This window comes from Podarcis pityusensis (genome assembly GCF_964106645.2).
Source record: "Podarcis pityusensis genome assembly, chromosome: 8".
Classification (NCBI taxonomy): Eukaryota; Metazoa; Chordata; class Lepidosauria; order Squamata; family Lacertidae; genus Podarcis; species Podarcis pityusensis.
Genome location: NC_138033.1, coordinates 16,365,596 through 16,469,438, shown reverse-complemented (window position 1 = coordinate 16,469,438; position 103,843 = coordinate 16,365,596). Strand labels below are relative to the sequence as shown.

Here is a 103,843-nt window from a genome sequence, read left to right as displayed (position 1 = left end):
AACCCAATTATCGTATTTAAAGAGATCCCTTCGAGATTTCTTCGAAGGAGGGATGTATATAAAAAATTAACTAACCAACTAAAGAAAAATGGGATCCTATATAGATGGGAGTTTCCGGAAGGAATCTCATTTTACTTTAAGGATAAAAGATTCAAACTGTCCAGCCCTTCAGAACTTGAAAAATTTGCAAGAAGATACGAGAAGGAACTTGGAAGGGTTGCGGGGTGGGGGGAGGGAGGGGAACGGCCGGGGGAGGGGGCGGGGGGAGTGAAGAGGAAGAGAGAGAGATAAACTTAACAGAAGCGAGGGAAGAGGAAGAGAAAGAAGACAAAGAACAGCAGCTTTAAGCCAGATTTGATAATTTACTAATTGTACATAATAGATGGCTTTAAAAATACTGTCTTGGAACGTGAACGGACTTAACAATAAAAATAAAAGGACCCAGATTACACATATTTTATTAAAAAAGAACCTTGACATAATCTGTCTACAAGAGACTCATGTAATAAGAAAACATAAGAGAATTCTGAATAATAAGAAACTAGGGTTGGATTTTGTGGCATCGGATAAGGTTAAGAAAAGAGGTGTGGTACTATATATAAAGGAAAAATTCGACCCAAAAATACTGTATAAAGACGAGCAAGGGAGAATGATAGTAGTACAGATTGTATTCCAAGGAATAAAAATAATTGTCGCCGGAATATACGCACCTAACGATAAAAAAATCGGCTTTCTTTTCAGAATTAGGTAATAAGTTATTAGAATGGATCAATCAAAAAATGATATTGATGGGCGATTTTAACAGAGTGGTGTCACCAAATTTGGATAGGTCAACAAAAAAGCAAGAGACAAAGGAAGGCAAGCTACCTCGAACGTTTTTTGATTTGGTTGATAATATGGGACTAATTGACGCCTGGAGATTTAAAAACCCCACTATAAAACAATATACCTTTTTCTCAAACCCAAATCAGAGTTGGGGGAGAATAGATAATATTTGGATCTCGAAGGAGTTGACACAGAACTTAGCTAAATCTGAAATACTCCCACAAACTATATCTGACCATAATCCGGTATTTATGGAGATAAAGGGTAAAGATACTAGAGTATTTAGATGGAGAATGAATGAAGGTATATTTAATAATCAAAAGATAGTAAGTGAGGCGAAAGAAACAATCGAAGAATACTTCAAGTGGAACTTACACAAAGAAACAGCTATAGAAACGGTCTGGGATGCAGGAAAAGCCGTTATGAGGGGCTTCCTAATTCAGAAAAACAGCCATTTAAGAAAAGAAAAAGAGAAAAAAAAGAAGAGATTCTAACACAGCTTATGGAGAATGAAAGACAACTAGCTATTAAACCAGGTGACGAGACAATAAAGCAAAATTTAAAAATATTACAAGCCCAATTTTCTATGATAGTTAACCAGGAAATTGAGTGGAAAATTAAAATGATGAAACAAAAGAACTTTGAATCAGCTAATAAAATAGGAAAATTCTTGGCTTGGCAAATAAGAGAAAGGAAAAAACAAAATATGATCTGCAAGATAAGGGATGGAGAAAGGATAGTGGAAGAGCCAAAAGAAATAAAAAGGATATTTCAGACGTATTATAAGGAATTGTATAAAAGAGGAAAGGAAATAGATTATGAAATAGACCGATACCTGGAAGATCACCATTTACAACAGATTGCCATAGAAGAGAAAGAGTTATTAGACCAGAGGATTACAGAAGATGAGATAAGGAAGGCAATAAAAAAGATGAAAATTGGGAAAGCGCCGGGGCCGGATGGCCTACCAGCCAAGTACTATAAAACATTAAGTGAGCAATTATGCCTAATTCTATGTGAAGTGATGAATAATATTTTAAAAGAGGGAAGGATTCCGAATACCAGGAAGGAAGCATATATTACTTTAATACCTAAAAAAGATGTGGATGCCTTAGAGGTGAAGAACTATAGGCCGATTTCGTTATTAAACAACGATTATAAACTGTTTGCGGATATAATGGCAGAAAGACTAAAAAGGGTATTAAAAAATAGAATCCATAAAGATCAAACGGGCTTCCTACCAGGAAGACAACTAAAGGATAACGTAAGAAATGTGATAGATATTATTGAATACCTGGAAACTAGAATAGATAAACAGGCGGCCTTGATATTTATCGATGCGGAGAAGGCATTCAATAATGTCTCTTGGCGCTTTCTGATGGAAAATTTGAAAAGGATGGGGATGGGAGAAAGATTCAGAAAAGGTATAGAGGCTATCTATCATGAGCAAAAGACAAAACTTATAATAAATAATACTACATCAGAATTTTTTGATATTTCTAAAGGGACGAGGCAAGGCTGCCCTCTGTCCCCCCTATTATTTATCTTAGTATTGGAAGTACTTACTAAGAGACTGAGGGATACAGCAGAGGTTAAAGGAGTCAGGGTAGGAACTAAGGAACACAAAATTAAAGCTTTTGCGGATGACATTGCTCTAACATTAGAAGATCCAAAGCACAGTGTAAAAGAAGCCCTACAAAAAATTGAAGAGTTTGGTGCTGTGGCAGGCTTTAAGGTCAATAAGAATAAGACTAAAATACTGACTAAAAATGTATCTAAAGAAGATATAGTAGATCTAGAACAAAAAACCGGAATTATGACGGCAAAGAAGGTGAAGTACCTTGGAGTCTGGATTACGGCTAAGAACATCAATCTATATAAGGATAACTATGAGGTCACCTGGAAGAACAGTAAGAAAGACTTAGAAATCTGGGAGAGAATGAGATTATCTTTTGGGGGGAGGATAGCGGTTATTAAAATGAACGTTTTGCCTAGAATGTTATTTTTTATTTCAAACCATCCCGGTACTTAAAGGTTTAAAGCAATGTAAAGAATGGCAAAGAGCCTTGGCGAGATACATCTGGCAGGGAAAAAGACCGCGAATAAAAATGAAAATACTGGTAGATAAAAAAGAAAGAGGGGGCTTCTCCCTTCCGGATTTATGTTTATACTATGAGGCGGCGTGTTTATCGTGGTTGAAAGACTGGATAACGCTAGAAAACAGAGACATCTTGGATCTTGAAGGCTTCGATAACAGGTACGGGTGGCACTCGTACCTGTGGTATGAAAAGGTGAAAGTACATAGAGGCTTTTAAAACCATATTTTTAGAGGGCCAATATTCCAAGTATGGGAAAGAAATAAAAATCTATTGGAAAGGAAGACACCCTGGTGGATCTCACCAACAGAGGTGTTAACGGTCAAAAAAGTTAATATGGAAGGGAAGAATCCTACCTATGAAGAACTGACTAGGAAAACGGACCAAGGTATAAAACTTAGACCCTATGAAGAGATTAAAAACTCATTTACTGGGTGGCTGCAATACCACCAGGTAAATGACCTGTTAAAAGAAGATAAAAAGAAAATAGGATTCGAAGATAAAAAATCCAAATTCAATGTGGAAGTTGTTGAAGGAAAGAACAAAATACTGTCTAGAATATACGATATTTTATTGGAGTGGTATACAAAAGACGAGGAGGTGAAGGAGGTTATGACTAAGTGGGCAATAGACATCGGCTATAACATCGATTTTGAGAGATGGCTAGAATTATGGAATATTAACATGAAGTTCACGGCATGTATGGCACTAAGGGAAAATATGTGGAAAATGATATTTAGGTGGTACCTCACACCAGTGAAACTGGCTAAGATCTATAGGTTAAAGAACAAAAGATGTTGGAAATGTGGAGAAGTAGATGGTGACTTCTACCATATGTGGTGGTTATGCAGCAAAGTGAAAGGCTTTTGGGAATCGATTTATAACGAGCTTAAAAAAATTTTTAAATACACATTTCCCAAAAGACCCGAGGCCTTTCTGCTGGGAATGACAGGTAAAGAAATTAAAAAAGAAGATAAGGTACTATTTTTATATGCCACAACAGCCGCAAGAATCATGTTAGCACAAAATTGGAAAACGGACGCCATACCTAATATAAGTGATTGGCAGATTAAATTAACAAATTATGCCGAGCTCGCTAGAATAACAGGAAGAATAAGAGATCAAGATAAACAGAAATTTCATGACAATTGGATTAAATATTGGATATATATTGGGACCAAACTTTAAACGACACTGGTGGGATTGGAACAACTCTAACAGTAAAAGGTTATTATGTAAAAGAGATAAAATACGTGAATATAAAGTCTATTTGATACTTACCAAAGGAGTGGAAGGAAGTTCAACGCTTGGCAGACCCTAAAATAAATGTATTTATGATTTATGGAATGAATATATTATGTGTAATTTAAGTATTGGACTTTGTATAAGTTTATATGTATATATGTATAATACCAATAAAAAATTATCAGTAAAAAAAAAAGAAAGAAAGAAAATCAGCCACACTTCTGACATAAACATCTCTTTCCCAGAAGTGTTTGGGTAGTTTGTGCAGTGAATAGCCATAATAGGGAAAGTGCTGCATTGGCATTCATAACTACATCAGGTATCTCCAACCTTTTTTAGACCCAGGACTCACTAACTCAAAAATAAGATACCTAACAGGCTGGGTTCCTCCCCCCCTTTTTTTTTGTATAGCGTAATATGCCTTCACACAACACTTTTGTTTACGTATTTGTTTTTGCAAGTATAAGGGCCATGTCATGCAGCCAGCATGCTTTTGCCATTTCAATCATGCAGCAGTATTGTGGCATGAATCTCATCAGCCAATATTGAGGGACACTTCAATGAACTAATCAGCAATATCTTGCAGTAAGGACAAGGCCCCTCCCCCACTGAAGGATGTTGTGGATCATTAAGCATTACATAGAGGGTTTCCAATACTCACATGTCTGCTACCACCGCCCTAAACAAGATAAAGAAATATGTTATTCCTTCATGTTTCATGAACATGATAAACATAGTGAACTTTTTGATTATTTCACACTGCCAAACTATTCCAGGGCAACCTACTTCTTATGTTAAAGCCACAGGCACATTTCATCTATGTGTGTTTGTGGGGTGTGTGTGTTTTAACTACCTTCAAGGATCACAACCATGGTACTCTTATGAGTATGCAAGGGAGCAAGTAGGCTGTATAAAAGATCCTTTATCTGCTGTAAACCTTGGCATCACTTTATTAGAATACAGAACTTTGAAGCATGAAGGTGGCGGCCTTCCCGGGCACAAATCTCATCAGCCAATATTGAGGGACACTTCAATGAACTAATCTGCAAAATCTTGCAGGAAACACAAGCCCCCCCCCCCCCAGTGAAGGATGTTGTGGATCATTAAGGCATTACATAGAGGATTGCCAATACTCACATTTCCACCAAGAGCGCCCTAAAGATGATAAAGAAATATGTTAGTCAATCATATTATAGGAACATGATAAATATAGTGAACATTTTGATGATTTCACACAGACAAATGTGGACTTCCTGCCTGTTCTAAATAGGTCTCGCTTATGTCAAATTTCTTCAATAGAAGGCATCATTGACTGGCCGTCCTACTGACCTGGCAACTTCTACAGTTTTGACTGGTTTGAATTTTGCAGCCATTGCTATTGATCTTTCCCCTCTTAGGATGCTAGTCCAGGGCCACCTACTCCTTATGTTTAAAGCCACAGGCACATTTCATCTATCTTTGTGTGCCTGTGGGGGTGGGGGTGTTTTATTTGCCTTCAAGGATTGTTGCCATGATACTGCTATGAGTATGCAAGGAGAAAGTAGGCTGTATCCCAGGTCCTTTATCTGCTGTAAACCTAGGCATCACTGTAACAGCATGCAGAACTGTGAAGCCTGATAGACCTACCAAATAACTCCTAGAGCTGTTGAATCTTGTTGGACCTGATGACAGAGCTTTGTAGCCAAGGAGTCTTGACGTTTCATTAGAACAGCATTTCTCAACATTGCAACTCACCCTTCACCTGTTCTGATGCTGCTCCAGGACAAACTACTCCTTATGTTAAAGCCACAGTCACATTTAATCTCTCTCTCTCTCCCCATCTGTGTGTGTGTGTTAAATACCTTCAAAGAATGAAGATATATTGTTAAATACCTTCAAAGATTAAAGATATAAAATCACTAATATACTAAATTCACACTTAGAAAACCACCACTGAAACAGAAAGGATGAAATCAATATTTCTACCCATATTGTCAGTGGCACCATCCTCCTTGATGCATCATCCCAGCGATCCTTATCTAACTCATATCACTTTTGCCTGTGGCCTCTGCAAGACTGCCTGATCCTAAAAGACAGATTGTGATTGACAGAAACAAGAGGCAACTGGCATCTGGGATAAACAGTTGTGGGCAATTATGACATGCAGTTGATTTGATTGCTCAATATTGTTGTTTTTTAAAAAATAATTAATGATATTCCCATTAAAAGTGATGTGCAATACTTACGCCTAATAAACCACCAAGCTGAAACAGAAAGGAGGAAATTGATTTTGCTACAATCATCTCTTTTAAACAATTTATCATTAGTTAACAACCTTTAATACCCTTGTGGGAGTATAGAAAATTGGGCACACTTCTGGCTTAAACATCTCCTTCTCTTTTAGTAAAAGGCCATAACAGGAAAATGGTTGCAATGCTATATCATCTAAATCAAATATGTGTTTCAAATACCTTCAAGTACTAAAACCATGGTATTCAGGGGAAAACAGTTGTTCTTTTCCCTACACTGTAGTCTCAGTGAAAGTTGCCCCAGCAGAAAAGGCATAAGGGTACAGCCAAGAAGAACAGTCAACCTCCCTTCGGCTTCAGCCAGGTCAACCCTAAACGTCCCATTACAGTCCTTAAAATTTGCCCAGCCTTTAAATCTTAGACCTATCAAAAAGACATTTTAAAATTCCAGAAATCAAAACTACTTATACTTTGTGTAAAGTATTTGTTTTTGTAAGCATTAGGGCCATGTCATGCAGCAAAGGTGCTTTAACGAGTTTAACCATTTCAACTACACAGCAGTATTGTGGGAGGGATCTAATCACCCAATACTGAGGGACACGTCAATGAACAAATTTTCAAAATCTTGCACCACCCTTGCCGTGAGCAGAGCCTGAGTACTTCTCTGTGGCTCTCGTCTGTCACTTCTGTGTGGCTTTTCTACAAACTAATGTGCAAAACCAGGCAATAAAAGACAAGGGCGCCTCATGGGAAGAAACTACAGACCATTGAGGCAATACAGAGAAGATTTGCAAATCACCACCACACTATATTTTAGGTTTGGCTTGCAGGGTTCCTATGTGGATCTGGTTGGCCACTATGAGACCATAATGCTGGCCTGATATTTTTGTGTTCTTATAATCCTTATGATCTTGAAAGTCAAATGCTTGATCACTTCTCAGTATGGCCCCTCATCCTTACTGTAAAGGTAAAGGTAAAGGTAAAGGGACCCCTGAACATTAGGTCCAGTCGCAGACGATTCTGGGGTTGCAGTGCTCATCTCGCTTTACTGGCCAGAGCAGCACACGGAAACGCCATTTACCTTCCCGCCGGAGCAGTACCTATTTATCTACTTGCACTTTGACATGCTTTCGAACTGCTAGGTTGGCAGGAGCAGGGACCGGATAACGGGAGCTCACCCCCTCGCGGGGATTTGAACTGCCAACCTTCCGATCGGCAAGCCCTAGGCTCTGTAGTTTGGACTACAGCATCACCCACGTCCCTCATCCTTACTGTAGAACATTTTAAAACTGCAGAAATCCATTTATGGGCACGTATGCAAATTCTCATTTTATTCTATTTTTTCTTTTAATCACTTTATTAGACCTGAAAACAATTTTGGAAATTAGAGGGTGTATGTTGAACCAACATGGATCCTAGCCAGCATCCAGATGTTCCCAAGCATGCAGGAATCTTGGAAACCCTTTTATTTATCCACTGGAAACATGAAAATGACATCCATTTTTAGCTAAAAGGGATTTTTTTTTTTAGTCATTCAGTTCTCTCAATGCATAAAAGATTTGTAATACTTACAAGCTGAGGGGCCTAAATTTAAAAACAAAAACAGCAATTAGATTGATTGGTCTGCAAGCCTCTTAAGACAAATAAAATACCATCAGCCCCCCTCCACCCCTTCAACAAAAGCTGATTCAAGTGGTGGCTCAGCTGGTCTGGTTGAATTTCTGGGACAAAATAATTTTTACCTTCTTTTAAACAAAGAATACAGCAAATCCATAAAAGAAATTATTAGAAGCAGCAGCAATATATAAAAAAGATTGAAGCCAGCAACAGTTCACTCAAAAGCATTGCAAAATGGAGAGATCTCTGGGGCTCACTTAAAGATATGAACTCAGAAAGCCAAAAAAAATGTTCTGTTGGGCGGAAGTTCCACCACCAAGAAAGCTATGTGCCTAGAACCCACCAACCTATTCATTCTCACGGTCAAACCAATGAGAAGGCCTCTGAGACTGATCTTAGAGCCATTGGATCATAGGAAGCTGCCTTATACTGAGCCATATCACTGCCCCATACATCTCAGTATTGTCTACACTGACTGGTCGCAGCTCTCCAGGGTTTCAAACAGGAAATTTTCCCAGCTCATGTGTGTGAGTATGTGCATCAAACAAAACCGAGATATTGAATTCATATATGCAGAACATTTCGGCTTCTGCCTTCAGGAGGCTTGAAACATTTTGCTATATGAATTCAGTTTCTCTATTTTGTTAGCACAAAGAACGATGAAACACTAGACTTGGAGGCTAAACTTCTCTGAATAAAGTTCCTTATGTGTGAAAAACACATTTTGTCACTATGGATGCAATCCCATGCATACTACATGATAATACGTCCTCTTAAACCTAATGGGACTTACTTCCTATTAAACAAAACAAAACAAAACAGGCTTGTGCTGCCATTGTTATCCTTTGTATTCAGGAAGCTATAGTTTCTATGCCAGCTCCTTCCATTTTTCCATGGTGTAGAATCCTAAAAGGAAGTGAATTTCCCTCATTTTTATCCAAATGGAAAACATTTACAATTAAATTGATTCCTTAAGTTTAATTGTAGGTTTTAGATCCCATGTGTAGAATAGCCCCTAAATGCAGGGAGTTTTCATACGATCTTGCCTCAAGGAGCATTTATGTCCTATAAAAACATGCACTTGCAGCTCACTGAATATCTAGCTAAGCAGTATTGAAATATTCTACATGGCTCCCTTAAGTGCAAAAACAGACTTACCGAGATGCTCCCATCTGGACAAAGGAGAAAGACAAGAAGAGCAGTGGTCACAACCTGGAGATGCATCTTGGCTTTGCGTTGGTGTCTTTCAGGAGTGAAGTCACCAAGGTGAAGAATGAGCAGTTTTACCTGCTGTATTTATACTATAATTTTGTCCTCAATTTTCAAGCCTGGTTGACCAAATGTAATACCTCTATTGTCAAGGGAACCTATGACTTTTGTCAATAACGAAAGGTCAATTCATCATAACTATCATCACATGGAAAGTAGTGGTTGGTTCCAAACACCAGGGGCCAACTTGGCAACAAAGAATAGGCGGCATTATTCTTCCTAACTTGGGTGTTAAAATGGCCCAAATTGACCTTTTCTAACTATGTGCAATGAGGGATGTGCCAGAACTTCTTTGTGACATGGATAATGCCTACATTTCTGAGTATAATTGAGGAGACCCTTACGAAGATGGAATGAATTTCTGAGGTGGCAATTCTTAAGCAAATTCGAAGAATAAGGTGGTCTACAAAGCAGTGGGGCAGCTTGGTACACTTGCCCTGGGCCTGCCAGACTTACGCTGTCATGCCAATAACACCTTGTTCCTCCCAGACAACCAAGGACTCCTGCCCCGGGTTTTAGACGAGCTCTGCATGAGCCTGTCCCACAGAGTTCAGCAAGTTGCTTAGATATTACTACCTTTACAATTCCAGTATTTAATATGTGCAAATGTTTGAAATTCACTACGTTAAATCCCAATCCAAAACAAGGTCGTGAATTTCAAAGTGTAACCCAGTGGGGCTGAGTCAGAGTTTTTGGTTCCTATCCTAACCTGCACATCATATCAGCGAGTCAAGGACTGGTTTTATTTAGCTTAAGGATCTTTCAGCATAAATGGGGGGTGTCTGCAGTTGAGTTGAATGTGTATTTGATGCTATTTACATTCCCACTTAAGTAGCATCGTCCACTTGACATCTGCCTCAAATGACTTCTATCCTGCTATTTTTTCCCTTTTAAGCATTGATGAATATCACTGATTCAATGCTTGGAGCCAGGGTGCTGTCATCCATTAGAGTTGGCTAGCAGGAATGGTGGTCCCTAGTCATTGCCTAAGCTGCATGTATACCCACACTGAATTTGGGGAAGTTGAGTTCAAATAATTAAGAATGTTTCAGATCAGACTTGCAAGAGAGTAGAGTTGTAGCCCACTTACTATCGTATGCGTCAATTCCACAAGTTGATATTGTTAAAACACTGCTGCAAAAGCAATTTTGATGTGATACACATAATTTCATTATTTATTTGTGCAGTGTTTTATCAGTCCATTTACAAACCACCACTAAAAAAACCCAAAAAAAATTATGTGTTGTGGCCAATATTAGTCATACTCAGAGTAGACCCACTGAAATTAACTGACATGGATAATTTAGGTCAATTCATTTAAATGGGTCTACTCTGAGTAAAACCTAGATGGCAATTACCCTTTTTTTCCAAGTATAAGCTGTAGTAACAATATTCTTTTCCATCCTTTTTCTATCCCTTGTGCCGTCAGTTTCCTTTCAACAAAAGCAAAAAGTTTCATCAATGAGTAAAAACTGAAGTATGAAGTGTAATCTCCACTAAATGTAACTCTCCTAAAAGATTAGACCACATTATAGTGATTCTCAAAAATTTATAGCCACAATACAGTGATTCTGTTTCATGCATTCACACTTTGCTACCCAGTTAGGCCCCTATTTGGGCTTCACAGTCTGGGATATGATAGTGTTGGTGGCAGGGGTCTTGCTACACTAGAAAAACAAAACAGCTGGTAACTTGTGTTCTGGACGTAGCATGGGATAGATACTATTTTTTTGTTCTAGGTCCATTCTAGAGTCACAAGTCAGTATGTTGCAACTTTCCTATGATTTTACATCACAGAACACCCTCTACCCATCACCTGCAAACCAGCCATTCACCATCTTACGCTTGTCCTTTACCTGACCTTTCTACATATGTTTATGCATACTAATCAGAACATAACCTGCCAGAACAGCAAAGGGCAAGTAAATGTGACAATCTGGATATTGCCAGTTTTTTATCAGTTGCCTGGGTTATTTTTGGCTATCTGCTGTTGCCTATGATAGGACAATCTTTCCAGGAACTTGGTGTCTCAGTAGATCCCATTCTTCTGCTTCAGCAATAAGTTTTAACAGCATTTATTGCAACTGATAACAGCCCTTTGATCCAGCTCCTGAGAAATGGAAGTATGTTATTTTTTCTATAAACAAAAACAAAACACCTGACCTACACAACCAAGGCACATTGCAGATTAGCATTTGAATGTCAGAACAACTTGTCCGGATATCACCTGAGAATGCCTTCTTTCATGATCAAAGAAGGCTATGTGCCAATGCCAGGGTTCCCCTGCCCCTGCAGTTCATGTGCCTGTGCTCCCTGCATGACAGACACTTTCAACAAGTATCCATAAGTCCTCCAGCTCATACCTATAGGCTACAGAAAGTAGCACACACTTTGCATTCAGGTCCTAAATTCAGTTTCCAGCATCTCCAGGTAAGGCTGGGAAAAACTCCGATATGAAACCCCAAAGAGCTACCATCAACCAGAATATACTGTATTGAGCTAGATAGACCAATGGTCTGTCTCAATGCAATACAACTTCCCATGTTCCTACTGAAGCTTCGAGTTCAAACTGATTCACTTATTATCCACCTGACTGCCTTGTCACACACCTAAGAGGTGCAAAGTGAAATTGGATACATTCTAATGGCCCACTCAAAATTCCAACCGCCTCTTTTATTCCTAAAACATTCTAAAATGTTGGCTTCTGGTTCCCTATTTCTGAAAGAGGAGGTTTCTCTCTACCAGATTTAAGACTATATTATGAGGCATCCTGCATCTGTTGAATCCAGGAGTGGGTGACATTAAAAAATACAGACCTGTTAGATCTAGGGGGACATGATAATAGATTTGGATGGCATGTGTATTTATGGTACGATAAAATCAAAGTACGCAGGGGTTTCAGAATCATATTATAAGAAAATCCATTATTAAAGTCTGGGAGAAATATAAAGATATGTTAGAACAAAAAACACCATGGTGACTTTCGCCACTAGAAGTACCGTATTTTTCGCCCTATAGGGCGCACCTAGTTTTTTTGGGGGGAAATAAAGAAAAAAATTTTTATTGCACTCCCAGGCCCGAGCTTCCTCCGACCCCAGCCCCCAGAACAGGCTGCTATCCGCAAGCCTAGGGAGCCCGGCGGGAACTCCCGCCGGGCTCCCCAGGTTTGCGGATAGCTTCCTGAAGCCTGGAGAGCGAGAGGGGTCAGTGCGCACCGACCCCTCTCGCTCTCCAGGCTTCAGCGAAAGCCTGCATTCGCCCCATAGGACGCACACACATTTCCCCTTCATTTTTGGAGGTGAAAAAATGCGTCCTATAGGGCAAAAAATACGGTAATTTCATTGAAGAAAGTAAATATGAGGAGGAATTTGCCAACTTATAGAGCTGCTAACAGAAGTAGAAAATGAGGTAAAATTAAAGGAATTTGAAGAGGTGAAAGAACAAGTATCAGATTGGTTGCAATACTTTCAACAAATATAAAAAAGAATGGGAAATGTTTATTATGTATTTACAAAATTATTGTAAACAGGTGAAAACATTGGTAGGATTTTAGGAACACTTGTAATTTAAGGAGGATTTATAGGTAATACGGGGTGTAAAAAGCTGGAATAGTATTGATATGCAGTTGAAAAGAAAGTCTGAAGTAACCAGGGACAAGATGGGGGGGAAGTCACAAGATTCATAGAATCTCAATTTTTGGATTTGATGCTATTTTGGATTATCTTTTTCTCTTTCTTTTCTTTTCTTTTTTCTGTTATATTCTTTTGAAAACCATACAAACCGCCTCTTTTATTCCTAAAACATTCTAACATGTTGGCTTCTATTCCATTTCACTCTGCCTTAATGGAGGCAGCCCCCATGACAGTGGGAGATCATAGGCGAAGGAAAAACAAGAATGATTGAAGGTAAATCAACATCGCAAATTTCCCCCAGGGATGGGGGGGAATGGGCTTCACTCGCAGTTCGTCTCGATACCTGGCTCTTGCTCTGGCATGGAATGCAGGTGGTAGGGAGGCATTGAGTGCAAAAGCACCTCACCGGTGAAAACCCTCCAATGCTGCCATTAAGAAGCAGAAGTTCTCCTGTTAATTAGAGCTTAATTGGACTAAAGTACAGGTGCATGCTGGAAGGGATGAGATCACAAACTGAAGAACAAATCAACTGCAAGGACTTTAAGGTCTGAATTTGGGATAAGACTTCATTCGGTGCAAAAGACAGTGGGGTGGATGGGAGCCTACGGTTTCTTTATTTAAAGTTTTCTTCTCTATATTTATGATTCAGCAACCCTCCTCTGAATGTTAGTTCAAATTAAATTTGTACAAGTGAGGAGGGAAGAACTTGGATTATAAATATGGAATATAACATCAAAAAGAACTGTGTATGTAAAAAGGAAAAAGGGAGAGAAGCTCTATTTTGCAAAATGTTTACGATGGAAACTTAGAGCTGACTCTACCCCATCCTTTATTATGTATGAAGTGAACTGAATAATGCTAAGAGGATTTGGAATTTAATTTAATTGGAAGGATAATTGGCCATATATCTTCAGCTGGAAGGAAGGGTGAAAGGAGTCTGTGAAGGAAATGCTAAGGTTCTTTATTGAGTCATCTGCAGTTCGATAGACAACTCTTCTTCCCAGTCAGAGGGGGAAATGGTGACAAGTCTATTTACTGGGACAGAGCGACTTTTGCAGCTGTTGTTAAATTTCTCGGTGCAAAAAAAACGAAGCATGGGATGGAGCGATGGAGAAATTTCTGGAACAACAATGGGATATCAGCTCCGCCCAAGGCATGATGGATAACAGCAATAATTGGGGAAAGAAAAACATAACATCTTACAAGGACAGGCAGAAACACCATGGACAGAATAATAGTCACACAAAGGAAGAAAAAGGATATGGTTTGAGTTCCTCACTTGTAGTTTTAGAAATCATTTAATTGTCAACACGAATAGAAGTTATTAATATTGCAGTTGTTGTATAAGAGATTATTATTATGACCAGAATGTAATTGAAACTAATAAGATTTTGGAACACAGAAATAAAGAAAAACATCAAATCATCAGATCTAGCATGCGGGAGGCCAACTTAACTAAATTATATAATTTGGTAGTTGAATGATTGGTATTAAAAATTATTTTATAAATTGGTATTGTTATAATGAATATTATGATGGGGTTATTACTGGTATAATAGTATAGTGTCCAGATCAAGGGAAGTAATAGTTCCACTCTATTTTGCCTTAGTCAGACCACACTTGGAATACTGTGTCCAATTCTGGGCACCACAATTTAAGAAGGATGTTGACAAGCTGGAATGTGTGCAGAGGAGGGCAACCAAGATGATCAAGGGTCTGAAAACCAAGCTTTATGAGGAGCACTGGAAGGAGCTGGGTATGTTTAGCCTGGAAAAGAGAAGACTGAGATGAGATATGATATGATAGCCATCTTCAAATATCTAAGGACTGTCACATGGAAGAGGGGGCATGCTTGTTTTCTCCTGCTCTGAAGGTAGGAATTGAACCAATGGCTACAAGTTGCAAAAAGGGAGATTCCGACTAAACATTCGGAAAAAACTTTCTGACAGTAAAAGCTGTTCAGCAGTGGAACAGACTCCTACAATGGTGGTGGACTTTCCTTCCTTGGAGGTTTTTAAACAGAGGTAGGATGGCCAACTGTCATGGATGCTTTAGCTGAGATTCCTGCATTGCAGGGGGTTGGACTAGATGACCTTTGGGTCCCTTCGACCTCTATGATTCTATGATCCTAACAGTAGGCTAGCCAGCATCCAAAAACTGCTTTTAAAAATGAGTTACTGATGGTGTGTTGAATCAGAAACCTATGTCAGATCAATAGTGAACAGGGTGGCAAAGGAGAGCTGGTTGGTTGTAGGTCTTTTGGCTACTTTTAGGGGAATTGTCACAGCTCTGAAAAGAATAGATTAATCTGGACATACCATTCACCAAAATCACAGCAAAGAGGAATGCTCCCAAATGTATTAATGGAATTCAGTTTTTAATGACTGACTGGGGATGAAAGCTGCAGATATAATGCAAAAACATGGCTTTGGCCTGCAGAACAATTTTAAACAACCTATACAGCTACCTGAAGCCTATTATCTATTTGGCAGCTAACTCATAATGTGCTGCATGAAATGCCTAAATTTGATCACCTACCACAAGTAGTGTTCCTCTGTCAATTTTCCCAGTTTAACTCTGTGGTTAAACTATGGAATTTACTCGTACAGGAGACAGGGAATTTAATTCATGGAGTTAAATTCTATGAATGACTACTGGCCGTGACAGGTCTGCTTCCACGTTCAGAGGCTGCATGCTTCCATATGTTGGTTGTTGGAAGCCACAGAAGGGGAGAGTGCTCTTGTGGGTCCTGCTTGCGGGCTTCCCACGGGCATCTGATGAGAACAGGATGCTGGACTTGGTGGGCCATTGGGCTGCTCCAGCAGACTCTGCTTATGCTTGGTAGCCCATCTGTGTCCAGTTCTGAACTGTGTCCAGTTCTGGGCACCACAGTCCAAGAAGGACACTGACAAACTGGAACGTGTCCAGAGGAGGGCAACCAAAATGGTCAAAGGCCTGGAAATGATGCCTTATGAGGAACGGCTAAGGGAGCTGGGCATGTTTAGCCTGGAGAAGAGGAGGTTAAGGGGTGATATGATAGCCATGTTCAAATATATAAAAGGATGTCACATAGAGGAGGGAGAAAGGTTGTTTTCTGCTGCTCCAGAGAAGCGGACACGGAGCAATGGATCCAAACTACAAGAAAGAAGATTCCACCTAAACATTAGGAAGAACTTCCTGACAGTAAGAGCTGTTTGACAGTGGAATTTGCTGCCAAGGAGTGTGGTGGAGTCTCCTTCTTTGGAGGTCTTTAAGCAGAGGCTTGACAACCATATGTCAGGAGTGCTCTGATGGTGTTTCCTGCTTGGCAGGGGTTGGACTCGATGGCCCTTGTGGTCTCTTCCAACTCTATGATTCTATAATTCTATGATCTCCCCACGTTCATTGTGATGCATAATCAGTCCGTTACTTTCAGAACTGCAACAATTTACCTGAATTTAATGCTAAATCTTGCCATGCAATGGTGTGTGATATTGAAAATGATAATCAAGGTCATTTTTGAGAGTGGCATTTAGCCACTTCTTCTCTGTCACTCTGTGTACAATTGATCTGGCATGGGTGCCCACTTTTTACACACCAGTGCCAGTACAGGTAAAAATAATATTGCAGTTGGCTATGCCAGGTTTTTCTCTGCTTATCTTTCCGCTTTAGCCACAGCGATTCATTTATTTAAGATAACGTCTCACTTTTACGCATGTGATTTATACCTCTCTGCCTCTCAGTTACAGATCTTTCTTTCATTACATTTTCCTGTCTTGATATAAGATGGCTGTTTTCCTTTGTCTTTCTTTTCATTTTCTCATGCTAAGCATTTCTAAAGCTGGTAAGTTGCCTTAAGTAGGCACTCAAGCTGTTCCACCTTCTTTTTCTTTATCGTGTGAGGGTTTTTTGGGGTGAAGGACCTCTGTCCTACTCTACATGTATTCATTATAAACTCTGAAGGCAGCCTATCATGTGTTCATTGTGCTCCTGTGAACATCTGAAAGGGGCCTGAGTTATGCTACAATGTCTTTCTCCTCAAGTGAATCTCTTTTGATTCTTTTATTCATGCTACCACACCGTATTGTAGAAATGTATCTGTATGTTTCTACAGTCCATATTTTCTTGTCAATCTATACTTCTACAGCTTCAACTGGCATTTGTTGTATTGGTTAGCTATTTTATTATTTATTTATTATTACATTTATATCCCATTTCCCCCTAAGTAACTCAAGCTGCCGTACATGGTTCTCCCCTCTTCCCATTTTATCCACAAACAACCCTGTGAGGTTGTTTAGGTTAAAAGACAGTGGTTTCGTACACTTGAAATGTTGCAAGGTCTCTCTCTCTCTCACACACACACATACCCCACAGCACAATAAAAATTGCTCCATATTATATACATTGGTACACTTTTATATGTTTCCACATTGAATGCTGTCTGTTCACACCAGTGGGTGGAGCAGTTTTTACACTTTACAAGGTTGGTTTCCTTGCAACTCCAAACCTCCCTACTCTGAAAACGTCTCCATGTGGTTGCCATATTTACAGCTACACCATTATATATCTATCAGGTACAATGTCCTAAAAGCCTAGGACAGAAAATGTTTTTTTTTTAAAATAATCTTTGTAAAGTGAACATGATTGGATCTCTGCCCAACACATCTTTCATTATACTTTGAAGAGGCAATAGTGGCTTATCTTAACCAGAGATTATTGGCCTTACATAACTGGACAAATTTTAAAATTAAAGCAAAGTTTTTGGTGTGAACATACATGAGCTAAATGAGGTGACAGGGGTCACTGCTGCCTCAGTAACGTGTCTGCCAAGGAATTCAACTGACAATGAAATCCTCTCAAGCATTCAGCTGTTCCACCAATATATTCATTTCACTTCCTACCTCTCAAATGAAATAGTCCTTCTACCCCATAAACATCTTTTAGGATGGTTTAATTTTGAAATGTACAGTTGTATCTATGCAGCTGGGTACTTTCATGGTGAAGGAGAAGTCTTGCAACAAGAGCTGGCAAGAACCATAATGTGAAATTATGTTTGTATCTACCTATCCTTATCCGTAACAGAACCTACGATGAGTAACTGAAACAACTACACATTGCTTCCCTATGTACCCCTTCCTCTGTTGTTACCCATGTTAAAGCTTAGATTGCATACCCCTTGGGGCTGTCCTCTTGCAACTTTCTGCCATGTCTTCTGGACTGGTTGTGCATATGTATGTTATGCATGGGGCAATGTAGCCATGCTCTTTATAATATTTAACAGGTAGATTGGTGAGCATTATCTTAGCTGCATTTTACTTTTGGTCTTCGTTGGTAATGGCAGTTTAAATTGTTGTGTTGTGCGCAGAGATAATTAGTGACGGGGGTTGGGCTCCACATTCTGTAAATAATAAATAAACAAAACTATGCATACTGATGGTACTAGAAAAGCAACTGGGCAGTATCTCTCTTTAAAGAAAAACATGGTTTTGCATAAGCAAGCCTGTAATTATAGCACAAACATCAATGAAAGTACTTGGGCAGTAATTTCTTGCATTATATGCCACACAGTAGAAGCTGAGATTACTAAATTGAGGTGGAACTGCATGAGAATTGAATGGTGTGGCACCTTCAAAGTTCTGTAACTTTAATGGAGTTCGAATCATAGCCCCAGATTTCAACACCATAGAGCAGTGGTTTTCAACCAGTGTGCCATGGCACCCTGGGGTGCCTTGAACGATGGTCAGGGGTGCTGTGGGCAACACTGGCCTCTATCCCTCTTCCTTACCTCCCTCCTCTGATGCCCTCTCGCGTCTCTGCCCCCCAAAGGCTTGGCAGCTGTTTGTTCCAGCAGCCCTGGCTACAAGCTCCCCAGGCGAATGGTGCCTCTGGAGCAGCCCAGGGGGTGTTTCCTAGGCTCCTGTGGGGCAGTGTGAGGGGGCACCTCTCTTTGGGGCAGGGGGGGCAGCTCAAAGACTGGGGGCAGCAGCAGCTTCACAGAGGACTCCAAAAGAGAGGGGAGAAGAGAGGAGTCTGAGGGAAGATTTCACAAGGGAGGGTGTTTGAAAATGGGTGAGAAGCTGCTAGCTCTGCAGGCAAGGGGTGACATAATTGGGCTCCTGAGCAGGGCCGTCTTAAGCATATCAGGTGCCATGGAGCAAAGATCCCTCCGGCGCCCCCCCCCCATTTCCCTTTTTAAGGGGGGGAAACCTCAAAGTTGTTGACCTTTTTAAGAAAAGTTTCCCCAGAGTAGTTGACCTTTTTTTTAATCTCTGACAAGCCCTTAGAACAAAATAAAATGAAAAGGCAGAAGAAAATCTAGTAAAGTCCTCAATTCCAAAGCAAGACTGATTCAAGACACCAGTTCTTCTAATTCATCCTCATGATTCAAATCACCACATATCAAAAAGTTAAAGCAGCCACCAGTTTGCTGGTCTTTAAATAAATTAATAAAGACACAGACAATGAAGTTCCCAGCCAATTTGTGTTTAAGTACAAAGCTGACGTCTTCAAATATTGTGGGGGGTGGGGGTGGGTGTAAAACAGTGACATCCTGAACCTAAAAAGGACCCAAAACATGGGTCACAAAGGCTGCAGCCCTGACTGCATTTACCTAAGAGTAAGCCCTGCTGAATCTAATAGGACCTTACTTCTGCGTAGACAGTAGGACTGCAGCAAGAAACACAGCTGGGAATTAGGGCTTTCTGTTTTAAGTCTCAACCAGAGGAAAATGTAATATTGGAGATTAGGGAGAAAGGAATATGAATAGATTGGGGGGAGGGGCGGACGAGAGACCAAAAACCACAGGTAGCAAGACAAGGCACACTTTCTGGGGAGCAAGGCTCACACACAGTTGCTTGGGGCGAGGACTGCAGAGGGACCATAGTTGGGTTTTGCATGTGTGTTTTTCAGAAAAACGTAGAATTGGAAGGGACCCTGCAGGTCATCTAGCCCAACCCCCCTGCAATGCTTTTTAGCTTGCATTGATCTCAAAAACCTTTGCAGCCCAGGTAGAGGAAGAAAGTGGGCAAATTGGGGGGCGCCTCTCTTCTTCTTTGCCATTGCCTGCCTCCCTCTTCACATAGGGCCAGCCGCCTCACAGCAGAACAGAGCACGAGGCAGCAACTGAGCAAAGCCAGGCGCCTGGGTGCATGCGCCACTGCGTCAAGCCAGGGTGCGTGCGCCGCTCCTGCTGAGCATTGGCTCGGTTTTTTCCCTTTTAGCCTTCTGCCGCCCTGTAATAGAACTTCCTCAGTGCCCCTATAGCTTTATGTGCTTTGACTTTCATTGCCTAAATATGACAATTCCAAGCGAGGGTTTCACTAGAGTACACCCAGATATCTAAGTGAGCAAGTTTGTCCTATAGCTTGCACCATTTAAATCTAGGGCTGTGTTTGCTAAAAATCACAATCTTGGTCTTAGAGTAAGTTACAGATACCTTTTCCTGTTTACAGTATGTGCTGATCACTTCCAAGAGTTTTTTGAGGTCCAGCCAGGAAAGGGAGAGGAGCACTAACTCATCTGTCTACATCAAGACTTTGATCTTTCTATTCCTAATTACTGGAGAGGTGAAATTTTCTTCTTCATCATCATCACCATCATCTTCGTTTATTAATACCTTGCCCATCTGGCTGGGTTTCCCCAGCCACTCTGGGCAGCTCCCAACAGAATATTAATAATAATGATAAAAAGCGATGAAACATCAAACATTAAAAACCTCCCTGAACAGGGCCGCCTTCAGATGTCTTTTAAAAGTCAGATAGTTGTTTATTTCCCAGATATCTGAAGGGAGGAGGTTCCACAGGGAGGGCGCCACTACCAAATCATTACTATCAAAGTTTTTAAAAACTGGGAGCCAGGATGCAGCCTTGCTTCACCCCTTCACCTTGCCTTTCACTGTCTTTAACCAATGAGTGAATTCAGAGGTGCTACTGATGAGTGTTTATTTCGGACACTAGGCAACAGTAATCCACGGAGCTCTAAATATCTGTTTTGCCTTTTAGTGCTTTATTTGGCAGGCAAAATAAAGGACAGGTTGGTGGGGGTGGTGGTTGAGGGCTTAAAATTACTTTACCTGGTGCAGAAATGACTTCAAACAAACAAACAATAAAGGGGAGAAAAGAGAGCAACAAATTCTACTGCTCTTCCTCAAGAGAGCTTTGCTTCCAAGCTCCTAACAGGGTTTGCAAAACCCTTCAGAGGGAGATGTGAACCAGGATTTATTCAATTGGGGAAGGGAAAAAGAGGATAGGAAGCAAGAGGAATGCATTATATATATATATATATATATATATATATATATATATATATATATAATTTATCACATTAAATAGGGTTGCCATATTTCAAGAAGTATAAATAATCCAGACACAAAAAAATGTGGAGCTTTTTTTTTGGGGGGGGGGATTGTCGTCCACTGTCTGCCTGATCCCTTACCCAAAAGGATCCAGCCCACCCTTCCGCTTTGGCACAGCCCCAAAATGTAAATAATAATAATAAAATAAACCAACCAACCACAAAACCTGTATATTTCATGTAAAAAAATCCCCCTGGTCCCCCCCCCCATGCCTGGGAAGTCTTGAAGCAACAGATGTGGACGGGCTGCAATAATGTAGCTAAGTCAAACATGAGCCATTAAAAGTCTCTCTCAGACTTGTTTCTGGCTCCACACAGTCTCAACCCCTAGCTCTGTTGCACTCCCTGGCCGCTAAGGGAGACAGGGCAGAGGATGGAGGCTACTCTCTCCTCCATAGCCCTCCGTAGACATTTCATTTCCCTTCCTTCCCTCTCTCGAATCTCCTCAGGCTCCCTCCTCTCTCTCGGGCCTTCAAGGCTCCTCAGAATCTCCTCAGGATTCCCTCCAAAATCTTCTGAGGGAGAAGCCTTCCCTCAGCTCCCTTCTGCAGTTGCACCAGGCCCCTCACAAGCGGCTGAGCCACATAAGTATTTTTTGTCAATTTTAATCACAAGCTCTTTTGACTACTTCAGATGAGAAGTGTGAAATAAATCCATGAAATAAAATTATTATCAACAAAATTAAGCTCAACGGCTGAGGCTTGGGCTAGTGGTTCGTGTCTTAAAATAGAAGCATACCTCTCCCTCACTTTATATTCATTGAGACACCAGATTTAAAAACAACACCTTTTCTGTCAGGTTTTTTTTTGGGGGGGGGAAGGGGGGGTCGAAAGGTTAAGACATATTTGACCTTCACCACTGTTAATTGTGTTATTTGTTATTTTGTTTTTACCATGTGAGCCGTTTTGAGTCACTTGACTGTAAAACAATGCAACATCATTTGTGTAATTTGTGAGAATGTTTCTTCCTTATGTTATCTTTGCTTGTAAATATCACCTTATTTTGTTGTTCATCACTCTGAGACCATTTCTGGTGAATGCAGTATAGAAATATAGTAAATAAAGAAAGACTAGGATTTTTTTTGATAATAAGTAACAAGGAATGCTCTCTCCAGAGAGGTTCAGCTAGCGCCTTCATTATATATTTTGATGCCGGGCGAAAATCTTCTTTAACCAGGCCTGACTGGCTGATTGATATCTGATACCCTTTAAAAATGTGTGACAGAAGGGAGGATTATTGGGTTGTTCTTGTTTATTTTTATTATGTATTTTCTGTTTTTATATTGTGGTTTTATGTTGTGAGGCCTGCAGGTGTAGGGCAGTATACAAGTAATAATAATAATAATAATAAAGATTGCTGCATTCAAAACATTTGTAGAAAGAAATCAAGGGTTGTATTCAAAGTCAGACCAATTTAAATGGGCTTATGCTGCACAGAATATAGTTGGAGAGAAGGCCTTGTAGACATTTTGGCAATTTGATGTAAGATCTGAGGGAAGCCATACGGGATACAATTGTGATTTGTTGTTATTTCCTTAAACTAATGGTATTGTGTCATGTGTAATGATTGCTTATATTTTTTTTCTAAAAAATGATAACAAGAGACCTGGGGGAAAAGGATGGTGGGAGTAAGCGCTTCAAAATATATATGGCTTTTTTTTCAGAGTGGTGAGTTTTTACCTGACACAAAGGCCACAGCATTAGAACGGGGTGCATAATGTCTTCAACTTGCAAATCAATTAATTTTGCAGCAATACAATTAAAAAGGCAAAATGTTGTGATGTAATAACATATTTTTTATTTTACGGCAAAGCAACCAGTGTTCACGAGTCTTCCCTTACCCTGGGTTACAGTAAAGGCACCCAAAATCAACAGAAAAAAAACTACAGTTAGCAGACCCTGGTTAAAAGGAAGTTGCGGTTCGCATTATGAAACCTGATTGGTAATAAAGTTATGAAATTTGTAGAAGGAAAGCGTAGCGGCAGGCACTGAAGATTGTTCTCAGCTGATCCAGCTTGCCAATCTGAAAAAGGCAATAAAAAACGAGTGAAATAAGGTTGGGTATTTCCTACATGTGCATACATAAATTTCACCTTGTTCGGTAGTTAATGACTCCAGCACAAGAACACGACATCAAGTGTTAACATAATAGGTGAGGCAGCTGCACTACACCTTTGGAGCCTATGGGATGAATAAGATGCTTTTCTTTCACAGAGACTCAGGCTTAATTCCTCAACATCCTGACTAGGGAATGGGACTTGATGAACATGGCAGGAATTTCATCTGAGGAAACAAGATACAGGATTGCACTGAACTTTACCTGCATGGCTCTTCTTTTGAAACAGACTTATCTACATTTCCAAGTTACATTTTTTCACATATCTGAAGAGACATTGGCATATGTGTTGTAAGATGCATACAAATATTTAGGGAGGCGACAGGAATAGCAGGCTGGTCTTGTGCATACATTTTTTGTTGCCTGAGGCAGAGCAGCAAATGGAATTGCTCCCCAATTCAAGGTTTAAAGTACCCAACGATACCTTAGGTAGAAAAATCATCCTAGTGTGTTTCCCTCTCCCTAATTCTGGTCTCTGGGGCCAGAACTTGTTTTTTTAAAAAAAAAAAAAAAAATGGATAAAACAAATGATCCCCAAATCAAGACTTCTTCTTTGTCAATAATTCCTGTGGAAGTCAGTAACTGGGAATCAGATATACGTTGTGTCTTGACAAGATTCAGAAATATAACTTTGCTTATGCTTTTTATATCATGATCTATTCAGGTTTGTGGGGGTTGGAATTAACTAGCATTACTCTTATACGTATAAATATTTCCCTCTGTGTGTTAAAACATTGCTCTGCACAATGTTTAAGCCCCACAGCACCTATGGACATGCAGTAAAAATTCAGGATCAGCAGGCTGTCATCTTGACATCAAACCTGACCCAAGAGGAGATGGGGATATGTGTAATAATATTATTTCCATTAATTTATTGCCCACCCTTCACCATGAAGTCCCTGGGTGGGTTACCATAACAAAAAATACAATATTTAAAAAGTTACAAGGAAATACAGACAAGAGAACAGTGTACTATAGGTGGAGGTTTTCTTATTAGGTTTACAACAGTATAACCCACCATGACATCCTCCAGGTAGCATTTAGGATTCATGCCTAAATGCTTGATAGAAACTTCTGGTACAGAGAACAAAGTATGGCTAACAACAAATCTATGGTTTCTATTTGTTCTTTGGAGCTACAGCTATCTGAAATATGGGATCATCTTACAATGGCACCGAGAACTGATGCTCTGAACTAAAAGATTATTCTTCAACTCAAGTTTTGAAACATGCATATTGCAAAAAGCCATCTATATTAAGCAGCTGGTATTTCACATTTTGCATTCCACTTCTTACATTCATTGCCAATAGTCCTATATACCCACACCCCAAGGTAACCCATATACTAACGTCTTTGGACAAACTAGCAAACTTTGGACAAACTTGGGTGTGAAGGCAGCATCCTCTGTACTCACCTGAGTGTATTTCCCAAGTTGAATGGTCAGGTTTATGGTGCCTGGAAAAACAAAATGCAGGCAACCATCTCAGACCAAGTGCAAAACAACAACAACGTTGATGCGCTTGAACTCACGGGGGGAAAATCATCATGTAATTGCTAGAAGGAGTGGGTGAGGGTGCATCATTAAGTCACTATTTTAGAAAGCGCTTGAAAAGATTAAGTAAGAGGCTACTGAGGACATCAAGTGGATCCTACAAATGATTGCATCCTGAAAAGGTACAGGAAATACTCAAGCTAGGCTTTTGAGGAGGAATGGATAGGGCAATAAGGGCATGGACATATAAGCATGTTGTAAAAAAGGGAAAGTACACATTATAATAAGAAACAACTAGATCTGAGGAGAATCTGCTGTTTCTTTTTTGAGTGAGTGGGTGTCAGGAATCTTTCACCGAGTGCTTCAGTTTGAAGGAGAAGAAGTTTGCTTTTAAAAAGTCAAAGTATTTGGGTAGATTACAAGATCATTTCGAAATATCCATCTATTTCAAGCTTTAATTCATAAAGATTTAAAGAGAGCTTGAAACAGATGGGTCTTTCAAAACACAAAACCTTATTTTGTACTCCAAAACACTTCTTTTCCGTAACTACTGCAGATGTAATATTAATTACTTCCTGCCCCACAGCAGAGCAGGGGTGATTGTGTTCACAATTACAGCTGCTGTGAATGACCATTTTGTTCATCAGGTTTTATACTGAATCATTGCAGACTGTTCTTTTTTGCATTTCATTGTCATGTGGCTATATTTCCCATATCCCCTTCCCCTTATTGCCACATATGTAACTGCCAACTGAAGAAAACAGAGGCGCCAGGTTGCCCCCAAGTTTTAGGGGGGTCTGGGGTGCATCACATGTATGACGTCTGGAGGAGCTGAGCACTGAAGCTGCCACACACCCGCTGGGCCCCCTCAAACAAATATCAAGGGGGCTGCATTTGCTAAAGTGGACCAGTGTGCCACAATTAATCTCAATAAACTACTACTATCCCAAGTTGATGTTATTATGCTCATATTCACAGGGCTACTTGAACCATGAGCATCCAGTCTTCCAGCTTATGCTGTTAATAGCTACACCTGCCAGCTCACCTAAGGGGTAACTGAGCCACATCCAGATCACTTGTATCTCTTTGTTGGCTGCACAGTCCTTGCAGTTGGAAAGGAAAGTTGCTCTCCCAGTAAAAAACTGAAATTGTACTTCTGAAATTTAACTTTGTGTTCTCCGAAAAGTTACAATGGCTGTTCGCTGAAAGCTATAAAAGTGCATTGAACTGAGCTTTCCCCTGTATTACTGTACTTCAACGCTACATAAGTGGGTGAAGGAAAAGAAAACCAAACAAATGCGCTTTCGTTTCGGAAATGATGAATAATGAAAAGAATGCACTCCCGTTTATGTCTAACTTGTTTCTAAGTGAAAGCAATGAAAACACATTAATTAATGGTTGAAATTAATTAAAACGATTCTGCTTCATTTCTGCCATTGCTTATTCATAGGAGGCATTCTTAAAACTGACAAGAAGCATTGCATTGTATTACTAAGAATGTTCTGTGGGGGGAAAAAAAACCCTGAAGAACTCTGAAAGAGGCAAGACATAACACAGTCCTAAAGCTGGTATACTTCTTTTCCTGAGTAAGAAGACCAAACTTAGAGGATATAATTCCTGACCAATCACTAAATGCAAAAAACCTGAACATGATATATTTTTTTCACCTATATATGCAGCAATTTAAAAATTAAATATATAAGTGGTAGCCAATAAGAAGTATAAACATGATTAAATGAACTTATGTACATTTTAGTACAGTGCCTAATAACAGAAATTGTTCTGAGCTCTAGCTGTGCTGACTGGGGCAAGACTGGCAGGGCTCAGGATTTGCTGGTACTACCAGCACAGATTCCCCCTTCCTCATTGGACTGCTCAACTAGGATGCAAAATACTGCTTCTAGGAAATTAATACTCACAGGTTCCTGACTTTCAAAAGGTGATGGAGGAGGAGGCTGAAAGAGAAAAGGAAGGAAATGGTTCTATTTCAATGCAATGCAAGAGATGTAGAATCCTGTTTGTAGGAAATTAATACTCACAGATGGACTTCCGGCAGGTGGTGGAGGAGGCTGAAAGGAAAAAGGAAAGAAATGTTTCTATTTCAAAGCAATGCAAGAGACGCAAAAATCCTGTTTGTAGGAAATTGATACTCACAGATTGACTTCCGCCAGGTAGTGGTGGAGGCTGAAAGGGAAAAGGAAGGAAATGCTTCTGTTTCAAAACACTGCAAAATATTTAGAATACTGTTTGTAAGAAATTGATACTCACAGGTTGACTTCCACCAGGAGGTGGTGGAGGCTGAAAGAGAAAAGGAAGGAAATGCTTTTATTTCAAAAACAAGTTGAATAGTGTAAAATCCTGTTTCTAGGAAATTGATACTCACAGGTGGTGCATTTATTCCAGCGGATACCGAAGTCTGAAATAAAGGAAGGGAGGGAACATTTGCGTTCCAAAACCATTTCATGCATTTCACTTTCCAAACCACAAAGAGTCAGGGTGTGTTCACATTAGCACCTTAAAGCATTTCACAGCACTTTCCATCTAGCTGTTGACACGAGCATAGCTTAATGTCATAGGAATGGCTTAATCCAATGATCCTGAAACTCGTTTGAGAAACATTGCATCAAACAGCAATATTTCACAACAAATTACAGGGTGCCCATGCATTTAATATAATGTCATGTGAATACGGAATAAAAAAAACCAGCACTGGAAATGAAGTGAATGAATGATAAATGGAAGTGTGGACACAGCCTCAAATTCTTTTATAAAGTGGATTTGTTGTGCTATAGTAAAGAGTCCTTTAATGTACCGGTACTTTAATTGCTCTGAGCTAAAATTCCACTACATGCCTGAATCCCTCCTGTAAAATACCGACAGTCCAGAGGCACCTTTCACAAGAGGTGAAATAGAAGGGAATGGGAATTCTTATTTGGCATTCAACCTGAACCATTTGCAGAAAATTCATGGGGAGGTTGGAAAACAACACCAGTTGCTTATTGGGAAAAACATGTAGAATCCTGCTTGTAGGAAATTAATACTCACAGGTTGATCATTTCCACTGGGTGGAGGAGGAGGCTGGAAGAGAAAAGGAAGAAAATGATTCCATTTCAAAAACAATGCAAATCATGCAGGATCCTGTTTCTAGGAAATTGATACTCACAGGTGGTCCATATCCTCCATATGGCGAGGGAGGCTGAAAGAGGGGGGGAAAGGGAAATATTTGCCTTTCAGAACAATACAGAAGCCGTAAATTCCTGTTTGTAGGGAAATTAATACTCACAGGTTGATCATTTCCACTGGGTGGAGGAGGAGGCTGGAAGAGAAAAGGAAGAAAATGCTTTCATTTCAAAAACAATGCAAATGATGCAGAATCTTGTTTCTAGGAATTGATACTCACAGGTGGTCCATATCCTCCATATGGCGAGGGAGGCTGAAAGAGGGGGGGAAAGGGAAATATTTGCTTTTCAAAACAATACAAAAGCTGTAAATTCCTGTTTGTAGGGAAATTAATACTCACAGGTTGCTGATTTTCACCAGCTGGTGAAGGCTGAAAGATAAAGGGAAAGAAATATTTATAGGGCATTCATTCTGATTTGTTTTCAGATAGGTAATAAAACATTGGGTCAAGCAAGTGTCACCCCACACTTTTCCTGTTACTTTCCTTATTGCAAAAAGTCCAGTTTGCAGAGCAGTGGGGGAAAGATTCCTCTGCAAGGGCATCAAATCAATTTGTGCCGCCTGAACTTGTCAGTATGTGAGTGAACCCCATTTAGCATTGGTCTGGAAGTAGCCTAATACTTACAGGCTGTCCATATCCTGGATATGGCTGAGGCTCCTGAAAGAGAAAGGGAAGGAAATTCTTGTACAGTGGTACCTCTGGTTACGAACGCTTCGGGTTACGAAGGCCACTAACCCAGAAGTAGCTGCTCCTGGTTGTGAACTTTGCCCCAGGATGCAAACAGAAATCATGCGCCAGAGGCGCACACGCAGCGGGAGACCCCATTAGCAAAAGCGCGCCTCAGGATAAGAACGGTTTCAGCTTAAGAACGGACCTCCGGAACGAATTAAGTTCGTAACCAGAGTACCACATGCAAATGATGTAGAATCACACTGGTAGGAAAATAATACTCACTTGTGGTCCATATATTCCTACTGATACGGAAGACTGAAACAAAGAAGGAAGAAAACATTTACATTCCAACACAAAACACAAATACAAAATATTTTTTGTAGGAAATCAAGTACTCCTCCAGATGACTTATTTATTGAATGTTCATCCTGATTTGCTTCTTCAAAGCTTTTGCAAACTGTGTCTGGCCTTTATTGAGCATTTGTTCTGATTTGTCAGTAGGGCAATTAAATGATAATGAGCATTTGTCCTGCATTCATCCCAATTTGCTTGCTCCCCCCCCCCATCTTCCCATTAATAATTTTTTCATTGCATTTCACTTTCCAAACCACAAAGAGTCAGGGTGTGTTCACATTACCACCTGAAAGCATTTCACAGCACTTTCCATCTAGCTGATAACATGAGCATAGTTTAGTGTCATAGGAATGGCTTAATCCAATTGTCCTGAAACTGGTTTGAGAAACAATACATCAAATGGTAATACAGAGGAACCTCAGTTTTTAAGTGTCTCTGAAGCCAAATGTTTCGGTTTTCGAACGCTGAAAACCCGAAAGTAATTGCTTCCGTTATCGAATGGCTTCCGAGGTGCGTTTCTTAATTTTCTCCATTGAAATTGCAGACCGCCCATTGTGCCTCAGTTGTCGAATGTTTCGGAAGTCAAATGGTCTTCCAGAATGGATTACGTTCAACACCCAAGGTTCCACTATATTTCACATTTCAAATTACAGGGTGCCCATGCATTTAATATAATGTCATGTGTATATGGAATAAAAAACCAGCACTGGAAATGAAGTGAACGTATGATAAACAAAAGTGTGGCCACAGCCTCAAATTCTTTTATAAAGTGGATTTGTTGTGCTGTAGCAACAGATGCCTTTAATCTACTTTAATTGCTCTAAACTAAAGTTCTGCTATGTGCCTGAATCCCTCCTGTAAAATACTGACACTCCAGAGGCACCCTAATACAGAAGAGGAGAAAGAGAAGGGGATGGGAATGATTGCAAAACTGATTTGTAAGAAGTTAAGGTTGCAGCCAGCCTCCTTATTTAACATTCAACCTGAACCATTTGCAGAAAATTTGTGGGGGGGTTGGAAAACAAAATCAGTTGTTTATTGGGCAAAACATGTAGAATCCTGCTTGTAGGAAATTAATACTCACAGGTTGGTCATTTCCACTGGGTGGAGGAGGAGGCTGGAAGAGAAAAAGAAGAAAATGCTTCCATTTGAAAAACAATGCAAATGATGCAGAATCTTGTTTCTAGGAAATTGATACTCACAAATGATCCATATCCTCCATATTGTGGGGGAGGCTGAAAGAGAAGGAAGGAATATTTGCTGGGCATTCATTGTGGTTTGTTTGCTGGGAGGATATAAAATTGTGTGTCAAGCTAGTGTCATCCCACACTTTTCTTGTTACTTTCCTTATTGCAAACAGTCGAATTTGCAAAGGGGTGGAGGAAGGAACATTGTGCAAGGGCATCAAATCAATTTAATTGTTCATCCTGAACTTGTCGGTATGTGACTGAACCCCATTCAAAAATAGCATCAATTTGGAAGTGGCCTAATACTCACAGGCGGTCCATATGCTGGATATGGCTGAGGACCCTGAAAAAGAAAGGGAAGAAAATGCTTGCATTCCAATACAATTAAAAAAGACTTTAAATCTTTTTCTAAGAAACTAATATTCACAGGCTGCCCATTTCCCTGATTTGGTGGGGGAGGAGGCTAAAAGAGAAAGGGAAGGAAATGTTTCTATTTCAAAAACAATGCAAATGATGTAAAATCATGTTGGTAGGAAAATAATACGCACAGGTTGTCCATATATTCCAAATGATACCGAAGACTGAAAGAAAGAAAGAAAGAAAGAAGGAAGAAAGCATTTGCATTCTAAACCAATACACAAATATAAAATACTTTTTGTAGGAAATCAAGTGCTTCTCCAGATTACTTGTTTACTGAGTGTTCATCCTGATTTGCTTCTCAAAGCTTTTGCGAACGGTGCCTGGTCTTTATTGAGCATTTGTTCTGATTTGTCCGTAGGGCAGTTAAACGATAATGAGCATTCATCCTGCATTTATCCTGGTTTGCTCCCCCCTCCCTTCATCTTCCCATTAATCATTTCGTCCTTGCATTTCACTTTCCAAACCACAAAGAGTCAGGGTGTGTTCACATTAGCACCTTAAAGCATTTCACAGCACTTTCCATTTAGCTGTTGACACGAGCACAGCTTAGTGTCATATGAATGGCTTAATTCAAACATCCCGAAACTCGTTTGAGAAACAATGCATCAAACGGTAATATTTCACAACAATTTACAGGGTGCCCAGCAATTAAAATATATTGCCATGTGGATATGGAATTTAAAAAAACAGTACTGGAAATGCAGTGAATGTATGATCAATGGAAGCGTGGACATAGCCTCAAATTCTTTTATAAAGTGGATTTGTTGTGCTATAGCAACAGAGGGCAAAATATAAAGAAACCTGCTTGTAGGAAATGAATACTCACAGGTTGATCGTTTCCACTGGGTGGAGGAGGCTGGAAGAGAAAAGGAAGAAAATGCTTCCATCTCAAAAAACAATGCAAATCATGCAGAATCTTGTTTCTAGGAAACTGATACTCACAGGTGGTCCATATGGTCCATATGGTGGCGGAGGCTGAAAGAGAAGGAAGGAATGTTTGTTGGGCATTCATTATGGTTTGTTTGCTGGGAGGTTAAAAAAGTGTGTCAAGCTAGTGTCATCCCACGCTTTTTCTGTTACTTTCCTTATTGCAAACAGTCCAATTTGCAGAGGGGAGGAGGAAGGAATGTTGTACAAGGGCTTCAAATCAGCTTTAACTGTGCAACCTGAATTTGCTAGTTTGTGAGTGAGCCCCATCCAAAAATAGCATCAGCCTCGAAGTGGCCTTATACTCACAGGCGGTCCATATCCTGGATATGGCTGAGAACCCTGAAAGAGAAAGGAAAGTAAATGCTTGCATATAAAATAAAAAGACTTAAAATCTTGTTCTAAGAAACTAATACTCACAGGCTGTCCATTTCCTTGATTTGGTGGTGGAGGAGCGGGCTAAATGAGAAAGGGAAGGAAATGCTTACATTTCAAAAACAACCCAAATGATGTGAAATCCTGTTGGTAGTAAATTAATCCTCACAGCATATAAATATACGGCTGCTCCTGGATTCTGCTGAGGTTGTTGGGGAGGCTGAAGAAGAAAAGGAAGGAACTGTTTGCATCATTTTCATTTCTGAGAAACTGGTGTATAAATTAAGGGTGCAGCTAAACCTATGGATTTTACCTCCATTTGTCTGCCGTTTGTTACTTACATGATAGGCCAAACATGCGGAAGGCAAGTCCCAATGAAATACGGCTATACTTGGTGTTCATAACATTTGTTTTGTACTATTTCAGATTCACTGTGTAGTCTCTGTGAACCCTGTTTTTTGTATTTTTTCATTTTCCTTTATTTCATATTCCTTACTGGATTGTTATTTTAGCTTCATAATAAAGATGGACTATAGGGAATTAGCGGAAATGACTGGCAACATCCGAGACCAGGGTGAAGAGTCGGTGGAAGAAGATTGGAAAAAGTTTAAAGACTATTTATAGAAATATTGTAAAATTAAGGAATGTTAGAAAAATGTTGGAATGAAATTACATGGCTTTAGTAGAAATGTCATAATGAATTAAGTATAAATAGATTAATAGAAAATTAAAGGAAAAGTATGGCAAGAATGTGTTAAGATAATTATAGAACGGAAAACAGAGTAAGATGGAAAGGAATTGCTGAAACAAATAATAGAAGTGAAATACAAAAAGGGAGGTGTGAGGAAGTCGCTGGAAATAAGTGAATGAAATATAAGATATTGAAAATGTTTGAGGTGTTTTTAAATTGTTTTTGTTTGTTTTTGCTTGATTTGTTAGTTCATTCGTATTGTTTTTTCTTTTTTTTCTTTTTCTCTGTGTTTGTAGTGCCGTGTTGGAAATTTTGAAAAGTAATAAATATCATTTAAAATATATATATATATATATATATATAATTCAACTTGGGATCAGGACCAAATACAGTGTGTTAAAAGCAAGGCCCAACTTTTCCCCATTCACTGTACAGTGGGACCTCAGCTTAAGAACTTAATTCGTTCCAGAGGTCCGTACTTAACCTGAAACTGTTCTTAACCTGAAGCACCACTTTAGCTAATGGGGCCTCCTGCTGCTACCACACCGCCGGAGCATGATTTCTGTTCTCATCCTGAAGCAAAGTTCTTAACCTGAAGCACTATTTCTGGGTTAGCGGAGTCTGTAACCTGAAGCATATGTAACCTGAAGCGTATGTAACCCGAGGTACCACTGTAATAGGTACTATAATAGGTGCTATAATTCACTATAATAGGCACTATAATAGGGGAATCTAAAAACAGCTATGTTTGTATTTTCACCCCTTTTCAAGGCAGCAGATGGAATTTGCTGGCATATTGTAGGTGCACATGATCTGACTCAGTATAAGGCAGTGGTGGCCTCTTGAATGATCTTGTCATGCATAGGATATTAAAAAAAAAAAAAGAACTCCAACATTTTGTCCCTAACAGTGTACATATAGTACATGTGAATTGGTCATAAGAAAAGTAATAAACAAAGAAGCCAGGAGTTGTTTGTTGGGCTTTATGCACAAATGTTTACGTTAATGCAATTATTATTATTAGTCAAATTTATACACCACCCTTCGTGAAAAGATCTCAGGAAATCAGGAAAGAAAATTGGCACTTCTTACCTGGAACGGCCATTGATAGCGGTTATTCTTGAAAGAAAAAGATAAGAAACAAATGAAGAGTTAATTACTTCAGCTCCTTAAGAGAGCTATTATGAAAAGATGGAGGTTTTCTGTGTCCTGAGTTCTCAAATCCAGGAGGTGGAGAGATGGGCTGTTCTGGACAAGGTTGCACTCTCCTAGAAGCAACAAGTCCATAGCTTGGAGGTTCTCCTGTATCCAATGCTCTCAGCGGAGGCTCAGGTGGCCTCATTGGCTAGGATTGCCTTCTCTAGTTTCAGCTGGTTCCCCAGCTCTGGCCCCATTTGGCCCACTGTACTATGTACTCTGTTAACGTCCAGCTTGGACTGTTGTGATGTGCTCTAGGTGGGGCTGCTTTTGAAGATGACTTCAATTGGTTCAAAATGAAGCCAAATTGCTGGCTAGGGTTTCATTTAGACATGAGCCCTGTTGTACAACATCTGCATTGGTTGCCAGTTTGTTCCCAGCCCCAAACGGTGCTCACACTAGTGTTTAATGCTCAAAAGAACTTGGGCCCCAAATATCTGAAAGAACACCTTCTTCCTTACAGTCCCTCTGAAGTATTAAGTTCTGCAGAGAGAGACCTCTTGGTAGTTTCATCACCTTCAGAAGCTCAGTGGTGGTGGGCGAGAAAAGGCATTCTCAGACCATGGCAGCCCCTACGTTCTGAAATTCCCTCCCCACAGACGTGCATCTGGTGCCTTCACTAAGCAGTTTTTGAAGAATCCTGGAGACACTTCATTCTACCCTTGCCTCAGACACTTGAGATCTTTATTTTTGGGACCCACCCTATCATTATGATTGTAATTTGTTTTAAATTGTTTTAAACATTTTTTTTCAATTGCTGGGACCTGCCCTGGGACCTTGGGTTGGAGGGCAGGTAATAAATAATTTTCTTCATCATTGCTTTCATTAAACTGGGTTATTTTACCCATTGTGCACTGGTAAACCTGAGTTCTTCACCAACGCTTTTATAGCCATTTCCCCCCTGAATTGGTACCATTTGTTCTCTCAGATATTCTGCAAAATCCAAACAATACTGGCCTCAAATATTTTAATCACATATTGCCTTCCCATATTTTAAAAAATACTCATTGATTGTGATTTATTTGGGTTCAGACAGTATTGTTGCAGTACAATATTTGTATCACAGACTGGTATAGTACCTTGCCTCCTCTTGCTTTCATTTTGCCCAGGGGGTACTCAATGGTACCTCTTTTTGTTGTTGTTAAAAAGTGTGACACATACCATAACAACTTCGAGATGGGTACCAGCACCTATTTTTCTAGGGGGAAATGCACCAATGTTGCCATATACAGTACCTTGTCAGCAATCGCCAGTCTTTTATACAAAGATTGTACTGCAATGTAAACACTGTCACATCTAAACAAGTCTGGCAGCTTTTCCAGAGGATGGCTAGAAAAAATGTGTACCTTCTGCCCACTTGTTATGTGAGATCCAATACCTTTTCACAAAGAATTTGATTTGAGAGCTGCATGTACATTTCCAATTACCGTGAACTAAAATCAAACAGATTTTTGATCCCTGGTGTGTGTTTGAATGTTTCAACCACCGCAGCTTTGGCAAACCGATTCCCTCTGTTCTTTTAGAAAGACGCAAATGCCCAATTCCTTTGCCCACAGCCAATTCATTGACCATGCCCAGGAGTATCAAAGTCAACCTGACAAATCCAACACATCCGGTGATCGTGGCGGTATGTGACCTTTTCATTCTCTGGGACAAAAAGCTGTGGAATTGCTCTAGCTGCAAACTTAAGAAGAGAACTGGAAGGCTCTTCACATTCATGCCAAACCTTGCTTGCCTTTGGAATAGCAAAATTGCGAACATCCTCCCCCCCCCCCCGGCAGTACTTACGTTTTGAGAATTCTTTCTAGAAAACGCTTCCTATAAAATAAAGGGGGGGGGAGTAGGAGTTACTTTAAGTAGCACTTCATTAAAATGATTCCTAAGGTAGCAGAAAGGTGCCCATTATTTCAGGGCCCATTGGATTTGCTGTGGATTCTGTTTCTTCCGATTCAGCAGGAGGTTTCCCCAGGGAAAGCGGCAGAGCAAAAACAACAAACAGCCACCTCTCGAATTTGTGACTTGAAATCCCTTGAAATCATGGGACAAATGAAACTGTGGATGGGCCCTCAATGACAAGAAATAGACCTGTCATGTTCTCTGAGAACAAACACCACCCATGGTTGAATAACTCTACTCAGGAATTTTGCTTAAGCAGGAAACATCTGTCTGGCTGTGTTGGAGACATGGGGTCTGGTGTGCTACCCCTTTCCCAATGTGGTAACATTAAGACCTGTTGAACTACAACTCCCATCAGCCTCAGCCAGCACAGCCATATTTATGTATTGGAATGACTGGTTTAATTTCAGTAGGTTGCCAGAAATGCTTAACTTTTACAGATTTAGCTAAAAATCTTATACATGCAAACCTGAGAATCAGTCTCATTGAACTCAGTGGATCTTAGCATTAATTTTAAGTTACAAAATGCATAAATAATTTGACGTATGTATGCATGTATGATTTGTGTCTGCCATTGTTAGTTTTTGTTGTGGTTTTTGATCAGCTGTGTTATAGGACAAATACAATGTGGAAAATAGGTTACCGGTATTTCTGAGTATTTTATCTTTGACCCAAAAGTTTACATGGGTACATACATGGCTAATCAGTGATTTAAATCAAGGTTTCACTACTACAGTTCTGTCATTCTCTATATCACACTGGCTCAAATCCAGTCCAGTACCAATCTTTACACACACACACACACACACACACACACAGACACACACACACACACACACACACACACACTCCGTTACTCAAACCCTTGGCTCAGGATGAGACACTGAAATTATATGAATCTGTTAATATAGAAAGCATTTTCCATATACTGTACTTACTTTCACTCTTTCTACGAGCTCCATCTATAAGGAAAAAGGAATAAATTATTCAGAGTTTCTTAACTTTGTAAGTGCGAACAAGACATCCTTCTGGATCTCTTGGTGGGTTTTGTTATCACTAAATATGGTTACCTTCTAGATAGAGGGTCTTTGGGGATTAGGGGTACTGTATTTCAGCCATCCTACTCCAACGTAGATAACATATCCCAGAAGGCAACACTGAGGTATTACAACACTGAGGAATTATACAATGGGACATTTCAGGATTTCACAGTGGTCTCCAAGTTTTTTAACATCTATGTACAATAGCTGAGCCCTACTTCTCAGAACAAATTCCTGGGTTTGGAATTACTTAACTCTAAATCTGTGTCTTTTGCATCTAGTTCTGTTTGGTGGGTTTTGGGATTCTAGCGGAAGCAAAGCCATGTCTGAGTTAGAGGAGCATTCAGATGTAAACTCCTCCACCCACCACTTGTAGCCTGAAGTGGGACAGCCCTATTTGATTCCACTGAATGTATAAACTGCCCCAGGGCCGGCGGTGGGAAGAGAGATAAGGGGTGGTTTGTGACGTGAACATATGAGAGTGCTGGAGGTGAAATAGTTAAACAAATTACCCAATCAGAACCCAGCGGGTGGAGTCAGAGGGACTATAAAACCAGCTCTGGGAGGGGCGAAAGGGCAGTCCGTTGAGAGGTGGGTGGTTGATTGGAGTGGGAGTGAATTGGGATAAAGTCTGTGGGTAGGTTGAGTTAGTGTAGCGAAATAAGCTGAGTCAGGAACAGTTAGGAGCTAGGAAGACAAGTAAATATCTGAGAGGTGGTTAAGTGAGTGAGAGCAGGTAGCGGAAGTTATAGGTCTGGATAGGCACCCTATGATTGTAATTGACTGATACCATTTATGAAACCACGCGCTTGTTAAACTGCAATAAATAAACAGAAATTTATTGTCCAATTTAACCTTGACTGGACTCAGTATTGTACCAGGTAGGGCCTGGGTGGTTGTAGCGAGAAATAAAGTGGTGGCACAGGGATCAATAGACGGTGAAACGTCCGGGGACCCTGTGTGATCGCCACATGGTTTATATCCACTTATATTACATTTTTATCTCACTTTTCTTCAGTGAAGAAGGTTCATTGCATCAACCCTCTAAGGTAGACCAGGCTAAGAGAGAAGTCATGTAGGGAGTACTGTGGCTCAGTCATCTCACTTGACATGCTGCCTGGTATAGCAGACTTTAAATATATACAGTATATATATCTTAGCCCAGTAGCTGTCTTTACAACTTTTCATTCCGCTTAACACGTCTCAGTATTGGGCACTAAGATTATATGAAACAACCAGAGAAGAAAATCCTTTCCATTTACTTACCGGCATCTCGAATAATCTTTTCATCTGGAGGGGAAAGAATGTAGGTTATTCAAAGAGGAGAGCTTCCAGACATGGGGTTAAGATGGTAAACTCACATCCAGAACCAAAAATGCAGCATGGGGACCTGCCCCACCCACCTTCTCTGTGTTCTACAGCCAGGCCATTCATAACTTTAGTCAAAGTGAGGTAGCCACTTCAGACGTCAGGTCTTGGGTGTCACAAAAAGGTAGAAATTGTTGGTAGAGGAGGGAGAGACACACACCTGGTGCTCTGCCTCAGCCAGGAAAATGTCTATAGCAAGCCCTGCCTAAGGCCCCAATCCAGCAACTTGTACAGCAAGGGCTGCGATGCACACCTGAAAGCCAGGTGGGATCTTCAACAATATGAGAAAGGAGAACCTCAGTTTAGCCTCTCCATCTCCAAAGCTGCCAGTTGGCTCTAAGGATAAATATCTCAAGGACGCTACATGTGTGGAATCAGCCGTGTACGTTGTGCACAGCACCACATAAGTATTGCATGCTTCCACACACTGAGCTAGCAAGATGCCCCTCCTAGGACATCCCTGGAGGAAGGCAGGGGTCAGTTCCCCCATTTAGAATTTCAGCAGAAGGGTGTTGGGCGTCAGGTAGACTCCATGTTTGTCTCAACAACTCTCCCCAAGCAGCCCTGCAAGAATAACGATGAGCTTAAAACTGTGGCAATCGTGAAAACAAATAGCACCGTGACCCACCAGAGAAGGAAGTAACAACTCCTGCTTCGTACATGTTAGCGACTTAAAATGCAGCGAGGTTCTTCCCACCCCCCCCATTGTGTTTCAGGTCACATTAGCATTTTGCTGTACACGCTAAAGAGGAGGCCGGGATGTCTTCATCCAATGCGCATTCCTTGTTTGGCATCCCTGCTGCTTTAAGCCCACTACCTCACTCCTATTCACTAAGCTGTCACCTGTGCATTCACAACAGCTGCCCCAAAATCTAAACAGCCCAGCTTAGGTGCAAAGGGCATGTGGCTGCCATTTTCAAATCGGATAGAAGCTGGTTTGAGAGGAGGTGCGTCAAATGGCAGTATATCTCAAGAAGCTACAGGACAGATAGGGGGATGTGGCTAATGTCAAAAACCAGCAGCGGGGGTACAATCAAGCCAGAGTAAATGGCAATGTGTACACAGCCCAGGTTTCTCTCTTATGGCTTTTTAAATGGGAATTTGTCACACATCATTGTGTTGTGCCCACTCTTTCTTAAGGTATAGGTGCATATTCTGTACCTGTCTCATCTGCCAACAGACCACTAGCCTAGAAAATTTTCTTCTGGGACGCTCCGAAAGTAAAATTCTACACCCAATGTCTTTTTGGACTAAGTTACATTGAACTCAGTGGGGCTTACTTTATTTATCTATTTATTGCATATGCATCCTGAGAGGGAATACGTAGGATTCCATTGTTAGAGTGCAATTGGTTTGAATCTCCGCAATGGAGTGAGCTCCCGTTGCTCTGTTCCAGCTCCTGCCAACCTAGCAGTTCGAAAGCATGCCAGTGCAAGTAGATAAATAGGTACTGCTGTGGCAGGAAGGTAAGCGGTGTTTCCGTGCACTCTGGTTTCCATCACGGTGTTCCATTGCACCAGAAGCGGTTTAGTCATGCTGGCCACATGACCCAGAAAGCTGTCTGTGGACAAACGCCAGGTCCTTCGGCTTGAAAGTGAGATGAGCGCCGCAACCCCATAGTCGCCTTTGACTGGACCTAACTGTCCAGGGATCCTTTAACTTTACCTTTTACCTATAAGCACATATAACTTGGGAGCTGCATTGAAATCAAGGGGACTGGGATATAAGTGTCAACTTAATGCAGAAATCACAATGCTAGGTACATTTTTTAAAAAAATAAAAACAAAACATTTTACCCAATTTGGGCTGTCGTCAGTCTAGAAAAAAAGAAAGAAAGAAGTTAATTGATATTGTTGCTCTCCACATCAAAGATGAAACTGTTTAAGTGTACAGATCTTTGAGCACACTCTTAGTTATTGGAAGCAACCCCCAATGAAATTAAAAGAGCTTATTATGTTTTGGTCATAGAGCTGAGCCAGAATTCCTCAGAAGATTCTTTTTCCAAGAACATTTTTGAGATTTATTTTTTTCTCACCCACCCAAGCTCAGAAAAGTAGGCCATTTTGCAGAATTTTCTGCACACACTTTATCAAGTGTTAAGAGGCCATCTGCACACAACTCTAATTTAGCATCTAAGGAAGGCCTACAAAAGTAAGTCCATCAACTTCAATCTCACCCTATTGTATTTATTTTATTGTTTCGCCTGTTACTAGCCTGATACGATCTTTGCGTATTCTCTTTAGTATGTGCTCTTTTACCTTCCAAAATTACAGTTTCAGGGGGGTTTTGTTTTAAAAAAGGGGGGCACAATTAACTCGACCTATATACAGTGGTACCTCAGGTTAAGTACTTAATTCGTTCAGAAGGTCCGTACTTAACCTGAAACTGTTCTTAATTTGAAGCACCACTTTAGCTGATGGGGCCTCCTGCTGCCGTCGCGCCGTCGGAGCACGATTTCTGTTCTCATCCTGAAGCAAAGTTCTTAACCTGAAGCACTATTTCAGGGTTAGCGGAGTCTGTAACCTGAAGCGTGTGTAACCTGAAGCATATGTAACCCGAGGTACCAGTGTAGTGGCAATATGTTGCATACAGTGTCTTTTAAAACTACAGAATTTGTATTTTTGCTGTGTTGTTGCCTTTCAATCTTCTGTTTGAGGGACTCTCAAACCAGTCCAGTCCAGTTTAAAGAAAAAGTACTGCTAAAAGGGAAAGCAGATATTTTGAAGTAGCCCACAGACATCAGACTGAGCAGACACACAGGCCACCTGGCCACAATCTTCCCCAAGATTGTGATCTCTAATTTCCAACTCTACAAATAAATGATCTCTACAAATAAATTAGAGAAATGATCTCTAATTTCCAACTCTACAAATAAATTATGCAGGTCTGTATCATCTTTTTTTGTGATATGTAAGTAGCAACCTTAGCACAAGGCATTGTACCCAGGATTATACATGCTTAACTTAGATCCAATAATTGAAGAGGGAAAGAAAGGACACAATAATTCTCTGTGTGTGTCCATGTGCATGAATATGAAAGGGATGGATCATAAGCTCACATATTCAAGGTGCTGGCCCAAAGAAAGGACAAGGAGAAGAGAATACAATCAAAGAAACGAAACCTGTCATACCTGTTTCCTTCTGCCGAACCAACCAAGCTACAAGAAGGAAGGGGGGGGGGAATAGATGTTATTTTTTTCCTATTGGCTTCCGCATGAGAAATTAAACTGATATAACCTTTGCACATTTCCCCCTGCATGTGCACACTTTCTCCTCCAAAACATACAGTTTCACAACCAGAAAAAAACAAGACCTATCACAGTCACTTGGCTTAAACTGCTGAAATGAAGAAACCTGAAGCTGGGATGGGGGGGGGGGGAGGCAGGGATGGATTTGTGAGTGGAAGGATGGTGAGCGCAGTTATACTCAGAACCGGGAGGAGCCAGAAGTGGAGGCAGAACAGTGCTTACCGGACCTCCTGCCAATGGCATTGCTGTGTCTTACCAGGAGGGAGAGGGTTGAGGTGGCAGGGAGGTTGGCAGGAGCTCCAGGTTTGCTCAGCTGGTTTGTTTGCATCACACAGTTCTCCCCTCTCCCTTGCAGTCTCCAAGTAAGGTGCAAGTACACTGGCAATAAGAGGTCAGGTAAGTACCGTATTTTTTGCTCTATAAGACTCACTTTTTCCCTCCTAAAAAGTAAGGGGAAATGTGTGTGCGTCTTATGGCGCGAATGCAGGCTGTGCAGCTATCCCAGAAGCCAAAACAGCAAGAGGGATTGCTGCTTTCACTGCACAGTGATCCCTCTTGCTACTTTGGCTTCTGAGATTCAGAATATTTTTTTTCTTGTTTTCCTCCTCCAAAAACTAGGTGCGACGTGTGGTCTGGTGCGTCTTATAGAGCAAAAAATACGGTACCCTTGCCTCTCTGCACAGACCACTACTGCTCAGAACAAATTCTGAGATGTGGAGTTACAGTCGTACCTTGGAAGTCTGTTCGACTTTCAAAACATTCGGAAACCGAAGTGTGGCTTCTGATTGGCTGCAGGAAGCTCCTGCAGCCAATTGGAAGCCCCATCGGACATTCGGCTTCCCAAAATAGTTCGCAAACCGGAACAGTCACTTCCGGGTTTGCGACATTTGGGAGCCAAAACGTTTGGGAACTAAACTGTTTGACTTCCAAGGTACGATTGTATTTCTAAGTGCATGTCTTTGGTGCCTGGTTCTGTTTGGTGGCTCCTGCGATTCTAGTAAAAACAAAGTAGATCCCAACAGCCTAAACCAGGCTTCCTCAACCTCAGCCCTCCAGATGTTTTTGGCCTACAACTCCCATGATCCCTAGCTAGCAGGACCAGTGGTCAGGGATGATGGGAATTGTAGTTTCAAAACATCTGGAGGGCCGAGGTTGAGGAAGCCTGGCCTAAAGTCTGCCAATTCTCAAGTTAGAGGATCATTCCAATTTAACTCTCTGTTTCTCAAAGAATCCTGCCTAATTCATTTATGATGCTGATTTTATATTACAGCTTGTGGCGTGATGAACAACATCCTAACTGAAGAGCAAAGAACAAAGTTTTCTTCTCTCTTCACCTTCAACCACCCAAGGAGAAAAAAATATCCCAGTCTGATTTGGTCCAGGAATGTCCTATTCCAAAGCCAAACGGGAACAAAGCTTTCCTCTTAATGTTCACATATGTTAAGATTAATCATGCATCCCTTCATCTTGGCCTTTGACCCTTGTGATGTATGCTTTCGGGACTCATTCTATACTGTACCTTAATTGCTTTTAAGTTATGAATTTTAAATTCGGGGACTGGATGGTGATGGGTGGCAATACATTTAGTAACGTTCATCATCATCTTCTAACCAGAACAGCTTACATGTGACATGTTTTGCAGTTTCTTGCTTCAAGTTGTGACATGCTAGTAATTTGGCCCAATACTCAACTTCACCTTTCCATTCAGCTAACCCATTTCAATATTAGATATCGAGGTGATAGGAAACACCCAGAGAAAAAAGACCCTTCTGCATACTTACTGGTGTAAAATCTTGCCACTAGAAGGGAGGGGAAACATAGATTATTCAGAAAGGCTTTTTTGTGTGTGTTTTCGTAAACCGCTTCACAATTTATTTGTAACAGTAAGTGGCATATAGATGGGAAATGCCTCACACAACCATGCATTTTGGAACCTCTATGGCAACTTCTTCCAAGGAAAAGGGGGATTCTCATCTATTTGCTGCCCTCACTTTTTCCTTGCAACTCCCCCACCCCTGCCTTTCTCGCTTTGGGGTTTCATATATCCTGAAGCACTTGGGCAGGAAAGCACCCACACCACACCCTAGGAGCCAACTCCTACAGGCTGTGGGGGCTTTGTTCCCCACCATAAAATATTTGAAGGGGCCGGGGCCCTACAAAGTTGATGGGCATTCCCATTCAAATGATTTGTGTGCACTGCATCATGTGATTATGTGGGGCGGGGTTTACCTGGTTCCCCACAATATTTTATTCAAGTTGGCGCCCCTGCCTCCCCATCCTGTCTTAATCTGTGCAGCTTTCCCACTTTGTATTCAATAGAAGAGGAGGAGGAGTTTGGATTTGATATCCTGCTTTATCACTACCCGAAGGAGTCTCAAAGCAACTAACATTCTCCTTTCCCTTCCTCCTCAACAACAAACACTCTGTGAGGTGAGTGGGGCTGAGAGACTTCAAAGAAGTGTGACTAGCCCAAGGTCACCCAGCAGCTGCATGTGGAGGAGCGGAGACACAAACCCGGTTCAACAGATTACGAGTCTACCACTCTTAACCACTACACCACATAATAGCCAGGGCCAGCCCTACCATTGGGCAAAGAGGGGAAGTCTTATAGGACGGGTGGAACACTTAATACCGCAGCAATCATCAAAGCAGTTAAGGCAAGTTAAATCCATCAGAAAGAAGTCATAGCTAAGTCTCATGGAAATCAGTTTAGATCTTAAGAGATAGGAAGCTCACATTTTGCCTTTTTTACAAGGGGAGCTCTTCATGAAGCACTGTACCTTTTATTTCTTGTGATGCGTTGTATCCACTACTTCTCATTATGTATGTGCACACTGGGTCTTTTTTGCCTGTCCCTATCACATCTCTTCCCCTCTACAGACCACTAGCCTTTACGTTTTTCTCTTGAGATTTTCCATTGATGCTCTGAAGGTAAAATTTTATACCCCAGTTTGCTGTCCCATTGAACACCATACATTTAAAGCACACGTTCCCCACCAAAGAGTCCAGGGAACAAAACTTTACTCAGCACATAGCTACAATTCCCGGTAAAACTTAATTCTACAATTCCCAGGATTCTTTGACAGGGAAAGATGTGGTTTGAATGTGCTTTAAATATATGGCGTGTACGCAGCCTTTTGTCTGTGTAGGCACCCATGCATAGGATTGTGCAGCAATTCATATATTAAGGATGCAATCCTATAGATGCTTACCTGGGAATAAGCCCTGCTGAACACAGTAGGACTTAATTCCAAGGCGATATGCATAGGATAGCATAGTTAGAGCATGGTTCTAAGCACACATGGCCTTTGGAGCAGCATCGGAATCAAGGGAACTAGGATCTCAGTGGCATTTTGACACAGAAATCACAGCCTCAGGAAAACAAAAGTTATTTTACCCATCCTTGGTTTCTGTTTGACGAACTCTACAAAAAATAAAAATAAAAATATTATTTGATCTTGTTTGTGTCCACATGGGAAAATAAACTGCATAGGTGCACACACATTTATTTTTTGTAATCAAATGGGCTTATTACTTCCAAGTAAACCTGTTTATGTCACAGAGCTGAGACAGAGTTCCTGGGGGGGGGGGGGAGATTATCATGAGATTATTTTTTTTTTGAGATTTATCATTTCCTCCTTGAAAAAGAAGCCCACTTTGTAAATTTGTCTCCCTACTCTATATCAAGTTGGCATCTTCACACAGTTCAGTAGCAGCCTGCACTTCTAAGGACGGCTACATGTAGTCAGTTCAAGCCAAAAGTCCTATCCCATTATGCTTCATTTAAATGTTTAGCCCTTACTAGCCCAACGTAATCTTTATACATTTCAACACGTTTATATGCACACTTCCCCCTTCAAAAATTACACCTTTCACAACTGAGAGAAATGAGACTTCTGTCGCTCATCGCCACCCGTGGTCAGGGCCAAAACCAAAATAAAATAGACATTATTCATTCCTGTTGGCTTCCATATGATAAATGGCACGGAATCTCAGGCTCATAAACACATATCCCCAGCAAGAATTGCCTGAGCATCTGAGGGACGTAGCCCCAAACAAGACTGGATAGCTGAGCTGGTTAGAGCGTGGTGCTGAAAGTGCCAAGGTTGCAAGTTTGATCCCCGTATGGGACAGCATTTCAGGGGATTGGATGATCCTAGGGGGTCTCTTCTAGCTCTACAATTCTATGATTCTAAGACATGATATTAATTGCACAAATGCAATTAATGTCTGTGGTCTTGATCCCGCTGAATGTTTAAGCAGGCCCCGAGTGTACACTTATGTTCCATCTTCAGCTAACCCGTTTCACTAGATACTGAGATTATACAAAATAGCCAAAGAGAGTAAAAAGCTGCTTCCATATACTTACTTGTTTTCTCCTGCCTCCAAATATTCCTGCAAGCTAGAAGGGAAAGGGACATCAGTTATTCAAAGAGACTGGATCTTCTTGTCCGGCTCCAGCAAAAGAAGAAGCTGAATTCAGGCTCCTCCTGAAAGGAGCAGTTGGCTCCATGGCCAGAGATCTCATGAGCGCTATATGTGTACAAATCCAACGCCTGAACTGGCCAGACAGCATTGGTTCACAGCACCAATTTCCACATGAATATCACATGGTTCCACATTCACCTAGCAAGCTGCATGCAGAGGCGAGGGCAGGGGTCAGTTGCCCCATCTAGAATGTCAGCGGAAGGGTCCTGGGGTCAGGTAGATCCCAGATGTAAATGCATTTCTTCATGTTTGTCCCAGCAACCCTTCCCAAAATCGCACCCTTGCAAGAACAATAGCACAAAACTGTGACGACCATTAAAACAGTTAATGCCACAGCCCAGCAAAAAGGAAGTCACAACTAAGACCCGTTGAAACCAAAGGACTCTTAGCTATTCGTATGCAGAGCTTTTTCAATGGGGATTCATCACAAATTCTTGTTGGGTTGTACCCATGGGTCTTTTATGCGTGTACCTACTCCATCTCTTCCCCCCAAATAGACCACTAGTCCTCATACTTCCCTCTCGCGGCTTTCCTTTGATGCTCTGTGGGTGATATCCTGTACTCAGTTTCCTGGGAACAAGGTCCATTGAATTCAACGGGTCTTACATCTGACTAGGCATGCGCAGGATTGTGTATTGGGATGTATGTTTAGCCTAGAATCCTATGGACACTGACCTGAGTATAAGCTCCACTGAAAACAACGGGACTTAAGCTGTGTGCAAACTATACCTTTAAAGCGCACTCAACGTAGTTTGCCGTTCACAGAAATGCAATTCCCAGCAAGGCCTTAACAAAGTACAGTGCTCAGAATTCTTTAAGGAAAAGAAGGTGCTTTGGATTGGCTTTAAAGGTACAGTGTGCAGACAGCCTTGCTTCTGAGGTTATGCATAGGACTGCATTGTTAGAGCACAATTCTAAGCGTGGGAGTTGAATTAGAATCAAAGGGACCACAATCTTAGTGCCAGCTTGATACAGAAATGACAACCTCAATTGAACAAAATGTATTTTACCAGTCCTGGGCTTGACTGTGAAGAACTCTACAAAAAGGAAAAAAAAATGCAAATGTTATTTGATCTTGTTTGTTTCAGTATGAGAAAAGAACCTGCCTAGGCACCCAGACCCCTTAGCACACACTGATTCTTAAGCACACAATGGGCTTTTTAGTTTCAAGTTTAGGCCACAGAACTGGAACAGAATGTATCAGAAGATGCATTTTCTGAAAATATGTCTGAGGTGCATTATTTTCTCCCCCTTCCCCCTTGAAAAAAGTGTTGGCCACCCCCCAAGAAAATTCCATTTGCACACAGCTCCAGGAGTAGCGTCCAAATCTAAGGAAGGCTGCAAGTCCTCCAGCCACATCAAGATTCCCATTCCATTATTTTTCATTTAATGTTTAGTCCCTTACCAGCCCGATAAAGTCTTAAGACATTTTACTTATATGGACAATTTTCCTCCCCAAGTTGCAGCTTTCACAATTGGAGAAATGAGATTTATACTCACTTGTCTTTTGCCGCCGAACTCCTTCTACAAATAATAGCAGTATTATTAGCAGTAGTAATAGTAGTCATGTAAAAATTCATCATTTGTTTCTGTTGGCTTCACAAGAGAAACGAGAAGCTCAGGCTCATACGCACATACCCCCAGAAAGAATTGCTTGCGGAATCTAAGGGCCTTGGCCAGAGACTGGACAAAATACTCATTGCACAAATTCACTTGAAGCCCATGGTCTTTTCTTATGTAAATAACAGTTCCAGAAAATCATGAACAGCAGTGCTAAAAAGGGATGGTTTCCATTCACTTATATACTATTTCAACTGGGAAACACTGGCCTGTGAGTGCTCCAATTGGAGAACAGCCTTTACCAAAAGTGTCATGAGTTCTGAAGACACTCGAACACAGGACGAAAGGGAGAAACGTGCTAAGAGGAAGGCACGCTTGGCAAACCTTCACCATGATCAACTCCCATCCGGAAACCTATACAGTGGTACCTCAGGTTAAGTACTTAATTCGTTCCGGAGGTCCGTTCTTAACCTGAAACTGTTCTTAACCTGAAGCACCACTTTAGCTAATGGGGCCTCTTGCTGCCGCCGCACCGCCGGAGCACAATTTCTGTTCTCATCTGAAGCAAAGTTCTAAACCTGAAGCACTATTTCTGGGTTGGCGGAGTCAGTAACCTGAAGCGTATGTAACCTGAAGCGTATGTAACCTGAGGTACCACTGTATCCTTACTGTGGAAGGACGTGTAGATCCAGGATTGGCCTCCACAGTCACTTACGGACTCACTTTTAAAACCGTGTTTATGGAAGACAATCTTACTCGGCTACAAGTGATTGCAGAAGAAGAAGAAAGAGAAGGAGAAGGAGAAGGAGAAGAAGAAGAAGAAGGTGGTTCCATTTCATCCTGCCTTCCTTCGAAAAGCTCAGGACAGGCTAACTAATCCTCCCTATTAATCATCATGTCAACCCTGTGAGGTAGACCTGGCTGCGCAAGAGGTCACACAGGGAATTTCCTAGCTGAGATTTGGACCCAGGTAATCTTGATACAAGTATTGGCATGCTACCTGCTAGATGGGAGTGGGTCAAATAAACACACAATCTAACCCAATAGCCAACTTCCCTTCTCTTTGTTCAGCTAACCTCTTTCTCAGCACTGAGATTGTATGAAAAAGCCAGAGAAAGAAGACCCTTCTCAATACTTACTTCTACAGTGTTGATGAGCTCTTCCCACTAGAAAGGAAATAGGCACTGGTTACTCAAAGAGGCTACCTTCTCCCAGGAAAATCCAGCCAGTTCCCTGCCCAGTGCTTGCATCTGCTTCCCACTTGATGCCCTTCCCCTGACAACCCCAGATTGCTTTGAGCTACCCAGACAGGTCCACAGTCGTCCAGGCCTATCTCAGCCCAACTCAAGCAACTCCCAGTTCCCCTTGAATTGGTTCAGGACTCAGCTGTGGCTGGTGCACAGACCTAAACATCCGTTTGAGACCCGGCGCAAGGAGAATTCGCAACTTCATGTAAATAAAGGTTATTTTACCCATGCGTCAACACTCTGTCCACCGTCATCCTAGAAAAATACAAATACAAAATGTCATCTGGTCTTGTTTGTTTCCGCATCAGAAATGAAACTGCTTAGGTGCCCTGAACCTTAAACACAGTCTTATTCTTGGAAGCAATCCCTATGCATATAACAATAATAATAATAATTTATTATTTATACCCCGCCCATCTGGCTGGGCTTCCCCAGCCGCTCTGAGCAGCTTCCAAAAAAATATTAAAATACTGTAATACATCAAACATTAAAAGCTTCCCTAAACAGGGCTGCCTTCAGATGTCTTCTAAAAGTCTGGTAGTTGTTGTTCTCTTTGACATCTGGTGGGAGGGCGTTCCACAGGGAGGGCGCCACTACCGAGAAGGCCCTCTGCCTGGTTCCCTGTAACTTGGCTTCTCGCAGTGAGGGAACCGCCAGAAGGCCCTCGGTGCTGGACCTCAGTGTTAAACATGCTTGTTGGTTTCAGGTAGATCTGTTTAGGAGTTGTAGCTGACATGGAATCCCTCAAGCAATATTTCACCACCCCTAGATTTCAGGTTTGGGGCCTGAAGTCTCAGGGTCTGGGATACCTCTGGCCTGGCAACCCAGTGGATCACTGATTGGTGAGCCTATATAATTGACCCTTGCCCAAAGATTTGGGCTGGGGTCCTAGGCAGCACTTGTTTGGACAGAGGGATGACATGGAAATCGGTAGGACTAGGATCAGACAGCTCACATGGTTTCTATGAAAAGATAGGGAAGACAGAAAAGGACTTCTCATACTCACCGAGCCAGGGTAGCCGTTTTGGGGAGGAGGGGGAGGAGGGTAAGGACGAGCCCCTGGACTGCCAGAGTAGCCAGAGCCCTGCTACAGAAAGAAAGAAAGAATTGTTGGTTTTGTTTCCACAAACTTCTTTTTAGAAAACAAATGGCACCTCCTCTTCCCGGCTTTTAAAATATCGGTGATGGGGTGTTTGTGTATCTACACACACACACGCATATTTATAAAACGTGTTTGGATGGATGAGAGAAACGCATCTTCCCCCCTCTAATTGTAATTTATACTCTTTCCCTTTTCATATTAAAAAGAAGCCTGTTCACAGAAACCCAAGTTGTTGCAGGTATCCCATGACACTCAATCATTGGTGAACAGGTGTGCTTCCACCTGTGCCAAGGATAGGGAAGCTGTGGTCCTCCAAATTTTGTTGGCCTCTCACTTCTGGCAGCCCCATTCAGGATGGCCAATGGCCAGGGATGATGGGGCTTACAGTGGGCAACACCTGGGTGACCACAGATTCTCCAAAGAAATTGGTTTATTACCAAACTATTACAGCAAAGATGGGACGCGGGTGGCGCTGTGGGTAAAACCTCAGCGCCTAGGACTTGCCGATCTCATGGTCGGCGGTTCGAATCCCCGCGGCGGGGTGAGCTCCTGTCGTTCGGTCCCAGCTCCTGCCCACCTAGCAGTTCGAAAGCACCCTTAAGTGCAAGTAGATAAATAGGTACCGCTTTATAGCGGGAAGGTAAACGGCGCTTCCGTGTGCTGCTCTGGTGCCAGTTCGCCAGAGCAGCTTCGTCACGCTGGCCACGTGACCTGGAAGTGTCTGCGGACAGCGCTGGCTCCCGGCCTCTAGAGTGAGATGAGCGCACAACCCTAGAGTCTGTCAAGACTGGCCCGTAGGGGCAGGGGTACATTTACCTTTATTACAGCAAAGAGGGCCCAGTGGGGATGGGGAACCTGCGACCTCCGGATGTTGTTTGACTTCAACTCCCATCAGCCCAAGCCAGCATGCAGAAGTAGCATGTGAGTGGTGGGGTGAAGGCAGTGGCAGTACTGTGCTTGTTGGGTGAGGCGAGACGAGGCAAGGCAGCACGGCTGGGAGATGCCTGGCTTTGCCATTGACCATGGCCAACCCAAACGTTCCTTGACGTTGCCAACACATTTCCCTTGCCCCATCCCTGTTCCAACAAGCCCAGCTTTTGAGTTAATCTGGTCAGGAAAAGCAGGTTATAAATGTTTTGGATGGTAAATAAATAACCCAGTCCCTATTCCTGTTAGGGAGGATCTGTAGTTCGGGATAGGCAAATCTGTCAATATCAGCTTGTCATTTTTTGAAACTTCGCATTTGCAATTTTCGCATTTGCAATTTTGAAACTTCGCATTTGCAATTTTCGCATTTGCAATTTTGAAACTTCGCATTTGCAATTTTCGCATTTGCAATTTTGAAACTTCGCATTTGCAATTTTTGAAAAAGTCCTCATGGAAATGAATCAGTATTTTAGTGCTAGTCCTCCAAATGTACACGTTTGCGTACAATTTTGCTTAACAGAACGTATTTTGTGTGGTGTTTTCACTAATCTATGCATTTCAATGGAGGCATCGGGTCAGCTCAGAGCACACTGATTCCCGCTACACAAATTTCATTCCTGCACAAGGAATATAGTCTCAAGCAGATTCTTCTGGACTTGGGGGGGAAAGGGAAATTGTTAATGCCAGTCAGAAAGCTCCAACTTGCAAGAAAATCGAGCAAGAGCTCGTGAGTGTATCCACCCAGCAGAAATAAGTTAAAATGGGGATATTACACAAGGAGGTCAAAGAAGTGGTCATACTCACCGGGCCAGGGGAGCCAACGTACAAGCCCACCTGCTACGAAAATTAAAAGATAAATTCACTGATCCTGCTTTCTCCCACAGCAATCAGAACTGAATATATGGACAAGCCTTCCCTAAGGTTTGCAAGCTGCCTAGAGGTTTTACGACAATCAGAAGAGTCCTATAAACGTTGTGAAATAAAAATAAATAAATATGGTAGGGGTGAGGAACTTATCACCACAGGGGGCCAATTATTCCCATGGGGGGCGGGTTTCAGGGTCCACAGGTCAAACCCTGGACTGGTGTCCCTGGTTTAGTTTCGTCTGGATGACAAACAATAGGGTGAAGCTGAATGCTGAGAAGATGGAGGCCCTGTACGCTTGTACTCCCTTGGAAGTACACCTTGATCCAATACTGTTACTGGAGACCTCAGTGGCAGCTCCTCACCTTGGAATGCCATTATTATTATTATTTATTAAATTTGTAATGCCACCCTATGCTTGCAAGTCTCAGGGCAGTTCTCAACATAAAATCACAATACAGTCATACGTTGGGTTAAAGTCGCTTCAGGTTGAGCGTTTTCAGGTTACACTCTGTGGCGACCCTGAAGTAACGGAATGCGTTACTTCCGGGTTTCGCCACTCGCGCATGTGCAGACACTCAAAATGACGTCATGCACATGCGCAGAAGTGACAAATCGCGACCCACGCACGCGCAGACGCGCAGACGTGGGTTGCGTTCTGCTCAGGATGTGAACGGGGCTCCAGAACGGATCCTGTTAGCATCCAGAGGTACCACTGTATAAAAACACATAATCAAAATAAAAACAAGAACAACCCAATAATCTCCCCTCCCTGACACATTTTAAAAGGGAGGCTCCCCTGACACTGTCATTAATATCACACAGGTGACATTTGAGAACTAATAGCAAAGAGAGGGGAAGACCACCTCGCAAGTCTGCTGCAGCTGCACTTCCTGACCACCCTGAACCATGAACTACTAAACTGGCCACGTAATCTGATGGCGCATATCAAAGAACTTAGAAGAGTTTCTCATACTTACTGAGGAAGGTTGAGGCTGCCAAGGTTGGGCCTGCACACCGAGATAGGCCTGAAAAAGACCAAGATACGTAAGCAAGTTGCTCCGTTCTGTCTCTTGCCCACCAGACATCACCACTACAGAAGCACAATGGAAATCAAGCAGAACCACAGCACGTATTGACGAGCCAAGTCCAGGTCCTTAAAAAACTGGGGCCAGCCACTGTCAGTACTGGCGCATCCATGCAATGGCAGGGAGCCACAAACAGCTATAATTCAGCATGATGTGTGCTCTGGAGCCAGGGTCGGCCCAAGACATTTTGCCACCTGAGCCAAACCACAAGATGGCAACCCTTTGGGCCACCGCCATAATTCTGGAAAAGATCAAAACGCACAGGTTACTCAGTTCTGGCCAGACACACATCTCCATAAACTGCTCCTGAATACCAGTTGCTCAGCTAGAGGCAGACTGCATGTGTGAGTTGTGCGTGAGGCAGCTAGCACAGAACAGGGCCGTGTTTAAATAAATATTAAAACCATCCTCTGGTTGTTAAATAAATGAAACAAGACTATATGGAGGAAATGTGACACCTGTCTTTACTGGTTTATCTGAGACAGCATCATGGGCAGAACTATACGAACTGTAACTTGAAGAACTTGTGCTTGAGCTTGCTTTTCCCTCCTCCCTCCCCAGTCCTCTTTCCTCATGTGCCATGTCTTTTTATTTTTTATTTTATATATATATAAATTTCTATTAGTTTTTTAACATATCATTTTCAACAGTAATTAAACATGCTTTTACATCTTATTCAATTTTTTTGACTTCCATCAGTCCTGTCTGAAAATTTTCCAGTCTAATCTCTTATTTTCCCTATTACATTTCAAACTCATAACCATTATCTCTCTCTTTTTCTACTTTGTAACACTTCGTATATTTCTCCTTACAAAACTTCTTGTAGTCCTACTAGCGTAATTTGTTGATTACAGTTGCTCTTCAAGTAATTCACATACTTCTTCCAATCTTCTGTAAATCTCTGCTCTTTTCAGATTGTCTTTAGATTGCCATGTCTTTTTAGTTTGTGAGTCTGGGGGCAGGGACTGTCTTTGATGGAGATTTCTGCACGTCAGTCTTTTTGACTAAAAGCTGGGGGTATCAGTGCCTTGGATACAATATAAATAAACCAAATAAGCAGGGAAACCTGGAGCACCTGCATGGGTTTCATTTTGGCCACACCCACCACTGGCATGCGGCCCTCAGAGGGCTGATGAACAGTGAATGTGGCGCTCACACGCAAAAAGGTCTGTGAACTCTGTTTTAAGCATCCTTACATATTTCCACTCCATTTAAAATGAGTTTCCAAGCTTAATTCAAAGTGCTTCTCTTATCCTTAAAAGCACTAACCCAAATACCTGCTTGCCTGCCTTCTCTTGTATCAACTGAGATTGTCACCTTAGGCGTTTCTCCAGACAACCCCTCCATCTGAAGTGTGGTGGGTGCAGACCAGAGAGAGAACCTTTTTGATGGTGACTCCCTGCCTTCTCCAGGGAGGTCCTCCTGGTGCCTTCATTACCATTACAGTGGTACCTCGGGTTACATACGCTTCAGGTTACATACGCTTCAGGTTACAGACTCTGCTAACCCAGAAATAGTACCTCGGGTTAAGAACTTTGCTTCAGGATGAGAACAGAAATCGTGGTCCGGCGGCGCGGCAGCAGCAGGAGGCCCCATTAGCTAAAGTGGTGCTTCAGGTTAAGAACAGTTTCGGGTTAAGAACGGACCTCCGGAACGAATTAAGTACTTAACCCGAGGTACCACTGTATTACCAAAAACTTTGAAGAACTAAGAGAGTGAAGAGAGGGATACAAGTGAAGGTTGCCTCAGAGTCCGCTCCAGCTGATTTCCCAATGCTCAGTTTCTGAGCCATGTACTACTAAGTGATATCTAAACCAAGCTGCATAGTCTAACGCCCCATATCAAAGAACCTAGAATCTTCCAAAGAAGAGTTTCTCATACTTACTGAGGCAGGTTGAGGCTGCCAAGGTTGGGCCTGAACACCGAGATAGGCCTGAAAAAGACCAAGATATGTAAGCAAGTAGCTCCGTTCTGTCTCTTGCCCACCAGACATCACCCCTACAGAAGCACAATGGAAATCAAGCAGAACCACAGCACGTACTGACGAGCCAAGTCCAGGTCCTTAAAAAACTGGGGCCAGCCACTGTCAGTACTGGCGCATCCATGCAATGGCAGGGAGCCACAAACAGCTATAATTCAGCATGATGTGTGCTCTGGAGCCAGGGTCGGCCCAAGACATTTTGCCACCTGAGCCAAACCACAAAAAGGCCCACCTGCCCTGCCAGGGAAGAAGGGGTGGGTGAAGATCAACATCACAAGCAAGGGAGAAATAAAGATCTACATCAGGAACAAGAGGGGAGTAAAGATTGGGAACGAGGTGGGGAATCAAATCAACCTTGGAAAAGGTCGTTCTCCAGATTCCCCCTCCATCTGCAGTGTGGTGGCTGGAGATCAGAGAGAAAACCTTTTCAGTAGCTATCTGAGGGTGTATAAGTTGAGTGAAATTGTCTGATACCCCATACTCTGAATCGTCCAAGGAATCGTTTCTCATACTTACCGAATTTTGGCCGTCGTAAGAACCCTGAAAAAGATCGAGATGCACAGCTTATTTGTCACACTCACATCTTCACAATGAAATTACAGTGATGCCAAGCAGAACCACCAACTGAAGACCAGAGAGAGAGAGAGAGAGCCTTTTCAGTGGTGGCTCCCTGTCCCAGAATGCCCTCCCTGTTCAAATATTATTCAAAAAAAAAATTGTTGCATAAACGTACATCCTCAACATTAAAAAATTAAGGCTGCATAAACGTACATCCCCAACACCACCTAAGAACTCTGGAAACTGTAATTTACCCTTCACAAAGCTACAATTCCCAGAACCCATAACATACGTCAATTCCCAAGATTTGGGGGTTGTGTGAGCTTTAAATTTGCTTTATATGCATGGTGTATAAGCAACCTAAGAGAACAAAGAGCAGAATGAAGACAGCGACCATCTCAGACCTTGCTCCAGGTGCAGCCTCTGATAAACACCCTCCCCTGAATAAGGTACTACCAATTGATATAATGAGCTATGTAGCTTCATACCTCATAGCACAGAGTCACAATGACCCAAAGAAAACTTTCTTATACTTACTGGAGGAGGAGGCTGAGGCGGAGGTGGAGGAGGCACATTTGGGCCGGAATAACTAACCTGTAAAAGATCAAGAAACAAAGGTGGTTCAGTCCTTTTCCTTGCCTGCCTTACATCCCCACAACGAAACCAAAAATCAGTGTGGATAAGCTTGCTGTTGAGATTTGCAGGAAATTCCATCCCTATCTATAGCTCTTGGCTGCCTCCACGTGGAAATTTATTTGCACAAAAACTGATCATTCCAGGAAAAGCCCTTTCCAGGAGGAAAATAACAGCTTAGGCAGGTCCAGTGCTTTTGATAGGATCCTGTAAGCTGACCAGCCCAGCCCAGGGTAAGAAGAGGCAGAATGTCTTCTTTTAAAATAAAAATATAAAATGAATTTTATTTTTCATGAAAACCCACAAGAGGAGCATGAGTGCAACCTTTCCAGCCCACTCTTCTCCCCAGCATGAGGATGCTTCACCCTGTGCATAGCTGAAGAATGGAATTTGCTAGCACAGGATTTAGTGCTAGCTGGAAGCTTGGATGGCTTTAAAAGGGGAGTTCGACAAATTCGTGGAGGGCTAAGGCTTCTGCTACTACTAGCCACAAGAGCTGTGTACTGCCTTCAGTTGTTGGGCATCACAAGTGTGGAGAGTTGCTGTTCTACTCATGCGCTGCTTTGGAGCTTCTCAAAGGCATCTGATCGGCCACTGTGAGAACAGGATGCTGGACTAGATGGGTCTTTGGTCTGATCAAGTAGGACCCTGGAAGAAGATGGCTAATTCTAGCCCAGAACAGGACTGGTCCTGTTAAACAAGTGAGGGTGTTTTGTCGCAGATCCTACTCGCGTAGCATCCTTTTTGAGAGAAAGCATAACAAAAGCAGATGGACAAAATGTGTCGTACTTACGGAGGCACCAAAACCAGGATTCCACTGCTATAACAAAACAATTGAAACGATGCTGTTAGTTTCCATGAATTTAATTTGAAATAGACTCTGTGACATAAGCCATTATTTGCAAGCTGGATTCACAGTACGATCCTATTCATTCCTATTCAGAGTCAAAAGTAACTTCCATTGAGTTCAATGGGACTTACGCCCTGGTAAGTGCACATAGGAGTTCTGCCTTAGTTACTCTCTTATATCCGAGTACAAAAGGGTTTGTTGCATTCTCTGGAAGCACTGTATGTGGACTCAAGCCCTCTCCACAATTGGGAGACATTAACATACAGGAAAACAAGGTTTTAACCCAAAGCTCCCCACTTCAGTCAGTTACCTTCCATGTTGCAAGGAGTGGCAACGAAATTCAAATTGGTTGTATTTAAAAGCAAACCATCCTAATCTGCCCTTTCCAAAACAATGCACAAACTGAAATGCAGTCACCCTTCCAAATTACCAGCCAGGTAATGTGTACAAACATGCATGCACAATACCAGGGTAAAGTGTGAGCATTAGTGAAAACAGCATACAAAATGTATTACATTGGGGGGTACTGCCTTGCAGAAATGTGTATATTAGGGGAAATTGCTTGCAAACATGTAAAATTTAGAAATTCGTAATGAAATGCTGATGAATTTTCAGAATTACATTTTTCTTTAATGCAATCTACTTGGAAAACAAAGCTAAAGAGAAATGAGAAACTGAGATAAGTCAACTAACACAGTTACCACACTGGCCCCCACTGCTTCTTCTTACAAGCAAGATGCCCTCTCAAAACTCTCTGGTTTTTATAAACAGTGCCTTGACTTCCATCACTGAAGGCAAGCACAGGTATCTATTAATTATTTTGGAAAACTGTTCGCTATTCATTTGGACACTTCTTAAGCTACCATAACTAAATCTTGCATGATGGTTCCTGAGATGAAGGAGCAGGTTGTCATCTATGTTTGGACCAGATGACATTTTGAATCAAGAGGGCAAACTGAACCTTTAAAAACTGTCCTGATTTTAACCACTAGTTCCAATTTTTATTTTAAAAAAATTGTTTTTGATAATTCCCGAGCAAGCTGGGTTCAGGACTTCTGGTCAATAAATAACATGACACTTTAGATTCACATTAGTTTAGGTCCCCCCCCCAACCTCCCCCCACTAGCATCCACTTAAAAGCTGATGCAGTTCTACTAGAAGTCCGTTTCCATCTCACCTGTGCATCCGTTTCTCTTGCACAAAGTGCAGAGATTAAAAGAACCGCGGCTACAACCGGGAGCTTCATTTTAGCCCAGGATCAGGCTTCCGTCCCGGGTGCGAAATCGTTCAAAGGTGTGAACTGTGGCTCAGAAGCTGCTATTTATTGACCCATCACCACAAGCCACACTGCCCAAACTTAAAGCACCCATTGAGAGTGTCGCCAAATTACCTTATCTGGAAGGAAAGGTCAGAGGAACTGATTCATCACAGGGACACTCTTGCGGAAAGGACACCCTGCTTCCAGAGCCAACTGCTACGTGGACTCTTAAACGCCTCTGTAATGGAATGTTAATATCTCTTCAACAACCACATTTGGATCCCTTAATATTTTGACTTCATTATGTGGGACAGATACATTTTGATGATTTTCAAGACCATGTTTAATGCATTTTAACCATAGCATAGTTAATACCTGCAAAAGGGATGCAGGTGGCATTGTGGTTAAAACAGGGTCCCCAAGGCACAACACACCCTGCCTCCTCTACCACTCGCAGAAAAGCCACACTGATTTCCAGCAAGATCTCACCAAGATCTTGTGAGATCTCATGCACTCCACAATATCCCATGAGAGTTTGGCAAAGTCTCATGAGATTTTGCGAGATCTCACTGGAAATCGGCACCACTGCCGACACCACTTCAACACCGGTGGCGGTGGTGGCACAGGAAGTGTGATGGTGGCAGGTTAGGATGGCACTTCCTGTTCCACCTCAAGTGGTGAAACAGGATATGCCGTCCCTTTTATGTCTGGTCTTCCTTGAGCATTCATTCTCATTTGTTTGTGGGGCGATACTACAATAATTTGCTTCTGTGGAGTTTATACATCTTCCTGCAAATCCTTTGTTTAGTTCACACTTCTCACTTTCCTTACCATAAAATGACTGGGTTTTTGTTTTGTTTTGAAGTGGATTTCTTGTGCTAGGGTAACAGAGTGCTGTAATGCACTTTAATTGTGCAAAAGTAACTTTCTGGTATGCCCTGAAATCCCTCTTGCACAAAAACTGGCAGTCTGAAGACAAAGGAAAAAGAAGGAAAGCCAACTGCATACATAACTAACAGAAATTTGGTTCTCTACAAAGAAATTTGAGATTAATCCAAGCTGGCTGAGATTCCACGCTCCACACAAATTTATTCAGAGAAGAGTGAGTTTCAAAGGATGTCTTGTATTGTTTTGGTAGAGCATGAGGCTCTTAATCTCAGGGTTGTGGGTTTGAGCCCCACATAGGGCAAAAACTCCTACATTGCAGGGGTTTGGTCTAGTTGATCCACTTGGTCCAATCCAACTCTATGATTCTATGATTATCATAGTATGAATTAGGTGCTACCACACGGAAAGATCAGTTGCAGGTTTGATCCCCATATGAGACAGCTGCATATTTCTGCATTGCTACATAGGTAAAAAAGGTAAAGGACCCCTGGTCGGTTAAGTCCAGTCAAAGGTGACTGGGGCTGGGCGCTCATCTCACTTTCAGGCTGAGGGAGCCGGCGTTTGTCTGCAGACAGCTTTCCAGGTCATGTGGCCAGCATGACTAAATCGCTTCTGGCACAATGAAACAATGTGATGGAAACCAGAGTGCATGGAAACACCATTTACCTTCCCGCCGGAGTGGTACCTATTTAACTACTTGCACTGGTTTGTGCTTTCGAAATGCTAGGTTGGTAGGAGCTGGGACAGAGCAACGGGAGCTCAATCCATCGTGGGGATTCAAACTGCTGACCTTCTGATAGGCAAGCCCAAGAGGCTCATTGGTTTAGACCACAGCAACACCCGCATTACAGCGGGTTGGACTAAGTGATCCTCAAGGTCCCTTCCAACTCTACAGTTCTATGATTGCATTATTTCTTTACAAAAGCGGGAAAAGTATTATGTGACACCTGTAACAGGGCCTGTTCCACTGAATGCTGATGGCTTCAGCGGACTCTAGGTAGCCGTGCCAACTAAGCAGGGGTGGAATTTGGGTAACTGACCTTGTATGTGCTTATCAGAGATGCCATCTGCAGAAATCAGCAGTGGCTTTTCTTCCTGGAATGAAACTAGACCTTATCACCCACTAAGACTTGAAAACCAACCTTCTTTTAAAAGCACACCGCCTGGGATTGGTTCCAGATTGGAAACTCTTAATACTGGACCCATTCAAAAGAACTACAGTATCGGCCAATTTTTTTGCACACATGCCTGCACAACCGTGCTCATTTATTAGCTAACAAAATAACTCACAGGCCTAGTCTAATCTAATCCAGGGATGAGCAATTTTAAGATTTGCAGTATCTACTTAGTTAGTTAGGTAGTTAGTTAAATTAAAAGCTAGTCTCCATCATCTGGAAGTTAGTGCAATGGGGTCTTGTGGTTTCTTGAAGACTAAGGGTGCTTCCAGGTGTGGTTTGATTGTGGAATTCCCACTACAGCCATACCTTGGTTCTCAAATGGAATCCGTTCCAGAAATCCGTTCGACTTCCGAAAACATTCAAAAACCAAGGCACAGCTTCCGATTGGCCGGAGCTTCTGCCGCGTCAGATGTTCGGGTTCCAAAGAACGTTCGCAAACCGAAACACTCACTTCCGGGTTTGCGGCATTAGGGAGCCAAAATGTTTGAGTCGCAAGGCATTCATGAACCAAGGTACAACTGTACTCATGTACACAGGTCCCCCCCCCCCCGCAGTGTTCACACAATGCCACCATCAGCAAAAAGCCAGGCCAAATACATTCCTTTAAATATTCACAGAACAATCCTAACAAGAGAAAGCTGGCACAACTTTTGCTGCTGCTGTGTCGTGTTGGGTTAACTTAACTCCACTTCCAAACTCCGTTCACAAGGAGCTTGATTTACACTGCCCTTTTCACCTGCTTCATTTCTCTGGTTTGGCAGGTCACATAATCAAGCTGGTAGGGTTGGAACAGGTGTAAGATTCTCCTGTCCTTGGGCCACCTCCACCACACATGCCGGGGTGACCCCTTTGGGGACTCATACTGGCTTCTGTTCTGATCCACGATGAGGGAATTATGCCATCAGATCTAAGGCTCAGCCAAGTGGAGGGGCTTTTGCTGGCGTAGCCCTGGCTCAGCCAGAAACGCGCAACCAAGAACCCGCCAATTCCAAACTCTCTCATCCCAGTGGCGCACGGAAACGCCGTTTACCTTCCCGCTGCAGCGGTACCTATTTATCTACTTGCACTGGTGTGCTTTTGAGCTGCTAGGTTGGCAGCAGCTGGGACAGAGCAACAGGAGCTCACCCCATTGCAGGGATTTGAACTTCCGACCTGACTGGCAAGTCCAAGAGGCTCAGTGGTTTAGACCACAGTACCACCCCTCTGCCTGCTATATTTTGAGAACCCTGCTGGCAGCAGCTGTTCTCTCAAGATTTCCACCCCTTGTCCTTTTAGTGCACCCCCCAGGGGGTGGTACTCTCCCCTTTAGCAACCCCTGCTCTAAACTACGGCCAGGCAGCAGCAGGACACGGCAGAGTAACAGTCGCCACAACACCTGCAGCTCTGTTGCTCAAGCCACCCTGGACGCCTCAGAGTTGCTCAAAACCACCATCCCAGCCTCACCTTCTCATTTCCTGTAAGTCACTCTTGGTCGCATGCTACCCCAGTGTGAGTCGAACAACAGGTTGTGCTTAAATTTATATTAAATGGGATTTTTTAAAAAATGACTTTTCCCACCAGAAATAAAAGCCTGATTTAGAAGAGAAGGAACAGTTTTCTTTACAACACCTTTTTGCTTGGGAACAGAGCAAATTTAAATACATGTCTTGTATTTGGACAATGGAGCTGTCAGTCTCACTTTAGAAATTGAGAACTCTCAAAGGAGAGGCAAAATAGAGGTCTATGACTGCCACCTAGTGGATAGATTGGCAAGCTGCTACTTGTTCTTCTAAGTCAGTGGTCTTCAATTGACGTTTTATTCATTTTTTGATAATTCAGAGATGTAATCAAGAAAAGGAGGCATGAATATTTCAGCGGCAGAGGGTCTATAACAGCACAGCAACGTGCTTGTGCAGTGTCCACAGCTGGCAAGGGAGGGAATTTAAGAAGCCAGCATAAACTGAGTCGGACCACTGGCCCAACCAGCAACTTTAAAAGGTTTTGGATAAAACTCTTTCCAGAGGTTGGAGATGCCAGAGGTTTTACCTGGGCTCTTTAGCATGGAAAGCAGATGCTCTACATCCTAGGTATGGCCCCTCCCCTAAAGGGAGAAAAACAAGAGAAAAGGCACACTTTTTAAAAAAACAACAACGCTGGGCCCCATGTTTAATGATGGAACTAAAGGTGATGCCAGAGTCAGAAAAGTCTCTCTGTTCTACAGGATCAGTTTAACTCAATCTCTATGAAAAGCAACTGGCATGCGGGTGGCACTGCGGTCTAAACCACTGAGCCTCTTGGGCTTGTCGATCGGAAGGTCAGTGGTTCAAATCCCTGCAATGGGGTGAGCTTCTGTTGCTCTGTCCCAGCCTAGCAGTTCGAAAGAACACCAGTGCAAGTAGATAAATAGGTACCACTGCGGCGGGAAGGTAAACGACCTTTCTGTGCGCTCTGCTTTCCATCACAGTGTCCCGTTGCGCCAGAAGCCGTTTACCCATGCTGGCCACAACCGGAAAGCTGTCTGTGGACAAAAGCCGGCTCCCTCGGCCTGAAAGCGAGATGAGTGCTGCAACCCCATAGTCGCCTTTGACTGGACTTAACCATCCAGGGGTCCTTTACCTTTAACAATGAAAACAAATGTTATGCTGTCAGGCACAGGTCATGGTGATGCCAGGTGAGATTTCAATGTTGTGTACAGTATAAGCTTTGGGGAGAAGAGAGGTGGGGGGGAGAGAAGAGGGAGCGGGGGATAGTAAACTTGTATTATTTTACTTAGTGCATGTGGGAGCTTTTTGTGTCAGCATCACTTGGGTTGGTTCTCTTTCTATTCATTTATTTTCCTTTGGCAGTGAGGAGGGCAGGCACGACATGTTTGGCTGTCTTTAGTTGACTGCAGGGTATTGAGGGGGGCTTGGAAATATCCTTTATCTTATTCTACTTCCTCCTCCACCCTTTTCTTCCCCTCCAGCTAGAGAACAATTAGAATATGCCCCAGACTCTCATGCAGGTGCCCAGTCTGGGATGCTGGGAGTTCTAGTCCAAACATCTTGAGGGTACTAGGTTCAGGAAGACTGCAGGGATAATATTCATTATTGTTTATATATACAATTAAGATAATAAATCCAGTTCAGTGGTGGTCATTTGTTCTTTATTTTAAGACGTTGTAGTGGTTTCATGGTGCCCAGCCATGTTTTCTTTTTATGAGTTGGTGGTTAATAAATATTGTTATAAATTAAATAATATAATAAAATTAATGCTTGCGTGCGCCCCTTGGTTAATTCCTCCACCCGCCCACCCCCCCACGCATCAACAGCCCTCAATATTTTTTATTTCCCCACCACCAGAATAAAACAAAGAGCCATTCCCCCCCCCCGCATTCAGCACTCATTGTTTGCATCACTATGCTGCCCCCTTCGTCCCCATTCATCTGTTGTGATGTCATCATAGAGCCATTGTAGTTTCCTAGGCGACTATAGTCAACAATTGTTCCCCCAACCCCTTTCCGTATCCACCTCTCATGAGTTACAATGGCTTCCTTAGTTCCAGAGACTTTGGATAACCCACCTAGGCCTTCAGGTGATGGATCTGGGAAGAATATTGCAGGGTCTGGGAGGGAAAGCAAGAGCCTAACTAGCTGTAGGAAAAACGAAACAGAAGGGTGCAGAATTGAGACCGGGAACCGGGAGTTCCATGGCCCAATTCAGCCTCCTAAATTGTGCTGGCTGACCCTAAACGGACAACCCAGAGGAAGGTGTGGTGGCTCTCAAAATGGAAGCCCTTGGTGGAGCTCTTTGAAAAGAAGGGGCCTGGTTGAACACTAAGTGATCTTCAAGGAGAACTAGTAGTTGAAATGAAGTACAGAGGAATGATGGAGACCCACTTTTGCCAACCTGGAGCTTTGCAGATGGTTTTGGTCAACAACTCCCAGCAGCTCCAGTGGCAGCCCAAAACATCTGGAATGGTCCAGGCCTGCAAAGGCTGATGGACTCCACAAATCAATGCCACTCATAAGAAAGCTGGAGCCATGTACACTGTCAAAGTTTTTCACCTTTCTCATCAGCTTCTTCGCTGCCTATCAGCCACTCTCCATCTGTCACATTCCTTCAGTTCCTTTATCCATCCATCCCTTTATTTTTGATGGTCATCATCTTTCCCCCTGCTTTCATTTGCCAAACCCACTTCCAAGCTTATATATCTTGACTCTCTCAAGGTCAAGTTTGAATGAATGGCTGGTTGGCTAGCTTATTAGTATCCTTAACAAACTGCATGGCCCAATAGGATTGACCTCAGCTATACACATCAATGCACCCCTCCCCCCAAAAATCACCCTGCCTAAAAAAAATAAAACACACTCCAAATAATTCAAGGATAAAGCACAAAAAGAAAACCAGTAAGAAAAGGCCTATCATTCATCCAGTTCACCTTTAAAAGGCCTTGGTAAATGAAAAGGTCTTGGACCTATCAGTAAATTTTATTGGAAAGGGGTGGGGAGTAATAACTGTTGGGTAGAATAGGTGCCACTACTGAAAAAGCTTTGTGTGGAGATATGTTGCATCCAGTGCTCTTTTTTTTTCTTTTAAAATGTTTAGGGATACTCTCATTTTCCTACTCATATTGAAATACTGCCCCTCAATGAGGCCAAACTTAGATTCACAAAATGTTTAGGGGTATGTGTACCCCTGCGTCCCCCCAGAAAAAAAGCACTGGTTGCATCTACAGAGATCTTCCTTTCCTTCTTTTTGCAAAACTATTGCCCAATCTATCTGGAGATCCACAGGTGGTCAGTTTAGCTTACTAGTTAAACTGGTCATTCTTTTGGGTCGTCACTATGTTCCTCTCAAACAAGTCTAGACTTGAGAGAGAGAGTTGTGGGTGTGGGTGTGTGCATGTGTCTTATCTCATTTGTGCTGGAGTATGGAGAAAGTCAGCAAAAGTGACAATCTCTCCTACTGTTCTAAAGGAGCTCGCCACTGTTTCATACTTACTCTAAATCACAGCACAAATGAGATCTCTAGGGAGGATATCTGTAGTATCCAGAGACTCAGAGTAGGATGTCTCCAGCAAGCAAATGAGTGGATTTGCTGCCATTCGATCCTGACCCTTTGGGTTGTACACTCACAGGTGATGAAGGGATCCCAGGTCTCCCTGCCCCGCTGCAACAGGGCAAGCCCCTCCCCATTGCAGGAAGTGGTACCAAGCCTGGGGGAGGGAACCCCTCGCAAGACTTTCTGCTTCCTCCACCTCTTCTGCCGTCACCCCATCTCTTTAGCCAGGCAGCTCCACACAACACCTCTCCCGGAGTTGTCTACAGCCTGCCCGGCTCCACCGCAGCAACCACCTCATCACCCCCGAGGCTGGTCCAAACTCTCCCGGGCTCCTTCCCAGATATCTACGATGGAGACATGAAAAGGTGGGAGGACCATTTCCGCAGCATCCAGAGAGCCTACAAAGAGTTTGGCAAAGAGGATGACTTTGCGATCCGGGTGCTCACTGAAGATTTCACTCTCCCGTTCCCTTTCGCCTGGCCCAGCAAGGGCGAGGCGTCCCGGCAGCTGGCGTACGACCCCTCGGACTGCTCCGGCTTCGATTTCTTCCTGCACCCAGGGCAACCGGTCCCTCACCTCCTCCAGCCACTGCATGCCACCACCCAGGCATTCTTCAAGAAGAGGCGTCTGGAGCAACTGGCTCTCAGTTACGCCAGCAAAGCGTCCCTCGCCGGTGCTCCTGGGCTGCCCACGCAGCAAGAAACGAGTCCCACCTTGCGGCCGGACATCATGGTCATCACCAGCGTGCCCTGCGTGGCTGCCGCGGCGGCTCCCGGCGAGCCACCTTTCCTCCTGCAAGACGGCAAAGGCCACAGGAACATCCAACCTGCCCCAATAGCTATCCCAAGCTCAGCACCAATGCAGTCCATCAACCTTCAGTTCATGAGCCCCACGCACCATGGGCAGTTTTAGTCCTCTTGGACATTTTAGATCAAAGGAAGGCAACCTGATGCTCTCCAGGTATTGAGCTCCCATCAGCCCTTGCAGCTTGGATATTAGTCAGAGGTGATGGAAACATCTGCAGGGCATCATGTTGGCCACCACTCTTCCAGATGTTAGCAATAGTCCTGAAGCAGGACATATTTTTAAGACTTTTTTAAAGACCCAACACCTTCATCCCAGCATTGGTGCTCTGAACATCTAACTGAGGCTAGCAGCTGAGCTGCTAAACACTTTGCGTACGGCTACAGATGTCCACCTTGCAACCCGAGTCTGGCTCCCTAGAGAGGACATTAATAAAAAAAGCTTTCTGTCTCCCACTCCATAGAGCTTTGGTGTTGAGATCATTGGGATGGGGGCAGGCGCTGTCCAATAGTCACTTGCTTTTTATGTAAAAATACCTATACACCAATCTGTAGATTGGACTACTGCAATGTGCTCTATGCAGGGGCTGCCCTTGAAGATGGGCAGCTGGTATAGAATTTTGTGGCCTGATTCTTCCAACAGAAAAGACCACAAAAAGAAGGTGTTTGTATTGCCACAGCTGTCCAGGATGCCACCAAACTACTGGACCCAATTCAAGGTGGTTGCAATTACCTTTAAACCCTGAGCAGTCTTGAGCCTAGCATGCCTTAGGGAGAACATCCTCCCACTTCTTCCAACCCTTGCTCTCAGGACCAGGGAGAGTGGAAGAGTCTCCCTTAGAAGGTTATGGATTCTCCTTCATTTGAGGCTTTTAAGCAGAGCTTGGATGGTCCTGTCACCTAGATGACCCTTCGAGTCCCCTCAAACTGTACAATTCTATGAAACCTCAGCGACTGTAACATCCTTTAGGAAGGTGTGTGGCTTCACTGAATGGTGGAGGGTCTTCTCAGTGGTAGAACCTACATTGTGGAAGAATCTTCCCAGAGAAGATTCTTTACTCTCTTAACTATTCATGTTTTACCAGAAAATGAAGACAAACCTGTTTTCCAACCCCTCCGTGGACAAAGTATCTGCTGATTTGTGTTTGGGGTTTTTTTTGCTCTAGCTCTTACCAATAATTTTCTTGCTGTGCTGGATTTTGTTTTTTGTAAATGGTTTTCTATTTCTTTCGTTAGTCATTTTAGTTTAGCTTTGTTGCACACCACCAAGAGTGCTTTGTAGAAAAGCAACAAACATTTAAAATAAATTTAAAAATTCAGAAGTGCTGGAGAGAGGGTGGGCAGGAAAGTAGATCCTCTTTGTTCTTCTGTCCTCATCGTCACACAACTGATTAAATGTATCCACCAAAGTTGGACGTCCCTTCTAGATTCGCACTGTGGATTCCAAGCTGTAGCAGATGGGAGTGATCTGATCCCCACAATGTTTGGCAGTGTGGTCAGCATGAGCTGCGGAGGATGCTTTCGCCTTTGGAATAAGATGTTACAGCTCTGCTGGGGAAAACTGGATGGCGTCAAAGACTGACTGGATGCCAAGGATCGGTGGGAGGAACCGGCTGGAGAACCACCAAGGGAAGAAGGCTCAGAGCCCGGGGAGCGGTGGTGGGACAGTGATGAGTGGTCAGAGGAAGAAGAGAGAGAAGACTGGGAAGTGGTGGTGTCGGAAGCTGAAGGGGAACAGGGCTTAGTGAGCAGGAAGAGTCTGTGGCAGAGAGCGGTCCAGAATCAGAGGCAGAAGCTGAAGCAGGTGAGGAGGCAGGAGAGAGGCCAAGAGGCAGAGATAATAATAAATAATAATAATAATAATAATAATAATAATAATAATTTATTATTTATACCCCGCCCATCTGGCTGGGTTTCCCCAACTACTCTGGGCAGCTTCCAACAAAACACTAAAATACATTAACCTATTAAACATTAAAAGCTTCCCTAAACAGGGCTGCCTTCAGATGTCTTCTAAAAGTTTAGTAGTTATTTTTCTCTTTGACATCTGGTGGGAGGGCGTTCCACAGGGCGGGTGCCACTACCGAGAAGGCCCTCTGCCTGGTTCCCTGTAACTTGGCTTCTCACAATGAGGGAACCGCCAGAAGGCCCTCGGCACTGGACCTCAGTGTCCGGGCAGAACGATGGGGAGGTGGAGACGCTCCTTCAGGTATACTGGACCGAGGCTGTTTAGAGCTTTAAAGGTCAGCACCAACACTTTGAATTGTGCTCAGAAACGTAACTGGGAGCCAGTGTAGGGTCTGCTTCAACAAGCTTCCCTCTCATTTGGTCTCTCAGAACCAGAAGAGGCGTGAAAAGGGCAGAGGAGATACTGGTGACACACATACATAGTCTCCAATTGCTTGGGGAAGAGAGGAGGGGGACTTAAGCACCTGTGGGAAGGTGGTCACCTTCAGTCTCAGCAACAGCTTCATGGGGAGCAAGACCTGCAGGAGATGAGTTGCTGTCTGTGCTCATTAGGCCTGACACTCCTGTGCAGATCATGTTTCTGCTAATAAAGAGTTAACTCCCACTTGCTAGTGTGATTTACTGCTGGCTCACTCCTGACAGGAGGACACAGTGATGGAAAGGGAAGTGATTTTACTTTGCTGCAATTGTTTCTACAATGTACGGCTGCCTTCCGCAGCCTGGTACCCACCCAGACTTTGGAACTACAACTCCCAAAGCTTAGCCAATGGTCAGGGATGAATGGAGCTGCAGTTCAACACCTGGAAAGCTACATGTTCTCCATCCCTGATCTAAACATTATTCAAAGCAATCACTTTGGAGCTGCTCTCATGAGGGACCTGAAACTCAGAACTGCTATGGAACCAAGGAAACATGAAGTCACATGAGCAGATTAGGATATGCAAATCTATAATAATAATAATAATAATAATTTATTATTTATACCCCGCCCATCTGGCTGGGCTTCCCCAGCCACTCTTTTGGAAAGCCACTCCTTTCCAAAAAAATATTAAAATACTGTAATACATCAAACATTAAAAGCTTCCCTAAACAGGGCTGCCTTCAGATGTCTTCTAAAAGTCTGGTAGTTGTTGTTCTCTTTGACATCTGGTGGGAGGGCGTTCCACAGGGAGGGCGCCACTACCGAGAAGGCCCTCTGCCTGGTTCCCTGTAACTTGGCTTCTCGCAGTGAGGGAACCGCCAGAAGGCCCTCGGTGCTGGACCTCAGTGTCTGGGTAGAATGATACTGGACCGAGGCTGTTTAGGGCTTTAAAGGTCAGCACCAACACTTTGAATTGTGCTCGGAAACGTACTGGGAGCCAATGGAGGTCTTTCAAGACCGGTGTTATATGGTCTCAGCGGCCGCTCCCAGTCACCAGTCTGGCTGCCACGTTCTGGATTAGTTTTAGTTTCCGGGTCACCTTCAAAGGTAGCCCCACGTAGAGCGCATTGCAGTAGTCCAAGCGGGAGATAACCAGAGCATGTACCACTCTGGCGAGGCAGTCCGCAGGCAGATAGGGTCTCAGCCTAGGTACCAGATGGAGCTGGTAATAGCTGCCCTGGACACGGATTTGACCTGTGCCTCCATGGACAGCTGTGAGTCCAAAATGACTCCCAGGCTGCGCACCTGGTCCTTCAGGGGCACAGTTACCCCATTCAGGACCAGGGAATCCTCCACACCTGCCTGCCTCCTGTCCCCCAAAAACAGTACTTCTGTCTTGTCAGGATTCAACCTCAATCTGTTAGCCGCCATCCAACCTCCAACTGCCTCCAGACACTCACACAGGACCTTCACTGCCTTCACTGGTTCTGATTTGAAAAAGAGGTAGAGCTGGGTATCATCCGCATACTGATGAACACCCAGTCCAAACCCCTTGATGATCTCTCCCAGCGGCTGCATGTAGATGTTGAAAAGCATGGGGGAGAGGACAGAACCCTGAGGCACCCCACAAGTGAGAGCCCAGGGGTCTGAACACTCATCCCCCACCACCACTTTCTGAACACGGTCCAGGAGGAAGGAGCGGAACCACTGTATGACAGTGCCCCCAGCTCCCAGCCCCTCAAGACGGTCCAGAAGGATGTAATGGTTGATGGTGTCAAAGGCCACTGAGAGATCCAGCAGAACTAGGAAACAGCTCTCACCTTTGTCCCTAGCCCACCAGAGATCATCAACCAGTGCGACCAAGGCAGTTTCAGTCCCATGATGAGGCCTGAATCCTGACTGGAAGGGATGCAGGCCAAAAACAGCAGGTGATGTCACAAGGCTGTCAGTCTTGAACTGCAGGGAAGAGAGACCCACTCGGGGAAGGCCTGTAGCTTAGTGGTAGAGCATCTTGAAGGTCCCAGGTTCAATCCCTGGCATTTCCAGGTAAAGGTGCGAATGTCCTCAAAGAGCTACTGCCAATCAGTGTGGACAATATTGACCTAGGGCAGTGTTTCTCAAAACTTGTTTGACTTTTGTTGGACTACAACTCCCATCATCCCTAGGGGTCAGAAGGGACTAATGGGGTCAGAAGGACCAGGGGTCAGAAGGGACTAACGGTCGGACTCGGTAAGACAGCTTCCCATAATAACCACGTAATAACAGAGAAAAATAATTAAGAAGCTCCCCCAATCGTTAACTCTTAGCTTGAGTCAGATAGGAGACCTGGAAGGTCACATTTCCCTCCCCCCCCCCCATAGCTGTCAACCTTCCCTTTTATTGGAGGGAAATTGCCTTATTCCAGCGCTGTTTCCCGCTGCTATTCCGGATTGTTAGATATCCCGTAGACTGTCCCCGGGACAGGTGAGGATGCTGATCCCTTATTTTCAAATCTGAAAGTTGACAGCTATACCCCACCCCCCACTGGCCTAATGTTCCCCACTCCAATCCTACACTAAGGTTGCTTAAGCTAAGAAAGGCCGGAGCTGGGTTTGTGCCTGGAAGAAAAATACAGTGGTACCTCAGGTTACATACGCTTCAGGTTACAGACTCCGCTAACCCAGAAATAGTACCGCGGGTTAAGAACTTTGCTTCAGGATGAGAACAAAAATCGCGCAGAGGCAGTGTGGTGGCAGCGGGAGGCCCCATTAGCTAAAGTGGTGCTTCAGGTTAAGAACAGTTTCAGGTTAAGAACGGACCTCCAGAACGAATTAAGTACTTAACCCGAGATACCACTGTACCTGCATCTTCTATGTACAGTATTTTTTGCTCTATAAGACTCACTTTTTCCCTCCTAAAAAGTAAGGGGAAATGTGTGTGCGTCTGATGGAGCGAATGCAGGCTGCGCAGCTATCCCAAAAGCCAGAACAGCAAGAGGGATCGCTGCTATCACTGCACAGTGATCCCTCTTGTTGTTCTGGCTTCTGAGATTCAGAATATTTTTTTTCTTGTTTTCCTCCTCCAAAAACTAGGTGTGTCTTGTGGTCTGGAGCGTCTCATAGAGCGAACAATATGGTACCTTGTCCCAAGTTCCATTGAAGAAAAGTAATGTGTACACACACACATATATATGGGGTAATCAGTGGCTGCTCCCAGACTCTGGAACTCCCTCCCTGGAGAAACCAGACTCGCTCCCTCTGGGGTAAAAATAAAGAAATAAATAATAGTGTCAGCTGAGTGGTTAATGCACTTAACAACCATCCACCCTATGCAATTTGCCCAGTCCTCTTTTAAAGCAGTCCAAGTTCGTGTCCATCACTGCCTCCTGAGGGAGCAAATGCCATAATTTAACTGTGCACTGCTTTTAGTCTACTTTACAGCAAGCTACAGTGGTGCCTCGCAAGACGAAATTAATCCGTTCCGCGAGTCTCTTCGTCTTGCGGTTTTTTCGTCTTGCGAAGCACGGCTATTAACGGCTTAGCGGCTATTAACGGCTTTAAGAAAAAGGAAACAAACTTGCAAGAACTCGCAAGACGTTTCGTCTTGCGAAGCAAGCCCATAGGGAAATTCGTCTTGCGGAACGACTCAAAAAACAGAAAACTCTTTCGTCTTGCGCGTTTTTCGTCTTGCGAGGCATTCGTCTTGCGAGGTACCACTGTATTAGGAGGTTTCACTCTGGCATCATGGATTGGCACAGCTAAGCACAATATCCACAGGGTGGCCCTAGCCCTTCCATCAATCTCCTGTTAGCAGGGCTGTTGGCCGTTTGCAAATTTCTGTCGCCGCCCCGCATGATTGACATGCAATTTTGCATGGAGTTTCCCTCAGCTCACAATTTGGCTCTCACCATGCCTGAAAACAAGCAAACAAGAATTCCCTTCCTCCTGCCACTCAAAGAGAGTAAGCCCGCCCCTGGAAGCCTTCATTGGTAAATGCATCTTAATCGCGTGACTTCTTCTGGCCTACCACGGCTCAAGAGAGGCCTCCCACCCCCACCCCCACCCCGCTGGTTGTTTTGTAGCCCTTTGACAACTGAATCGCCAGGCTCGCTGGATGTCAAGCTACAGGATCTCCTATCTGAGCCGCCTGAGATCGCTGGAAGGAAAGCTGCAATCCTAACAAGGCAGGCACGCCCGCCCGCTTCCTTAGGAAAGGGGCTTATTACAATTTAACAGAATCGACTGCCAAGTAAACATGCAAAATAGAAGCAGCAAGTCTCGCCTCTCTGCGTCGTTAACACACACACACACACACACACACACCGCGCGCTTTTTAGTGGAATGGGATCATGCTCGCTCGCCTTAAATTAGGGACGGGGAACCTGCAGCCATTCAGGAGTCTCTGGGGAGACCCCTCCCCGCTCCGGTCTGGGACAAAAGAGTTTTGCTCACGCAACGTAACAGCGGATTAATTTGTAGAAAGTAGGTCAAGACACGGCTTTTGTGCTGATAATTCCATTTTAGTAGACTAAAACAGCGTCTGGGTACCAGATCCCGGGAGCTAGCAAGCCCGCACCTAGCGCAGTGGACGCTGCTTTCCGAGTATACACGCACAGCGTCCGCCACCCCACGGCTGCTAACTCGGAAGCAACTGCGACTCTGTCCAGCGTGGCCCGCGCCCAGATTAAGCGTCCACAGGCTGGCAGCTCGAGCAAATATTCTCCGTAGAGCATGCTCAGTGGCAGCAGGAAAGGGTGGGAGGCGAAACGCAGCACAGCCGGAGCCTTCGCTTGTTTACTCCTTAAGTCTTATCGAGTACAATGGCCCTTGATTTTTAGCAAACCGCGCTTGAGATGCCAGCCTTGCAGGCGCAGCTTCGAGTTGTTGCGCCGAGCTAAGCGGTTCACCGAACCGGGCTCCTATCTGCTCTCTCTCCAGCCCCACATCCGCCCCGCCAGTCAAGTAGTATTCAGGGGGCTCCTTCTACCGTTTGAGCTGTCACAACTCCCGTCCCAAGCACACCCCAGCTGCCTCTAGCATGTACGCATGCGCCCTGGGGACCGCAATAGCTGGGGGGTTACGATCTTAAAAGTATCCGATCGCGCGTAGATACCGTCTTACTCCCCCCCCCCCACCCGATCCCTTTCTTGCAGCTCCGCCGTTGCAACATTCTCCCGCAATCGCCCAACGTTCTAAAACAACAAAGAACGCTTCCCCACACACCCCACCGCCTTCCCACGCTGCCGCAACGTTCGATCGAATCCCGCAACGTTCTATCCGCCGCGGCGGCTCGTTTGCAACGTTCTATTCCACCCCTCCTCCACCGCTGCCGCCGCCGCCGCCTCTTTCTTCCCCCGCCCCGGATCGTCGCAGCGTTCTATCCCCTCCCCCTCCTCCCTCTCCCTCTCCGGATTGTTGCAACGTTCCATCCGCTGCTTGCTCGCCGACGTTCCAAAGCAGGCCGCGGACGTTCGATCGGCAGCAGCAGCAGCAGCAGCAGCTCCTCGGATCCTTTTCCGCCCTTTCCCCCCCTTTCTTTCAATCCGCATCCTCCGGCTCCCACGCTCTCCCGTCTCTTCCCCCCTCACGTGTCCCGGGCTCCCAGCTGGGGAAGGAGGGGAGAGAGAGAGAATCTCTCGCTCTCTTTCCTCCTCACATGACCCGAGTGTTTGTCCCCGTGATCAGCGCCTCGGCTCCCGTGTCTCCTCCGCGTCCCCTCTACCTCCATCCGGCGTGAGATTTAAACTTCGTCCCCTCCCTCCTCCCCTCCCGCCCCCTTCTCCCCCTGGTGCTGCGGGGGTCTTTCCCCCACCCCCTCCCTCCCCCTCCCTTTCCCCCCCTTCCCTTCTCCCCCCATGGACATGCTGGATCCCGGCCTGGACACAGCCACCGCCTCCGCTGCATCCAGGTAAGGGGGAAAAGATCCCACGACACCCCCATTTAGCAGGGCGGGGGGGCTACGGCACCCAGCCTTCCCTCTCTTCTCGGGCCTAGCGAGGGTGGGGGAGGGGAGAGGGAAACAGCCATGATCCTCCTGCGGCGGCAGCAGCAGCGGCGCAGAGAGAGTGGGGGAGAACAAAATGGAGGACGAGGCAGAGCTTAGGCTCTCCGGGACGGGGAAGTGGGACGAGGGTGGGGGGGGGCACGGCAATTCCAGGGGACGTGACCTGGGTCTGAGAACTGGGTGTCTGGAATAAAAGGGAAAGTGTGTGTGTGGAGAGAGAGAGAGGTTGTGATCAGGACGACTCCGTGCCATTGTAGGGTGAGAAGCAACGGGACACCCCCCCCCCACCAAAAAAAAACAACCCCACACTCGCACACGCACCGTCTAAGATCTGAAATGCATTGTTTGGAGGGCTGGGGAAGGGGAAGATAAATCTTGGGTTTGTGTGCATTTGGAGAGGGATGGGGGTGGGGAAAGCATTCAATGTTTTGGTGGGGGGGAGGGCGGACACAAAACACTGATTGGCAGGTAAGGGCTGGGAACGGGGGTAAGTGACTCTGAGCAGGGAGGAGGCTGCCAGGGTGATCAGAAAAAGTGGGGCTGCGATTGTGGGCTGCAAAGGAGAGGGAGTGATGGGGGTGGGGAGAGGGAGAGGGTGTTAAGCTGAGAGTCCAGCAGTGTGTTGTAGTGGTTAGAGACTCGGGGTTAAATTCCGACATTGACACCCCCAGGTGCTCTTGCTGCCTAACCCTACATCACAGGTTTGTTAGGATTAAAATGTGGGGGGGGGGGGAGTGTACACATTGCATTCCTCATTCTCCTACCCCAGCTCCTTAGTGCAGGCATGGGGAATGTGTAGCCTTGCTTTGGGCTGCAGTACCCACCATCCCCAGCGAGGGCTAATGGGACCGTGACTGCTGGACAGAGGGGTGCTGGGAGTCCTCCATCACAGCAGCCCAGTGGTCAGATGTCCCCCAGCCTTGCCTCAGTAGAAGGATGGAAGAAAGTAAGAAAAAGGCCTGGCGGGCTTAGCAACATGGTTCCTTCACTGCGAACAGAGGACCAAACACCACTTCATCCGCTGCTGTTTCTGGGGGTGTTGTGTGAACGCCTAATGTTCATCAAGTGAGCACCTATGACATGCGGTCGTGACCACTGTGCATGGTGCATACATTATTGGAGAACTGGGATTGGCTGCTGCGTTTCCTTGAGAAAGATACACACCTGGTGGGAAATCCAAAAATACTGCAGTGCAATGCGGTCTGTGTTAGGACAACCTTCCCCAACTTGGTGACCTCCTGCGCTTGTGGGACTGTAGCTGCCATCTTCCCTGATCATTGACCATGCTGCCTGGTGCTGATGGGAGTTGTAGTCCTAAACATCTGGAGGGGCACCAGGTTGAGGACGGCCACCCTAGGAATAGTCTTTGTTTCCTTCCGGGTTGCAGTTCTGCTTCAAGGAGGGCCGTCTACTCTGCGGCAGTTGGGCAGAACAGCCAGTGCAGAATTGTGCTGTGCCTTGACACTCCCCTCCCATGGCTCCGCTCGCCTATGGTGAACAAAACTGGATTCCAGGTGACCAGGCAGTGAAAGTTCCATAATTTAGAAGAGAGGGGGCTTAACCATGGGTACGCCACAAATGACTAACATGAGCTATGTGTTAGGCTGGTAAGAGCTACTGTAGGCAGTAATATTTGTGAATCAATTTGCAAGACTGAGTTGTTTCAGGGAGAAGCAAGGGCATCCTGGAATTTGCCTCCTGGGTGAACGCATTTGGGAGGGTAAAAAGGTAGAGTCCCTAGCTGATTGTTGGGACTGTGTGAGGAGAGGGTTCATATGGAAAGGAGTGGTTCGCCAAATGAACCCTGGGAATCCAAGCTCTCTTCATTTCATCTGCCTAGTTTGTTGTTGTTGCTATTGTTAAACCATTGGGAGTCGGAAATCTTTGCTGATCTACTGCACATGCAGATCAGCCTTATCTGGGGCTGCCATCATACACTGAGGTTTTTCCGGACACATCTGGGAATCGGGCTGCAGAACGGCATCTGGGCCAGCCTTTCTCAACCTGTGGGTCCCCAGATGTTGTTGAACTACAGCTCCCATCACCCCTAACTAGCAAGGCCAGAGCTTAGGGATGATGGGAGTTGTAGTCTAACAACATCTGGGGACCCACAGGTTGAGAACCACTGATTCTGGGCAGATTTTTGCTGAAACGGCAACATGTCCAGAAAAACCCGGACATATGGCAAGTAGGGCGATTATTACAGTCATACCTTGGGTTACAGATGCTTCAGGTTGCGTTTTTTCGGGTTGCAGACCCGCCAAAACCCGGAAGTAGCGGAACAGGTTACTTCCGGGTTTTGGGGGTCGTGCATGCGCAGAAACGCCAAATCGCAACCCGTGTGTGCGCAGACGTGCCGCTGCAGGTTGCAAACATGCATCCCGCATGGATCACGTTCGGAACCCAAACGTCCACTGTATTAGTATTTTTTAATGCTTAGTAAATCCAAGAAAAGCACCAAAACATTTTTTGGGTGAGGGAGATGTTCCCCCCAGAATACTCAACAACTTGTTTTAAAATGGACCTGTATAGATTGGTTGCTATTCTTCACCGCCCTATCCCTGATGTAATGTGTTGATTTGCCTGATATCACCCATGACTTCTTCCCATAGAGCTTTCCTTCAGTAGAACACACACACTCTCTCTGTATGTGTAGAGTTTCCTGGACCTTTCGCCCATCCATGCACAGGCTTTCGGCAATATTTGCTGCATCATGTGCATTCAGACATTATTGTGTCGAGGTGGGGGGACCACCGGGGGAAAGATGCACAGAGGCCGGCAGGATAACAGCTTCCTTGAGGAAAAGCGGCTTTTCTGAGTTTGGTGTTCGGGACGTTAGACTGGACCTGGAGAGACACCTGGGCTCAGATCATCGCTCAGTCACAAAATTCACTGAGTGACCTTTGGGCCAGTCCCTTTTGGTCTACTCAGTCTACACCAAGGCACAGTGAAGAGGATAAGAGTGGAGTGGGGAAGCACTGCATTAACTTCCCTGAGCCTGGAAGGAAGAGTAAGATTTTTTTTAAAAAGCTATAACATGAAATAATTCAGCCAAATACTAGGGTGGTTGCCATAGGTGACCAGGAATTACATGTAGGTGATCCATGGAACTTCATGCAAGTGAATAGTTGGGCTAGAGAAAGAGGGGCAGGGTGCTTCTTGCTCCCGTGTCAGGCGTGTGTGTGTGCGTGTGTATTTGCAGATTTGTCATTTTTGTGGTGATTTGTAAGGCTGATGGTGTGTGTACATGTATATACATACAGTGGACGCTCGGGTTGCGAACGTGATCCATGTGGGATGCACATTAGCAACCTGCAGCGGCGCGTTTGCGCATGCACAGGTTGCAATTTGGTGCTTCTGCGCATGCGTGACCACCAAAACCTGAATGTAACCTGACCCGGTATTTCCAGGTTTCAGCTGGTCCTTAACCCGAAAAAACGCAACCTGAAACGTCTGTAACCCGAGGTATGACTGTACTGACTTTCAGGCTCAAAAATCACACTGTTAGCCACTCCTAGACCCCAGAGTGTTGGCAGATTTGTGCAGATGTTGCTCAGGCTCCCATCACCCTTGACCACTGGTCACGTTGGCTGAGGCTGCTGGGATTTGAGACTCCCACCATTACCTGGAGGGACCCAAGTTAGCCACCTCTGTGCTTCCTCAGCTCTTGGCAGCGGTGGAAGGTGAACAGACAGGCAGGCATCTCTTAGACGCTGTCAACAGTGGTGAGGCCTAGCCCTGTTGGTGAGATATAAGAGAAAACGTAATAGGGGTTGCTACCCCAGATTCTTCTTCCCCTTCCCCTTCTTAAACTCCCGGAATTGATTGGGGGCATTTACCGGGGTTTAAATAAGGAGAGAGAAAGCTCCTAAGCAGGGGTGGGCTCTGTTGTGAACAGAGAGAAGCATGACTTGACGGGAGATGCCAGAGTTATCTCATGTGATTGTTGGTGATGCCAGGAGAACCATTGGAAGCTGCTTATGTAGTGTCAGGGGTGGGGACGCCTCAGGCCTTGGTGGGGAGGGAAAATGCCTCCTTCCAGCCCTCTTCGGGACTCTCTCCAGGACGCTACCCTTCTCACGAGCCCTACTTTGCACCCTCCGTGGGTGTTCTTACCTGGCTGGAATGGGTCCTTGGGATCCAGCAATGCCTGGAATGTCACATAGAGAGTGGAATGCGTCTGAGAAGCATATCTGCTCCACACTGACTGGCAACAGCTCTCTCGGGTTTTAGGCAGGCGTTCTCTCCCCTTAAAAGTATCTGGGGAGGCCAGGGATTGAGCTTGGGATCGTTTGCATGGAGAATATGTGCTCTGCCACTGACCTGTCACCTTTTCCCAGGGCTGTCCCTTTCCCAGAAAAGGCCATGAAAGCAAGGAGAGGGACTGCGCTTATGAGATTGAGGAGGCAGTAAAGGGAGGTGGGGATGAAGAGTCTTGCGAGTTCTAGCGCTCAGCGTATTGGGGAGGGGTTGGCCAGATTGGGGGGGGCCTCTGGGCAAAATCTTACCTGATGGACCCCTTTGTAGGCCCAGACAAACGTACCTGGCTGTGGCACTCTAGACAGCGCCAGAGCCATAGCTAGGTGATCTTGCGCCCCTGGCAGAACCGTCGAGATCGCGCCCCCCCCAGCCACAGACAAATTAGCTCTTCTTTCCGCCTCTCCTCCAACCCCCGTCCCTACACCCATTCAATTTAGCCTCTATTTAAAAATATTTCTTATGAGGCAATAATCAACATTTATATTTATGGACATATTTTTAGCCAATTTTTTGGGGGGGGCCCATCACTTGCCTCCCTGGCAGGGGCCCACCTCACCACCCCCTAGCTACGGCCCTGGACAGCACCAGGCAGCTTCGAGCTGCAGTCCAAGGGCATCTAGAGGGTCAATCCTGATGCAGGGCAGACAGAGAACAATCCCTGTGGTTTGCCCCCAACATCTGGTCTCTGAGTTTCCATGGCTAGTCAAGATGACCTTGACATCAATGTCAGCTCTGCATCAGCGGTCTTCCCAGAAGTGCGTGCCAGTCACATAAACCCAATTTTATTGAGACCTCCCGTAAGTGCCATTCTCTCTTCTGTACTCAAGTTCCCACATCTTATCCACAAAGATTGCTTCTCCTCCCGCCCCCCAACCCGGCCACCTCCCCAAACTCAGCTGCTATCCCCACAGGAGGTGAGAATAATTAGAACCCTGTTATGTACCAGGCAGTAATAAAACGAAGGGCTCCATCTATTTTCTGTCTGTTCTAGTCCTAGTCATCCTTTTTTATTATTATTTTAAAAACCACCCTTGTGTCTAGTGTGCCCTACATGCTTTCAGCTGAGTATATTGGGGATGGGAAGAAGTAGAAAGGCAGGGTCCCCCATGGGTAGGGGTGGGTGACGGAATAGAGGCCCAGGTGCCATGATGTCTCAGTGAAGCTCAAATGACTCATAGAATCACAGAATTGTAGAGTTGGAAGAGGGACCCCAGGGGTCGTCTAGTCCAACCCCTGCAATGCAGGACAGCTTCTCCAGGATGGTGGCTGCCAAACGTTTTGAACTCTCAGCTCCCAACAGCCCTTGCAGGCGTGATGGGAGTTATGGTCCAGCAACATCTAGAGGGATGCAAATTGGGGACAGGTGAAGAGCCTGCTGGATCAGGCGGGTGGTCCAGCATCCTGCTCAGGTGGGGAAATTAGAATTAAAAAGAACTCCTGCCTTTCCTGCTACCCATTGTAGCAACACTGCAACACCTACACTGAATTCCTGGATATCATAATAGTTGGAGTTTTGGGGCGGCAGGGGGATGGTTAGCAGCAAATCACTTCTCCAGTGGCGAAGAACCAAAATAAAAGGTTTTTGTTTTGTTTTTTTTTGTTTTTTAAAGCAATTTATTAGGTTTTACAATAAAAATAAACATAATAAGCAATATAACATTGATCTTAACATATTTTCACATTTTCTTTGGACTTCCTCACATCTCCCGCTCCCACTTTCATCGTTGTAACGTTTTGTCAGCAATTTATCATCTTATTTAAATTCTTATATCCCTTCTATATTTCATAATCTTATAATTCTCAAAAGGAGCTAAATTTCACATTCTTACTTATTTTCTTAAAAAACTTCTAAATTTAGTGGTGCTCAGTTATTTTGATCTAGCATCTTGTTTAGCATTCACTCAAATTACAGTACTTTTGTAAATAGTTCTTAAATTTCTTCCAGTCCTCCTCAATCCTCTCTTCTCCCAGGTCACGGATTCTGCCGGTCATTTCAGCCAGTTCCATGTAGTCTATCAGTTGTATCTGCCATTCTTCCAGTGTGGGTAGATCTTGAGTTTTCCAATGTTTTGCGAGAAGTATCCTTGCTGCTGTTGTTGCATACATAAAAAATGTCTGGTCCTTCTTTGCCACCCCTTGGCCGACAATACCCAAAAGGAAAGCCTCTGGTTTCTTAGTGAAGGTATATTTAAATACCTTTTTCAGTTCATTATAAATCATTTCCCAGAACGCCTTCACTTTAGGGCAAGTCCACCAGAGGTGGAAGAACGTTCCCTCACACTCTTTGCATTTCCAACACTTATTATCAGACAGGTGGTAAATTTTGGCAAGTTTGACTGGGGTCATATACCATCTATAAATCATTTTCATTACATTTTCTTTCAGAGCGTTACATGCAGTAAATTTCAATCCATTACTCCACAACCTCTCCCAGTCCTCAAACATGATATTATGCCCAATGTCCTGTGCCCACCTTATCATAGCCGATTTAACCGTTTCGTCTTGTGTATTCCATTTCAACAGCAAGTTATACATCCTTGAAAGTACCTTAATCTTTGGTTCTAACAATTCTGTTTCTAATTTCGATTTCTCCACCTGGAACCCTAGTTTCTTATCATTTTTAAAAACTTCTTTAATCTGAGCGTAATGTAACCAATCTCGCACTTTGTCTTTCATTTTCTCCAAACTCTGCAATTTCCAATTGTCTCCATCCTTTTCTAGTATTTCCCAATATTTTGGCCATTTAGCCTCCATATTGGGTCTTTTTCGGGCCTTGGCTTCCAAAGATGAAAGCCACCTTGGTGTTTTATTTTCCAGCAAGTCTTTATATTTTGTCCAGACATTAAACAATGATTTTCTGACAATATGGTTCTTAAAGGCCTTGTTTGCTTTAACCTTGTCATACCATAAGTATGCATGCCATCCAAAGGCATTGTTAAACCCTTCCAAATCTAACACATCAGTGTCTTCAAGAAGTAGCCAGTCTTTTAGCCAGCAGAACGCTGCGGCTTCATAATACAACTTTAAGTCTGGCAGGGCAAAGCCCCCTCTTTGTTTTGCATCGGTTAATATCTTAAACTTAATTCTGGGCTTTTTGCCCTGCCAGACAAACTTAGAAATGTCTCTCTGCCACTTCTGAAAGCACTCCGTTTTGTCCAAGACCTGAAGTGTTTGAAATAAAAACAACATCCTTGGCAATACATTCATCTTGATAGCAGCAATTCGGCCTAACAAAGAAAGTTTCAATTTTGACCAACTATCTAAGTCTCTCTTAATTTCTGTCCAGCATTTTTCATAATTGTCCTTAAATAGACTTAGATTTTTTGCTGTTATGTTTACCCCTAGGTATTTTACTTTTTTAACCACATTAAGTTCCGTCTCATTCTGAAACCGTTCTGACTCTGTATCAGTCAAATTTTTCCCCAAAACCTTAGTTTTCTGTTTATTTAGTTTAAATCCAGCCACCCGACCAAAGTCATTAATCAATTGTAATACTCTTTTCGTACTGGGCTCTGGCTTCTGCAAGGTCAAAACCAGGTCATCTGCAAAAGCTTTTAATTTATATTGTTTCTGACCGACCTGAATTCCTTCCACCAACCGATCCCCTCTAATCATGTTCAATAGCACTTCCAGAACCGAAATAAATAACAAAGGGGAAATAGGGCAACCTTGTCGTGTCCCTTTTTCAATTTTAAACTCTTCTGTAACCACATTATTAACTATCAGTTTAGCTTTCTGTTCTGAATATATCGCCTCAATCCCATTCTCAAAACCCCGTCCCACTCCCATCTCTTTTAAATTTCCCATCATAAATTTCCAGGAGATATTGTCAAAGGCCTTCTCCGCGTCTATAAAAATTAAAACTGCTTTTGTATTTATGTCTGTTTGCAAAAGTTCCAAAATGTCAATAATGTTCCTTGTATTAGCAAACAGATGTCTTCCTGGGAGAAAGCCGGCCTGGTCCTTATGAATTACTTCATTTAAAACTTTTTTAAATCTATTTGCCAAAATGTCTGCAAATATTTTGTAATCCACATTTAAAAGAGAGATGGGACGGTAGTTCTTAAGTTGTGTCTTTTCAGCTTCCGACTTTGGTATTAATGTGATGAACGCTTCCTTCCACGACTCCGGTGCCCTCTTCCCCTCCATAATTTCATTGCTGACCTCCATCAAAGGTTGTATCAAATAGTCTTTTAATGTCTTATAGTACTTGGAGGTCAGCCCATCTGGTCCTGGAGATTTGCCAAGTTGCATGTTCTGGATGGCTTGTTCGATCTCCTGTCGTGTTATTTTAGAATTCAGGATTGTCCTATTTTCTTGTGACAATTTAGATAGTCCGTTTTTTGCCAAAAATTGTTTAATCTCAACATCATCTTGCGGCCCTTGGGTGTATAATTTTTTGAAGTATCTCTGGAAACACTTTCTGATGTCCACTGGATTCTGGATGTTTTTTCCATCAACCTCTAAGTTTGTAACAGTATTTAATCTTTGTCTTCTCTTCAACTGCCAAGCTAGCAGTTTTCCACATTTATTCGCCGACTCAAACGTTTTTTGTTTCATTAATTTAACCTTCCATTCAATTTCCTGATTTATCAATTTAGAATATTGTGTTTGATAAAGTTTAATTTCTCTCAGAGTTGGCTGTGACTTCGGATTCACTCTTAATTTCTTCTCTAATTCTTTTATTTTATCCAAGATCTTATCTTTTTTCTCATTTTGTGTTCTTTTCTTTACTGCATTCTGTTGTATCAAGAATCCCCTCATTACAGCTTTGCTTGCATCCCAGATTATTCTTTTTTCCACCATATTATTCATATTTATCTCAAAATAGTCCTTCAAAACTTTTTGGGCCTTCTTGGTAATTTCCTGATCTCTAAACAAATTGTCATTCATCTTCCATCTAAAGGATCCAGTTGGTAATAGTGTCATATCCATCTTTACTGCATTATGGTCGGAGCAGGTCTTTGGGCAGATTTCCACTTTTCTGACCTTAGGTGCCAGGCCTCTAGAAATCCATATTTGGTCGATTCTTGTCCAGGTCAGTTGGGCTTCAGAAAAGAATGTTCCCTCTCTTCCTAGTGGGTTCTTTGTCCTCCAAATGTCAATCAAATCCATATTGTCAGTCATTTCAAAAAAGGTTTTAGGTAGTCTGCCGTCTTTTGTAACATTTTGACTTTGTGACTTGTCCATGTTAGTTGATACGACCCCATTCATATCTCCCATCATTATGATGTTGTTGTAGTCTAGATAGTCCAGCATTGTCTCCTGCAACTTCTTGTAAAATTCCGATTTCCCTTCATTAGGTGCATAGATTCCTAATATCAGCAGTTTCTCTCCTTGATATTGTATCTCAATAGCCAAAATTCTTCCACTTTCATCTTTAAATAGGAATTTAGGTGACAGGCTCTCTTTTGCATATATCACCACGCCTCTCTTCTTAACTTTGTCCGACGATACAAATTCCTGGCCCAATCTTTTATTTATTAACACTTTTCTGTGGAGCCTCGTCACATGTGTTTCTTGTAAACAAATAATGTCCAATTGTTCTTTTTTTAATATATGAAATATTTTCTTCCTTTTTTCCGGAATGTTACAACCATTAATATTCCAGCTCAACAGTTGCAGAGACATCCTGAATTATCTGGTTATTTTTCAAGGGGTGGTATCTTCTCAGGATCTTCAGGTTCCACAGGTGCTGATGTTGGTACTGGCGTTGCCTCAGGCCCAGAAGGTAGTTCAATTCCTTTTTGAAGGTCCTCTCCGTATGTAGACAGGAATTTGTCTCTCTCTTCCAGTGTTCTTACTTTAACCTTTCTCCCTCTAAAGGTAAAAGATATTCCTTGGGGAAATTCCCACCTGAATGGAATTGCGTTGCTCCTTAGTAGTTTAACAAGTTCAGAATAGGCGGCTCTAAGATCCAGCAGTAGTCTTGGGATATCTTTATAGATTTCAATTCTTCTATCCAAAACCTCCAGTGATTTTACGAAATATAGTCCCAAGATCTTATCCCTTTCCTCCTTTGATCTCAATGTTATCAAACAGTCTCTGGGCCTCTCCTTCTTTATGAATCTTCCAAGTCTGAAAGCTGACACGATTTTAAAGTCCTTTTCTTCCAAATTCCAGAACTTGGAGAATTCTTTGGTCAAAAACTCAGTTAGATGTCCTTCTTCTGCCTCTTGTAGTGATCTAATCCTTAAGTTGTTCTCACGATTTCGCAGTTCTATCATGGAGAGATAAATCTGATGTTCCCCAACTTGTTTAGTGAGTGGTCTTACCTCTTGCTCTAAATTTTCTAATTTTTGTCTGGTGTCCTCAGCCAATTTCCGATTTTCTGCTGAGGCCTCCGTTAACTGTCCAATTGCTTGTGCATTCTGTACCACTTGTGTGGTTAATTTATTTAGACATTCTGTGTTTTTGTCAATCTTTGCTGATTGCGCATCTACTTTCTTGTCCAAAGCTTCCAATTTTTCAAAAATTTTGTCTAGAACAGAAACAGATGCTCCTGAGGCCATATCTTCCAATTGTAACTGCTCTGCTTCGCCCTCTCCCTCCACTTCTGAGGGCAAAGTAGGTACAGATGATCTACGTGTCTGTGAGGCTGAGGTTAGAGTTGTTAAAGTTGTTTGTTTAGCTCTCCCTCTTTTTCTTGTGCCACTCATTCCAACGTTATCTGTCAGTCAAGGTCACACTGAGTTATTCCCATGGGAATGGAAAGGTCCAGAGCAAGCAAACAGCAAGGGAATCGAAAGTAAAATGTGCATGTAAAGTCACTGTTTTAATCCAATCCTCTAGAGGGAGCTTAAAATGTCTTTCAGAGTCTAATTTAATGTCCAAGAACCTTCAAATACAAATGTTTAGCAGAGTTTATAAATGGTCACTTTGTTACAGACAGTGCTTATTTATCTCCAAAAAGAATGTTTCAAATTTAAAAGGTCTCAATACCCTCAGATTGTTTCAAGTTCCAATATACAGTATCCAAATCTGCAGTGCTGACAGCTCCCTTAGTGCTCAGGCAGCTCCTGACTCTGGGTTTCACCTTCTAATTTGTAATCCAATAAAAGGAGGAAAGTCAAGTGCAAGTAAAAATCCCAAATCTTTAGCTTAAAGTCTTTACTTTAAGATGCAAGTTCAATAGATGCTTAGATCTGTAAAACTTAGGATCTCTTTCTTTCAGCCTCCACTCCTCCAGCTGATTGCTTTTTTCAAGTTCAATGGCTGCGGAAGACGGACTTCCTGCTTCCACGTCTCTCCGCTTTCAGCCAGGTTCAAGCCAATTTAAATTTTCCCTTTAAAGTCTCTAAATTCAAGTGACTCAGTCTTTTACTCACAAGTTAGTTGCTTTTCGTCCGAATCCGTAATTTAGCAGGAAAAGGGATCAGCGCTCACCGACAGTAGCAGCGCGGCTTCGCTCCTCAGGCTGTGAAGCAGCTCTCAGCGCCGCAACCCCCCTCCGCGCTCCGGAGCCCCTTACGGGGTTCCTTCTGCGCTTGGAGGGTCGCTCAAGGCGCCCACCGAGCCTCAAGACCCCAGGCTCTTGCCGCCTGGGGTTTTCCAGAATGGGTCTCCGCTTCGCCGTAGCGGACGACCCGTTGCCTGCGGAGCCTCCTCTCCCGTTCAGAAGAGGACCGCCATTGCCGTTCGCGCCGCCCCCGGAAGTCAAAATAAAAGGTTTTTGAATGTACCAAGAAGTTTTGTATTCGGGCAATGGATGTGTCACTCCTCTTTATTGTCTAGATCAGCTTTTCACAACCTGTGGGTCCCCAGATGTTGTTGAACTACAACTCCCATCACCCCTAGCTAGCAAGGCCAGAGCTCGGGGATGATGGAAGTTGTAGTCCAACAACATCTGGGGACCCACAGGTTGAGAACCACTGGGCTAGATCTTTTAATAAAATGTCAGTCATTGTCAGGCTTTGTTCATTGGCTAGAAACACTGAAAGGCATGAGCTAGGCTAGTTTCTCCCCAAACAAGTGGAGAAAATATCTCCTACCCATTTTGCCACAGGTCTTTGGCTTTCTCTACAAGCAGCTTACAATAGCTGGGTGCCTGGTGATTATGACTCACCCAGGAGGAAGGGGATTTAACTGTTGCCCTTGCCCTGCTCTGCTGGTGCCCCCTCTGTGGTGCAATGGGTCAATGTGTTTGGCTGTTAACCAGAAGGTTGATGGTTTGAGCCCACCATGGGATGGTTGTGGGCAGAATTCCTGGATTGCAGGGATTCATACTAGATGACCCTCGGGTCCCTTCCAACCCCACAATTCTATCATTCTAAGAGCATCTTGGGATCTGAGAGCAAGGAAGGCAAGGCCTGAGTACCCATCTGTCCCTTGAGAATCTCCTTGGTTGTCCATCTGAGCTGCATTCCTGGGCTGCCAGAAAGGACCTTCTCCATGGTAGAGTCTGGGATGGGACTAGCTACCATGGTGGCTTCCAGGCATTGCAGAATCCAACTCCCATCTGCCCTGCCAGGCATGATGGGCGCTGTAGTCCACAATATCTGGAAGGTACCTCATTGGCTACCCTTCACCCAGGGTTTAGAGCAGTGTTTCCCAAACTTGGGTCCCCAGCTGTTTTGGGACAACAGTTCCTTGACCACTGGTCCTGCTAGCATGGATCCTGCAAGCTTAGCCCTCCAGATGTCATTGGTTTTCAACTCCATTGTCCTTCACCACTGATGGAAGTTGGTGTCTGAAGGGCGCCCTGTTGGCTAGTCCTGGCCTGGACTCTGCCCTCTCTGGCATCCCAGCAAGATCCTGGCAGTCATGATCATCCCTGTGGTTGGGGATGATGGGATCTGGAGGGTCGCAGGTTCCCTACTACTGTTTTCGCACTCCCTTCCTAGGAAGGCCCACCGCACACTTCCATCTCGAGTCTGCCGCTATGTAGACCCGTTTCGTTTCACTCGTTGACTTTCCAAATTCCAGTGAGCGTTGGCCATGCTGATGGGGCCTGATGGGAGGTGGAGTCTAGGAAAAACAACACCATGGTCTAGGAGTCCCTGGCCCCTAAGCACCTCCCTGGACCACGCCCATGGTATACCTATAACACAACCCTGAACTCTAACCCTTAAGAAGGATATGGAGGTGGCATCCTCTGAAAAGCTTTTGAGCTCTTTAACCCAGCCTTTTGTCTCTGCGTTGGGCACCTTTCCTTGGCGTCTCAATGCCATTCCTGCTCTGCGCCAACGTCCTGCCGAGATACGAGCCTTATCTCCCTCTGCCAGCGCGAAGAATTAAGATAGCCAAATGCTTTGCAGCGCCTCCGTAGCTGCAAGGCCGGGCGGTGTGTGCCTTCCTTTATCCTGTCTCCGTCAAAGCAAAAAGAGGATATTAACACCGAACCCTCGTGGCAGACATCAGCGCAGGGATCTCTGGCTTTCAGGAATGCGCGGGCTGAATGTCAAGCTTCCTTGTCACCGATAGCGAGCAGGAAGTGAGGTTGTGTTGCTGCCCACGCCAGAGAATGGGGCTGGGTTTCTAGGCTCTGCACTGTGAGATATTTGTATTGGGCAAAGCAGGGGCTGTTAAATGTGGGAGAAGAGCTTGGCAGAGGGCGTTTTAGGGGCATTCTGTTGCCCAGGCAGTGTTATAATTCTGCATGGAGGGCAGTGGAATTCTGGAGCGTCTTGTGCAAATGAAAGTTGGTCTCGTCTGCACAGAATTCCTCTTATTTTATGCAATTCTGTTCCTTTTATTTTATGCAATTCTATTCTGCAATTGGGAATGAATGAATGAATCTTTATTTGCATCAGCCACCAGCCGTAGCAATAATCAAAATGTGGTGTACAGAGGATAAAGGTAAAAAGTCAATTACAGTGGTACCTTGGGTTACATACGTTTCAGGTTACATACGCTTCAGGTTACAGACTCCGCTAACCCAGAAATAGTACCTCGGGTTAAGAACTTTGCTTCAGGATGAGAACAGAAATCATGCTCCGGCGGCGCGGCAGCAGCAGGAGGCCCCATTAGCTAAAGTGGTGCTTCAGGGTAAGAACAATTTCAGGTTAAGAACGGACCTCCGGAACGAATTAAGTACTTAACCCAAGGTACCACTGTATATAAAATGCATTTTGGGGGTTTGGGGCAATAGTGAAATAATGGGTCTTATTTTAATTGCCCTGGCTAAAAACCTTGCAACCTTTGCTGCTCATCTTTATCTGCCAAGACAAAGGACACTATAACAGTGGTTGGGCAACCCGGAGTGGACTATAATAGAGGGGTGATATCCTCACTCCTCAAATCTTTATAAAGAGTGCAAACCACAAGGACATGAACCACTGATTAAGTACTGCCATCTCCCCAGGGACATAACCGTGGAATTTTTTGGAATCATCCCCCATGTACAGCCAAAGGCGTTATATTCAGTCTTGCAGGAGTAAAAGCACAATTCTTGCTCCTACATTTTCCTCTGGTCCCATTTGCGCTGGACATTTAAAGCAGCATCATGCAACTTTAAACAGTCACAACTTTCTCCAAAGAATCATAAGGAGGTGTCATGTATTCCCACAACCACAGAGCTAAGATTTTCAGAGTTCCCCACGAAGAGGGGTTGATTTTTCAATTACTTTGGGATGGGTAGCTCTGTGGGGTCTCCTAAAAACACTCTGAATAAACTATGCTCCCCATATTTCTTTGGGGAAAGCCATGACTGTTCAAAGTACTATCATAGTGCTATAAAGGTATGGGATGAATGCGGACTACCGTTCTTCTGAATGAGCTTTTGGAAGGGAGCAAGACCAAGAGCTTAGAGCTTTGCAGGCTTAGATTCTATTTCAGCTGACAGTTCTTTTTCTTCTCTCTCTCTCTCTCTCTCCCACCTCCCTTTGTGTTACAGCCACGAGAAAGGTCAAGAAGGTGAAGAGGGAGTCGAGCTGCAGGAAGGTGAGGAGGGGTCCTGGGCTGGCCCAGAAAATGCCCAGCCAACCTGCGTGAGCAAGTTGTAGCCCCCGCTCGGGGAGGGATTTCTACCGCCAGGGCACCGCCCGATAAGTAAGGCGTACGAAATGTCTGTCTGTGAACAAAGCTGAATCTCTGGCCTCCTCCTGTCTGGATCCCACGGGGGCAGTGTGTTGGCAGCTGGAACCCCAAATCTCCCCGACCCCCTGCAGACCCACACAGCCCTAGAGCCCCTCTAGCATCTTGTCCTTCACTCAGACGCATCATGCACAAGACGTGTGGCGAGGGAAAGAGGAGGGAAGCAAACCCTTTCTTGCCATTCGTACGTCAGGGTTCGTCCTAGTGCATTTGCACTTCACAGAGTTTTGTGAGCAAGAAATAAAGGTCCCTGCCCCAGAGAGGTTTCAGTCGACCACCACCTTGCTGTTGTTATTCCCTCCTCCTTTTCCTTCAAGATGTTCAGGGAAGCATACACAGAGATTCCTCTCTCTCTCTCTCTCTCTCTCTTGCACAGACAAACACACTTTTGTCATCACAACAACCCTGTGAGGTAGGTTCAGCTGAGAGGGTGGGTGGTCTGAGGTCACTTCATAGAAGTTATATGAGCCCAGCCTGAACATACTCTTTGCTCCTTCATATTCTCCACAGTTTAGACTCCTCGGCCTTTGGTGGATATTTAATGTTATCAAAATAGCTGTCCTTCCCACAAGGTAGTGACTGTGTGCTAAGTAGCAGCCTGCACTAAGGCACATTTTGCGGACAGGATGTAGGTTTCTAGAACGACGTAAATGAAAGGGAGGTTGAAACTAGTTCAGGGTTTTAAATTCTGGAGTGGCAGGTTGTATAAATAAACCCACTACATGACTGAGATCAAGAGTGTGTTGTGTTGTGTGGCCTGGACTGTTGCACCCCCACTCTCCCAAATCTGATGGGTTCCCCTGCGAGAGGACACCCCAGTAACCAAGCAGAGCCGCAGTCGCCAGAGTGACACCTCCACCGAGTTTGGTTCAAAAAAGGCATTTGATTATAGGCAAGAGAATAGGCTGTGGCGTGAGGGTTGATGCCCACAACAGCTGATGTTATTAATATCATTATTATCAGGAAGTCTGGGATAGCTCTGTCAGTAGAGCATAAGACTCTTATCTCAAGGTTGGGAGTTTGAGCCCCACATTGGGGAAAAAGATTCATGGGTTGGACTAAATGACCCTTGTGGTCCCATCCAAAACTATGATTGATTTGTTTCTTACCACAAAAATGTCTCGAAGCGATGAGTACAAAATCGTACACTATAGAAGATTTAAACTGCACCAGAAAAATAAAAAGAACCTTAACTGAACGAACTGAAAGTGCTTATCTCTCAATAGCATAAAAAGGACCCACCCTACTAAATGATGAGCACTGATGCAGGCTGGGATATAATCATACCCTGTGACCCCAATTATGTTTGGGTAAACAGGAACACCTTTGGCACTTAAAGGTTAATCCTCGTGTCGCCAGGGGGATGGCATTCCGCAGTTGGGGAGCCACCACTGAGAAGGCCCATTCCAGGTCACAAATGTGCCTGTTAGCCCCCAAAAGGCTGGCAAACCCCTGCAGCAGCAACGACAACACCTGTGTCAATGAGGCTGGTGTGCCGCTAGGGAGTGGCCCAAAGCTGGCAGTAATCAATTTCCTTTCTCTCTCTCCCAGGAGACGGCACAAATGCGGATGAGCAGACTGCAGTGGCCATCGCCAGCGTCCAGCAAGCAGCCTTCACAGACCATAATATCCAGTACCAGTTCCGCACAGAGAACAATGGAGGACAGGTAGCAGAACCCTCGTCAGGGAGCTTGGCTTTTAACTGCGTGGGTACGGCGGAAGGGGTAAGAGCTTCAGGCGCAAGGGCATTGGCCCCTGGGCGGCTTCCCGCTGCCGACTGGCCAGTCGTCACATTCCGAGGAGTCACATGGTGTGGCGCTCGTGGGACCGCACCATTTCATTATCGGGGGGGTTTGTGCGTGTCATTGCATGATTGAATATATTCCCCAAATGTCTAGTCGCAGCATTGCCCACATTATTGGAGTGGGGTGGGGGGGTCCCTATAAAACCCGCAAGCTCCAACCGTTTATTCTCAACCCCTCCACTTCAGTTTAGCCAAATCACAGACTCGTAAAATTGCAGAGTTTGGAGGAACCCCGACAGTCCAACCCCCTGCAATGCAGGAATCTCAACTAAAGCATCCATGACAGACAGACACCCCTTGCCTCTGTATCGGGAGGACCAGAAGGACATGATCACTTCCTCCCAAGGTTCCCAGTACTTCCAAATTCGCCAGTCAGTTCCTCCCTGTTGGTGAGGACCAGGCCCAAGACAGATGATCCCCTTGTTGCCTCTCACATTTTGGGAAATGAAAGTGTCTCAGTTATATGCCTCAGTAACATTCCAAGAAGAACCATTACGAAAGATGGGGGACAAACCCGCATCACAAAAGGTGGGGACACCCCCCCCCACACCCCTGGTAGCTCTCAAGCAATGGTTCCACTTTCCCTGACATACTAACTTTCTGTATGCAGAATTCTGTGCTTGCTTTCACGTGAGGAAATGGTTGGTCTTCTTCATTTATTATCACCCAGGAGAATCCCTGAAGGGCTTGTAGCAGTGTGTTTCTTCTCTTGAGTAAATCTCCTCTGGCTTCCAGAGATTTTAGCAGATGTTGCCATAACCTTAAGAACTAGAAAATTGTATTTGTGTGTTGTTCTTTTTTGCTGTCGTTTAGTTTGGCCAGTGTCCAGATTATGAGTCCCAACAGCGCAAGGATTTCCACTGGAACAGCAGAACTTCCACCCCACCTCACAGGCCACACCCTCCTCAAGTCTACTCGGGAGGGCTGGGGGAAGCCCAGAACAGGCTTAGGGGGCAAGGTGGTGGAAGCAGGGAGGATGTACTGTTGCACAAGTGTAAATCCTTGCGCTGGCAGGATTTGTTAGTTGGATATCGACCACTGAAATACTCTAGGATGCTATATTCGGTACCGTTCTCCATGTTACTGTTTCTCCAGCTGAGGACCCTCGTTGCACACCAGGAATGGTCGCAATACAGACATGCTTTGATTTGACTTCTCTGTGGGACTGTCTTCCCCCTTGTCGAATTCTGCCGAAAGACTGACTTCTTATTTTGCTTCCTCACTGCCAGGTGACATATAGAGTCGTTCAGGTGACGGACAGTCAGCTGGATGGACAGACAGATGCGACGGGGGCAGTCAGCGTGGTCTCGACGGCAGCTTTCACCAGTGGCCAACAAGCTGTTGCTCAGGTGAGAGAGAAACTTTATTGGGGCCCAAAGGCAGCACCAGATGCCTTGCTTTTTAGTGATGCGTACTCCTTCCATCCAGTTCAGTCCATCAATCAAGTTGTTGCTCTAGTCAGCAGACTTCACAATAAAAGCTGTGTGTGTCAGATAGCTCATTAACATAGGACACAGATGATCTCTTATTAACAGATAGAAGTGCTTTATTACATTGCTGTTCTTCTGAAAACAGTGGGTTCCTCACCTGCTGGCTGATAACCTCTGTTCTTGTGGCTGCATGCCTCCATTTTGGCTACATAAGGATAACTGATGTCTGTTGAGGTCCACATTTCTTTGGGGGGGATTTGTTGAAGGTTGCGTTTGAACGGGAGGGGGGTGGACCAAAGTGAGCAAGTCTTTCCCCCTTTTTCTCCCTGTGCAGTGGGTTCCTGGGGGAGGAATACAGTTGGTACCTCAGGTTACAGACGCTTCAGGTTACAGACTCAACTAACCCAGAAATAGTACCTCGGGTTAAGAACTTTGCTTCAGGATGAGAACAGAAATTGCGTGGTGGCGGCACAGCAGCAGCGGGAGGCCCCATTAGCTAAAGTGGTACCTCAGGTTAAGAACAGTTTCAGGTTAAGAACAGACCTCCAGAACAAATTAAGTTCTTAACCTGAGGTACCACTGTAGATCTCTCCTCTCCGGAGAGCTGAACTGATCTCTCGCATGATACTTCTCCTTCTCAACCCCCCCCCCCCAAAAAAAATCTTCCTTCTGCTTCTCCAATGTTTCCATCTCCCTCCTCCTCAGCCCCCTGACTCTGTATGTCCTGTGTTTAGCTTTCCTGGGTGAAGATTTAACATGACAGCCCTTATCACTTGCCTCAAATAATCAAAATTCCTTTTAACTTATCCAGGACTGGCCTACTTTTTATTATTTTGGAAGGGTTTCCCACTCAATGACCACAAGAGGGCAGTCCGAACCTGGAGCATCCCAGTCAATCCTCGTTCTGCGGCTTTCTGACTTTCTCAGATCGCACTCTGGTGTTGAGATGTTTTGGTTGATGCGCCAGCTGTGTCCCTAGAGGACTCCTCACTCTCTCCCATTTGCATTAGGATATAGTTCAGCAACTGGTGGCAGGACGCAGCTACTGGTCTCTCCCCAGTGCCCCAAACCAAAAAACCTTTCCTGCACACCTGTGTTTTTATACGGAAATCTGTAGCCACCTGCCTTGGCCCATTATCCCAAGGAATGTACTCAGTGGCTCATTAGCACTTTAAAACAGTGCAACTAGAAATTGTTAGCAGGGCTTAGTGGTCGAACATCTGCTTTGCTTTCACCCCCCCCCCCAAAAAGTACACCTTAATTTTAAAACCATGTGCATCAGGTCTAATAAATCTAGGCTGAAAAGAAAAGAGCTATCTATTATTCCTCACTTGCAAGTTTTATGAAAGGTTAAATAATAGAATAACACGAATAGCAATCATTAAGAGTGCAGCTGTTGACTAAGTGATGCTTTTGTAAAATGGAATGCAATTAGAAGTAAAGAAGAATATGAAATACAGAAATATAAGATGATAAGGAAGTATCAGGAATGGCGTGTGGAAAACCACTTAAACGAAGTTGTGATACTTTGGAAACAATTGGTATAATTGGATTAAAATCGGGAAATCAATAAAAATAATTGGAAAGAGAAGGAAAGGAAAGGAAAGGAAAGGAAAGGGAACGGAAGGAAGGAAGGAAGGACGAACGAACCACAGTCAAAGAGTGCTGGTTTTGACCTAAGAAGCCTTAAATGTCTCAGAACCGCAATACCTCAAGGACCGCCTCTCTCCATATGAACTGACCCAGACCCTGAGATCATCTTCTGAGGCCCTCCTTCGTGTGCCTCCTCCATGTGAGGTCCAGAAGGTGGCAATACAAGAATGGGCCTTTTCTGTGGTGACTCCTTGTTTGTGGAATGCTCTCCCCAGGGACGTTCACCTGGTGCCTTCCTTATACACCTGTAGGCACCAGGTGAAACCGTTCCTCTGTAACCAGGCCTTTGCCTGATTGACATCCAAGGCCCTGTTAAATGTGTTGCGAGAGGGGGGTGGTGTTTGTTCTTGCTTTTATTACCTGTGTGGCTGGTGTGTTTTTTCTGCGGCCTACCCTGAGATCTTCGGATGAATGGTTTTAGCTTTCTTCTGTCTCTTCTTTCCAGGCTGTGATCCAGAACCCCTTCAGCAATGGCGGGAGCCCAGCCACGGACGCCGTCAGCGGCGAGGCCCGGTTTGCATACTTCCCTGCCTCCACGGTGGGGGACGCCACAGCGGTGTCGGTGCAGACGACAGATCAGTCGCTGACGCAGGCCGGAGGTAGGGAAGTGAGAAGGCCCAAGCCATCTCTCCCCTCTTCTTTCCAGAGCAGGATCCTGAAGTCTGGTCCACAAGGGGCAATTTGCACAGGGGCCATCTCCACAGACCCAGGACCCATCCACACTATCCATTTAAAGCAGGATTGTACCACTTTTAACAGCCGTGGCTTCCCACAAAGACTCTGGTTTGTGAACGGTGCTGAGAAGGTTTTAGGAGGACCCCTATCCCCCCCCCCCCGAGCTAGAATTCCCAGAGTTTTGCATTCCAGGGAAAGTAGCTCTGAGGAGAATAGGGGTCGCCCTACAACACCTTTCGAGGTGGTTGTACAAGGCTCTCCCTCTCCTCACTTTATCCTTGCCATGACTATATTTGAAGCCATCTTCAAATACCTCAAGGGCTTTCACATAGGAGATGGAGCAAGCTTGTTTTCTCCTCTGGAGGAGGGCAGGGCCCGAACCAATGGCTTCATGTTACAAGAAGGGTGATTCCGACTAAACACAGGAAGAGCTGTTCGACAGTGGGGAGATTTTAAACAGAGGTTGGATGCTTTAGTTGAGATTCCTATCTACAATATAACATCATAACATAAAACATAACATAACATAACATAACATAACAACATAACATAACATAACATAACATAACATAACATAACATAACATAACATAACATAACATAACATAATCTACATGGTGCCTAGGGAACAACTTGCACCTTAATATCAGCAAGACAAAGGAGATGGTGTTGGACTTTAGGAGGAAGAGAGGAGAACTAGCCCTGCTGTACATCAGGGAGAGCTGTGTGGAGAGAGTCTCTTCCTTCAAATTCCTAGGAATTTATCTCAGTGAAGACCTTACTTGGAAAATAAATACAGCCCAGGTGGTCAAGAAAGCCCAAAAGAGACTCCATCTCCTCAGAATATTGCGAAGGAACGATGTCAATCAACATTTAATGATCTCCTTCCACTGGTCAACAATAGAAAGTGTCCTTTCATACTGCATCACAGTGTGGTACGCTGGTTTGACATCGACTGATAGGAAGTGCCTACAGAGAGTGGTGAATACAGCACAAGATATTATGGGCTGTCCCATGAATCCTCTGGATGAAATAGCAGAAGAAGGTTGCCTCAGGAGAGTGAGGAAAATTCTCAGGGATGATTCACGCCCTGGCCGGCACAACAGGGCAACTGACTTTCGGGTTTGGTGGGTGTGCGTCAGTAAACGAGGGGAATTAAGACTAAGAGAGCTGAGTGGGGGGTGCTCGTGTAATCTCACTGTATACATGTTGTACAAGTGACAATAAAGTATTCCAATTTGAATTCCTGCATTGCAGGGGGTTGGAATAAAGGATCCTCGGGGTCCCGTCCAACTCTCCGAATCTTTGACCCCGTGAGGAAGGTTAGGCCGAGGAAATGTGACTGCCCTAAGTGAGCTTCATGGCTGAGTGGGGATTCGAATCCAGATCTCCCCGGCCCTAGTCCAACACTGAACCACTACATTGAGCTCAAGGCAGCATATACTGGCTGCTCGTCCCCTGCTCCTGTTTTCTCCTCACAACAGCCATGTAAGGTAGGTCAGGGGAGTGAGTGGCCCAAAGGCATCCAGCGCGGTTCATGTATATGTGAGTGGAGAGTTGATCCTGGCTCATCCCAGTCCTAAAATAAAAGGGAGGCAAGGGTTTCTCCGCAGCCAGCTGGCTCTCCCTTCCTCTTGCTGTTCCTTTCAAAATAGCAAGCTTAATTTCTCTTCTGTGTTGCTCCCCGTAGGCCAATTCTACGTGATGATGACCCCGCAGGACGTGCTGCAGACAGGGACGCAACGTACCATCGCCCCCCGAACCCACCCCTATTCCCCGTATGTATGGCTCCAGGAAGGGAACAAAGGGGGGGGTTGACGAGTCAGGAGCACGGCCTGTCTAGCTCCCTGACCCCCAATGATGGCTGTTCCCAAAGGGCCAAGGAAGCGGGGAGCCAAACTAAGAGAATTGGAAGCTGTGTTACGCTGAGTCAGTCCATCCAGCACAGTACTGCCTGCACTGGGCAGGCAGTGCTTCTCAAACTGTAGTCCATCTGTTCCTGGACTACAACTCCCATCATTCCCAGCGAGCAGGGGATGATGGGAGTTGTAGTCCACCAGCAGCCAGGGACCCAAGTTTGAGAAGCACTGCTGTCGGGTTTGGGGCAAGAGTATCTCCCAGTCTTAACTGGAGATTCTAAGGACTGAAGCTGGGACTTTGGGATGCAGCTCTACTTAACCGACCCCAGAAAGAATGTTTGCACCCCTTTTAAAGGCAGGGGGCGGTGCATTGTTCCCACGGCCCACGCTCTGCCAATGGAAAGGGAGATTTGGAGCATTTTCCTTGCCCCTTTCATATTTGCATCCTGGCACTGCACCGCTGCGTCCGAGACGTGAGCAGGGTCTGTGCCCCCTTCCCTGTCCCCCTCCTGATTTCCCCCACCCCCATGCCTTTGCTTTGAAAACCTAGGAAAATGGACGGGACGCGGACGCCGCGGGACGAGAGGAGACGAGCCCAGCACAACGAAGGTGCGCAGAGCAGCCAAACAGCCTGAACCATCCCTTTAAAAAAATTAAAATCAAATAGCACATTCAGATCGTTCTGGGATTTCTTGCCCTCTGGGGCCACAGAACCTGAGGAGAGGGTTTTTACGTGCTTGCAGGGACAGCCACACTGCCGGCAGCCTCCCCCGGAAAGTTTAAAGCTTAATTTTTTGTAGCAGGGCGCTTTTAAGGGGGGGAAGCTCCCTGTTTTTCTTACTTCCCATCAAAGCTGTGCCTCTCCTCGCCCACCCTTCCTTAATTACCAGGGCCTGATGCTCTCCACAAGCACCCACTAATAACTGTGGTGGATTTGAGTTAGCTCAGTTCTTCATGGAGGTGCCGTTCCCACCCAAACACCCCAACCAAGGTGGTACCCTCCATAGGCTTCGGTCTACAACTTTTACCAGCCCCTACTAATATGGCCGAGGGCCAGGAATGATGGACACAGTAGACCAGCATCCTCTCCAACTCAGAGGAGACTGCTCAGGTGTTCCACCCGGCGGCGGGGAACCTTGTAGCCTGCAGCCCAGCTGTGGCTTGTAGCTTAATAATTATAATAATTTTGGATGTGTTGTAAGGTTGGATTTCAGCTGCCCTGAGGTGCACTTCCAAAGCTCTCTTCTTTGAATGAGCAGATTGGGTCGGGTGATTTGCTGTGGCCCCTGATTTATTTTTAATTTGGGGGGGAGGGGGTGGCAATGATCCCAAAAAGGTACAGTGGTACCTTGGTTCTCAAACTGAATCCATTCCAGTAGTCTGTTCCAAAACCAAAGCGTTCCAAAACCAAGGCACACTTTCCCATAGAAAGTCATGCAAAACAGGTTAATCCGTTCCAGACTTTTAAAAAAACAATCCCTAAAACAGCAATTTAATATGAATTTTACTATCTAACGAGACCATTGATCCATAAAATGAAAGCCATAAACAATGTACTGCAGTCACACAATCAATCAATCAGTAGCTGAACTGGGTTCCACACAGTCACCAAAAAAAGCAAAATAAATAGCAAAAACAGACAGATCTCAGCGTAACACTCAAAACAGAAGCATGGCACTCAAAATGGAAGCATAACACTCAAAACGGAGCACATTTGGCTTCCAAAGAAAGTTTGCAAACCAGAACACTTCCGGGTTTGCAGTGTTTGGGTGCCAAGTGGTTTGAGAACCAAGGCGTTTGAGAACCAAGGTACCACTGTTTCTTTTATTAGAAAAAGTTCCCTTGTCTAACCAGTTCCCTGTTTTCTCTTTGCCTCCCCCTCTCTAGTTGAACGGAGGAGGCGGGACAAAATCAACAACTGGATTGTCCAGCTGTCGAAAATCATTCCAGACTGCAATACAGACAACAGCAAGACGGGGGCGGTGAGGGCAACTTCTGGGCAGGACATGAATGCCGGGAGGGTTGTTGGTTTGGGAGGAGTTGCTGGCTACTGCTGCAGGTGGCAGGCTCATTCCTCTTGGGACAGTTTATATTGGGAGAGGCTGTTCGAGGGGGTGTAATGCCCTCTGTCCCCCACCCCACCCCACCCCCGGCTGTCAGATTCTATTGCAGCGGGCAATTTTACCTGTTCTGATCATGGCATGGCATTTAGGAAATGTGTTCTGTGTGTCCCCACAGAGTAAAGGAGGCATTCTGTCTAAAGCCTGCGACTACATCCGTGAACTGCGCCAGACGAACCAGCACATGCAAGAGACTTTCAAAGAAGCTGAGCGGCTGCAGATGGACAACGACTTGTTACGGCAACAGGTACCTGAGCCCTCCAAACCTGCCCTCCCCAGTGACAAAGACCCATTGCTGAGATGGCCTAGCCTACTCACAGGGCTGTTGTGATGATAAAATGGGGAACGCGATGCGCACCACCTTGACATGACCTCCTTGGAGGGGGAAAGTGGTATACAGTGGTTCTCGAACTTAATCTGTTCCGAAGGTCCGTTCGAAACCAAAGCATTCCAAAATCAAGGTGCGCTCTCCCATAGAAAGTCATGCAAAATAGATTAATCCGTTCCAGACTTTTAAAGGCAACCCCTAAAACAGCAGTTTAACATGAATTTTACTATCTAACGAGACCATTGATTCATAAATTGAAAGCAATAAACAATGTACTGCAGTCACACAACCAGTCAATCAGTAGCTGAACTGGGTTCCACAGTCACAAAAACAAAACAAAAAGTGCAGCAAAAATGCAAAATAAATAGCAGAAACAGACAGACCTCAGCGTAACACTCAAAACAGAAGTGTGGCACTCAAAATGGAAACGTAATACTCAAAACGAAGCACGTTCGGCTTCCGAAGTAAGTTCGCAAACTGGGACACTTACTTCCAGGTTCGCAGTGTTTGGGTTCCAAGTTGTTTGAGTACCAAGGCATTTGAGAACCAAGGTACCACTGTGTAAACAATTTTTTTAAAAAACTACTTACCTCTCTTATCTCCCCCCCCCCGCCCCACAGATCGAGGAGCTGAAGAACGAAAACGCCCTTCTCAGAGCACAGCTGCAGCAACACGGGATCGAGATTGTGGGAGATGCCCCTGGGCAGTAGCCCCCCCCCCCAGCTGCCCACTTTGCCACTGCCTCTTTACACAGGATCTCAGCCTCCAGTTCTACTCATCCTTTTGTACAGAGAACCCCCTCTGCTCTGAACAAACGTTGCCTGCCTTCCCCTCGCATTGGGGGTAAACCGAGGGGAGCGGCAAAAAATCCGGGGAGTGGGGGTGGAAGAGTCTGATCAAGGGTCTCGTCAGCCCAGCCACACCAGCCTTCTCTCCCCAATCTCACTTCCTGTTGTCTTCCCCTCCTGACTTCCTTCCTCTCCTTAGGATACGTTAAGATTAAACAGACAAAAGATGCATTTTTTTATAGTAGATTTTTAACACAGGTTAGCCAGTTTCCACTTGCCTCCCCTTTTCCCCACTGGATCTGTGGGGTGGGGACATTCCCCCCTCCTCTGAGATGGGCTGTTTCAAAAGCTGTCGGATTCTATCTTCTTTCTTCTGACCTTCTTGCCGGTTCAAAGCCTCCCTGAGGGCGAACCCATCGTGTTGATTTGGCCCCATGGGGGAAAAAAAGGAGTAGGGGTTTGGGTTTCTCAGGTTTGGCTGCTAGCGCGAGAGTGGGTGAGGTTGACCCCCCCCCCTGCGGTTTGGACACGATCCGCAGGTTAAGTAGACACCCCACCCCTGCCTTTGAGGTGCCCTGAAATGAATGCTCTTCAGGTGAAACTCAGTAGCAGGTTAGTTGGAATTGGACTTGCAGTCAGGCCAACGGCTTATTTTATGGAGGGAGCCTTTGTGCCATGAACCGGGGGGAGGTTGCAGTTCAGTTTTGCCTCTCCGGCCATGTCCACTAACTCTACCCCTCTGTTTTCCCACCACTCCAAAACTTGTAAAATAATAATGATTAAGGCACAACAGAGTTCAGTCCTAAATCTTACTACTGTCTCCCTTCCTTCCTTCCTTCCTTCCTTCCCTCCCTCCCTCCACCCCTTTATTTCCTTCCTTTCCTTCTTTCTCTTTCCTTCCTTCCTTCCTTCCTTCCTTCTTTCCTTCTTTCTTTCTTTCTTGTAAGTAATCTCTTATTTTATTAGTTCCCAAGCGCGTTTGTATAGAGGTACGGTGTTTGTATGATAGCTGAAACCCAGGCCATTAGAAAGAGGTTTTTTTTAGTGGTGGATTGACTTGACAACAGGGTTGCTTTTGTGTGTGTTTTTTGATATTATATAATTTTTTAATTAAACTTCAGCAGTGTTTTAGATTTCAGGTTAAGAAAATAATAATAATCAGGAGATGGGTTTTGTTTTTTTAAGAAAAGAAGCAATCTCCTATATTTTGGGTTTCCTACCCCGCCCCCTGCTTTCACACAGAATTTTTTTTAAGAAAAGAAGATAAATGGTTCCTAAAAATTATAAAATATTATTATTGTAATAGCAAGTTCCTTAGGTTTGATTTTTTTTGTTTGTTTCATTTTATATCTCTATATACCAGCCCTCCTGGAGAAAAAAATTACATATGTCCAGGATTGTAACTGGATTTGTGGTAATGTTTGTACCCAAATATCAGTCTTGCTCCAACCCTCTATGAATGTGAGGAGGAAGAGATGAAGAGAGGTTAAATCGCAGGGGTTGGGGGAAACAAATGGTATATCAAAAAAGGAAAAAAAAGTTGGCTTGCAGAGTTTGATCGTTGGAAAGTAGGAAGAAATTCTGTTTATATATAAAAGGAAAAGAGAAAAAACCTGCACAGAAATAATATTGTATCAAATCGTTTTGTGGTTTGACGGTGTTTGTGGCTACGTGCGGGGACAGAATGAAATTGTTTGGCGGTTCCCTTTTCTTGCACCCAAAGACCCCAGTTTGACAACCAGGGGTTTTCAGCTCAGTTGCAGTAGCAACCGTGGGGTGGAGTGGGGGGGGGGCCCAGATCTTAATATGTTGTTTATTTGTTGCATTTATATCCCTCCTTTCTTCCAGGAGAAGTGCAAGGTGCTTTACATAGTTCTGCCTCTCCCTCTTCCATCCTCACAACAAACCCGTGAGAGAGGGACCAGCCCAGTGTCACCCTGTGGACTTTGCGGCCGAGTTGGGACTGGAACTCCGATCTCCCAGGTCTCGGCCTAAAACACTAACCACTACACCACACTTTCTCCCAATCCCAAGGCTTCCTCCCAAGAATCTCTGAGGGGATGGCATCGCCTTCTGCCACAAGAACTCTGTGCGATAGGTTAAGCCGAGAGATGGCAGCTGGCCCAGGGTCACTCACCAAATGAGATGGCTTCCCACAGTCCTAATACCTCTATGCCACATAATCATTGTGAGCCGTTGGCTAAAGACACACTCGGTCAACTAGTGCCCCCTAGACCTGCCTAACAGTTATAGCTTTGGTCCATTAGGCCTTTTCCAGCTGCAAGCTCATTGAGACAAATCCCCACAACTTCCTGTCCAGAGTTTGTGGTACCCTGTATCTCCAGCAGGAAATTACCTTAAGAACAGCCTGCTGGGTCAGGCCAGTGGCCCATATGGGTCAGCATCCTTCTCTCCTAGTTGACCAGCCAAGGTGCCTGAGAGAAACCCATCAAGCAGAATTAAGAGCACAAGCATGATCTCCTCTTCTGTGGTTTCCATGAACTGGCATTCAGAAGCATTGCTGCTGTGTAAGTTCAGAAGTTTGAGAAATTTGCGCCGCTGTTTCGAAGGCAGACATGGCATTGGCCCTGTACGTTGGGTAGAAGATGCAAAGTTGTATCCTGCTAAATGGTGCCGCTCTTGAGTAGGGGAGTGGTTGTTGCATGGCACTTCTGCAAGAAGCCCCAGCAAGGGGAGAGAGCTGGCATCCTCCACACATCCCATTCCTGGGGTGCACAGGACCCCTGACCATGCTGCCTGGGCCTGATGGGAGTCCTTTGAGTCCAAAAATAGCTGAAGGACCACAGGTTCCCACAGGCTGGCACATAGGGCTGTGCATGGCCCCTGTGATCTAGCTTGGGACCCAATGCAGTCTGCATAGATCTGGACTCACCACTACAAGCCTGTCTTTGTTCCTAGAAAAGGTTGGGGGAACCTGTCTCCTTCCAATTGCTGTTGGATCACAAGTCGTAGAATCCCTGGTTTCTGGGCATCCTCTGGTTGGAGCAGAAGGTACTGTGGGAGTCCAACAATGTCTAGAGGGCATCAGGCTTCCCAACTCTGCCCTAGAACAGCTGGATAAACATAGCATGTCTCCCTTTTAATACAGAACTAGAATCCTCTTAAGTTGGAAAGGACCTCGGGCTCTTCCAGTCTAGCATTCCTTGAAGAACAGCACCCCTCGACCCCAGCCAACGCAGCCAGTGTTTAGCCAAAATGGGAGATGGAGTGCCACAACACCAGGAGGACCACAGCTCCCATGTCTCTATAGTCTAAATTACCTAGCTATGCGGTGGAAAATTAGAATCTTGCATTGGTGCATTTGTACTGAAGATGGTGGCATTCCAACCTGGTTAAATCCCGCAACAATCCATGGGTCCAATGGCTTATCTGGATATTAAAAGCACTTCAGGCTACTGAAAAGCCACCAGCCTGGTGTGTGCTGAAGACCAACCCTCAATAGGGATGGTTGGTCATAGAGTGGACCATTGAGGTCTTCTGCAAAGGAGTGTTTTGGTTCAGAACCGCATTAGTGCTTCCTTGCGACACTTTAGTATTGTTTTATTTATTTAAAAACCTTCACCCTCAAAGAGTTCCGTGAAATGGGGTGGAGGTAGACTTCTGTTTTCCTCAAATCCCTTTGCATTTGCCCTCCCTTGTAGACCTCCCCTCCTTCCTGGAAGCCAGCCCCGGCCTGTAGTAGCAGCGGCCTTGAGCTGCTCTGACAACAA

General features: G+C 44.3%; 3 protein-coding genes and 2 long non-coding RNA genes across 6 annotated transcripts; 3 read left to right on the top strand and 2 right to left on the bottom strand.

Moving 5' to 3' along the window:
- Positions 1-14,354: 14,354 nt before the first annotated feature.
- LOC308482980 lies at positions 14,355-20,415 on the bottom strand. Its single transcript, XR_013989532.1, has 3 exons — positions 20,327-20,415; positions 19,502-19,557; positions 14,355-14,679 (listed from the first exon to the last, which is right to left on the bottom strand). It is a non-coding gene; the product is annotated as an uncharacterized lncRNA (long non-coding RNA).
- LOC308482979 lies at positions 20,372-22,905 on the top strand. The gene is made up of 2 exons (XR_013989531.1): positions 20,372-20,456; positions 21,465-22,905. It is a non-coding gene; the product is annotated as an uncharacterized lncRNA (long non-coding RNA).
- A 112-nt stretch (positions 22,906-23,017) lies between these two features.
- On the bottom strand, positions 23,018-58,015 carry LOC308483163 (uncharacterized protein). Its single transcript, XM_081016750.1, has 43 exons — positions 57,881-58,015; positions 56,647-56,670; positions 55,758-55,814; positions 55,179-55,202; positions 54,567-54,614; positions 52,574-52,621; positions 51,534-51,566; positions 49,707-49,787; positions 48,926-48,955; positions 48,593-48,619; positions 47,394-47,417; positions 46,904-46,930; positions 45,775-45,807; positions 44,803-44,829; positions 43,187-43,204; positions 41,289-41,315; positions 39,955-39,975; positions 38,057-38,080; positions 36,689-36,712; positions 35,643-35,672; positions 33,750-33,776; positions 32,136-32,207; positions 32,012-32,050; positions 31,901-31,933; positions 31,607-31,639; positions 31,491-31,520; positions 30,793-30,825; positions 30,555-30,587; positions 30,260-30,292; positions 30,142-30,174; positions 28,986-29,018; positions 28,656-28,688; positions 28,371-28,400; positions 28,251-28,283; positions 28,134-28,166; positions 28,014-28,046; positions 27,896-27,928; positions 27,234-27,266; positions 27,119-27,148; positions 27,005-27,034; positions 26,770-26,919; positions 24,773-24,813; positions 23,018-23,265 (listed from the first exon to the last, which is right to left on the bottom strand). The coding sequence occupies exons 1-41, from the start codon at positions 57,947-57,949 to the stop codon at positions 26,833-26,835; spliced, it is 1,470 nt and encodes a 489-aa protein (XP_080872876.1). The 5' UTR covers positions 57,950-58,015; the 3' UTR covers positions 23,018-23,265; positions 24,773-24,813; positions 26,770-26,832.
- A 5,384-nt stretch (positions 58,016-63,399) lies between these two features.
- On the top strand, positions 63,400-66,307 carry LOC308484342 (uncharacterized protein C8orf90 homolog). The gene is made up of 2 exons (XM_081019205.1): positions 63,400-63,579; positions 65,125-66,307. The coding sequence occupies exons 1-2, from the start codon at positions 63,531-63,533 to the stop codon at positions 65,958-65,960; spliced, it is 885 nt and encodes a 294-aa protein (XP_080875331.1). The 5' UTR covers positions 63,400-63,530; the 3' UTR covers positions 65,961-66,307.
- A 7,253-nt stretch (positions 66,308-73,560) lies between these two features.
- USF2 (upstream transcription factor 2, c-fos interacting) lies at positions 73,561-101,753 on the top strand. Of its 2 annotated transcripts, none has more exons than XM_081019133.1 (10): positions 73,561-74,066; positions 89,257-89,303; positions 91,008-91,180; positions 92,490-92,609; positions 94,789-94,942; positions 96,708-96,795; positions 97,427-97,485; positions 98,764-98,858; positions 99,115-99,243; positions 99,945-101,753. In XM_081019133.1, the coding sequence occupies exons 1-10, from the start codon at positions 74,014-74,016 to the stop codon at positions 100,032-100,034; spliced, it is 1,008 nt and encodes a 335-aa protein (XP_080875259.1). In that variant the 5' UTR covers positions 73,561-74,013; the 3' UTR covers positions 100,035-101,753. The 2 variants fall into 2 exon arrangements, with proteins under 2 accessions (XP_080875259.1, XP_080875260.1); XM_081019134.1 differs by having other exon boundaries at positions 73,565-74,066; positions 91,008-91,123.
- The last annotated feature ends 2,090 nt before the right edge of the window (positions 101,754-103,843 follow it).

What these genes read in the sequence shown, in the direction of transcription:
- LOC308483163 (XM_081016750.1), bottom strand. Translation starts at nt 57,949, where the DNA reads ATGAAGCTCCCGGTTGTAGCCGCGGTTCTTTTAATCTCTGCACTTTGT. An exon ending in ACGTTGGCTCCCCTGGCCCG is followed by an intron (nt 49,788 to 51,533) that starts GTGAGTATGACC and finishes TTCTTTCTGTAG; the next exon opens with CAGGGCTCTGGCTACTCTGG. An exon ending in GCTATCAATGGCCGTTCCAG is followed by an intron (nt 32,208 to 33,749) that starts GTAAGAAGTGCC and finishes TGATGCAAACAG; the next exon opens with TTCCTTCCTTTTCTTCTTCA.
- USF2 (XM_081019133.1), top strand. Translation starts at nt 74,014, where the DNA reads ATGGACATGCTGGATCCCGGCCTGGACACAGCCACCGCCTCCGCTGCA. An exon ending in GCGTGGGTACGGCGGAAGGG is followed by an intron (nt 91,181 to 92,489) that starts GTAAGAGCTTCA and finishes CCTCACTGCCAG; the next exon opens with GTGACATATAGAGTCGTTCA. An exon ending in GTCGCTGACGCAGGCCGGAG is followed by an intron (nt 94,943 to 96,707) that starts GTAGGGAAGTGA and finishes TGCTCCCCGTAG; the next exon opens with GCCAATTCTACGTGATGATG.
- LOC308484342 (XM_081019205.1), top strand. Translation starts at nt 63,531, where the DNA reads ATGGCTTCCTTAGTTCCAGAGACTTTGGATAACCCACCTAGGCCTTCA. An exon ending in TAACCCACCTAGGCCTTCAG is followed by an intron (nt 63,580 to 65,124) that starts GTGATGGATCTG and finishes GTACACTCACAG; the next exon opens with GTGATGAAGGGATCCCAGGT.